Genomic DNA, 144179 nt, shown 5'->3' with positions numbered 1-144179 from the left:
GATCTTAATGTGCGTAGTCTGGATATTTTCTGCGATTTGCTTGCGGTGTGTCATGCGTGATTAGACTTACATGTAGATGTGCGGAGCCTCGTTTAAATTGAGAAGCTGGCTTCCCAGCAGTGCTCGAATGCAATGGTGGACTTCACTGTCCATATTTCATGGGCCACCGCAGCTAGCGTTTTATTATCGAAACGACGCTGACCCTGTGGTATTGTCGGGTTCACGGTGTTTTTGCAAACCAAGAAAGCTTAGCCGTTTTGCATTAGAGGGGAACAGGTGACAGGAACTATTCTGTCGGGCCGTTAAGCTAAGTTGTGTTTGTCACTCTTGCCGCGAACTTGCTGCAGACAATCCGCTTGCTGGCTTGAAAAGTCTACCTTTCCATCGCAGCTTCTCGCGCCAATATTTTTTTCGCTCTTTTCGTACACTCAGGTGTTTAACGGCGCTCTAGAATAATTCCGCGGACACTTCTGCTATCGCCACGCACGATTTTATGCCAATAACCTGTGCTCACTCGCAGCCACGACCCGACCTACGTGCAGCGCGTCGCATCCAGCGGCAGGAAGGGCGTCAACGTCTGGGGTGCTACTTCAAGGCATGGACTGGGGCCGCTGCACCGTGTCCAGGGCGCCCTAACGGCGGCCAAGTACTGCAACATCCTGGACACGGTCGTCGTTCCATATACGAGTGGCGTCTTCCCGAACGGAGACTTCCTTTTTCAACAGGACCTGGCCCCCGTCCATACGGCCCGCTCGGTGCGGGCACACCTTCAGCAGACCGGCATCGAGCAGCTGGCATGGGTGCCGAAGGGAGCCGACCTCAACACCATCGAGAATGTTCGGGGTCGCATGAAAGTGGCGTTGAACCGGACCCCCATGCCTTCGGACACTGAGGACGAGCTGTGGGCCGCAGTGCTCGCCGAATGGCAGCGGCTGGCAAGCGACACCTCGCTTGGGACAGCTCTCTATGAATCGCTTCCGTCGAGAATGTCTGCTGTCGTCGAAGTGAGCGGCGACATGACGCACTATTAAGGGCGGCTAAACTGGTTTCTTGTTATTTTAATGGCCCACCGTATTTATTTACTGAAGCTTGAAATAAAGTGTTTCTTTCGGCCATTCATTTTTTCACCCCCTTTGTTACTGGCATTCCCATGCCAAATAATTTGCGCGCTCGCGTCAGCGATAAGCCCGTCACTGAAACCTTTTTTGCCTTGAAAAGCATACAAAATATATTCACCTTCAAAGAAAGTTTGGAAAGTCATAGTTCTGCCTATTGCGAAGCTCACGGTGGTCATTCTTATCTGAAAAAAAAAAATCCTAAACGTCTGCTGTTGTTTATTACTGCGGTTCACTGTCGCTGGCAAACATCTGCTGCTCGTTTAGCGTCGGCAGCTCTCATGTAGCAGACGACGCGGTGCCGCCCGGTGACGCGATGCGCGCGATGAGCTCTATAATCTCGGGACCCTCATAACGCGCATGCGTGCTGTTTCCGCGCGGCGCCGTTAGGAAGCACTTGTAGTACCTCGCGCCACGCGCTCCCGTGTTCCCACTAAGTGTGACCGCGATAGTACATACTGGCATGCATGTATACTGGCCGTGCACCGGCCAGTATACATGGAAATGGACAGACGTCGATGAATGAATCATTTTCTTGGCTTCTCTGCAGAGCTTTGAAATAAAGCAAAAAGGTCACTCGGTGGTTTGGCTTTCCTGCAGGACTGTAGTGTAGTGCTAGAGGGTATCACTCGCTTATTTTGCGTTTTTTCTGTGTATTGTGCCGAAAAACCCTGGTGTCTTGTTAGGTCGAGAAACTTCACATCACCGACCGTGCAAAGAAAATAGAGCTACTCACTGACTTTTTGCACAGCCACGGAAGTTTGGTAGAATCACTTGTCATTGACAAACACCATGTTTATTTTTTGGCTTAAGGTGTGAAGCTGGAAGAGTTGATTTATATTTTGGAGAGAAATACAGCGACAATAACGGTACTGAAGTACAAGGAAAGTTGCTGTGATGAACACAGTGTCCATGTGTTCGCAGCTTTTTTTTTTCAGTTTCTTTCTCGTGTTTTTTTATGAAGACGCTACAGTGCCTGAACATAGCCTGTTTTTACAAAAATGTCAAAAGCGAAGCACTTATCAATGCTTACATACTACCCATTGACACCAAAGCAGATGTACGTGCGTTAGAGTCATTTATTGTTGAAGCCATCCATGATAGACACAGCTTTCAGCTGTGCTGCAATATTCACAAACACCAACAGACATTCACGTCCACATAGGCGTCCTCGGCTCCAGTTTCTGCACAATGTATGCAGTACTCTCGGGAGAGGGTAATGTCAAGCTGCACAAGAACCATTCCCTCGTAGATGTGCTCCATAAACTGTTTTTTGGGGGGCTTGTTAGCTTAAAAAATAGTTTCAATGCCCTTTTTTTAAGCTAGTGGTCACATAACACAAGGTATCTCTATACACCACCCGAGAATGTGCTTTCCTGCAGTTGGGCTCTGCCGCGATATGCATCGTTGCGAACGAAATATGGGACACTGTATTATGGCCCTTACGACTGAGCATATTCGCTTAAGAATTTAGCTGAAACAGTTTTTTACACAGCGCAGAGTTAAAAAAAAACACCCCCCTCGCGAGTGGCACGGTCAATATCAGAGCATTTTCGGGGGGCGCACATACACGATTTTATCTGGTTCGAAAGAAATTGACAGCGAGAGCGAACGCCGAGAACCACCCCATCACGGCACGACCGCGCCACGACCACGTCACGACTACGTCACGATCACGCCACAACTGTTGTTGCTCCCACGCCAAACTACGACGCATGCGCGCCCCACCTGTTGCTGAACGCGATCCGAGCACGCAGAGAACACGCGAGGAGCAGCGGAGAGCAGGCGAGGAGGAGTGGGGGAGAGGGCGCACCTGGAACGGCTGTTGCGGACGCCGAGGCACGCCAACCCCGGGTGACATCGTGAGTTAAAGAAATGTTCCGCATTTAAAAGCAATAGCACATGAAATATCTCCTCGTAATTCGAAACTTTTACTGTTCACCTCCCCCCCCCCCCCCCCAACACTCAAAGAGCAGACAACTAAGCACTCCTTAAGCGGGATTCACACGACGGAGGAACATGCGCGCGGAGGCGGACGGATATGTGACGTCAACAGCACGTGACCGGATTAGCCGGCCTGGCGGCGCATCCGCACGTGCCGAGCTACGCGGAGTGACTAGCAGACGACAGCGCCGAGGAACAGGTTCCATTCCCCGCCGAGGGCCACCGCCGTCGAGCGAAAACATGCGGAGGCATTTTCTTCGCGGAGCCTCCGCGGGCTATCCCCACCGAGGGGCGGAGCCTAGAACCGGTCACGTGAGCGGGTCCCGCGGGCCAAAAAGAGAGGGTTACTCCGTCGCGTGAATCCCGCTTTACCAGCTGTGAACAGAAGTATTAATGTCGAGTTGAATTGCACAGGCTGCTATAGATGGGTATTGCATGTATTCACTGGCGAGGCGCGCATACAGGCAACTGTGCGAGTGCGCCCATGGCCTCCGTGATCGGCTGCCGGCGGCGCCGATCACGGCTGCCAACGTCGGCTGCCAACGGCGCGCCGCTAGGAAGCCGATCGGGGAGGCTGTGGTGTGCCGTCACTCTTTACGTTGGGCTCCGTGGGATGGAGGTACTTGTCCGTGCTAAGCACATAACTGAGTTGCACGTTACAAACTCTACCTCACCAAACGCAAAGTATTGCCTAGAGTGCATTGTGAGTGCGATTAATAACATATCTGTTGACACTACCGTTGAGAATCGGGTTGAAACGAAGCAGACGACGCACGCCGGATTTTTTTTTTTTTCTTCGGCGTGCGGGCACAGTGGCTCAAGTCGCGCCATGTCCGTGGCGCATCGGCCATGTCTGTGGCCGTTTCCAGTGTTGCAAAGCCAAGAAATTTACGGCTAAACTTTTCAATGAATACCACCTATATTGATGTCATAGCCAATCCGAATTCGTGAACCCACTGTAAGCCTTCGAGAGAAGCTTTCGCCGTCACTGGCCGCCCGACTGAGTGGGCATGAAACTATTGTGGTTGGTTATGTTGACTTCCAAGCCAAACATAAGAGTAAACAAGGAACTAGCCTACCAAAATACATAATCAGAACAGATGCAGGATGAAGTTTAGATTACTAACTGGGTTGAAAATGGCAGAAGTCACTCGGGAAAAGGTTAGGGAAATAAAAGCCATGCAGTAATTGTGAACGAAATTATGAGACACTGCCAGGCGATCAAGTAGTGAGGGGGGGGGGCTATCCTATCTATCCTTTTCTACGTCTTTACTATACTTTAGCAGATAACAACCATTCATTAAACTTGCTAGCTGACAGTTCCACGTACCCTATGTAAAAAATTTCAAGGTAGATGAAACGTTGTTGCCTGTGCATTCAATAATGGCTGCCTACAGATTGCTTAGAATTCGCAGCTAATTTGAAGTCTTGCCTATCATTAAAGCACAATAGTATTCGAAAGAACAAATTTGAAAAGCATAGATGAACAACAAGTGTCACTTGTTTAACTTATGCACACCAAACTTGAAAGCACTATTTAACAGAAGTGTCAAGCTTGGCACAAACGGTGATCTTACCGGCTTGACTTCTCCCAAACTTGCACAGTTGGAGCTTGAGCCTCCTAGCGCAGGAATCCAGCCAGTGAGCGGCTGGTTTCAGCGATAGCTTGAGTGTCTATGCTCTTGGGCGGGCAGCTGCTGGGCTCTCCCATTCACCAGGCCACCCACGAAAGTGGAGCCGCGCTCCCTACACGCAGCGTGCACAGATAGTTTCCGCGGGGTAGTCAGGTTTCTTGCACTGCCCCGCGAGAAAAATTGCAGAACAAGCTACATGCGACGACGGATTGCGTTCGACGATGCCCTGCGCCCCCTGCGCTACCTGACGATGCTTGACTCGTGCACACACTGACGCCGCTCACGCTGCGTCGCTCGCGTTATCACGTCGTCAAAGTCATCTACCTGGTTAGCCACGGCGCGACGCGCTTGAAAATACTGATCCGCACGTTTTACGCCAGAATCAAAACACAAGGCTTGGCATGCAAGTAGCGATCGGCACAAGTATACAACGAATGCAGGAGCGTAAAGCCGATGGCACGTGAACTGTAAAGCCCGTTCTACATGGTGCGTTTTCGCGCATTACCGGCAAACTCGCCGCCGTCTCCCACCACCACACTGGCGCCTCTCCAGAGAGGACGCTACAACTTGGCGGCGGCTCCAAACGAATACCTATCCACATCCCACCCGCCTCCACCTCATCTTCCCCACCCAACACTCTTCCCTCTGTGCTCACTGTCCCCAGCCTGGCACCCTCTACCATATACTGTGGGAGTGCCAACGAACTCCAGACTTGCCCCCCCTTTCCAACCCAACCTTCGAGCAGTGGAGGGCTTCCCTGGCCAGCCCGGACTCGGATATCCAGCTTAATTTGGTGACCCGAGCACGGACGGCCAGCCGAAGTCAAGGCATCCCGGACTAGGGACGCCTTCCACGGGGCGACGCCCACACATCAGCCTCTGCTGGAGAAATAAAAATATTTTTTCTCTCTCTTTCTCTACCCGCCGCGGTGGCTCAGTGGCTAAGGCGTTGCGCTGCTGAGCACGAGGTCGCGGGTTCGATTCTCGGCCGCGGCGGCCGCTTTTCTGATGGAGGCGAAAAGCAAAAACGCCCGTGTGTACGAGATTTCGGCGCACGTTAAGGATCCCCAGGTGGTCAAAATTAATCCGGAGCCCTCCACTACGGCGCGCCTCATCGCCTGCGTTGCGTCGGCGCGTTAAACCCTACAATCAATCAAATCTCTCTCTTTCTCTCGCCAGCGAATTCGGTGGAACGAACATTCGCACTTGCGAAGTTCGCACTGCCTGGAAATGTCGTCTACATGGCCTGTGAACGTCGCGATTTTCGCACTTCAGAAACACATTGTTTGCAGACCGGATTAGATCTGCCACGAGCAAAGGTTGTTGCGATGTTAAAAAATAAGTTTTATTCTACTTTCTGGAAAAGTTGTTTCAGATTGTTTTGCAGTAAATATGAGTTTATTAGCGGTTTCATGTAACAATCGCCAATTATTTTTCAATATACGCACACATAGCAGAGAAGACAAACACAGAAAGCAACCCTGGGTTCGCTTGTTGTGCGTGCCTAGGACATTTTGGTCAACGTTTATAGAACCAAGAACCTTGGTTCTATAAACGTTGATTTTGGTGAACCTCGGACGGGACCTCTTCGGTTCTTATGTACTTCTTCCGAACTGCCGTGATGTCCGCGACATGCGCGGACACCTATTAAGCAATCGTTGAAAACGGCTCGCGACATCGTGTTGTGAACACGCCTACGTCTGTGATGGTGCGCCCGCGCTTACGCTATGGTGGCTACAAGGCCACCATAGCCTTCGTAAGTATGGTGGCTAGAAGGCCACCCTTCTAGCCACCATACTTACGCCGCGTGTATGCAAGCAACGCCATCTGGTTGCTAAGAGTGCAAATGGTGATGCAGTGACGTGCCCGTGACGTTCACCTAGCTGTGTTCCTATTGGCCGCAAGTTCCGGCCCCTCTACCACCTTCACGCCGCACGAGCGGCGTTCGCCGGGGATGCTCGATCGTTCCAAATATTTGGCACTTTACCGCAGCAACAAAAAATGGTCGTTTTGCCGCACGAGCGGCACCGTATCTGCGAATTCGCAGGAAAAATCGTTCCATGTACAACGGGCTTAAGACGATATGAAGCTAGCAACATATTTAACGGCAACAAAACAGTTTAGGAGCGTGGAAAAATCGGGGCGAAGCAGCGTGCCAGAAAAGGACGCGTTAGGCTTACCAAAGCCTGCAGCATCAAGTTTACGAAAAATAATCTAAATAATTACAAACAATCCTCCCAGCACGAAAAAAGCGCCGAGAGGCAGCTGCTGTTCAAGACGATAAGGACGTAACGATGTGTCAGGCTTGCGGTTCGATCCACTATATATATATATATATATATATATATATATATATATATATATATATATATATATATATATATATATATATATATATATATATATATATATATATATATATATATATATATATATATATATATATATATATATATATATATATATATATATATATATATATATATATATATATAAGGTTAGTAGAGACAGAGACAAACGAGAAAGACGTAGAAAATAAAAATAAGTTTACTGACGTTTCAGGGAGAGGACTCCCTTTCTGGAGTCCTCTCCCTGAAACGTCAGTAAAGTTATTTTTATTTTCTACGTCTTTCTCGTTTGTCTCTGTCTCTACTGACCTTATTTTTTCGCGCTCTGTGTGAGTTTTTATCTTTTCAGTCTATATATATATATATATATATATATATATATATATATATATATATATATACGTGTGTGTGTGTGTGTGTGTGTTTAGTGACGTCACAGGAAATCACGTGACTAGTTTAGCTTGACGTCACTTCTTCGCGGCAGCAGCCACTGCGCGGGGGCTCTGTCTCGTGCCCCGCGCGGGTTGCCCTATTGGATTTTCCATTTCCTACAAGGAGGCGAAAAACGCGAACGGAGGGTGCCTCTAGGCGGCGAGGTTTGTAAAATACGTCCGATGATTCTTCCCGTCATCGTATGGCCGTCTATAAAACGACGGGCCCTTTCATGGCTATCAGTGTCCTCCATGATTTTTCAGAATTAAGGATCTATCGACTTGGGTCTCCTTTGAACATTTTCATTGCTCTAGTGTTTGGTTTGCTTTCTCACACTCATAAATTTTTTCAGCAGCTCTCAGCAAGCACTGAGTGCGATAAACACTCGAGCAATGGACAGCCGATCTTTGTCGGTACGCGCAAAGCATCTTGTAGACATCATCATCTCTGTAATCAACGCGCTTTTCACTATTTTGCATTATGTGATTGATTACCATGAAAAAACTTTTCTTGACCAATCACCCTAAGTGGGTATGCGCCATACTTTGGGCCGCCACCACCATCACTTCTGCTCGCCTCACGGAGCTAGGCGTTCCATCTCACCATGGCGGAGCCAGTCCCTGGATCGCCAGCCCTGTCCCTGGACGCAGCATGGAGGGGCGCCGGCGACAGCCACCTGACAACCGACGGCCAGTGCTTCCACGTACTCCACGACTGGCGCCCTGAAGACGGAGGCACGGTCGCTACGCTACACCAGGACGGCAGCCCTGCCGACGACACTAGCTGCGACCGTGACGCCTGGTCGTCCCAGCTTTCAGCAGCGGAATCGGGCCCCGTCAATTCGTCGTGCCAGCTGTGCGGCGAAGAAGGCGGTGCGCATCCCGAGGCGCTCTTCCCGTCGCCGTGCGGGTGTCTCCAGGCGTACGTGCACCTCAGCTGCGTCGAGAATCGGATCAACTGGGGGCCCGAGGGGAACGCCTGCCCCTCGTGCGGGGTGGGGTACCGGGTGCAGCGCCGCATCAGGTCGCTGTGGTATTGGTTTGTGGAGCCCAAACACGCACCGACGCCACCATGTTCGTGGTGAACATCTCGTTCACCCTGTTCAACGCGGTCATCGTTGCTTTTGCCTGGATGTACGCGTTGTTCGAAGACCACCCCAACGCGTGGATCTCCAAGCAGTCCCTGGCGGCGATGCTCCTCGCCGCGACCGTCTTCTGGGCGGCGTTCGGGTACTTCCACCTGTACATCTTCTACAAACCACTGGCCCGCTGGATGCGCGCGAACACGACGCTCACCGTACTGTCCGACGGCGACAGAGCCGAGGTAGTGTGACCCTTCCTTGAACTGCGAACTCCTCCCCGTGGTCACTGCTGCCGCACCCCGGGTGTGTGCGTCCGTCGCCCACATCTTGCTTTTTTGTGCGCAGCACAGCTGAGAACAATACCTTTTGTTCAGGAGCCTCCTCTGCTTCTTCTCGACGGCTACCACAGCGTACCATCGCTCATGGAATAAAAGGTTGAGTGAGCACTCAGCGTGCACGTATGCGCTTTCGCGGGAACTATAATGACGGTTCTTACCCTGGTTTGGGTAACTGAAAAATGGAGGTAAGAATGCATAAATAAGAAAAATATCAAGAAACAGTAAATTGTTTAGAGTTTTGTTACTTTAATTGAAAAACCTCTAAATTCTATGTGAATCAGAATAACGTCATCCCAGTTCTGTGTGCCTGCAGTCTTGCAACATATAGCGCGCTTTTTGTTGTCTACGTAAAAAGTGGGCAATGTCAGCAAAAGTATTGACCGATGATCTGCGAACAGAGAATCACAGCGAAGCAGTCGCACCCGGATAGGGGTGATGCCAAGTTTCCATTCAATATGTACAGGTCCGCGCATAAGTATACGTAGCACGAAAGCGGTGGCCGAATTGCGTCGCGACGCCGCCTAGAAAAGCCGACGGGAAGCAACGAGCGGCGTTCTAAGGATGCGTATGCACTGCCCCCGCCGCCCTATCTGATAATGCTGAATCGTCGCTCTGCTGGCGTGTCTGACTGCGCGTGCCAGTTTTCAAGGGGCAGCGCTTGGCTGTAGAATGGCGCTGGTTACATTGCCGCTCGCTGTTATCAGCAGCGACCAAAGCAGCCACGCTTGGAGTTTGAAGAAGCTACGCGCTTGAAAATGTTCCTTGTTACGCGCAATACAGCGCAACCATCGGAGTCGTGCTCACTGGCGAGATTGTATTATCTGTTTATCGGTATTTCCAGGGCCTACCTTTGCAATACAGTACAAATAAACCGACAACAAAATGTAGCTTCAGTATCCAGCACAAACTAAGAATAAACCTCTAGGATCTGTCCTTTGTTTTGTTAAATAATGCTAGCTGCGTCAGATATCTTTCTTTATTCGTGGTTGCCTCGTCTGCTCCTAGGTAATGGCTCTTAGTAATTAACTCAGAAGTGTTATGGCGAAAGGTAAATAAAAAACGCGAGTGCACACTAAAAATTCGCATGATAGGATGAGGACTCAATGAGGACAACAAGGACTCAATAGCGCGCAACAGGCACGCTTTAAGGGATAGCTTCTTCGAACTCAAAAGCAGCGGATTCGGTCGCCGCTAATTGCGGCGAGCGGAAATGTAACCAGCGCCATTCCACAGCCAAACGCTGCCTCTTGAAAACTGGACGCGTAGTTAGACACACTAGCAAAGCGACGATTAAGCATTATCAGATATGGTTGCGGGGGCAGTGCACACGCATCGCCAGAACGCTGCTCGTTGCTTCCTGTCGGCGTTTCTAGGCGGCGGCGTGATGCAATTCAGCCACCGCTCTCGTGCTCCGTTTACTTCTGCGCGGACCTGTACATGACAGGAAACATTCATTGGGAAATAAATTTGTGGTGCCAAGCTAGCGACGTGCGCAGCATTAACAACGGGGAATTTAGGAAGCCAGTCAAGACCAGTCAGTATTAAACACAGAAATCTAGACTGGTATTTTTAAACGTAAGGTCCTGTCCAGAACTGTCTACGGTTAAAAAAATCAGTTCAATGCAAGCCTGCTGTCAAATATTTACCGCTGTCGAAGTGCGTACTGCAGATCCTCGACCGCTTTGACGGCACCCATTCAGCTTCTTGCACTGTTAACAAAAACGAGAACGTTATTTTACACCGGTGTTTTGTATACAGGAATGCTTACGGAGGACTTTACATTATACGACCGCTGATTCAGCGAAGGAAAACGATGGTATGCGTGTCTGTCGCCGCACGGCTGCCAAGGAAATCTATGAAGTTCTCTCGCAAAGTTCGAAGTAGAAGACAACCTCGTCTTGGTTTCGATAGCACCCGGACGCTACCGTGTTGTCGTCGCCTTATGTCGTCATAGTATATGCATCGATAGCACGACCGCAGTGCGCCCGGCAGCGTATTTCCAAACGTCACAGAGCACCCACGTGGCATGTCTGTTCGAGCGATTGAGAACGGTATTTAATGTGGTCATTGGCTGCGCCCCAAATTTAAAGCGACCTAAAACATGCCAAACCACCATTATTAACACAAACAACGCGTGGATTTGAGTTTAGAAAAAAAAAAAAATTATACTACCTACCACATGGTGTGGGCCTGTCAAAACACCCCATCGCTTGAGCTGCCTAATAAAGTTTCATCTCTCTCTCTCTCTCCATCGCTTGCCCCCAATCCCAGACCTTCCCCAGAGCAGTGGGAGGGCCTGCTGACCAGCTCCCGTCACGCTGACCAGATCTTTCTGGTCACCCGTGCCAGGGCTGCAGCCAAGGCCCAAGGGTACCTGGACTGAGGTGAACCCACCCCACCGAGTGACGGCTCAACCACCACCGTTTGCTCTAATAAATGTTTCTTCTCTCTCTCTCTCTCTCACGCAATCTGAACTCGGAGCCGTGAGCGCCAGTACTCAGTACTCTATACATCGAGGCCACAGAGCCTGAACGGTGGGCTCGTATTAGCAGGCGCTCAAAAGGATAGCGCGCGCAGTGACATCACACATGTCACGTGGGTGCTCTGTGCAGCGAAGCGTTTGGAAGCACGCCGCCATGCACGAACACCAACTCAGCACAAAAACCACCCAAGCAGCTTCTTGGCTAATCCCCCACGTGGGTATGCGCCAAGATTCAAGGTTATTTACCGTGCCTCGGCCATCTGCTGTCTCCGCTGCACTGCCTAGAAACTCTGTAAATAGTGTAAACACAGCTATTATAATTTCGTCTACCTCGTGTCATTCCTTGGTGTCGGTACACGAGATTACAAGCTGTATTTACACTATGCAGAGCTTCTAGGCACTGCAGCGGAGATACTGTTGGTGCCGCGGCCCGCGGGTGCTGCCAGTTATACTGCTCCTTCTTCCCCGAATATAACACACCTTTCAACAAAAAGCACCTTTCCCACCATTTTCTAAACAAAAAATGGTTGCCGCTTAGCTCAGCTAACCTTGGATATGCGAAGCAAAAGCTTGGCTTAGTCTGGTTGGGTCTTGGTTTCGCTTGGTTAACCTTTGATGTAGCTGCATTGCCGACCACGGCTCAAGGTCGTTCGGTCCCGTGCAACGCTCACCGGAGGAGGCCCGGCCTCGCTTTCATTCTCGGCGAACGCGGCGTGCCTGTTTAACGGCGACCGCGAACACGACCCAGCGGTGCATGCGTGGAAAGCGGCTGTTTTGGTCGGCTGCCCATCAGCTGAGGGGACGCCCTGTCCGGCCAACAACAGATCGAGGTCGTGACGTCACAGCCAAAAGTCACGTGATAAAGGCATTTTCGTCACTTCCTGGACCGTGGGCTTTTCTTTTTTTTTACTTTTATCGCGAAGGCACTGCGCATAGCATCAAGAAGCTATGCACTGCGGTAAGGTGTTTTTTTATCACTATTGCGCAGGTACATACGCCCTTCTGCAGCGGTAGGTTCGCTTTGGCGTTTGTTTGATGCCCGAGTTTGTGTCAACGTAGCCGCGGGTCAACGTCGTGGACGGTTGCTTACATGATTGTCAAGTGTAGCGTCGAGCTGTTGGTTGATGAACGCGCCGCGTATCTGCTTTAAGCGTGCTGTTCATGTTGCCTGTTCGAGTCACTGACTCCACCATAACTCCGCTGTAGTACCAGTACCAGGCCCATAAAAAGTTTGGATGACCGATCGGCCACCGCTAACTAGCGCCGCTTTCACCGCTAGCGCCGACAGGCTTTACCGCAATGCACCTGTGACGTGCGGCTAAAGGACAGGCGGAAGGAGTTGAAAAATACGAGCGCTACAAGAACAACGGACGAGAAAGGCAAGCAGCTGTCGTATTTGTCGTCCGTTCTTTTCATACGCTGGTATTTAGCGCTCATAATTTTTTTTTTATTTTATTTTGTCAATATCATAGACCAATTCAACCAAAACACGTTTCGAAGAGAAAGGTGCTTTAGGAGAGCACTTTAATTCGAAAATATTTGTTCCTATTAAAAGCTAGTTCAATAAAACAGCTTTAAAAGCAGAATTTCATATCCTCGCAGCCCTGGTCTCTACAGAAGCTCCTATAAGATATATAACTAGAAGGGTTGCGGGCTTTTAGTTAAGACATTTTGTAGTGGTAGCAAATATTTCATCTCGTACCGAGTACCTATAGCATGGCAGAAAAAAAAAGGAAGCAGCAGCAGTAACCCAGACAAGCTGTTTTGATACCACAGTTGAAGTAAGGTCAAGTGGCAGGCTTTATCCATCTTGCACAAGAACGGAACCGATGGCTGTTTAATAAGTGGGTGGCCTCTTCTGGTTTACTTGGCTTCCTTTGCATTCTGGCTGCCTGTTTGTGAAATCTACCCGTGGGTATTCTAATTCCTGTGTGGTGGTAGTGTTGTTCCTCATAGAACAATATTGTAGTAATGATGTACACTGTCTCACCTTTTGAATAAAGCCAAGATGTAGGTTGCATACATTGTAGGGCTGGGTGTCGGTTAAAAGTTTTAATCCGATTAATCTGTCTGACCGTTTTAATCCGATTAGCTTTAATCTGGTAATTAATCAATTAATCGGTAGTGTTGGTTTTGAAAGAAAAATGACCAAAAATAATATTTAATGGAATCCATACACCGATGATAATAATAAAATGCTTCTCCGTCCCAACAGTTTTAATTGCTATCATCTGTGAGCATACTTGCATTGTTTTCTGTTGTAACGTCACGCAGGCTATTTGAACACAAATATGGTCCTCGGCATGCACACAATTTCAACGCGGTACTCCTGTTTCGGTTTGCTCACATGACTTCGACCGACTAAAAAATTAATCGCAACTAAAGCATTAATCGGAAAGTTGATCGATCAATCGCCCACCCCTAATACATAGTCCATTCAAAAGCACCACATAACGTTTACCGAGCCGCAATTTGTGCCTTTTGTAATTTGCACTGGGGACAAAAATTAAAATTTGCCACAATGTGCTGCAAACACCTCAGACATAGGAATGTAAAAGGGATCACCAGCACTTTCTTTTCAGTGGGTGTGTTGGTAATAGCTGAACCGTTTTTGCACCACCTTCAGCAGTTATAAGGGGACAGTGCATTCTCATTAGGTGAAGCAGAAGCCATTGAATGAAGATATTTACTTTCTCTAAGAGCACTGCATGTGGTTTTTCTCTTCTAATAAAGCCTTTGCACTTTATTGAGTATAGGAGCCACACCACCATGCATGATAGTTTTGATTACAGTGCCGTTACCTAACTCTGTGCTTGTGATGTCGGCTCAGAAGAAACTTCACTGAAACAAGCATTGAAGCCAACTTGTGTTCTGAGGCCCTGTTGCACCTAACACCGACTTTTTTCCAGGAGATTCAATTGCAATAAAAAGCTGTGCCCAAACAGCCTCGTATCTTTTCCAATTTCTTTTGTGCATTATACTACTCGCTTTTTCTCCATAGATGATAACTCTTGATGGCTAGTGTTAGTCTCACTTGTAGCTTACGGACTAATTATTAGGTGAAGCCATGCAGACTTTTAGTGGGTGATGTACTGGATCTCTCATGTAGCTAACCGACGGGAACTTTTGGGCGGCTTCACACGTGTAAAGTGCAAAATTTGGATGAGACAAAGAAGGATGACATGACCAAGTGCTACTTCCAACTAGGATTTATTGGTAAGATACACTCGCATATATACAGGCAAAATTTTGACACGAGACAAAGGATGACCGGAACAAGGGCAACTAAGTATTACTGGTAAAGTACAATCGTGTATATACAGAAACCGTGCGAACATCAGCAAAAAAAGCAAATTCCAGCACACAAAACAGTTATGCACCGGCACATAATAATATTTGTGACGCAGCTCATGCCCTGATGTACAAAGTATAACTAGAGATTTTTTTTTATTGGGTCAATTTCCATCGGCGATGGAGGAGGAGAGGGAAGGAAAAAGCCGTGCGAACAGCTTGACAAGCCCTATCCCCCCTCCTGGCTACAGCGATTGGCATAGCACTGACAACAACAACAATAACAAAAAAATAAAACGAAATCAACTTTTCAATATGCAGTACACAAAATAACAATCCAAAAATAGCAGTTAATACATTATACATAGTCCTGCAAACAAAAGTCATGGGCACATGGAACAATAATAAGCAAGAGAAATAAACAGTATACATAGCAATATTAATTTGACGTAGTGGTAAATCGTACCATGGCAACGTAATACAACTTCTATATACGCGCTAATTATCCATAAAGAAAATACGAACGTATCCGATGTACAACGCAATAAAATTCTCACTTTAGATCGGAACTTTAGGCAAAATTCCCATTTTTTTCCTGGAGTCCCTGTAAACTTTGTTCAACATATAAGCACGAACTACAGGGATTAAATTAATCAACTGTTGATAGTGCCTATAAGGGCCTATTTTTAGATTCGTGTCTATATTGGCTTTTTGTTGCCCTAAAAATGCCTTTTTAGGCTTGCTGAGTCCATTTTACGTAACGTGTTGCCCCAAAACATACCAACAGAGTCAACTCTTCAGAACCTATACCTGCTATCAATGTGCAAGGACATTAAAAATTCACAACTTAGTGACTCATGCATATGGATTTCAGTGGACAGGGGATTACATGTGTCCAGATTGAAAAAGTGTGAGGGCCACTCCAACTAGAAGTCTTTGGAGAGAAACTTCCTCCTATCGGAAACAGTACAAGGCAGGGAGCAGATGTAGAGGCAACTTTGAGGGCAGAGATTTTTTAGTCTTAAGAAAGCAGAAGGACCTTGAGGCAGTAATTTGGCAACGAGTTTGGTATGGTGAGGGGAAAATGTGGTCGGCAAAGTGGTTAGAAGCATTCAGGCTGTGTCTTTGCAATCACCGGATAGAAATATTGAATAGTGACCATGAATATGCTGGAGGACTCAAAGCATCTTCCTGTCCCAGTGCTTTACTGCGCTGATTAAGCTTGTGTACATGTGTGTTCCTGCATTGAGCATTTGCAGTTTTGACAGTATAATGCACAGCTGAGAGTTTCAAAGGCAATTGGAGTGACAATAGCATGAGTACAGGTGACTATTGACATCTCGATGGGGAAGGCTTGCATAGGTGACTCTTCCTTCTCTCAGTGGAATGGCTGCTTCTATGGGCAACCCAAAGTGGGTATCGGAAATAGTAGTCATGGGTGTATAACGCCATGGGAACAGGTGTTCTGGTCAGGGAAGGCTCGCCATAAAAATAAGAATACAGCGCTATGACCACTCACAGCTGGATGAACTTCGCTTTGCTCTGATTAAGTTTGTGATGATACTGAGCTGGGTGTGTTCTAAGAAAACAGAGGGACAATAAAATACCACAACACTGCAAATGGCTTATCTGCCAATATTCTCGTCCTGTACCATCACTGGGTGCAATTAGGGCAGTTACAACTGCAGGAGGTGCATATAAGACAGGCTCACCACTTGCTGTAGCTATAAGGCCTGGGACGTGCAGTTATCAAACTTTACATGCCTTCAGCTTCCCGCTGATTTACGATTTAAAGGTTGCTCTTTTCACTATTTAGGCAATGTAAAATAGTATGCATGCAATATGTAATAGCATGTATGTAAGGCACTTGTATTTGGAAGCCCGCATCATACAGCTGCCTGCAAAAAATTTCTGCCCGTGCAAGCATCGCACTCAGCCATCAAGAGCGCAGACATCAAGGGCGATAGCAAGCTAAGTGCAATGGCTAATCTCGCCTTTACCATAAAACAAATTCTTCGTTAATGGGACTGACCTCTTCAGCTTTCATTAAAGGCTCTCTCTCTCTCTGTCACCGTGGAATTCATAGATGTACCGGAACACGGTGAGCTCGACCACGCCTCGTTTGCGCATTTACCTGTCACCGCAATAACAAGCCGAATGTGGTACGTCCAGCGTGGCACCCCAATGCACACAATCATTTCCACATCACTGAATTCGCTGCATCACAGCACGGCATATCCTCGCTTGGTGAACTCTTTTGCTGCATGTTGTTGCTGACGGCAACGTGACTTGTTTTCTTGTAGGATATGGGCGCGCACAACTAGTGGTGTCACACTTCGTCCTAGATTCTTCAGGGAAAAGATCGGTGTTGTCGCCGTTTCACCTGCGAGGGCTCAAGGTGACGGCTTCATTCGTGAGCTGGCTCAAAGAAGCAGAACACGACGCCGAGGGAGACTTCGACGATACACTTCAACATATCACGCGGGTATCATCTACGTTGAAAGAAACCAACTCGGGCACAGAACAAATTCCCAGGGGCAAAATGACGCAATAACAACAATAAAAAAAGCGGCGAAGCGACCGTAGCTCACACACAGTGCCTTTGGCAATCGCCTCCAAATGCTTTGGCTGAAGCCTTGGGTGAAACTTCTGACCGCGGTGCATGGCTTCTTGATGCTATGCGCATGCCTTTGTGATAAAAGTAAAAACAAAAAAAAGCCCACGGCCCAGGAAGTGACGAAAACGCCTTTGCCACGTGACTTTTAACTGTGACGTCACGACCTCGATCTGTTGTTGGCCGGACAGGGCGTCCCTCAGCTGAGCGGCCACTCCCGTAACGGCCGCCACCGCTAAGTCGCAAAACGACTTAAAACGGGGCCTTGTGCGCAGCGCCGACAGCGGGCCCGGCGAATCGCGCGATGCGCTGCGAGGGGGTGTCGCCGGGGGCGTGTCTCCGGTCAAAAGGTCACCTTGCGCATCCTCCGCTAAACCGCTGGACAAAAGTAGTAAAGCTTCGTTATTTCTGTCAACAATCGTTCGCCAGCTCGTCGATGGCAAACAAACTTCTTTCGCGTCTCTCAACGTAAGTTTAATTGCTCGCTGCCGGCACTTCTTAATTTGCGGCCCTTTCTTCGGCTACAGCGCTGGCGCTTGTTTTGGCTGTCCTTGCAGACTAGGTCCGCGCAGCAGCCTGTTCTCAGCATTGCCATTTCCTTCTTTTTGCCGGCGGTTTGGGTGGGCAAGGATACAGGTTTGGAAATATTTCCAGGACTGCTCCTTGGACGAGGCTCCACTTTCCTCTCTCAGTTTTTACTTTCTCGCTAATGTCCTCAGGGTAAAAATGCACGTCGCACGCGCGTTATTTGGCTGAGAGGCTGCGGTCGAGACGCGGAATGGCACGGTCCCATGCTGCACGATCACTTGGAGGTGAGAAGTGCCTCGGGGTTTTGTTTCCTCTGTAACCGCTCGTGCAACGGGGGCGCAACACGTCGGCATGGCGCTTCGAACCATCCACCATCCTCAGTTTTTTTTTCTTTCTTTTTGTTCGAGCCATATGAGAATGGGATACTCTATCGCCTGACATATTCTTAACATTTTGGAAAACGATGTGTTTTACCGTGCTTTGTATCTGATCACTTTGTGTGTTTCTTCTGGCTGTAACCACCCTGTTGTAATGCCCGCTGGGGCGCTGCAGGTATATATATATATATATATATATATATATATATATATATATATATAATCAGCCTGCTCAGGTCCACTGCAGGACGAAGGGCTCTCCCATTGACCTCCAACCACTCCTGTCCTGCGCTACTCAAGTCCGCGGTTTACCCACTAAGTTCCGTATTTCTTCCCTCCCTCGTGTTATTGGCCGTCCCTTTCTTCTATACCCATCTCTTGGCATCCACTCTGTTACCCTAATTGTCCACCGGTTGTCGGTTCGCCTCACTACATGACCAGCCAAGGTCCATTTCTTTTTCTTTATTTCAACTATAGATATCGGCAACTCTAGTTTGTTCCCTGGTCCAGGTAGCTCGTTTCTTGTCCCTGAGTGTTATTCCTTACGTTACTCGTTCCATGGCGCATTGAGCCGACCTAAGTTTGCACTCTAGTTGTTTAGTAAGGCGCCACGTTTCAGCTCCGTATGTCATTGCCGGCAGTATGCACTGGTTGTAGATTTTTCTTTTGGGTGACAGAGGTAGCTTACTTTTGCTTATTTGGGAGTGTTTGCCGAGTGCTCCCCAACCCACACCTATTCCGCGCCGGATTCCTCTCTCATGGTTGGGGTCAGCACGAATCATCTGTCCGAGGTAGTTGTATTCTGTTACTTCTTCTAGCGTTTCGTTTCCTAATCTGAAGAAGACGTTCTTGGCATGCTTATTCGTTATTACTTTAGATTTATTCATATTTATTTTGAGCCCCATGGCCATGCTTTCTGATTGTAGTTCCTCAAACATTCTTTGCATGTATTCTGCAGTCCCACTCACCAAGACTATGTCATCCGCAAACCTCAAATGGCTCAAGCATTAACTGTTTATCCTTAAGTTTACGTTTCCCCAGTCAAGCTTTCTAAATACCCCCTAAAAACATGCTGTGAAGAGCTTTGGAGAGATGGTATCTCCCTGTCTTACTCCCTTACGGATGGGAAATTTATCGCTTTGCTTGTGGAGGGTTATCCTGCCCGTGCATCCCTTATATATGTCTTCTAGAAGTCTTATGTAGGTTTTCTCTATTGCCTGTTCTTTTAGTGCTTCTAAAAAGGCTGTGGTGAGTACAGAATCAAACGCTTTCTCGTAATCTATAAATGCTACGTAAAGGGGTTTAGTGTACTCGGCGGATTTTTCTATCACTTGGTTGACGACATGGATGTGATCCATGGTTGAGTAGGCTTTCCTAAACCCGGCCTGCTCTCAGGGTTGATGGGAATCTAGGCTGTCACCTATGCGGCTAACCATAACTTTGGTAAACAGCTTGTAAACAAAGGAGAGTAGGCTGATAGGTCTGTAATTCTTGAGGTCCTGGGGATCTCCCTTCTTTTGAATCAGTATAATGTTGGCATTTTTCCAGGCTGTGGGCACTTTTTGATTCTTCAAGCATTCAAAAAATAGTACAGCCAGCTTTTTGACAGAACAATATATCCTCCCTCTTTCAAAAGATCTACGGTTATGGCGTCGTCACCTGCAGCTTTTCCTCTTTTCATGACCTTGAGAGCCTTTAGTTACTAGTGGCACATCGCTAGCTAAACTTGTACTCTCAGCAGCATCCCCTGATATAGCGTCGCTGGCATACAGTCTGGTGTAAAATCGTTCTGCTACCTTTATTATCTCATCCAAGTTCTGCGTTATGTTACCCTGCTAGTCTCTGAGTGCGTTCATCCTGTCTTTTCCGATGGCTAGCTTTCTCTTAGTTGCGTTCAAGCTTACCCCTATTTGCAGCGTTTCCTCTACCACTGCCGTGTTATAAGCACGAATGTCTTTTTTTTCTCTGTTAATCAGTTTCGACAACTCGGCCAATTCAACACGATCTGCCGTACTTGATACTTTCATGTTCTTACGTCTGGCGATCAGTTCCTTCGTCTTTTTTAGGTGCGGAGCACCTTAGGGCCGCACAATGTCCGTCCGCAACCGTGCACATAGCGTTTACAATCGCAAAAAAAAAAAAAAAAAACAGGCACCGGCAAGATTCGAGCCTGCGTCTGGTAGACCAGACAGAGTTAGTGTCAGTCGTCTTACCCATGGGGCTACGACCGTTTTTTTTTTTTTGTAAGTGGGGCTACGACCGTGAGTTAGTACCCTAGAGTCAAACGGCTTACTCCCTCGACAATAACGGTGCGGAGTACCTTAGGACCTCCCAATGTCCGTCCGCGTCCATCCGAGCGCACACCACCATTAAGCGAAAATCAAGCAGAATTCGATTTGAGCGGTGAGTTGCAGTTTTATTTAGGGAATAATCGAGGTATACCTCACGGCTCAAATCGAATGACGGTCGGGGCGCAAATCGGATATCACTCGGGGCGCAACTTGGATGTCATTTCAAGTCCCCGTACTCCGCACCCTCGCCATTATCCACGGCGTTTAGACGCTGCCATTTTTTTAGTTAGTTTTCCAGTTTGTTCTCTACATGTTGCTTCTTCCACAGCTGCTACTAAATCACTGAGTGCAGATGTTAGGTTGGCATTTAGCCTGTCTACACTGACTTCCCCCTGCTCGTACAAAAGCGAGAAATTGTTTTGAAGAGTTATTTTAAACTCCTGCGATCTGGCTCTGACTGATTCCATGCGGGGTTTCTTAGTTTTCACGAGTTTCGTTCTTTCTCTTCTAAGATTCGCCCTTATCTTGCATCTAACTATCCTGTGATCGCTACTCCGAATATTACTTAGCACTTCTATGTCCTGGACGATGTCCGGGTTGTCACTTAGAATGAAGTCGATTTCGTTTCTCAGCAGCGTCTCAACAAAGTCGCCCTTCGGCGACTTTGTTTAGACGCTGCTGCTGCGTCCCTCCATAGGGCGTCAACGAACCCGTTACGGCTCCGACACTTCTTTTAATGTTCCCATATAGGTAAGGGTCTCTTCTAAGTTATTCTTTCCTCCAGGCCTTCAGCCCACGCGTTTGGTTTCTTGAGCGTGCGGATTAGCGTAGTTCAAATAGCCAACTTAAAAACACGCGTTATGCGAGAAAGCCAGCTGAATGATCATGCCTTGCTGCAAAGGAACCACTACGAGTCCCTATGAAGGTTATGCAGGAATGATTGGGAGAAAGTACTTCCAAGAGGTTTTCGTCAGGCGCCTGGAAGACACGGACTCCTCTGAGAACGGTGTACCTAGCATATAACTCCAGTTTTTAAAACAGCATCAGTATAGCAATGGAGTAGCGCATCGTTGATACGTTCCCGGTTACAACACTCTCAATTGTGGACACTAAAATGCCCCATGGCGTTACGGTGTCTTCTTTTTTTTTTTCGGTTACTACGTTCCTGGATAACCCGATTTCCCGGTAAGCACGTCTTACCGCTTTACGGTGAACAAAAAACGTGCTGGCGTGCGTGCGGACCGAGACTCAGTGCGCGTGGCGCGGCGATCGGGCCGCCTGGATCACCGAGGCGGCTTTCCCGCAGTGCTGGGCTTGCCGGAGTGACTTGGTAACGCGGCTGCCTTTAGCCAACGTCGCCTGTATAACGAAGTCCCAACGTGCGAAATGCTAACCTGGGTAGAAATCGTGGTGTAATAACGCAGGGGTGAGACAGCTGCGCATATTGCGCACATTTGATACAAATTTGTTTTCCTGCGCCAGGCTGCTCCGAAAGCTTGAAAATGGCTAAAATTGCGCCAAGCTGTTCCAAAACAGTCTCAGCCAAGTATTTTAACGCTCCCGTCAGTTTCACTGGGGGAAAATGCTCACTGACGGCATAATTTTCCAGCACCCCCATGGTGATGGTGTTCGTGAAGGTTTAATAGATTGGCCATCCAATAAAAAAAACCTGCATAAAATTGTCCCCGAGATAGTTCTTTCGAAAGTCATAATGTCGGGTTGCACATGTTATAATCTGTGCGTTTTTTGAAGTTTTCCCATCGAAAACATTGCAAAGTCCTGTAGAAAAAATACCTATGTGTACTAAGGCGTCAAACTACTTGTGCAAGCTGATGAAAAAACGGCAATTTTTGGAGCGCCGTATCTCCGGAACATTACTGGGCGCCGCCATCTTGTGGTGGTGAAGATCGGAAAACATGGCCACCGGGCGAAGCAGCTGCTTGTGGTTCAAGCAGAGTGCTCTTCGCCGATTTCTACCATGGTTTTGGTTGTGGGAGTGGCTGGGTTTACATTTAGTCGTTTGATCTGTTGCGGGAAGTTGCGTGGTGCCCACGAATTCGCCGTGCTTCGGCCTTGAGTGTGGGGCGCAATGCGCACTTGAATTGAAATTTCGGACTCATTGCGGTGTTATAAAATGCCGAGTTATTCCTTCCTTTGACAGCGAGCTTGCGAACGGCGGGAATGGGATGATCGACACTGCATAAGTGGCGGGGCAGGCTACATCGCCGCAAAATGTTCCAAGCGGTGCTCGATAGTGGGACGGGCTATTATTGCACGCTAGCAATAATGGTTCATTATCTGAAGTGAAATTTAAGGCAAAAAGGAGGTGGCTAAACATACCAACGTTACTCAAATTACGATCGTAGCGAACGTGCACCGTGGGGATTGAAATGGGAGGGCTGGTGGGGACTACGACTGTCACCTCACTTTTGCCGTGGCTCTACTACAAAAATAATAATTTCGGCATTCAGATGATAATAAAACTGCCTTAACGATTGCTTAGTTTTTCAATTCGATATTTTCAAAAGAACTCTACGCTATCTATGCATAGAGCCTAAGAATTAATAAAACTGGTTTGTAAAAAGGTAGTGCAGTTCGTACCTTGTGATACTCTGGTAGGAAAAACTTTATTGAAGGGCCGTTTCAGTGTTACGTACGTTCAAAACCTGTTAAAGTGCACTTTTTTTCCGTTGAGTAGCCAAAAATCTGATTTTTTAAGCTCCTAAGGTGGCATCATAAATGTCGTTCTTCTGCTCCAAATTAAAGTTGTGCTGCTCCAAAATCGAGATTTCGCTTCTCCGAAAACTGCTCCCAAATCTCATTCAGCTGTCTCACCCCTGATAACGCCATGAAGCAGCGCCGACGCTGGCCGAAGCCTCCGAGGAAGATGGCGGCGGCGACGGGGAGGAAGAGGCGGCTTCTCCGGCGACCACATTTGCTTAGGCCGTAGTCGGCTTGGAAGCGGTGCGGAGTTACTTCCGCGCGAAGGACAATCCCAGTGCGGACAGAAGTCTGCAATGCTTAGAAAAGGAGCTCTTGATCTGAAAGGGCCGCAGCATGCGCCAGCAGACGTTGACAGCCATGTACAAGCGAAAAAGGCTATTAAATGCTTATGTTCGTCTCTCGATTGCTTCTTTTTTTTTTTACTGCGTTGGTTCATACGTTTTTTTCCGGATACTGCGTTTCTCCCCCACGTTTCTTTTAAATTTATCAACGATGTTCTACTGTATAGCTGTCATGTGACAACCCCTCTCGAGGGGACAAATCTGCAGCGGAGATAAAAAAAACGCCTCGCCATTCGACATTGAAGAGGGTGCACGGCTTGAAATGTTACGACGAATAGCTTCCCCTGTGCTGTAGTAATTTACTGTTGCCTTCGGGACGTTGTGTCGGACATAGGCCACTGAAATTTGTATGTCGCCGGTGGACTGAGAAAGGGTATTTAGAAGACAAGTAACGTTTAGCAAATTCGTTAAAGAGACAACTGCAAAGGAACTCTTTTCCGACGCAGCGTCAACATTCATGCGGCCTCAGCCCCAACAGGACCAAGAGCGGTATGGATTGCCCCTGAGCTGGATCTAGAAAACGCATTGTCCTCATGGCCTGGATGCGTCGTGGAATGCTACATGCATCAAAATCCCGGGTTCTGCAATGAGCGGTATAGTTGCGACAGACCGAAGACTCGTCCTCCAGGTTCCCGGCATACCTTTTGCTTCGCTAACAAGATTATAATGAGCTTCAACATTGGCCCGCATTCGCCTTTTAAATGCAGAGCATTTCTTTAACTCACCATGTCACCCGTTCTAGTTGTCCATCGTAGTCCGCACCCCTCCCCCTACACTATATAAAAAAAAATAATACTTACCGGCGCCTGGTTTCGATCCCACGACCCTGAGGGCGGAACGCAAGGTACATGGTGCTCTACCCACTGCGCCACAAAGCCGACACAGAATGGAGGGCTACGAACGCGCCTTATATCCTTGACTCATTCAAACTACGTCAAGAAGCTGCTGATACAACGCATTCACTACCTGTGGGCGGAACGCGAGGTACATGGTGCTCTTCCCACTGCGCCACAATAATCATACCCACCTGCTAATAAATGATGTCATACCCACCTGCTAATAAATGATGTCACGTGACCACGTAATTACGTCTCCTCATTTAATTACAATACAACAACCAACAGCAACAAGTGCAACAACATTAACGTAACGCAAACGACTTAACGTCGTGCGCCCCCGGAAATGCTCTGCATTTGATCGTGCCCCTCGCGAGGGGGATGTTTAGTTTCCTGCCGCAGCAAGAACCAGGCGGCCTCCTGCACAGTTTGTGGCGCATACCCACTTGGGGGATTGGCCAGGATCGTTTCACTTACTACATGCCAGTTACGGCAGGGTTTGACTCGAACTTTTTTTCTTCCAGAAATCGAGGTCTTATCGCGCTTTAGGTTTGTTTTGCTTGAAATGCAGTAGCTGTTGAAATTAAAAGCTGTCCAGCAGTGGCTGCAGCCTACGGACCTGTGTCCTGCGATTATCTAGCCTCTTCATTAGGCAGATCGCCCTCCAGCGAACGAGACAATGATTCCAAAGTATTCTGAGGCCTGGCTGAGTTGCTTGAACACGATCAATATCTGGCAGACAGTTTCTGCGCATAACTGTTTATGCGCTGCGAAAGGAAGGTGCGATTTCTGAACACAGGAACGCGTTTCGCAGGCCAGATTTGTTAACGGGTCCGAATTGCAGTTATGGTTTCATTGTAAATTAGTTCACCCGTCCGCTGCGCAAAGAAAATCTGCGGATTGGCGCCGTTGTCCAGTGGTGCCAATGAATATTGGTGACCCACAGTGCGAGCGATAACAGCACGTGCGCCATGAATAAATTCCCAAGCTTCATCATGCGGACGAATACTTGAAACTAATGAGTTTGTTGCACTCAAGCGTAATGAACTTCATGCAGTCAGTAAGTATATGTAAGTTAGCCCCTCTTGTGAGGGTGTCATGTGATGGCCGGTGGTGATACTGCGGCTTACGTCCATCATATGAAAGCCAGTCTTGCAATATATTATAAGTCAGCCTTGAAGTAAAGTTAGCGTTTACAGCTATTTGACCGGTGCTCAGCGAAAAAACGTCACTTTTCAGCACGCGGCCCGAAGATCAAGAATCCATGATCACCCCGGCCGCAACAGCGGCGACAGCTCGCGCCTTTCTGGACTGAGAAGCGGCCACCCGCCTTTGTTTCCTCTTCCCTTTATTATTATTATTTGACCGCTATAAACGTTTTACTGATTTACTCACTCACATTGAATCACATTGACACTGTTACAATCGAGTAATAGTATCACACGACAGAACTGGTTTCAAATCACACGAAAGAACTGTTTTAAAAGTGTCTAATGATTGCTTAGGTGAAACAGTTAACTGCCTGCAAGCCACGCTACTTAGCACTACGTCTGACAATACATTTTTCAGGCGATAGCTTTTATGGTCGTGAAGCCACGGCAGAGGTGAAGATCATTCGGTCCGTCTGAATGCTAGTAATGACCACCTGCAGCAACAAGTGTGGGGAAAGGGAACTAGGAAAAGTAGGAAGCCAAGGGATGAGAAGAAGTAGGCAGTGCGAAGGAGAAGAAAAGGCAAGCAAGGTAGGGTCAGATGCGCCGTACACACTCATTTTCGCCTCGTCAAAGGTATTGGCGACAGTTGAGCGCTGCTTTCACGCATCAATGCTTGTTATGTCTCCGTGCGCGGCCAACGCACAGCGAACACAAATGGGGACGGGGAATGGCGCACCACTAAAAAAATCCTCCACTCGCATACATTATTAGGGTAATTCGTTTTAAACAAGTCAAGCGTAAAAATTGCTATGCATGCGTGCAATCCCGCGCCAAGGCGAAACTAAATTAGGGGTGTGTGTTCTCCTGTAAAGGGTGCAGCACTGCATTTATCCAAGCTCTGCGGAGAAGCGTTTTCTTTTGTAAGGCGGTTATCTAAGTGAAAATTCTGATCTGTCTGCCCGTCTCTCTGTCTGTTAGTCGATTCAAGAAGTTGCCGCCAGGCAAAAAATTGGCCACATGTCTGTTTGCTTTGCTGCAAATAAACTTCTGCCGTGGCTCATACATGTGCGCATTATTCAGCGCAACAATAACAAAAAAAACATAACTTAGCCACATTTAAGGAAAAATATAAGTACGCAACGGAGAGTACCAGCGTTCTTTTGATTAGGATTGTACATTCGATTGCTTTTTACCACAGCAAATAAAAAAATAACGTGCGAAAAAAAAAATGTGCCCCATTGTCGAGACAGAATATCAAGCGTGCCGTCCCAACACATGGCGCGCAAGTAGAGCGAACGCGGGAAAATTTACATAATTTTGTCAAACCTCCATCGCATTCCTCATAGGGGTAGTGACAGAGGGGGGGGGGTGCGAGGGGTTGCAGGAGAAGAGAGGAGACGGAGTTACGTGGCAGAGGAGGCAGAATAATATCGTTTTCGGCGACATTTGTGGCGAAGCAACCACATGCGCACACAATTTTCGTCTATGTTATCGTTACAGGTAACGGACACATTAGCTCGCGCCTCCCCCTCCCGCTGCGTCGTTCTCTCTCAATTTTTTGCTGAATTCGCCACGTCTTCATTAGACTGATGCGATCGCTCAAGCTGTGCACTCGGGCCTTACGGGCGACAGTGGCCTAACATGAAGCATTCGCGGGTCGCAGCTATATATTTATCTCGGAGTTCTTGTTGTCAGACACCGTAGAAAGGCTGCCGATCAGTCTTTATTACCCACTGTATTACACTGCATTACACACTGATGGCTCGAAGTGCAATGATACAGGTGACAAAAAATTGATTCCAAGCCTTTGCGTTTTTATCGCCACAAGGCTCGTATTCACTACCTCACACATCGGCATTTTCCCTTCCCCGGGCCCGTAAGTATTCACATAGCCTTCCAATTGTTAGCCCTAACATATCTCGCGCGACTTGTACGATCGAGCCGTTCTATTCACAATATCAGTATTTTCTGTTCTTCCGCGTGTTGGGTTTACGCTTACATTGGCACTGAGAGAATGGAAGCTCAATTTATTCTGTTCACGGTAACCGCCAAAAACGTCAGACGGGTAGGAAATCGTCTACTGAGCCGTACCAGTCCCACCAGCTCAAAAAGTAGGACGTTTGCATTGTTTAGTGTAATTGTTATAATTATCTTTTTTTTTTAATGTTCACTACAACAATGTTTCAGAATAACGAATATTTTTTCCGCGCTTCTCTGAAGTTTGAAAGAACAATATTTTATGTATATTGTGCACCACAACGTCAAAAGAGAGAGAAAAAAAAAGCACAACGCGGTGTGCGCAAACGACACGCGATCCCGAACTAGCCGTTTATTATAAAGATTAAAGCGAATACTATGCATAAATTTTACACACAAACAATACCACCGTATGCTTGCAATGGTACCATGCGGTTGCCTACGAAAGGTCTGCGTGACCTAGGCTATGAGATCGAATAAAATTCGTTATTGTTTGACTTTCGAAGCTGGGTCCTCCTTTATTGAGTCGCTTGGACAGTCACTTTCCCAACTGATGCACCGCAATGCTAGGGGCTTTAAACGCGAAATCCGACTTTTAGCCAGCTCAAGAAGTGGTGGCAGTTGGTAAGCAAGTGATTCAGACGTGAAACGTTGGAAAATTTCAGCGCTATTCGTTTGACACTTTGTCGGGTAGGTAATTGTCTTAGCTGCACGAGCTACTGCAATTCAATTCACTCAAATAACGTACTTATACCCGTCCACTATACAGTGCGGCTGAGCGGCCTCCACAGCAACCCGCAACGTGCAACGTGCAACCCGCAACTGATATAGCAAATTACCCAGTGACGAGTGTCTACAACAGCGCCATCGGAGTAATTTGATCGGAGTAATTTTCAAATGACGCACTCATACCCCCGTGTTTGTGTACCCTAGCAACTGCGGTGTCTACATTCAACAGGCAAAGCGCAGCTGTCCCCTCCAACTCTTTGCATAGAGAAAACTACCTGCTTCCGGGGCGCATAGCGTACTCGCTTCGCTATACGACCATTGTTTAAAACCGGCCAGCACCTTAGCCAGCGCTGCACTGTAGAAGCAGATGTTTAGTTTTGGAGTTCCAGATCTTGCGCAAACTGAGCTTTTTCATGCCATCAGATGCGTACATGTGTTAACGCATGTTTTAGAGTGAAATTGAACCTCATTATAACGAACACTGATATAGCAAATTATCGGTTATAGCGAACTCAATGCGAATTTTGGTTGGTCACGCTTCATTTCAATGACACTTCTTCTTTTATAACGAAAGTGTGAAACTGCTAAAGCCACGCGCACTATCGGATGTAACAAAGAAATATTTGACCAGTAGGCTGACAAGCTGCTTGAGAAAACTCGGGGCGTCCGAAACTGCAGAAGTAGAAAAGGCTGCTTTGTTCGTGGACACTGTGGAAAACTTCCTCCCGCTCAGTGCTGTAACAGCCACCAGACAAAGGTCGCATCCTTCCTCGAAAAAATAGGAACGCGGGCCTGTTTTGTCAAACCAACTTTGTTCTGTTGTAATTTTTCGTTTCATGTTCTGGTTCATTGAGCTTGAAATGCCGCAAGCATAAATATAAGTGACACCTTGTTTATAGTAGGTAAGAAGATTAAAATAATTCGTTTTTGTATCAAGGATTTTTGTGGGAGCCTGACTACCAATTGTTTTGAACCGATTTGTAACTACTGTTACAACGAATGTCGGATATAACGAACTAAACTACCATCCCGATACTACTTCGTTATAACAAGGTTCGACTGTATATATATATAATGAACAATTTTCAATTTTACGTCATTTCATGTTATTTATTTGGGCACCACACGAGGAGTTTGTCCCGCTCATTCATAGGTGGTGAAGATAATGGAGGACCGGACAAAAACTACAAAATGCTGGACAAAACGCGTAAGGACGTTTAGAATTTTAGGAAAACTTGGGAGAACACTGCACCCCTCTGAGCAATATGGCGCTGCTGGAAGAAAGTATTGCTGTTGCACGAGGTTTGAAGAGGAATGGCGCCCTTTTATGCAAATAGAGAGCATGCCTACCATGATTTTGTAAGTTTATGGATCCCTCGAACAAGATCTGCCGAGGGTGTGGAATCTCCAACCCCGCCGAAGACCACGCATGTGTCCCGAAGTGTGGCCTGTGCGGAGGCAAACACCTGACCGCGGACAAGGCCTGCAAAGCCCGCTTCAAGACGCCCTACGTCGGCGCTCGGCGCTGGGAACGGCGCCGAGCGAAGGAAGAAGAAGACGCTGGGAGAAGGAACTGAGACAAAAGAGGCCCTGCAGGCGGACCCCGCCATAGCGCCTCCAAACAACTGGGCCAGTCGCAAACGCCGGTCCGCAGCAGCAACAACAGTAGCGGCGAAAACGACCGCCAGAGTCGCTCCCGATCGAAGTCACGATCCGGGGATGGCAATGGCGGCGGCAACCGCCGCTGGGAGACGGTGAACCCCTGCTCGAGCGGGAGATCCGGATCCCGGACCACGTCCCGTTCGAAATCCAGGGCCGCCTCGGGGTCCCGGGCCAGTTCGAGACACCGGACCAGTTCGAGCTACCGGGCTAGTTCGAAGTCCCGGAACGAGTCAACCGGACGCCGAGGGATCGCCGAGAAAAAGGTGGGCTGGACCAACAGGCCTGCGTCTCTCGTCGCTCGAACCAGCGACACTGCATTCCCACCCCTCCCCGCCTCCCAACACCTTAAAAGCGAGCCTGCAAAAGGACAGTAGCAACGTGACAGAGCTTAAGATGATCATAGAGCGCCAAAACGCTCAGATCCAGGAGCAGAATGCCCAAATACGGGCGCTTATGAGCAAGATTGAAACGCTGGCAAGTAACGGCAGCTCAGGAAATGCAAGACCCCAAAACAACACCACGGCGACAAACAACGCCGGAGGCTTGCGCAAGGTGGCGCGGAGGGATCCCCCCCTCGCCCCGCCTAGGGCGGACGGCGGGAGCGGCTGGGTCCACGCAACGGGCATCCAACAATCAAGAGGCGATGGACGCCGAAGAGGGTCCCGCGAGCAGAGAGGAAGCGGCGGCCGCAGAGACCGCGACCACGGCAACGACAGAGATCCCACGAGGAGGAGAGCTTACGGCCATTTTGTCCGTAATTACCCAAATTAACGAAAGGCTAGGCAAAATGGACGCCCGACTCGAAGCTGTCGAGAGTCAGCTTCACACGCTCTCGGTGAAGCACGAGCGCCTAGCGCTAAAAGTAGCCACGACGTCGGTGAGGAACCGTTTCGCGTCCCTGATAAAGGAGCGGGCCGAAGGAATAAAAGTAGCCACAAACCGTTTTGCGTCCCTGAAAAAGGAGTGGGCCGAGAGAATCAAAGATGCGATCGCGAAAAGGCGCGGTCGACTCGAGACGTCCGAGGATGACGACGCAGAGGCCAAGTAAGAAGCACAGGAAGAAGTCCGGGGGAGACACCACCGTAGTTTACCAATGGAACTGCCGCGGAATTCGCAACAAAGAAGCGGAACTACTTTTACACATTGACGGGCAAGAAAACAAGCCAGATGTAATAGCTCTACAGGAAACAAACAGGAAACCACGACTCCCGGGGTACGTCACTTACACAGACCCCACGGAGAACGGAACGGCGGTGCTCGTCCTCAGCAACGTGGCGGCAACACAACACGTCACGGCGCAGGGCGGGTGCGAGCACACGCCGGTCGAAATTCATGCAAGAGAAATTGGCAACTCGGGCAATCTATTCATCATGAGCGCGTACTGCCGGCCGTCACAACGGCAGTACGAGTTTGACCGCATCGTGAGCTAGGCGAAATGGTTGGCGGGGACGAGGCCGCTCCTGATCCTCGGCGACCTTAACGCCCCTCACACGTGGGGCTATAAGTTCCAGTCCAAGAGAGGAACATCGTTGGCCAAGGCAATGGAGGATCACGAGATGGCCCTCCTGAACGAGCCAGACGTACCCACCAGAAGAGGCAACAGTGCCGCGAGGGACACTACGTCAGACCTGTCGTGGTTATCGGGCACGCTAGACGTCACCTGGAGGAGCGAAGAAGCGGACCTGGGGTCTGACCACAGCGTGATCCGCATCACGATCCAAGGCTCCCGATATCGGACTGTGCTGGGGACGGCGCGGATCACGGATTGGGACAAGATGAGGAAGTATACCCAAGAACAAGACGCGGCGGCCGAGGAAGAGCCGGCACAAGCCGAAAGAAAACAAACCTACACCGAATGGGCGAGGGACCAGAAGAAGGTCCTCCAGAAATTCACCCAAGAAATCGCAACGACGGCGCAGGTACCGTACGTGGACGCCAGACTGACCCACATGTGGGCGGCTCGGTACTCGTTAACGTGGCGGTGGAAGCATCAGAGACATAACAGAAAGCTGGCCAAACGCATTGCGGTCTTGAACAAACACATCACCGAGCACGCGGCCAAGCTATGCAGGGAAAATTGGCTGAAGACTTGCGACGGCCTGCAGGGCAAGCTCTCGGCGCGGAAGACGTGGTGTCTCTTGAGGCATTTAATCGACCCACTGAGTACCAAAACTGCGACCAATCGCAACCTCACCAAAGTATTGAACACGTACAAGGGAGACGGCTGCAGGCTCCTAGAAGACCTGAAGGCGAGGTACCTAAAGGAAGAGAAGGGCCAGTACCCGGTGCCCGAGACGTACGAAGGACCTGACAACGACGAGCTGGACAGGCCGTTTACCATGACGGAATTTTGGACAGCGATAGACGAAAGCAATAAGAGAAGTGCCCCCGGCAGGGACGCCATAACTTACAAACTGCTCGGTAACATGAGCGGTGCAGCGGCCCGCGGCCTCCTAGAGCACATCAACGAAACCCGGGAGCGCTCGCGGTTGCCGGAGGAATGGAAGGAAGCCGAGGTCCACTTCATTCCAAAGCCCGGCAAAGCCCTCACGATAGACAACATGCGGCCCATCTCCCTCACATCCTGCACGGGGAAGGTGATGGACCGCATGGTTCTTCGCCGGCTGCAGAAGCACCTCGAAGAAACAGATCAGATGCCGGGGACGATGTATGGCTCCAGACATCATCTCAGCACCCAAGACGTGATGGTCCAACTCCACGAGCTGGTCGTCAAGCAGGCAACGAGGCACGCGCCGCCCGGGATACTCGCCCTCAACTTGAAAGGAGCGTTTGACAACATGTCCCACGCAAGCGTGTTTCAGAATCTGAACAAGACCAGGTGCGGCCGCAAGACATTCGGCTACATGAAAGATTTTCTGTCAAACTGAACGGCGACCATCAGGATAGGGGACGAGAAGTCGGACCCTGTCGAGCTCGGCGATAGGGGTACCCCTCCGGGGTCGGTCTTGTCGCCCCTGCTCTTCAATCTGGCCCTCCTGCCCCTGCCCGATCTACTCAAGCAAATCGAAGGCGTGGACCACGCGTTCTACGCCGTCGACATTACGGTGTGGACGGCCCGAGCTGGGTCCGATGCCTGGGTGGAGGAAGAAGCCTTGCAGCGGGCGGCAACGACCGTGCACGAGTACGCCAAGTCGTGCGGACTGAGCTGCGCTCCCCAGAAATCTGAGCTGATCATGATCCAACCGGGGAAACCTAAGAAGGAGCCGCTGCCGAACGTGGCCATCACCATTGATGGAACGGCCATCAAGCCAACTCAGCAGATTCGCATTCTCGGCCTACTGCTTCAGAGCGACGGGAAGGCACACGCCGCTGTCAAACAGATCAAGACTACATCCGAACAGATACTCAGTATGATTCTTCGGAGGGTATCTAACAGAAACCGAGGCCTGAAAGAGGACGATGCCATGCGCCTGGTACGCGCGTTCGGCGTGTCGCGGGTTACCTATACTCCGCCCCGTATCTCCAGCTGACGAAGGTGAATAGGGACACGCTAAACACGATGCTTCACAAGGCAACGAAGCAAGCACTCGGCATTCCCATATACTTGTCCACGCAAAGACTGTTAGACATGGGCGCCCACATCACGGTGGAGGAGCTCATCGAAGCCCACCTTTCGAATCAGAGAATCCGGCTCAGTCACATGGAGCACGGACGAGCCGTCCTATGCAAGATAGGTTGGCAGATAGAGCGAGTACCCATCAAGGCAGCCCTTCTGGAAGACTGGAAGATGAGCATTCTGACCAAACCCCTTCCCCAGAACATGACGCCGGGCAAGGACGACGAGAGGCGCACCGCGCGGGCAAAAGCAATGGCCCGGAAGCTGGAAGAGAACCACAGGGTCCTCTACGCGGACGCCTCGCTCCGAAAACACAGCGACCGTGCAGCGGCGGTAGTTACGTCCAGAGACCGGCTGATCGTCAGCGTGTCCCTGAAAACAACAGACCCCGCAGTTGCCGAGGAAGTGGCCGTGGCCCTGGCACTCGCACAGCCGTGCGTGGACACCGTGGTCACCGAGTCAATGACAGCGTACGGAAGCTTCCGCAGGGGGGTAATCTCCTCCGCGGCCCGAGCCATTCTATTTAAGTGCAAGCCACCAGGAAGAGTCATAGAGCCCGTGTGGGTCCCGGCTCACTCGCGGGTAGCAGGCAACACCATTGCCGACTACCATGCCCGAGAAATGTCAATCCGGGCCGAGCACGAGCCGGAAGAGCTACCGCACCCGGTTACCAGCTTTCGGGACATTACCCGGATGTACCGAGAGGAGAGGTGCAGACTGCCGGAACTGCACCCCAAACTGACTAGGCAACAACAGACGATCCTGCGTCGAGCGCAGGCGGGATCGCTTGCGCATCCCGTACTGATGAATCGCATGTACCCTGCGGAACACGATACGCTCTGTCCGTTTTGCAAAAGAGAGAGGGGCACCCTGCCGCACATCTTGGCAGAGTGTACAGAACTCAAGAGCCCCCTCCTTCCCTTCCCCACAACACCCCCAATCCCCAACCCCCTGAGCGATGGGAGACCTTGTTGACCAGCCCCGCCCTGCCGACTCAGCTCGCACTGACAGACAGGGGCCAGGAGCTGCTGGGAACATATGGGTCCCGTAACTAGGGAACCACCCCATCTGGTGCCAGCGTGCACCACCGATTTTTTTTTTTTTTTTGGGGGGGGGGGGGCGCAGTAAAAGTTTATTCCTCCTCCTCCTCGCTGCAGGTACATATTTCTCTAACTTTGCTTCTGTTAACATAGACAGCTTCGCCAATTCGATTTGCTCTGCTGTTCCCGACACGCATTCATATTCGTGCGTTCCACAAAAATTAGCGGATTTCACGCATAGGTGGGAATCAAGGTAACGCGAAGCTTTTATTGTGGCCCATGTACCTGGGCTGAGATTAACTTGCGTGTGGCATTTTTATGCGAGTGTTATTGTGCTTGGCAATGTTGCTGATTTTTCAGATCGGCGAGGGAATGTTGCCGATTTTTCAGATCGGCGAGCAGCGGCGAGTGCGGCGAGAAATACGAGGCGTAACGAGAAACGTTCAACGTATCATTCCCCCAGCGAAGACGCCACCAGCTCCAAGCGCAAAGAATGCACCACACGCATGAACTATACTTCCCTCGCCCCCCTACCCCCTCTAGCAAGTGGCCTCCTGGGACGACTCCTCGGGCGACGTATGGGTAGGCCATCATTATATTTTGTATCTTGTCCCAGCCCACCCCGCGAGTCGTTTTCCGGACCCCGCGGGAGCGATATCAGAAGCCAGCATTTGCCCCAGCTTAGCTTGCCCCAGATGGGGCAATCTAAAGGCCAGGGGTGCACCCGGTCAGAACACAGCAGCAGCAGCAGCCCCCGTAAGGCCAGGCGGAGAGACAAAGAAAGCTTCGCTATTATAGGTACGTTTCTTCGTTTTCCGACATTATTTCCCAGTTCCTTTCCCAGGTTCTCCCCCTCACACAGCGCACTGGCTGCAGTTCTAGTCGTTAGGTTGTCATTAGTAAGCCAACGCACTCTGCATTCACTCTAGTAATAGCCTCGAATTTGTTCCGGAGGGTTATTCTTTACTGTGCCCTGCTTCTTACCGACGGTACTCCAAGTTGAGTATACCGGCACAAACTGCCATAACCACTAAATAAAAAAACGCTTGAAATGGCTGCTAGCTATCTGGTTCCGGTAATGGTAGGCACGAATATATGGAAACGCTGCTGACAGCTAAATTTATAAACAGCTAATTGCATGTAGAGATACTTGTAGAGTTATTTTTTAATTTAAAATATGCAATAGAACACTCCAAAATTCATTTTCCAAAAATTTTTGCTTGAATCGCCACAATATTTGCTCTCCTTTACTACACCATCCTTTGCCTTTTGAGCCTTCTTACTCTCCGTTTTCACATGTCCACGTTTGCATTGACAAGCACATAATTTGATACTTCCTTTACTGCTACTTTTGTAGTTAGCATGCTCAAATTAGGTCACTTAGGTCTCAGGATGCCTCCAACACACATTTCCAACATCGAGGTTACAACGCAGTCACTGGGGGGTGCCTTCACCCTTTTCCCTGATGTCTTTTTCCGACATACCCACACAGGCATCGTCAAGCAGGACATTGAGTGGGAACGTACTATCTCTATCACAGTTAGGGTGAACACGGGAGCGCGTCATTCATGGAGGAAAAATGGCGTCATTCATTCTAGGGTGCCTGGATGTTCCTCCTCGCCAACATCCAGGCACCCTAATTCATTCCGTGCGCGGGAGCCGCCTGTCGGCGTTCCGGGTAACTGTTATTTCTACGAGCCCATTTCCTATTCTGATTCGCTACATGCATAGCGAGGGCCTCTGTTCTGGCAGTCTTGGTGCCATAGGGAGCTTAAGAGGGTTCAATGCTGGTTGACCACTCTCGACATGTCGTAGACACTCGAGTCACGGCCCGGGGGTAAGAAGAAGGTCCCTTTCACCCCGAGTAGTCCGAGTGGCGCTGGCTACCACCCCAAAGTACAGGAAACAAAAATACCTTAACATAAATACCCGAGAAAGTGGATGGGAAAAATAGCCCCGCCAGTAGCGTAGTGGTCATCGCACCAGACCGGTATTCTGGAGGTCGTGGGTTTGGATCCCACCTGGCGGGCATTTTTTCTCCGCTTTCTTTCTTTCTAAATTCTTTATCTGTTTCAATGACCCACCACAACCTCCCCTTTGCTTTCCGACGTTTTCTTGACTGCCAACCCTTATTTCTGTGTTATATATATATAGAGAAAGCAATGAACCGCTGTTTCCTGCAGTTCCTTCCTCTGATGAATTACAGAGACCTAAAATTTAAAATTCAGTCTGCCTGCAGCTGCGGAACTGGCTGATGCAAGTGAATCGCTCAGCTTCCAATTGGAGGCCAATTACGTGATGCCAGGGTGGATGCAATCACTAACTGCATACGGCACAACGTATGCAAGTGTGGATAAGTGCTGAGGCTTCGTAATTCGAACTCCAAGGGGCAGTCACCTCAGTTCGAATTATTGAATGTTCGAACTGACGAAAGTGAATCACAAAAGCCGTACAATGCGACTGTGGAGCAGCACAGCGAGTCAGCAATTGAATGCTTGAAAAAGGCTGCGATTCAAACCTGCCTTTTACGATTGTAGGCAAAACAAAAGCTCGCACTTTTTTTCTCTAACGAGTGAATGTAGAGGAAGGCGCCCTTTTCGCATACTCCAGTAGCATGCCATCTGGTTGGCAGCGACAGGTTCTATGTTTCTGACCTAGTGACGGCATCTGTCAGCACGCCCCCACACCCTGAACTCTTGCCCATACCTACCTAGTCCAAGGGAAAAAAAATGTTCCAAAAAAACGTCTATTATGGGGTTTTAGATTACTTTAACCCGATTTAACTGCTCTCCATTTTTCTCTTCCGGAGGCGACTCAGCCTCATGTGTAGGCAGCGGGGCCGTTTCACTAGTCGCGCGCCAGGCCCCAAGCTATCGGCACGACGGCCCGTAGTTCCGATTATCCGTGGCAGAGGCCCCTCGCGTTCGAATTAATGAGATTTCCAATACATAGGCTTCTATGGAGACTTGGCCGAACCAAATCGTACCGTTCGAACTACCCATAAATTTGTATTCGAATTAACAAGCTTTCACTACTAGCTCAGTGCAAAGCAATAAACAATTTCAAACTTTTACAAATGCGTGGTGACGTGTCCTTCAGTGCTCCCATATGAAGAAATCCTGCAGCTTTGCTATGGTTCAAGCAGTTCAAGCCTTGCGCGACTTAGTGCAAGCTTCGCCAGTTCAGCGGGTGGAAGTCTACAATGCCGAGACGACTTCGCATCCACCACTCGCCGTAAAGACTACTATCTCTTCCATTAAGGTTCTGCGTTGACTACCGGCGACTGAACAAAATCACCAAAAGGGACGTGTACCCCCTGCCACGAATCAACGACACCCTCGACCACCTCTGCCATGCGAAGTACTTCTCATCGATGGATCTGAAGACCGGCTACTGGCAAATTGAAGTGGACGAGAGAGACCGAGAGAAGACTGCATTTATAACCCCGGATGGCCTATACGAGTTCAAGGTGATGCCTTTCGGGCTGTGCACGGCGCCAGCAACGTTTCAACGAGTCATGGACACGGTGCTAGCTGGCCTGATGTGGCACACCTGCCTCGTATACCTTGACGACGTTGTCGTATTCGCCCGGACTTTCGATGAACACCTCGCAAGGTTGGAGTCTGTACTCGAGGCCATTCGTACGTCGGGGCTAACGCTGAAGCCTGAAAAGTGCCGTTTCGCGTACAAGGAACTCAAGTTCTTGGGCCACGTCGTCAACGCCTCGGGAGTCCTACCTGACCCAGCAAAAACTTCAGCCGTTGCGAACTTCCCAAGGCCGAAAGACAAGAAGGGCGTGCGAAGATTTCTCGGACTGTGCGCATACTACCGGCGCTTCGTCGCAAACTTCGCACGCATTGCAGGGCCGCTCACGCGCTTGACAAAAGATAGCACCCCTTTCAGCTGGGACAACGACCAAGAAAAAGCATTCGGCGAGCTGAAAAAACGCCTGCAAAGCCCGCCCGTGCTCGCTCATTTCGACGAAAACGCCGAAACGGAAATACACACGGACGCCAGAGATATAGGCTTGGGTGCCGTCCTCGTCCAAAAACAAAGCGGGTGCGAAAAGGTAATCGCCTATGCCAGCCGTGGTCTGTCGGAGGAGGAAAAAAACTACTCCGCCTCTGAGAAAGAGTGTCTGGCAATTATATGGGCGATTTCAAAATTTCGCCCATACGTGTATGGAAGCGTGCCACGACGACCCGTCTTCCGGACATCTCGGCACAGCCCGCACAATTGGAAAAATCAAGGCGAAGTACTACTGGCCCCGCCTTACATCCGACGTCACCCACTACGTCCGGAGCTGCCGTGACTGTCAGCGACGAAAAACGCCACCGACGAGACCCGCCGGACTTCTGCAGCCCATCGCCGTCCCATCAAGGCCCTTCCAACAGATTGGAATGGACCTTCTGGGCCCGTTCCCTACGTCTCGATCCGAGAACAAGTGGATTGTCGTAGCAACAGACTACATGACGCGCTACGCGGAGACCGCCGCTCTTCCGAGGGGGACTGCACAAGAAGTCGCCAAGTTTTTCATAAGACAAGTTGTGCTGCGACATGGAGCTCCTGAAGTCCTCATCACGGACCGCGGAACGGCCTTTACTGCGGAGCTCATGCAAGAAATCTTACGCTACAGCAACACGGATCACCGAAGAACGACGGCGTACCACCCCCAAACGAACGGACTAACGGAACGTTTGAACAAGACGATTGCGGATATGCTGTCCATGTACGTCGACGTTGAACGTAAGGCTTGGGACGAAGTGCTCCCGTATGTCACGTTTGCGTACAACACGGCTATCCAAGAAACCACGCAGATGACACCGTTCGAGCTTGTCTACGGAAGACTGCCGACTACAATGCTTGACGCCATGCTGCCTCACGTAGAAGACGACGACCTGAACGCCGACGTCCAAGGATGCCTTCAGCGTGCGGAGGAGGCCCGCCAGCTCGCTCGAGTTCATATAACGGACCAGCAGCTGGTGGATGCCGGCCGCTACAACCTCCGACGCCGAGCCGCCGAGTACCACCCAGGGGATCGTGTGTGGGTTTGGACTCCCATCTGACGACGCGGACTGAGTGAGAAACTTCTGCGACGATATTTCGGACCCTACAAGATTCTACCACGTGTTGGCCAACTTACCTACGAAGTGATCCCCGATGGGGACTCCGGCACATCACGACGACACACGCGGCCCGAAGTCGTCCACGTGGTTCGCTTAAAACCTTTCTACAGACGATGACTTTTATTTTTATTTGTTCGGACTGTCGCTTATGTTAGCATCGGGTCGATGCACTCTTAGAGAGGGGGTAATGCCACGAACCATGCATTAGGTTTGTTTATTTGTTTTGCTTTTACCGCCCGGCTGCGCCGGTCTGTGTTATCTCTGTGCCAAGGGAAGCGCGTGTTCCATTCTTTCTTTCTGTGCCGCATGTATTATCTGTTCCGATTGGGAGAGCATCCCGATCTAACGTGAACAGCCCGGAATAATCTTCTTGGATCTAGAATGTTCTCGATGCGAATCGACGGTTCGAGAACCACACGCGCCGAATAAAAAGCCGGCAGAGCAGACGCCGGGGTATTCTATTCTGCGACGTTCGCCGATGCACGTTACTTTGTTGACCGCTGTTTCGCCGTCTCTGTATTCTTTTGAGTTGTTAGGGGAGCACAAGTTCGCTCCAATAAACTTGTTTCTTTTCCAAAACAACTGCGTCGTCCCTGGCTTCGTGACAATATTACGACGATCACTAGCACCGCAACTATGCAAATAAACAATGATACTGAAAAAATAAACAATGATACTGAAAACTTAACTTTGCCCGGCAACGCTCCCCTACACCAGCTTTGCCATTCAAGCGTTGCGCGCGAATGCAAGCTTCCCCGATTTTTTTTTTTGCAATAAAAAAACGAAAAAGAAAATTAGACCTGCTGGGGCTCAAACTCGGCCATGAGCGCCAATACCCAGAACACTACCTCGAGGCCACAGAGGCCGAATGGCAGGCTCCTTTCAGCAGTTGCGCAATAGAATAGCGCGCAGTGATACCAGACATGTCACGTGAGGGCACTTGGTAGTGAAGCATCTGGAAACACTCATGATTAAACATATCAAACACGGAAGGGAGGTGAGCGAGACCGCCTTTCTAGAACGCCTGCACTGGTTTCCGTTGGCACTTCCAGGCGGCGCACCCGCCGCGGTGGCTCAGTGGCTAAGGCATTCTGCTGCTGAGCACGAGGTCACGGGTTCGTTTCCCGGCCGCGGCGGCCGCTTTTCTGATGGAGGCGAAAAGCAAAAATGCCCGTGCGTACGAGATTTCGGCGCGCGGTAAAGATCCCCAGGTGGTCAAAATTAATCCGGAGCCCTCCACTACGGCACGCCTCATTGCCCGCGTTGCGTCGGCGCGTTAAACCCTACAATCAATCAACTTCCAGGCGGCGCAAAGATGCTTCTTTGAATCTTGGCCCACTGCTCCTGTGAATTTAACTTTCTACTAGAGCCATACACCCAAAGCCGACATACCACGAGGCTGCCACCTCCGTCAGCAGTCTTGGTTTCAAGTTGTGCCCCCAAGCATAATGGTAATTATTCAGGGATGAAAGCCACCTATACCCACACCAAACATGCTTGCTGGCCCCATGAGCCCCCCTCCCTTCCCCTTTCTTGAATCTCTACACCCCCTCTTGGCTCACCTGAACTGCCTCAACAATCCAGACAAGCAATTTCAAATAGTTGTACTGTACCCCTTTCAGCAGCAATGCTAACTTCTAAAGCACACCAAATCTCCTGAAATGGTCTATTCAACCAAATCTACACATCTGAATGCTGAAGTGCTATTCAGAAGTGCTATTCAGTTATTAAATACGCCCTCCGAAAGCTTCGAGTTAGGTACTTGCGAGATATCTGCTTTACTGCGTCTGCTAGAACAAGGTTGCACCTGGTGCAGTGATGAAACACTGATGATTTGCAAGCATGCACCAGTTTATTCACGAGGTTAGTATATATATACTTCAAACAGTAGAAGGAGAGAGCAATTATCAATAAGAGTACAGGGTTAGTAAAAATGCCATAAAATGGATACTTTTTGGCAGTACATGTGTGTGTGTGTATACGTATAAAACAAATGGACAATTGTTCTTTTCTTTCCAAACCTTCCTTGATCTTGCAACACTGAGAACTGTAATGGACAGAAACAAGCCAACCATCCATGAAATACCAAACAATAAATTTTGTGCAATCAGTAAAAAGGGAAACCATTCCACGATAGAGTAACCAAAACAGATATTGAAGAGTAATAACTAGCGATCCATCCCTGCAGCCCATTACACTTGCCAGTGGAGGCTGCGTGGCTAGGTATGCTGTGCTCGGCATACGGGCAGGCTAAGCACATTCAAGTCTAAACTCTGTGGGCATTACAACAGAGCGTGGCTCAAAATGACCCTACACGTTTGCAAGGCACTACGCAAAGCACACCCACAGCTACCCACGAGGTTATCGTCGGATGCCAGCAGCTAAACACTTGCACGGCCAACTTGTAAATGCCCAACCACTGGGTGCAAAAGCTGGCTGAATTTTAGAAAATGCTTGGCCTAACAAATCTGGAGTCCCCAAAAATAATGCATCACTGTTGTGTGCACCTATGAAACTAAAAGCAAAACTAAATCTGCAATTTACCTGAAAAAATAAGATTACCGTCAGTTTCGTTATATGCTGTCAACAGTAAAGTTACGAATGGTCAAACTTTTGCATCCCAGATACACTTCCCAGAGAGAGAGAAAAAAAGCAAAAGCTGCTGCCAGCATTAGTGGTTAGTAGAGTGTGCCATGGCACGGGTGACCTTAAAATAGAATTGTTATCCGAACGATTGCGCGCAACTCACTTTCGCGAGTTCGAATATCACGTGCTACATAGGGTCACACGCATAAAGCCCATCGCAAGCCTCCAGAGCATCTGGTGCCTTGAGTGAACACGTGTACTCTCAGCCTGAAATTAACTTAGTGGGGCAGTTCAGGCTGTGTGCAGTGCCAAAAGAGTGCAGTAATGCTGAGTAGCATAAATGTAAGTTGTTGTCAAGGCACCAGATAACTGGTAGCACTGTCACAGAAGATCAGAGTAACAAAAAACTCTTCTCGAGAACAAAAGGGCTTCCCAAAGGATTGACAGAGACAGGCGAGAAAGCAGGTTAAAAGCACTCAGGACAGGACTGCCAAGGAATAAATATATTAAGTACTAACACTTCTGCAACGGAGGACAAACACTACACATTGAAACCCAAAGGCTAACGGTTAAGTACTCTGGAAAATAGAACTGTGCGAATACATTGGGTGTTTGTATCTTAGCAAATATTCGCTTTATTCACAAAATTAAGGTTGCACGTGAAATTGTTCATCACACAGCAATTAAACAAAGAAGGCAATAAAATGAAAGTTTTTCTTGGTTTGCAATGGCTAAATTGTTGCCTGAACTGTTTGCTACACTCAACACACAGCAATGAAAGACTGCGGCAGAGTGCACAGGATGCCTCCTTTTTTTGTGGTGACCACTCTTTGAAATTGAGACATTCCGACAAGCCACAATTGTGCGCTGCTACATATTCATATATTTGCACAGCTCTACCAAATACAGACAAAACAACCACCTGTGTTAGTAAAACACGGAAGTAACAAAACAGCACAACAAGGTTAAATTCAGGACACACGCCTGACTTGAAGAACTAGAGCTGCCGCAACTGTTTCATAAAACATCTTGCGACAAAAGACAATCGTTCACCGGGGTGTGACATCTGCACCGGACGCTGGGCTGAGCCGCAGCACATGTTGGCGAGCAACATGGATAATATACTCTAAGCCGCTAAACTTTAAACTCTCAACAGCCTCATAGAAACTTTCACAACAAAACAACCACATAGAGCAAGGTAAAGTCACCACAAAAAACAACTACCAAAACACTGCCGTCACATGGGTGACAGATTTAATGCTCGCTTGGCTTTCTGCCTTTCCCAGTGTACAGCCCAGGACTCGTACACCTTTTGCTCACTTTGGACTGTGGTCCCGTATGGCAGCATGTTTGTAAATACATCTCAAAAGCTACTGTAAAAACTGCAACTTTGGCCATAAGCGATTCACTTTTGACCTTTACTTTATACAACATTTAATATTTCTCTCTGCTGGGACTGAAAGGTTCTTATCAGGACATTAAAAAATTGCACAAGCACCCATGAGGTGACAATGGAATGGGCCAAATTAAATTTCTATTATTAAGTACAGCAGCAATGAATGTCGTAAAGATCAACCACGTTCTTTCACATTAAAATGGATAACATGCTGAAGCAATTTAGACTTTTAACAAAAAACATAAACACAATAAGTTCTACAGGGGACAACAATCAACTGCAACAGCTGCAGCAGCAGCAGGCAAAGCGCCATGTTACCACACGAAGAGCATTGAATACAGAGCGAGGAAGTTCCAACACCAGTCAGAGCGCGAGCGCAGAGTGGAACGACTGCTTGCACAGTCGGAAAAGAAACGAATGTAGCCACTTGGCGTTGTCGAGATGTCACAAGCGCTATCTCTTCGGAAGGGAGTGGCCGTTCTCTCCAACTAGTTTCCAGAGACGAGCGCAATCAGGACCTTTCGATAATCGCCAGACGTGTCGCCCTGCACAAAGAAACGAGTGAGAAAGCCGCTGGTGGGGAGCTTGGGTCCGCACTACGATGCAAGTGGTCTTACAACAGCGATGTTTATTTAGAGCAAGCCACCAGCTTAACCTTTATTCCCAGCTTGAAGCGGCATGCATGCAAGAATTCGTGGGTTTAGTGCTTAAAGGAGCTCTGACATCAATTTTCGGCATTAATATTATTGCACAGTTCGCTTCCTTCACTCAACAAAATACCCTGGCTGAAATATGAGCGGCCTGCGACGCGAAGAACATAGTTCAATTGGATCTCATTCATCGCGCCGACGGAGCAGCGCGCGGAGCGGCACTCAGGCAAATGGACATCAGCGTGACATCACCCCGTGAAGCCAAAAGAAGTGACGCGACAGCGCTCGTCAAAAACTCGTGACGTCACTTCACGCGCGCGGCCCCACGAGCGGTGGCCGGGTGCAACACCCTCTCAAGCGGGCGCCGGTGATGTCCGCACAAAGCAGTGAGGTCAGGCCAGGATTTTGTCATATGCGCCTTTCGGGATGAAAGCGCGGGAATTTGAAACAAACGATTTTCAGGCCGTTCAATGTAATTAACTATCGCGCGCTGAGTATTTGAAGTGCTGTTTCAGGTTCGCCAGGCCATTAAGCATCGATAAAAGCAATAAAAGTGTAACATAAAATTTTCGTGTCGGTGCTCCTTTAAGTGGCATAATTTTTGCGCTTCTGGTGCAGCTTGGTGCAAGAAAATGAGACTATATCAAAATGGTGCAAATAGAATAGTTGTCCACTTATTAGCATAGTTGTCTCGGACTTGTGCCCCCCCAACTTTCTCGTAGCCGGTACATGGATAGGTGAACACAAGGATAGGTGAACACCTCCTGCTGTGCTTTACACAAAGAGCTCGTCCGCAGGCACAACAGTAAACGTATAGTGCCAAGGGTGCCTCCCACTTGGCTGGTGCCACACATGTATGGCCAGAGTTGTGCAGTTTTAAAGATAATGCTGTACAGCGCAGGAGCCGCACCCTCAGGGAATGCTGCTAGCTGATTGCATTTCCACAAACCAACCTCCAGTCTGAAGTTTTGTCAGGGCTTGTCTTGCCCCCCCTTTTTTTATTTGTCCTTCAATTCCCAAAATCAATTGTGGTACACATGAGGTGTCTTAGATGGCAGCACCACTTCACGAGTGTGGAGTGTCTGATATAGCAGCTCCTGCCCGCTGCATCTTTTTTAGAGGTGACTAGAAAGAAGGACTACCTATTCCTTATTACTGCAAAATATGACTTATGCGTGATGATGCTTTGATTATGCTTCCCCCGCCTCCCCCTGCTCCTATTTTTGCAACCTTATCAGGTTGCGAAAATAGGAGCAGGGGGAGGCGGGGTTAGCCCAATGCCATGGAGATAAAAGGCTCTCCTCAAATGCACCTTCGCCGTTTCACCACACATCACTGGAGCAGTGCAGGAAAGCCCAGCGCCCGTAGAGGAGAACACTGGCACATACTTTTGAACTAATTTGAAAATGTTTGAAAAATTTGAAATAATTTGAAAATTTATTCAAAGCTTTCTAATACAAGTGCCATTCAATTCGAGGTCAAATCAGATATTGCTTTATTCGCTGTGATATTCAGGTTTAAAATATTCGCACACCCCAAACCTTTTCATAATTTACCTCCTGATGTACCTGTACAAAAATGAAGCCAACCTGACACCACTATCAAATAAAAATGGTGTCCAAGCATTCATTTGCCAGCAGTACTATTGCCGGTTCGTGGTTTTGTAGACCCTGCTTTTATGGCACTTGCTTTTTATATAAAAGTCCACTAGTTACACTGTCACTGACTTTTACGTCACTTGTCCCCTCCTCACCACCACAACACCTCCCCACCTCCGAGAGTTTTTAGAGTCAGAAACTTGGGTGACTTGATATCTTAATCCCTTGCGGGATGCAGGGCGGTTGCTCAAGCAGCGTTGGTGCATGTGCAGCCACTGGCCTGCCTCACAGAAGAAGCTGGTGCAGTTTGCAGCAAGCCCCCCAATCACAGGTGCAGCCTCTCACCTTGATGGCTTCCTCAAGGCTCTTGCCATAGGCCCTCTGGAATTCCTGCTTGACGATAGCCAAGTCAGACTCACAGCGGCTTACAACAATGCGGATCAGGGTTTTGTCGTCAGTGCCGGCACCCTGCAACATTGGCACGAAAGGGGGTAAGACAGTGCGCCAGTCCCATCAAGCCCCGTTCACCCAAAATGGAGTTCCAAAAGACACAGCTGCTTGGCAAAAGGCAATCGACACGGAAATTCAAAAGATGTACAAACCTTCATAGCGTCGTGCAGCTTCTCGGCAAAGTACAGCTCCGTGTTGTAGACAGATTTCACTGGAATGAGAAAAATAAAAAATTGCTGCAGCAACTTGACAATTATCAATATATCTCGCCCTGCATATATTACTGGGTATTTCGGAAGCATCTGCTCCTCCCGTGCGAGGTTCCCTTCTTTCTGCTTGAAATGCTCAATTTATGGTAACACACCAGGGTGCATGCCCTGGTTATCAAAGTCATCATCCATCAACAATGCCATCATTTCAGCATCACTCAGGTAATGCCTGGGTCACCCGGGCAATCTATGAAGTCAGAGACAAGATTGATGACTGCCTCAGCAAAAGTCCTGTAGACCTGTAGACCGTAGACCTGTGAAACTATGTGACAACTTCAACTTAAATTCCTCCAAATATTGTGGCTTCACCAGCCAAAGCATCCTTTTAAGGGGGGACGTGGCTTTCAAAATCAACTTTTTTATTTCTTTGTGGATTTCGATGAAAATTGGCACAGCAACTGGAAATGCTTCTGTGATAACACAATAGAAATTTCACAATAATATTTTGAAAACTTTTTTATTTATTGAACTTTCTGTTCCGCTTGTACCGAGCTTGAGCGGCTTATAAAACATGATAGAAAAATTGTTCGAAGTGCTTTGCATTCCCAAATGAATGAACGAAGTCGTGACAGTATTAGAATTTTTTTTACAACACAATGTTCGTTAGTTCATTTTTTTTTTAGAGGTTAATGTACAACAGGCATGTTGACTGTGAATGACTACTTGAATAACAAATACCAAAAAATATATCTGGAAAACCAAGACTGTCACGACCTGAACTGTTCATCAAGAAATGTAATGCAATAACAATATTTGTGGCAAAAAAAAAAAAAAATACTGTTGAGAAAATGGCTTCCGAAGTTGCAACATTGGTTGCACTTATCAAAAGTCGTCAGCGTTTTAGCCTTTCGTGTCCTTTTGAACATGGGGCTTCTGGAAGGCTTTGCCTTGAAGTTGGAGTGCCTTTTACAGCCTTTCTCTTTTCACAAAACATCATTTTCAGCTCCTCTGAGAAAAGTACATAGCCCAGTTTGCAGACCAAATGGTGGGGGAGATGGCTTTCAACGGGCTTTCAATGCAATGTAAGTTAGCTGGTTGGCTGTATCGCACTGGACAACTTCCCTTTGCAGTGGTCACCATGGCAACAAGTGAAGCACTCTTATTTTTTTATTATTTAAATTTGAAAATGACTTTTGGCTTCTTTTATGTTTTATAACCTTGCCTGGAGCAGCAACTTAGTACTCATACGTGTAGATGTTCATTGTCAAAAGTTTGCATACCACAAGGATGCAAATGAGCTACTTTGAAGTTTGGTATAATATTCTGCACAACTCCAACTTCAATGCAAGAGCATTGTTTTAATGCTTTTGACATTCAAGTCATCCAATATTTCTCACAGCACAGCCAGTATGCCCTAAGCCATAGATGTATGCATCAGTATCAATAATTTCCCTAAAAAATTCACTGTTAAATGCTGCGACAATAAGGCACATTCTTAACGCAGAGAACGTATTTTTATTCCTATATTCCTAACTCACACCTGTTTGCATGATTATTAGAAGTTCACGGGAAACGTTGCGATATCTTAAAAGAGCGTTTAGAAGCGGTCGCTGGAGCTACGCGCACCTTTTCTCGGCTGGTGACACACCATGTTGCTGCCCCCGATCGATAGCGCGCAGCATGCGGGTGGTATTCGCGGCAGCGGCAGCGCGGCTGTGTCGTGCGCGGCGCGTTTTCGCGACCAGAGAACGCCCCATGCGGTTCACACTTTAGACCATAACCATGCCCATGCCAACGAAGGTGCAAATCTGTCCCCACCTCGTAGCACCCCCGATATCTCGTTTCTCTTTCCGTTACTAGCGGTAGACGGTTCGATTTCGATTCTAAGTCGACCCCCCAACATTGGATTCTCAAATTTGGAAAAAAGGTCGACCTACAATCGTGTAAATACGGTAAAGAGACAAGCGGAACCGGAAAGACGATCGCTCAGCTGATCTAACGATGTCAAGATGGCCGCGCCCGGTGGCACTGTTGCGGAGATGCAGCGCTCCGAAAATTGCAGTTTTTTCGCCCTTTTGCGCTGATATTTTGTCACCGCACCTGGCAAAAGTATTTTTTTATGCCACTTTGCGACGCTTTTTCGGGGAAAAGCTTTGCAGATGCACAGAATAGGAAACAGAAGCCGAATACGTGGCTTTCGGAAAAACGATGTTTTGGTCATTTTGATCGGAGCAAACTTTATTTTTTGACATAGAGTAATGAAATTTGGTAGGCACATTGGAAAACACTCCAAATGGTGAAATTTGAAATTTCAGGATGATAGCTTCAGTAGTTGTGTTGGAGGTGTACATGTTGCCCACTCGTGGAAAGCCTAGCAAGGTACTGACATACGGTAGGAAGTTCAGAATACTTTTCAATTGTAGTCAAAAGACCACTACAGGGTATGACATTCTTCAAATTTTTTTTAACCCCCTTCAGCGCTCTTCGCTCCTCGGGTGATGCTCCTCGCTCCTCGGGAGATGCCGCGGCTGGTTATATACCGTATTTACTCGCGTAATCCTCGCACCCCTAATGTGAGCCACCAAAACTTGAATTTTCTGGTTCCTCGCATAATCCTCGCACCCCCAACTTTGCAGCGGCGAAAGTTGCCTGCTCGCGAAACCCGCATGGTGCACGCGCTCTCCAACGCGCGCCCTCCCCCGCCGCCTCTCCGTTCGGCGGAGAGCGCTGTGTATCCAAGGCCATCCAGGCTCCCTAACAACCTGCATGGCTACTCCCTAATTAGGCGCCCTAACACGCTGCTCACACTGTCCTTGAACCCGTTTCGCGCATGTTTCGCGTGCGCGCAACTAGACGGTGTTCGCGCAGCCCGCTGTCGTGTCGCCGTCGTGGTCCCGCCGTTGAGCGGCAGCAGTCAGTGAGTCACTCGCGTCAGTGGTGGATAGCTCGCTGCCGTTTTGAGAACTTTTCGATCTAATTGTTTTGTGCTTGGTGCCGCTTTGCCATGGGGAGGAACGCCAGCTACACTGCCGCTTTCAAATTGAAAGCGAAAGAGTACGCGATCGAACACGGCAACCGTGCCGCAGGCAGGCACTTCGGCGTCACCGACTTCAACGTGCGTTACTGGAGTAGGGCACGCACATACGACGACGAGATAGAGCGCGCGCCAGAAAGCAAAGGCGGCAATTTCATGATCGCTGATCGACGGGAGACTGTTAATAATAAAATAAAAAGAAATAGCTGCTGTTGGCAACACTGAGCTTACCTATACAAAAACGACTGCTACATTTAGCGGGATTAGCATACGGCAAATTGGCAACACTGCACCGGATTTTTTTTTTTTCCCCGCATAATTCTCGCACCCCTAACTTTGCATTGACTTTTCCGAAAAAAAAGTGCGAGGATTATGCGAGTAAATACGGTATTCGTTTTTTGACATTTTTACGATGAATTACGAGCTGATAATTTCAGAAAAGCTAGTTTATGACATATACAACCCAAATACAGGGTTTTCCAAAAATTGCTTATTTCGAGATTTTTCGGTTTTCAAAGGCCGCATCCCCCCCTTAAGTCTTTTCCGATTATCGTTTATTAACGAGACTAGACTGTGTGTATGCGAAGTCTTTTGGGGCAGTGATTCTAAGCAGTTTCTTTTTTGTTTTACTTCCTCCAGGGAAAGGAACGAATGCAGATACCAAGCAGATACCAACTGCTTGACTTCCCTGGGGAACAGGCCCCTCAGATAACTGTTTGCATCAGCCATTAACGAACGCCAAGGGCATTGAGAGCATCGCTCTCAATGGGGTGAAGTGAAAGTTGGGGCAAGTAACCCGCGGTTGACGCTCTAAAATTAAGGGTGGTGATGGACGTTGTCAGTAGTGGTTGCTGTTCGATTTGGTTCGAGTGCCTTGTGGTCCATTTCAAGGATTTTTTTCCCATATTCAAAAAAATTGACACACCCAAAAGCAATGAAAGGTGGCTTTGCCACAAGGCATGCCACTTCACAGAACGGCACCCCCACTCTTTGGGCAGTTGGCTCTTCCAACACACTGCCATGGCTGTGCACAGAAGCTTGACCCACAAAAACCTTATACAAAAGTGTATGTAACCACCATGGGTTATGTCGATGATGTTTGTTATCTGACGCAAGGGCAACAAAGGCCGAAGAGCGCCAACACAATGATCGTGTCGTTTCTGGTGTAGTATTTTAACTAAAATAGTTAGAACTGTGATAGGTTAGTGTGGGGTGTACAGAGCCCTTAATTTAAAACAAAAACTTTGGAGTTCGCCAAATGATTATGAGGCAAGAGTAAAAAATGAATGCTCAATCAAAGCTGCCCTCTCTGAGGGGCTTTGTTACCATGTGTGGTATGAGATGCCTTTTAAAAATGCAATGTCTCCAAGGTAAGCAAAAAGACGTTTACTTGGAATGAAAGGTTGATCATGTGAGTGTACAGTTCCCCGAAATGATTCTTTCCCGCACTGTGGAAGAGCGGACATTCAACGAGAGCATGCATTACTGACAGACTGGGAATGAGTGGCAGATGTATGGCCTATACGTAGTCTGCACATGTACACTTCTGTTCTGTGATGTTTTCCTGTGTAGTAGCTGGCAAGTTTGGGTTTTATAGTTTTTTTTGCGCCATTTTGCCACAGGGCATAGGTAACATGAAAACAATGGACAAAACACAACAGGGGTACGGCACAGAAGGCAAGCAAACAAAAGAAAAGAAAACAACGTGAGGCGGGCGCACTACAGCAAACTATAGTCCAGTTTCGGAAATAAATTCCAATACAGTCCACGCTCGTTACAACGGACCCTCTTAATCCGGAAAAAAACGTCCGCTGTAGCCGAAGTGTGCAGTATCCGACCAGGTTGGGAAGAAGGGGGGAGGGGGGGTATACAAGCGCAAAATTGCGCACATTGACCAGTACTGCACATACATGCGGACCCTCTGTTCTTTCTACGCGCGTGCAGCACCTATGCACAGCGTTCACGCGGGGGAAAGAATCACCTACAAACCGTGTTTCCTAAGCTTAGCATCGGCACTTGGAAAAGGCCTAGCACATGTGGTCGAGTGCGTAAAGACGCACGCTAAGCTGCACAAAGAAAGCAAGAATATATCAAGGAGCAATCACTAACCCGCTATAAAATCAGTCGTGGCCAGCAGAATTAGCTAGGCTCTTTTAAAACCCTTCGTGACGAGGCACCATTCAAGCAAATCGGATCGATGCTTGACGTTCCCCCAAGGAAGCTTCCGCATTTCTTATAATTATAGTCTGGGCATTAAAACAGCCCATACGATATATTCTGATGGACAGCTGTAAATGACGAAAGTTCTACCAGTTCAACTGTGCACGGCCACCCGCACATTGCACACAGTGGATGGGAGCCAGCCTCCTACTTTAAGAATTTACCTTTTTCACCGAACGGAACGCAAAATGCATGCGTGGGAATAATAAATAGCGAGCTTCACTGAACCCGAGTTCTTTATTACATAAAAGAACCTGTGAAGATGGAGGGCAGACTCGACTCCGAGTGCGCTAGTTTCCATTATTCGAAAGCGCTGTTGTTCAATCCCACCAGCCGCGTTTCTTGGCAGCGGCCTTGTTCTTAACGGTAGAACGGACCGTCTGCTTAGATAGGCCTGTACACTTTTGGCGATGTTGGCGTGTTTTTCGCCGTGTTCGACAGCGTTAATCGTATTTAATTTATCTATCAGTGAAATCAGCTAGCCTGCCGCTCATTCCGCCACTCGCACGAAAAAAAAACAAAGGCCAGCGGCACTGGCTTGGCTTGGCTGCGCCAACGGCCCGGCTGCTGACAATGTTGCCAGACGTAACAGTTTCTTCGCCAAAATAAACAAAGAAAAAGCATATCGAGTTCCGGCTCCGCGGAAGTCCGCTATAAACATTCAGTCGAAACAATTTTCGCCTAAAATTTAGTCTGTTGTAGCCGATAGTCCGCTATAGCTGGGTCCGTTATGAACGGAGTGGATTAAAATGCATGGGGACCAGACAAACCAACAGAAATGGTCTGTTGTAACCGAAAGTCTGTTGTTGCCGGATCCGCTCTAACGAGCATAGACTGTAGTTTCTTGTAAAGTGAGCCGTGCGTCCACCGATGAATATCGGGAGGTCGGCCTGGGCGATGTCCTGTGAGCCCCATGTGTCAAGCTCGGGTGGATTGAAGCCCTGGACACGTCCCTAGCAAGTGTTCTAATGTCGCCGCAGCAATAGGGGCAGGGCAGTAGGGGCAGGTCGAGGAGGGATCTGCAAGACTTGAAGTCCATGTTGCTCGCACAGCAGGTGTCAGTGTGACGCCCAGGCGGATTCTTCGAAGCACGACCTCTTCATGGCGGGTTAAGCCGCCAGGAAGGTCAGACCCACGCGGAGGGAGAAGGGCACGCATGCAGCGCCGAAGAATATCTTTCTTGATGAGTAGGGTGTCTTCCAGTGAGAGCTGCAGAAGTGGGAGTAGGTGCATTACTTGCTGCGGGTGAGCAACCGAGTCGGCGAGGGCGTGCATGGTCATGCTCCGACGGGTCCAGAGGATGCGAACAGGATGCGAACAGGGCACGGGAATGATTGGAGTATCTGGTGCACCTCGCATGTAATGCCCAGTGTACTGTTGACGCGCCGGAGCTCTCGAGCAGCCTGAGTGGAATCGGTGTTTAATACCAAGCGCGGTGGTGGGGCAGCGCCGAGCTCAGAAGCTAAAGCACACAGGCCATCACGAATGGCAACCAGCTCCACCAACACAGTTTTATAGTTTCTTTACTGTCTGTGTGTCCCAGTGTTGCTGCCACTGTTTCCGTAGTGCCTTACGAATGGGCAATTTTATGTCAAGATAGGACAGCTGAGGAACATCGATTTCACAGTGGAGTGCTGCTGCAGCGGCGCTCTGGTCAGAGATTTCATTGCCAGGAATTCCGCTGTGTCCAGGCACCCAGCACACTATTATGGTCTGCTTTAAAGAATACGCTGACATAATTTCCTTAATGACCTTGTTCAATATCACCATGCGTTACGTTAGCCAAGAACACATGAAAATGAAAAACCATAGTGGCACGAGAGTAACTAAGAGTTAGTGTCTGTTGGCTACTCTAGCAAGCAGTCCCTCAGTTATGACACATCCCTACAGTTTTCGACAGTGAAACTTCAGAAACACATTGAATATAATACATGCAATCTGAAAATGTGACTACAAAAAAAAAAAAAAAAAAAAAGGGGGGGGGGAGAGAGAGAGAGAGAGGAGGAGGAGGAGAACACTTTCTTCGTCAACTTTTGGCAACCCATTCGCTGCATCTCAACGTAAACCAGTGCAGGGACCGCAATTAGTTGTAATCGAACACTCCCTGTATTTACTCACTGGGGCAACTCATTTCTTCAACATCGGCCACTATTTTGCGATATTGTCATTTATGATTCCTGTATCACCTCTGTCATCCGGCACTACTAATGAGCACAGGGGCTTAACTGTTGCCAAACCACCACAACTATTATTGTGATAGCCACGTTCAGAAAAAGAAGAGACTGGATGCAATTTACGGTGAACAACTTAAAATTTGCACACTGCCACTAAGATACAGGGTCATTAGCAGCGAGTGCAGCTGGAACTGTCTACAATGCTTGCGTGTGTGCGTGTGCACTCGCTCCACTTGTGTCGGATGACTGTGCTAGCCACGACTGTGCGGGATGGGCCTGCACCCTATCGGTGTTGACCGTAAACGGCCAGGCGGGTGTGCGCCACACCTAGTTCACAAATCACCATTAACTGGCTAGCACGCCCCATCAAGGCCCCAGCTTTGTTCCAATGGTTTGTGGCCGGACGACGAGAGAGGGAGGAAGAGGAAGAGAAGCACCCACCTATCGTAAGCAGGGCTTGCCTGAAGTTGCCAGACATCTCCTTCTTGATGGCCTCCATGATGTCATGGTTAGCGAAGCGCACATACTCGCGGAACACTTGGCGCAGCTGGTCATAGCTCTGGGAGGCCAGGATGGCGTTGAAGGTCGACTCATCCGTCCCCCACTTGGACACGCCAGCTGCGTGCAGCTTCTGCGCAAGAGGAACAACCCAGCGTAAGAGCCCATTCGTGGCGCTATGCACGTTCCTAACCCTACCGGTGTCCTCCACTGCAGGCTTCCCCCCCCCACTGCTCATCTGTTCCTTTTCCCAATTCAGTTACACACCCAAGTTACAGAAGCCAATCCAGTTACACACATGATCACTGTACAAGATTTATTTCAGTCCTCAATCCTAATGCTCATTTTCAGTTCTCTAAGTGTGACAGACAGCCACCATCCTTTTCAGAACAGAGCAGAACTGATTAAGTCAATCATGCTGATTGCATGTGCATGTCTGCATGAGCAATTTGGAGGCTTGAAAGGCAGGATTCCCACCCATGCCTATGCTCAATTTTGGCTAGTTGTTGTGTGTCACCCATTGATGTTTTTGTATGCTTATTCATTATAACATTATGAGATGGCTTTTGAGAATGCACGAGTCCTTTTGTTAGGCCAACAAATGAACATACTGCTATAATTTTAGTGGCATTTATATATAGCACACAGTGCAGTCCATTTATAACGAAACTGACAAAGCCACAAAACTATCGCTGTAACTGGTTATTACAGTCAAACCCCGCGATAACGAAATCCCACGGGTACGAAATTCCTGCACCAACGAAAAATTTTCGTATCCCCATACAATCCCGCATACTACCGGCAAAATGTTTTTGGAAAGCAATCCCGCGTTAATGAAGTTCGCTGCAGGTCTGGTCGGAATTTTCTACCTATTTGATGCTAACAGTGTCCAAGAAGTGCTCAAATGCATTCTTTTCGTGCTCAAAGGGCATAAACTTCTGCCACAGAGCGCTTGCATTGCCACCGCCTTATTTGTCTACAAAAAATACCCTACAGCAGGCGGCTGATGAGGCAGCCTCGAAGCGACACCACCAGGGAGCGACGCATGGTGACTCACTGCCCGGCGTTGGCTTGGAATATGCTAGCCAGCTACCAATGAACAGTGCGCATGCGATGTTCACTGGTAGCTGATAATGTATGCATAGCTGATAACGTACGCATAACTGTCCTATGAATTGTCATTGGGGCTGTTGCGCTTCCTGTTTGACAAGTCGGCATTAACTTGGAGCTCAGGACCTTCTGTCTTTAAAAATTGTAGAGATTGTCATATTGGGCAGATCGCACTACTTAACGGGGTCGCAGTCCTTCGCTCCCCGCATGAGATCAGTCACAATGTCCGAAGAGAACAACCGATGACACCTCAGTGGCACTCGACGCGTTTCGGCTTCTTGTCCCGCAATTCAGGTTGCTTAAACTGCGTAAACAGTCCTGATCACCTGCTTTCTGAACTACCCAACGCAACTCCCACTAGGCACAGCACAATGTTAAATTCCAATGCCACAAAAAGGTTTATCTTCCCCCAAAGCCGGTAACATATTGGTGGCAATACGGTAGTACTTAGGAGAGAAAGTTAGGAACACAATGCAAGTTTATAACAGTTGCACCCTGGTTGAGCCTTCACCATCAGGAAGTTTCACTGCTGCGTGGTACACTAAAGCTTGCATTATAACACACCATACAAGAATTCAGCAACCGACACACATACAAGATAAAACAAAAACAGATTCAATAATGTGCTGATACAAAGAACTGTATCAATAAAATCCCGGACGTGTGGTCATTCTTTTCGCTTTGTAAAATTAAACGCCTGCAAAGATGGCACATGCAGGAAGTCTCACCTGTGCATCGTCGGCGGCTCTGTTGGCATCTACGGGCACTCCCTCTTGACGTGAACACTGGGGCGCAGAAACAAGCAAAAAATAAATACATCAGTTATTACACAATTATCACTCTCGCTTCCTTGAATTCAATTTAAACTAACATACAGACTCCTAGCATTTTCATTTCTGTTTGACACTGTCATTCGATTTGTACAAGTTCTTTCATTTTTTTCTTTCGGCTCGATGACGCTTTTTTGTATGTGCAGACAACCACGTAGTAGTCTTACTCTTGCCATTATACTCGTCGTATTCGAAATACACTCATCACAACTTCTCTGATGATTTCCTACAACGGCCTCAAAAACAAATGGCAGAGCAAAGAAAGCGACAAAGCGTTTTGCTGAAGCAACACTGGTAATGATGCGGTGTGTATTCATACACGTGACATGATCTGCAATGACCCATCTTTTTTTCCTTCCTCTGCCAAAAAAAACACCCATCGTACTGCGGCTCCAAACCTACAATTTGGCAAAGCAACAAAAAGCCTTAGGGGAGAGAGGTGGGTCTTCAGATGATTTTTTTTAGTGCCAGCATGAAAATTGGCAGCCTCGGTGAGTTTTTTACGGCGATTTTAAATATGCAATTTGCTTTAACATAGCTTTATTTGTTCAAGAAATACAATGCTTTAAACTTTATTTATTGAGGCATTTCTTACGGGGGTTTAAAGCAATTTTGCTTGATGAAACTCAATGATTTACCGTATTTACACGATTGTAAGTCGACCCCCTAAAATTGCATCTCAAAAAAACAAGAGCGCCGCTTAGAAAATCGTATCACAAAGAGAAGCTCTTCCGTCAACCCACACGGCGACACTAATGATCGATGCTCCCACAAGAGCCGAGCGCTCGCGGTATGCGCGGTAGATGTTAAAAAAGAAAAGCTTTTGTATAAGCACCCAGAATAACCATGCGCTGTGGGTTGAGCGGGAAGAGCACATTCGCTGCGAGATGACAACCATCGAAGCAACCGGCAGCGGCCACTGCCGCGCGATGCCAAAACAAACAACATGGCGGCTGACGGAAGCGGCCGTGCGCGATTTACTTTTGAGCGACTAACCTCCCCCAATCGCGTTCGGAAGTGTACTGAACAAGGCGCCGCGCATTGAATCAAGGAATTCGCTAATACTCATTTTGTTTATTAGAGACGAATAAAACGCTTCTTGACGCGTTTTTGCACGCGATTCGTGCGCGTGTCCCGCGGGAGACTTCTTCACGCCGGCGTCGACGATTTCGCGCGCGCAGCAGCTAGTGCTGCTTTTAAGTTCTACCGCGTGACGAGCGCGGTAGTGGGAGGAACCTGACGACTTGCCCCAGCCAGCTGGCGCCGCCGGAGATGTTTAGGCTTACCACGGTGGCGGATATTTGATTGGCGCTTTCCCTAGCGGCGCGGATAATGCTTTATAGTGTCGTTTTTTACCACATTATCAGCTCCTTTCCTGCACAAACGTCTTCATTTGTGCCTTCACTGATATCTTAAAGAGCGGTTAAAAGCAGTCGCGCACCTCTTCGCGGCTGGTGATGCCGCCATGTTGCCGCCGCCGATCGCGTAGCGCGCAGCATGCAAGTGGAATTTGCGGCAGCGTCAGCGCGGCGCATTTTCGCGAGCAGAAAACGTCCCATGCGGTTCACACTTTAGACCATAACCATGGTCGGGGGTCTACGAGGTGGGGACAGCTTTGTCCCCACCTCGTAGATCCCTGACTTCTCGTTTCTCTTGCCGTTAATAGCGGTAGACAGTTCGACTTCGATTCTAAATCGACCCCCCAACATTGGTTGTCAAATTTGAAAAAAAAAAAAAAAAAAAAGGGTCGACCTACAATCATGTAAATACGGTATATGAATATAACGCCAAAGGTCTATTCTGCCAGGCTATGCTATTTTTATTCATTTCAAAGACTTTTGCAATGCATGAAAGAGGAACAGTTTATATCAACAATTCGTATAGAATTCTCATCTTCACAGATTTTTGCAAATAGGTGAGCAATGTCAGAGTAATAAAAATAGCATCACCTGCTAGATCAATTTAATACGAATGCAATGGTGCCAGTCTTGTCATCCTAGCCCAAGAGCAACATTACAAAACCCCCCGAAAGGCACAGCATGGTCTTGCAAAAAAAGAAACTAAGAAGAATGCATTTGAAGTTTCAGATGATGGTAACTTTTGCTACAGTATAGCTACAACAATATAATTAGCATCACTTTGTAGCTCTGTTCTTCACGAAGAAAAGCACACCAAGTATGTGACTAACACAATGATAACTCTGGAAAGACTGACGTAAATTCATAGGAATACTATACAAATTGTGAAGGAAAATTAAATTTCATACTTTTAACCTTCAGAAACTGCATATCCTCTCTCTCCTTTTCTCTCTGTGACCTCACAAAATAAACTGCAGAGCTGCAGGTGGGCTTCAATTAGGCGATCAATGCCAGAGTAATACAAACAGCATCACCTGCTAGGTCTATTGGTTGCAAATGAAATGACACCAGTCTTATCCTAGTTGAAAAGCCACATAATGAAACACTCCGTAAGGCAGCGCATGACGTCGCAAAATAAGATAGAGAAAAATGCATCTTTAATTTCTCACTTTTGCTACAGCATAGCCAAATATAAAAAGTGCCGTGTCACACTGTTTCTCATAATAAAAAACCAAGTATGCGACTACACCACAAAAATAACCTGGAAAGCTCCGTGCAAGTAATGAAAAACCTTTGTAAACAGCACTGGAAAACTACTTTTTGCTGAACTTCACAAACTGTGCTTTTTATTAGTTTGCATAGACGTTGAAGAAAGTGCAAAGTAGGAAGTACAAACAATGTGCTGCAGACTTTTTTTTTTCACAAGACCAAAGCACAACAGCTAACTAAATCTGGAGGTTTTTACGCGGCGCTTCTCGGACCAGATTCATATATGACAGGCGATCTCGGCACCGCCGTCTACTCAGTCGTTTTTTCGTACGCTTGCAGCACGTAATTCATTGAGGTAAAGGTCTCCAAGCATTGCAGCATGAGACAAAAAGACATTGCGACAGAACCACAGTCACTATCACCAGAGAAAACACACCCCAATCGAAAATACTGCGGCGGCCAACGCGCGCCTGCAAAAGCAAAACAAAACAAAAAAAATGGCAGCTCAACTGCGCCGGCCAATTGGGGGGCTTGACTCGAGTGTGCGTTCTCCTGCCAATCAGCTGCTTGTAAATGACCTTCGTGAAATCGGCGGTAACACTCGTTCTCACGCAACGCCATGTTGAGATAGCGCAAAGTACGCACAAAGAAATCAGCTAAAAACTAAGCCCAAGATGGCCACCGCCGGCAGTTGTTTCTAGTGTGGCACAAGTGCAAGCTTTTTAGCCCTGTATTCAGCATTTTGTGGCTCCCGCTGCATTTTCAAAGTCGATTTTGAGATTCTTCCTGATCAAATCCAGCGGTGAAACTTTTAGAGTAGGTTCATAAAGGTATAAGACTCTAAAGATTTTTTTGTGCTATACGTACTGGTTAGGCACACATTGCAGTGACATGAAATGCAGATTATTCCACTCGCTTTCCAACGACACCAGTTTTAATAATGTTTTCGTAAATAATGATTGCAAAAAAAATTATCGAATTCGAAATTTTTGTCCACGCGTCGAAGAAAATAAGAAAAAAGTAAGTTGTGTATAATAAACCAACAGTATTAGAAAAAATTTAGAATATAGATTTTGTAGGTAGACATTTCAAAAACACGTCTTAGAAAAAAAATTGAGTTGCGCAGTACGATTTGTCAGATATAAAAGAAAATGCTAGCCCGCGTGGTGCCCGTGCCATGTGGTGAAGCCCAACCACTATTTCAAATTTTGCTATTTTGGATGGCTCTTTAGAAGAAATCTGGTGGTTTGACATTAATAAAGGCCCCAACTAGCCGCCACGTGATGTAAAGACACCTTGTCAATGATTATGACCGACACAATATTGAAGGCAAGCAAGCGATGTGAAAAAATCCGCTTGGAGTTGAAAACCAAACTCTTTGGCGGATGCTTGTTGACATTCTGATAATCACTTATCAGTCAGAACTTTCATTTGCGGTTTATTATCATGTTCTAACTAACTATGGTACCCATGCTTGCAGGAATAAGGTAGGATGCGCTAGAATCATGCCCAGCAAGCTTTCACCAAGCCGCCGTGGGGCTGTGAAGCGAGTTCAGCACTACGAGCCTACTACATTGCAGCGCCACCTAGCAACTTCGAAAAGAAACAAATACAAGGCTGTTGGAGACTTTGTCAGAATAGAGAGTACTACTAAAAAGCGATACTAGACCTCCGGAAATACACTCGCATGAAACCGAAACTGGCCGGTGAACAGCTGGTGGTGTTCAAGGCTAATTGGAAGCGTTCTCCTCGTCTGAACTGGTACCAGACGACTTGCTGTTATCGTTTGACTTTCAACGGAAGCTCTTATCGCAGAAGCAAGGCGTAGATAATGTGAAAGCGCGAGCGGCATGCTTGTTTTGAGGAGCAGTAGCGGGCAACGGAGGCGCCATGGCAAATGAGCTTGTAGTTGGGTAACTGCGTAGTAGCGCCAAATATGAATTTCGCAATGCAAAAACGAAACCGAAACTACTGGAAACTGGTTGAAAATGCCAATGCGGGGGACCATCAGAAATAAGCTTTGGAAGGATAAAGCTACCCTTCGTCCGAACCAAAGATGATTAGTGAATAGCTGGTGCCATTTTCAAAAATTATCACCTCTCATCGCTGTCGGATCACAAAGCTGACAGCATTATTTGGTATTTGACTAGCCAGGAGCCTTTTCACAAAAAAAATATTATGGTAATGCAGCCTAACCACGATCTGCATCCTTTTTTCTGAAGTGCAGCAGACACGCCCCCTTCCTCAAAAACACATGCACCTCAGCTCGCAAAAAACGCCGTCAAAAATCTCAATGTCCCCGGAGCGGGAAAACTTAAACTGATTCTAAAAGGGCAGTGCCTAGACTAACCACTGGCCGCATTAGGTGTACGAGAAACGACTACAACATGTCGAAATAGGAAATATAAATCATCGATCACCGGTGATCGATTTGAATAGGCGTGGTAACGAAAGAGTTAACTACGTCCCCCCACCAGGTGACTTTGTTCAACTATCATTAAAGCTCAATACTAGGGGTGTCTAAAAAATGATTTTTGGGCTAAAAGCCAATACGAAGTGGATATAAGTTGGCTCGAATATTTTCGAACTAAAATGAACATTTATTGATTCCCAATAAAGAACAAATTTACAATTTCTCAAGTACAATGAGGTACCTAGCCTGGAAAAAAAGGCCTACTTAAAAAGGTGTTGCAAAAATTGCTCTATGGCATAAAGCTATTCCGCTGTTACAGAAGCTATTCTGCTGCTGGCATAAAGCTATTCCGCTGTTACAGAAGCTATTCTGCTGCTTTTAGCTTTACTAATACAGTCTACGCTCGTTACAGCGGATCCGGCAACAACAGACTTTCGGTTACAACAGACCATTTCTGTTGGTTTGTCTGGTACCCATGCATTTTAAATGGAGTCCACTCCGCTCACAACGGACCCGGCTAGAGCAGACTGTCGGCTACAACAGACTAAATTTTAGGCGAAAATTGTTTCGACTGAACGTTTATTGCGGACTTCCGCGGGGCCGGCGCCCGGCGTGCTTTTTCGTTTATTTTGGCAAGAAAACTATTATGTCTGGCAACATTGCTGGCAGCCGGGTCGTGGCGCAGCCAAGCCAAGCCAGTGGCTTTTTTTTTTTTGTGCGACCAGCGGCATGAGCGGCAGGGTGGCTGATTTCACTGTCGGATAAATTAAGCGTAATTAATGCTGTTGAACACGAGGAAAAACAGGCTGACATCGCCAGAAGTACAGGCCTGTCTAAGCACAGTGTCCGCTGTACCGTCAAGAACAAGGCCGCTGCCGATAAGCGCGACTCCGGTGAGATTGAAAACAGGGCAATCGAATACTCGAAGTGGTGCACTCGGAGGCGAGTCTGCCCTCGTCAGTTTTTTTATGTAATAAAAAAGTCGGGTTCAGTGAAGTTCGGCTTTTATTATTCCCACGCATGCATCGTTCCCGTTCCGTTCGGTGAAAAAGGTAAGAAATGCCTCAAGTAGGGGTTGTTCCCCATCCATTGTGTGCAATCTGCCGGTAACCGTGCGCAGTCCAACTGGTCTAACTTTGGATTTTACAGCTGACCGTCATCAGATTATTTCATTACAACTGTTTCAATGACCAGAATAAAATCGCTAAAAATGTGGAATCTGCCTTGAGGGAACGTCAGGCAGCGATCCGATTTGTTTGACGAACGGTTTCTGGAAAACCTGCCTCGTCGTGAGGGGATTTAAAAGAGCCTAGCTAATGCTGATGGGCACGACTGATGTTTTATAGCTGGTTTATAATTGCGCCTAGTTATATTCTTGCGTTATTTGCTCAGCTCATCTTGCGTCTTTACACGCTTGACCACATGCGCTAGGCCTTTTCGAAGTGCCGGTGCTAAGTTTTGTTATCGGTGTTTACGCGATTCTTTGCCCTCGCGCGAACACTGTGCAGAGCTGCTGCAGGCGTGTAGAAAGAACAAAGTGTATGTACTATGCATGCAATATCGGTCAAAGTACCCACTGTAGAGCTCATAGCCCCCCCCCCCCCCCCCCCCCCCCCGTCGGATACTGCATACTTCGGCTACAGCGGACGTTTTTTTCCGGATTCAGAGTGTCCGTTGTAACGGGCGTAGACTGTAATATCGTTCATATGGGGGCAACTTTGACCTCTTGTGCCGACCTCAAGCTGCAATTATCACTGTTCTCATTAAAAAACAGCGAACGGAAGACCTTCATGTCAGTTCCAGGAAAGAAACCTGGCACAAGGTATGAAAAATTTGCCTGGTTTTTAAACCCCCACCAGCATGCCTTCATGATATGGCAATATGATCCCCACTTTGAACTTGCCCACGGGTCCAGTTCTGCAAAGGGCATTTTATGCTTAAAATAAACTTGCAAAAAACAACGGGGAATAACCCTCCGGCAAGTGCATAATAACAATTTGCACAGTCGCAAACCAAGAATGCCACTGCCTGAATGCCTTCTCGTCAAGAAAGGTTTAGCTGGGTGTCTAGGAGCGTGGAGCTAGGCAAGCTCATTTTTCCTACGTCCTATATCGAAAGGAAAAAAAAAAAAAAGCAACATCAGAAGTTAAAAAATTGATCGGGGGACTCCAGGTTTACGTCAGTACCCAGCAAGGCTTTCTTAACCTAGAGTGTGAGGGGGAGCAGGGTTCGTACAGGCTTTAAAAGCAAAAATTCAAGGGTTTTCAAGCACTTTCAAGGACCAGAAAACAAATTTTCAAGGTCCCCATCTAATGTTTAATCTGGGATTATTTATAACTTCTTCAACACAATGCAAAATTTCTTTATTGCACAATGCCTCAGCACATTAGTGCACATTTAGATGAGCGCTAACGGGTCCGTAAATGCTCTTCCAGCTTTATTCTTATTTCATGGTTGTTATTTAGAGATTTTTCTTTTTTCTTGGCGTCTTGGGCTGCTTGATTTCAAAACTTCGTTAATGTTGCCTGCATCGTTTGCTTTGTTAGCATGAGTACCAGCTGAAATTAAATCAGCAAGTGTTGCTGCAAGGCAGGACGAACTATGTACACGTCTACCATTTGCACGTACAAGCAAACGCAGATGGAGTGTGTGAGGCACAGCAAACATGCAATGGGCGTACGTCCACAGACTAGATGGAAGGTGCTAGAGAACAGAAGCCAGCTTTCACTGAATTGTACCGTGACATGGATTGGATTGAGAAGTGCCTGCTCCCAGTGTTGCCTCGTAATAATAAAAATCCACCGAACTTATAATTTCATGCAATGCACTGAAACTTGATTGTTACAATGTTTCTTTACATTTGTTAGCACTTTACATTTGTTGGCAGAATCCACGACAAACACTTTAAATTCTTGTGAAAAGACAGGGCCATTGATTCTCTTCAGAAAAATTAGCAGTGGCTTAGCTTGGCAATGCCAGGATATACGTAGCGTGAGCTAAGGTTCAACTGGTTATTCTTGGGTTTCCTGGTTGTATAGGATTGGCTTATTATCATGCTTACTGCTGCTAAAACGATTTGTAATCCAATCTAATCTAATTCAATCCAGTCCAGTCTAGTCCAGTCCAGTCCAGTCACTGCTCCTCGAGCATGCGCAGCACGGCTCTCCAGGAACCACGCAAAACGGCTATCACGCGGCTCCGGCGCAGTGTCAGACTTGGCTGCTGTGCAACGGAGGCGCAGAGCTAAGCACGAGCCGGCGCCAGTGCGTTTGCCGCGGCTATAACGTCAGTCCTCTTGAATGCGCAGACCGGCGAATCTGTAGACCAAATTCTCTACACACGCGTACTCCAATTGGATTGGATTCCAATCCAACACAATCCAATCAAATCAAATCCAAGCCAAGCCAATCCAATCCGATCCAATCCTGTGCTCCTCGCACTTGCGCAGAACGGCCCTTCACGGCACACGCGAAACCGCTAAACCTCGGGCAGTGTAGCTTACGCTACAAAATTCAAGGGTATTCAAGGACCATTTAAAAATCCCAGGACTTTCCAGGCCTTGAAATTGACACTCGTATATTCAAGGGTTTTCAAGGTTTTCAAGGACCTGTGCGAACCCTGGGGAGAGTGAGGGCGACCGCATTATCAGAATGCCATCTTGCCAAGATTTCAAAAGAAGCAGAATTGTGGAGCTGGCAGAGATCAGGGATGCTCTAAAGCCCCTCTATTCTGCCCTCTCACCAGTGCATTATGGGAAGCCTGTCCCCACTAGCAGAGAACGGCGGTGCACGCTTGCGGCAGTCGATCACAAGGGCCCAAAGTGGGATACATACAATGCTCAACTAGTTCAAACTCAAAGAATGAAGCTTTTTTAGAGCGGCATTACAAGTCTTCAACAAAAGTTCAGCATGTATCTGATTAAACAACTGTCCCTTTGCATTTTGGAACTTCGAAATACTCAAAACATTCAAAGTTTTCGAATAGAGCCATCCGATTCGAGGCCAAATCAAAGGTCACGTTATTCGCTACAACATTCAAACGTTTCGTATATTCGTACAATCCTGCCCAATAAGTCACAAAAATACACGCGCAATTACGAAGGCTCACCGTCAACATGGAGACAAGGATACGCTTGAAGTCGCCAGATGTTTCACTTGTCACGGCCGACTCAAGGTCCTTGCCATACTCTGCAAAACAAGGCAAAGCAGAGATGTGTTGATGTACAGACATTTAAAAAACAACTAAGAATTGCTGACAACACAGGACTCCAGCCATGCCGCAAACAGTCATCCGCCTGGTACCACTCATAAAATGGCCATCATCCCCATCATGCTCCACAAGGACTAGCTGGGCCTGTACACAGCGAAAAAAGGGCTTTTCTTTTATTCCACACAGGTTAGCCCATCACTTCTGCTTAGTAGTAGTTACTTCAGCACCAACGGGCAGCTGGCAAAAAATTCAAAGGAAAAAAAAAAAAAAGCACTATCGTCCCCCCAACTGTTGGAAATCTGGTGCACAGCATTTCGAAATGGCATCATCTGGTTAGACGTGTTGCTGCCTCTTCGCAAATATTTTGCCAGGCTTTCAAGATGAATTGCTTGCCAATGTTACGCCAGGCTTGAATGAGATGAATTAAACAAACCATTCGAGCAGTGCAATGAAACTGGGCATCCCAGTAGGAGCTCGCAGTTGTTTGGACATCATAAAAGGGAAACAGTTGCAAAAAGACACCTAATACCTCATTCATGGGTCATATGTTCCTGACAATTGCCCTAATTTTTCCAAGCACCTAACTTTCCTCTGACATTTCCCTGTAGCCAGCCACACTGGCATTACACTGTATTAAATTTTCATCACGAGGGCAACCATAAAGCAGGTGAATGGATAGCAAGTTACTGGGGTTTCGGGGCTGTGGAATTTTGCAAACACAAGTCGCACAACTTGGCTAGCTGAAAGCTACACCGAGTGCACAATATCATTTGCGAGGTCAGAGCATGATGACACCAGCACTCATTACCCTAACCACAATGTCGCACTACTGTGGCAAGCATAAAATGTATGAATGTCCACGACAACCTGCATGGAGTCTGTGCAACCTGGGTACAGGAAAGTGTTTTTGGACCTCTCCAAATGGAGATGAATAAATGAAAGACATTTCGAAAGTAACTGAACCCCTTTACGTATTCCAAGCAAAGAAACATAGAAATCTCAACTGATTGATTGATTGTAGGGTTTAAAGCGCCGACGCAACGCAGGCGATGAGGCGCGCAGTAGTGGAGGGCTCCGGATTAATTTCGACCACCTGGGGATCTTTAACAAGTGCCAAAATCTCGAACACACGGGCGTTTTGCTTTTCGCCTCCATCACAAAAGCGGCGGTCGCGGCCGGGAACCAAACCCGTGACTTCATGCTCAGCAGCACAATGCCTTAGCCACTGAGCCACCGCAGCAGGTATAGAAATATCAACTGCCAGAGAGCATCTGGTACTTTTATCGGTGGCAAGGTAATATCACCGGCAAGTGACGAGCACCTGCTGAAGTCGTGGATGGCTTGCGGCTGTTCTCAAGTGCTGTGCCCTCATGGATCTCATGTTTCTCGCGTCCCAAATCCGCAAGACAACTTGAAGGGATTAGTCTTCAGCTACACAACCAATGGCATCCATCCTCGTTAGTGACAAGCTTTAGGCCTTCATTGACACACGTGCCCAAAAGTAATTAATTCAAGAATCAATCAAATTTCAATTAAAACCAAGAACTGCACAAGCTGATAATTTTTATGGAGGCTGCAAAGTCCTGTAAATGTTCAGTGAAAACAGTGCGCACATAAAACACCAGCTACTTTAAAAATTTGTCGGAAAAAAAAAAAAAAAAGACCCTACAGGGAAGTGATTTCACACTACACAGTAATAAAACAAGAAACTATTTTCGAACCCCATAAAAACAGTAGCAGTCATCCGTGTGAGCGCCGCCATGAACCAAAACGCCCCCTCAAAGTCCCTACAACCCTTGCCAAATGGCAGCCTCCACGCATACGCATCCACACTAAACACCATTACCCGCAACACCCCACAATGACTCGCAAAATGTTTCCAGGAAACGCTTCCGGTTTGCGGGAGGCAAAGCCAACACCTGGGAGTGGGACCCTGAAGTGTAGACACTGGGGAGAAAACAGGCTGCCCCTTACTCTGCTTGTAGATTTGCTTGATGGCAGCAATCTCGGCGTTGGTACGGGTGCAGAGGACTTCAATCAGGCAGTCCTCATCAGTTCCAGCACCCTTCATGGCAGCCTTCAGCTCGGACGCCAGGAATTCGTACAGCGGTGTCATCAGCCCCACAATGACATCCTCAAACTTGCCGGACAGCTCAGACTTGAGATCCTTTACAAGGTCCTGCAGGGGACAAAAGAAGCAGTACACCTCATCCCATCAGAAAGTGCAAGCCACACATGTTAATAGACCTTCTCAAACAGCAAGAGAAACCATCGCTCTCAGAACACTGCAAAGTGAAACGTCTCTTCTTCGTACAAGGTGCATGCTTGCGCAAAATTAACATTGATTTTTTTGCATAAAGTGAACATTATGCAAATAAGCACTGCATTACAAAAGTTACCAATTTTAAAGAAACGTGTAGCTTTCGGCATCCTATGGCAGGGAACACTCCTCTAGGTAACCTCCAATACAGGTGTTAACTACTCACCATAAAGCTACTTTAAAAACTGCTGGTACCTTTGGCTAGGAAACACCGGAGTTTTTGATGCACCTTCAAACCAACAACGTATATAGGCGGAAAATGCAATCAAGAAATTGAGAAAATTGAGCATGTCCCAACCAAGGGTATCTATCGTGGGAATAGGATTTGCATCTATGCCAACGCAAATTTAGTGCAAGAATCGCAACATCAACTTTGCCTCAGTACTGGAAAAACGGAGAACTATCCGCAATTAATATAAACAGAAACAGCTCATTTAATATGAGGAAAAATACGGACTTTTTCTGTGATGCTTGCCAAGTGCTAATTGCTCACCACGCCAATACATCTATTTTTAAAGCTCCAAGACACGTGTACCTTTAAAACAAATCCTTTGAACCAACCGAAAAATTGAAACATTGAGAAAGGTGGCCACCTCATTTATATTCACGTTGTCTACATCATTTGGTTAGTTGAGATTTAGCATGGCTGGCCAAGTGGATGTTCTGTCAAAGTGAACAAGGCATTTAATGCCCATGACACACTAGCTATGAAAACTTCTTTTGCACTTTAAAGTGACACAAGGCTAACTTTTGCAAAAGTATTTTGCACTTACTGCCATTTTAAATTTAGCCAATCAAAGAATTTTCATGCACCTTCTTTTTTATGCACTGCAGAACAATATTAGCCTAACAGTTTCTGGGGAAAGAAATATAAATTAGGTTTTTTTTTGTATTTAGGGAATGAGTCAATTGAAAGTAGGCACCCTTGACCTTGCAGACTACTGACCTACTATTTCAAGGTGTGTGCTCAATAGCGGAGTTATCTCTGCCGCAGAGCCAACAAAGATAAGAGGTAGCTGCCCTTTGCTGTAACAATTCAATGTTCCCCACGAGCCTAGATGCTATCAAGTGCAGACAAACGCCCCAAGTCCCGATTCTGAGCAGACAATAGCTCATTCCTGCTTACACAGAGGGCATGCCCGACAGTGGAGACGCCCTGCATTACGATAACAAATGGACGCACTGCCCGCATTTTTGTGCTGATTTTGCGGTGACCATGCGCAATGGCAGGGACATGCGTGGCAACGTTCAGAAATACCATGCTCCTATTTCATAACTACATAGATAATTGCTGCAGTTAAATCTTAGGACATAAGCGTAACAAAAACCGAAATTAATAACATGCACCCAGAAAAGAAAATAGCATAACTGGCACAAACGAGCCAGATTCTGGCACACTTTACCCTTAAGTGTTTTTAGTGGCGAAGCCCCGTAGGGGCTCTGGGTGTTGGCATCTCCTAACATTGTCTCGTGTAGTCACAGTACTAAAACACCGAGACACTCGTTTTCCAACACCTCGCATAGAATGTAACGCGTACTAAAAGAACCCGCCGGGACACTCAATTTTTAATGCCCCGCGCTAGAACGCTTCGTGCTTCAGACACGCGACACTTTTACAGCAAAGCTGTATACCTCACCCCCAACGGTTTCATCTCCGCAGGCAAAAATGTACACTGCATGCTTCGCCTCTCCCCAGGTTTCACGTTAGTAGAGATGGCCCGGGATTTTTTTTTTTTTTTCCCCACACAAGTTGCATGCAGCTTTCAGCTAATGCCAAACCCCATCAGTAACCAACCTCTCCCAGATTCCCAGACACTGGAAAACAATAACATTAAGTAACCGACCTTCCCATCAGGTGCGATGATAACTTCGTTAGAATTTCCAAAATTTGCACAAATACCCACTGCAATGACACGTCATGCTGCACTGTTCAATTTCCGGCCATTTATAGTGGAATGTTCCAACAAAAATTTAATTCCCACAAACAATACTGTGACCTCATGCGACTTCAATTAGCCAAAAACACTACAAAAAAAAAAAAAAAAAAAAAAAAAGCTTAGGAGATTTGGCTTGCTTTAATTGAAAAAGGGAAGGTGAAAGACAGAAGCTGTATAGCATTAGCCAGCCAAAGCACAAAATCCCGTAATGTGCTGCGCATCTCCGGCCCGGACAACAAATCACGGCGCAGCCAGCTACGCGTGACTGCCCGTACGCGTGCATCCCCCCTAGCTGCAGTGCACACTTTGCCCAAGATGACACGCCCCGCCAGGCACGCAAGACAAGATGGGCACAAGCCGCAATGAGCCTCCGCAGCAGCAGCAGCATCCATCAACCGTGGCCGCAGACAATGGAAGCCCGACTCACCCGTCCAAACAACTGCTTGTACGTTGTCATGATCACCTGCCGCTGGTCGCTTGTCCGTTTTGCGAGAATATCAATGATGGCAGCCTCATCGGTGCCTGCGAGCACAAACAAAGAGGAAATTTTTGTTTTGGGTCAAACGCCAGCTGCAGTAGCCAAAACGGGAGGCTGAAAAAAACAGCTGCACAGCTGGACATTCAAACCACACCCCAAGGCCTGCCTTCATTGTAGGAGTAAAACTTTGTAAACATTCATCGAGCAGCTGGAAAGTTTTTATGGGCTTGGAATTACAGGGACCTCGTGCACTTGCTAGTGCACATGCAGGGCTGTAATTTTATAGTCGGGAACACGTAAAGAATTCCTATAGTTAAACTACAGAAAATAAATTTAATCTTGCACCAAAAGTAGTGAAACCTGAAAGGTAGCAACGTTCCAACGTTCAACGCCTGAACTTGCCATTACAACCGTAGGCGCATCACATCATCTAAACCATGGTTTCTCAAAGTGGGTTCCGCGGAACCTAGGGCTTCCGCAGGCCCCTCCTTAGGGTTCCGCGAGCCACTGATAAATTTTCCCTGGTTCCGCAGTCGCAAGGTCTTATATGGTGAACTTGAGGTGCGATCGATCTAAGGAACCTCCATTACTCACGCCCGAGTGTCAGTAAGCACATCTCGGCGCATAACAGAAACGCGCGAGCTGCGCAATAAACCTCGCCAGCAGCTTGTAGCCAGCCACACTCCGAAATCGGGCCACGTGGTTAAACTATTGCACTTGAATCTCGGCCTTATATTACCCCCATGCGCATTTCTGCTGTTTGGAGATAGGTGCCGCTAGCGTACGCATTCGCGTAAAGTCGACGGGGGAAAAAACGATACCCGTGCTTGCTTTTGAATTTATTGCACGTTAATGTAGCATGAACGGAATAAAAAACGGCGGGAGGGGGTTCCTTGGCACTTAACGGAACTTAGCAGGGTTCCCTGGGACCAACACGCTTGAGAACCCCTTATCTAAACCATTTTAGACAGATTGACTTTACTGAAGAGCACGAAGAAAAAAAAAAAAAAACACGAAATTGTTTTGGATTGTTGCAATTACTTTTTAGTTTGAAATGTTTTCCCGCTGAACAACCGTTGTCTGTGCGTTTCAGCACAGGTGACACCAGCTACTTCCCTACTAGTGTTCCAATGCTTTTCAAAATAGCACGCTCCTTCAGATCTATAATTATACAAGATCACATTCCATCATCTATTTATTTTAATATATTAATATCAGTGACAGTGGCCTGGTTATTTATTATTAGATAAATGCTACTTTCGATCTCGACTAGAGCAGCCTTGTTTTTTGAATGGACTGGTATAGCTCTCTAGTAGCAAAATATTAAGACGCATTATGCAGACAAGCTCTAAAGCATTTCACACTAAAATGTATTAGCTTTAGTAACGTTTTCACATTGTTTTTTTTTTTTTAATTTTCATGAGCAAACACAAACAGGTGGCATTGTGGTTTAGTAGCACGGTTGCCAGTGCTGACCGTGGTGGCCAAGCAGACTACATACCTTGGCGGGAGGAAAAAAGTTTAGAAATGTTTCCCGGCATTGCCAGCAAAAACTGCCATTCAGTGCTTGAAGTGATGGCTTTCGTTTGGGCTTGAGAACATATACCAGACAAATTTCAGCCGGCGGACCCTTTAAAGTGACACCTTTAAACACAAGAATTCTGTAAGAAGCTAGAAATTGTGCCTACCTAGCATGTCCCTTCTCCCTTTGCTCTTATGTTTGCTTACTATGACATTACAGGTTCCTGGATGTGCTGGCAAGCACACAGAACACATGAAAGGGCAGAGCCTACAATATGATAAAAGAAAAAGACAAGGCAAACACAGAGCCGGTCTTTAGGGTCATAAGGAGGTCGTGACACTCCCATTAATTTTGATTACACAGACAATGGGAAAAAACAGTGAAGACTGAGCCATAACACTTCTAGCTAGCGGAAAAGCAGATGCGCATGAGCTTTGCTTCCTCATGGTTTGGCAGCTATTTAAACTATGCCACATGCAAGGCACCACAACGAGCTGTAGTGTATCAACTCCGTGGATGATGGCGAGGGTGCGGAGTACGGGGACTTGACATGACATCCAAGTTGCGCCCCGAGTGACATCCGATTTGCGCCTCGACCGTCATTCGATTTGAGCCGCAAGTTGCACCTTGATTATTCCATAAATGAAACTGCAACTCGCGGCTCAAATCGAATTTCGCTTGATTTTCGCTTGACGGTGGTGTGCGCACGGATGGACGCGGACGGACATTGGGAGGTCCTAGGGTACTCCGCACCGTTACAGGCGAGGAAGTAAGCCGTTTGACTATCGGGAACTAACTCACGATCGTAGCCCAATGGATAAGACGACTGACACTAACTCTGTCTGGTGTACCAGACACAGGCTCGAATCCTGCCAGTGCCTGTGCGATTGTAAATGCTATGTGCACAGACACGGACGGACATTGTGTGGTCCTAAGGTACTCCACACCTAAGATTCTCACGGTACAGAAATTTGATGAAGAGCTCATTTTTGTCAGCTGAAATAAAATATATAGATATGAAATATAGACAAAAAAGCTGGAATACACAATTTTTTATGCCCACTAAGCTAGCCATCAAAACAGGTTGTTACGTTCAAGGGGTCCCATTTCTACAAACGAATGCAAAGCACCGGATGTATTTACCATACTGGCAACAGAACAACCACAGCGAAACTAACAAGAGGGCCCACTGCACTGAAAGGAATACGCAGCCCCTTTACCTAGGACGCACACACTGGCATTTGTAATAAATAGCTACAAAAAGGAACGATAGAGGTGGCCGTATGCCTCCATGATTTTAGACATCAATGGCCCTGCAAAAGCTACTGCAAACCACCCGTCATGAATTGGATCAAAATGAAGATTCTGGATGACTTGTTAGGAACTTATTAAGCAAAATCAAGGGTACGGGAGCAATCAGATGCAAGAATGTCACACACCTATCGATTTCTCAATATGCACACGTTCAAAACAGTTCCTACATGCTTTTATTGAACGATTAGTATAGGCCACAAGAGATCGTTTAAACCACTAAGCCAAGTTTGGGCAGCTGCATGCGCCGAACACCGCACTGAGTTTCAAGCTAGCGTGAGGCAATAGATACCTGTAGGTAATCTCATTAAAAGACCTGCAGGTAATCTTGTTAAAGGGTCTGAACCTCTGAAAACTTATAGGTGCAAGCAAAGTGATTTTACCTCCAAAGGTATATATGACTGGCTTGTAAGAACTGATGGATGTTTTGCAAGAATACTACATCTTTACAAGATTGGGTTACTCCAAGTTTAACATTGCCTGTAACTATTTCCACAACAGTAACAGTAGGATCAGTAAAGTGGAGTTTTCGAACTGTTAGGTCTCCAAAAAAAGAGTACACTGACACCACTCTCACAGCTGGTTAAGTGTTGGCTGAATTGTTTGCAATACCAGGTTTTCCCGCACTGGTTGCAATTGCAGAAATATATATATATATATATATATATATATATGGAAATAGAGAGAGAGAGAGAGAGAGAGAGAGAGAGAGAGAGAGAGAGAGAGAGAGAGAGAGAGAGAGTACATTTAGTCACGTACAATGCCTACAGTGCTTGCCAGCTTTAAAACATGCAGGCGGACAGCCTACAATACCCAACATGCATACCAACTTCGCGGATAAACACCAACAAACTCGCCAGTGCATTTGTTTAGAAGACTGCAAGCTGCGCAAACTGCCTGCTTGAATGCACTGCTCCGATCTTTGGAAGACAAACTTATTTGTAAATAAAGTTTGATATAGCTTTTTGTTGCACCCACGCACACTTCTAGTCTCCAGAAAGAGAAAGGAAACTCCTGCCTGCATAAACACTCCCAAGATCTCCGATATGCACGACGAAACAGTCAAGTCCGTAATTCAGTTGGTGGATAATAGCTGCCACAGGCTGTACATGTAATACAACACAAACTAGAGCTGACTACAGTTAACGAAGTGCCCATTTTGAATGCACATTTTTCCACACAAGAAGGATCAATTTCTGATCAGTAGGAATAGTGGCATACCAAAGCCCTTCATGGCCTTCCTCAGCGCTTGAGCATCGTCCTGGGCATTGAATCCTGGGTAGGGTCTGATGGTGGCCTAAGTAAAGTGAAGAGGGAATACCACAAAAAGGGATTTAACGTAAGTGCGACCATCAAAACAGCCAGGAGGAAGAATTAAAGCAGGAGACTAAAACTCACCATGTTTCTTGCGTTGCCTTGACTCTGCAAGCAGAAATGACACAAGGAAGGTATGAGCGTCAGGTGCACGACACCGTCGTTTTGAAAGTGGGACAGCAGTAGGGGCGGGGCGACACCGGACGACGGAACGACGCGCCGCCGCCGCCGCCACAGGAAATAAAAAGGGGAGGATTCACGTGTGCGCTGACGTCACCAACACGTGACATGAGTCACGTATCCTGCCAAGCAACCGTTTACACTGGCCTCTCATCACCGTGTGTTTGGTAAACGCACCCGACATACCGTTCCTCCGCGCGCCGAAAGTTCGTAAAATAGCAAAAAGAAAGCTCCCCCTTCTAGAAGACATGGCGGATGAAAGCCACGCGAGCGAGCTTCTCCCCTCCCTCAATGGCGGCATAAATGAAGAGATGCCTCAAGAACCGCACGCCGACTGGAGAATCAGCTCTCCCCACAGGGTCCCCACACCGCTAATCACGGCAGCATAACTAACACGCGGTCAACCGTAACGCCGCCATGGAAACACCGCACCAGCCCTCGATCCAGCCCACATGGTTACCGATCCACACCCCGAGGGGCGAGCCGGAGCGAGATCGGTCAGTCGCAATGCGGGCGTTCGCCGACGACGCTCTAAATATCAGTACCACAGAAACCCGCAACCAGCTGAAGACAGCCCGGCTCACCTGAGAGGCGCTGCTGATGCGAATTTTGTTCCAAAAGGCTATCCCGCCGCGGTCAAACAGGAGCAGTCAACGCAAAAAACCTGGCCACACCTACTCCAGCATCAGCAGCGTTACCGACTGGCTTGGCCGCCCGTTGTCAAGGAAGGGGCTGGAGGGAGGAACAGCGCGGGCGCCGCTGGCGCCGCGCACGAAACACGAGCGGAGCGAGGTTTATAAGATGGCGCTGCGGTCGTGTCGCGAACAGAGCAGCGTCAATCTTTGGGCGCGAACCCTGCGGGACTTCGATTGCCGGCGTTGTTCGCCGCATCGTGCAACAGGCCAAACTCCTCGAATAACTGTTATCCGTCATTTAACGAACAGACTACCCGCCTATCTGTCGGTGCCAACCGCACGGGACCTCGGCTGCTGACGCCGTTCGCAATTACGTGCGATGAGAAAAAATACTGGAGTGGCCGTTATCCTGGTTATCCTCTGCCGCTGTACAATTAGAAAGAAATAAAACTCAACAGCGCAATTCTTTTTTGTACCTTCCGTTTCCAGAGCAAGCGGTCTCCCCTTCACGTGATAAAAGAAAATGCTGTTTAGTTCCTCTTTCTAGTAAAGTGGATCCCCAAATCAGATAGTGGCTGACACACCAACTGTAGGTCCCGATTGGTGGGCCAGAACAAACCGGTACCAATCTAAGCGTTATTTTCACTGCGTGGCTGCGCATCAGTTTATTACGCTTTTAGCCAACAATAATACGCTGTAAAGGGTATTTCGGCATATGTTGAATGCAGCGAGCACCGGTATCGCAGAACCAACATGGCGGACCAAATCCGTACTCTGGCAATAAGGTAGGACCCTTCTCCGCTCTCCCACTTTTTCATACGAGGGAAACGGATTACCGCCCCGAGCGCGGCTTCAGGAAAGCGAAGCGCTGAACGCGGTCAAACAGCAAGAAATAAAAGACGAAGTACGGTATACAGAACGCCCTCCAGCGCGGTGTCGCCGAGAACTTGGCGAGCGTCGCGACGCGCTTCCAGATAAATGCGCCGCCGTAAAAATGCATGCCCTCCGCAGCCTGGCAGACCTTGCGCGCTTTGTTTCCTCATTCTCTCCGTCCCCGCTTTTTTTATGCATCCGCAATAGGCGGCAGTTGCGCACTGCCGCCGTGGCGCCGGGATATCGACTTGGGCCGTCCGAAAAGTTGGCCCCTTCCCAAGACGCTTTTCGCTCACTGGGCGCTAAAAATATGTGCATCTGACGACCATTCGAGGGGAACATAAAAAAGAGCGATGCGAGCGTTTTTAGCACGGTCTGGCCACACAACTGCGGGCCCATCAACGGAGGTTACAAAATTACAAAGCGGCCGTAACGGGCTCGGTTCTTCCTATTGCCTTTCGAAATTACTTTGCCAATCTTGCGCCATTAAAATTCAACCATCATCATTATCCAAATTACTTTCCTTTCTTTGGGGGGGGGGGGGGGGGGCGGGGCGTGAGCGCCACGTACTGCCTGCTTACCCTAACAGTACAACAGTGGGAGGAATAAGCAAAACTAACAAACAAAGAAGACAATCAGAAAATAACTTTTCGTCTTCACGTATTTCATGGCCAACATGTACTTCATGCAACACGAATAAGCAAATGGGTAGAACACGTACTCAGGGCTCCAAATGTGCTTAACTTAACTCATTTTTTATCAACAAAAGCCAACAAATGCGAAATTTTAAAAACGTTCGTAACCATGAAACATCCCTAAATCATGACCACTAATCGGTTTTGAAGTACAAAAGCGCTTGAAATTGTCAAAACTGACAGCTTATGCAAATTTGCACGTCAATAAGTTGCAGTGTTCATATGCACCCTTTGAAAATGTTTTAAATATGGGTCACTTCGCGCCTAACGTCCCAGACGATGTGGTGCGCGTGACCATCTCCGATAACACACACACACAAAAATCATGGTCAATAACTTCACAACACTATTCGTTTTCGTGACCGATATTTTTAAGGAAAAAAATTTTTCCCCTCTCACAGAGCAATTTAAATGTCGTAGCTGTGACCAAAACTGGGTTGCGGAAAAAATTCGCAAAAATAAAATAGTATACGGAGCGCGGTAGAAAAATTCCAATTGGTAGACAAAGAACCGCGCTGTCTTGCTACGAGGCATTTAGAGCTGTTAACTGTCTCTCAATATGTGCTTTGCGGGGAAGCAAAGCGGCGTTTCCAGGCCATGTTTAGACATTTTTTTTACAGCTCTTAAAACTTTTTCAGACTATGAAGCTGCATAGTTTGTTTATATTTTTGACGTTAAGTGTGGGAAAAAAAAAAAAAATATGGGAGTCCGGAAGCGAGTAGTTTCGAAGCGCTAAACACATTCACTTTGAATAATTTGCAATATGTGAAATTATCGCGGTGTGCGGCGGTCCTTCTAAAAATACAGTTGGGCTCATTTGAAAGGATGTAGAAATGGCATTGATTCCTGAAAGTTTTTTCGGAGTACTCTGTTCTAAGCGATTTTTTTTTTTTATTGAGCTGCTGCCCCGGCCCCAGTCGGCGGGCCGTAAGTGCGCTTCACTGCACTGACGGTTCCTCCGCGGCAGGCCAGAGGTGCGGCGGATTAGCAGTTCGAGAGGCCACATGCTTTGTTCGGTTTTAATTATGTTTTCCAGTTGGTAAAAGTGATTCCACATACATCTTCCGGGCTTTCGCAATGCCGCAGGCGAAACAGGAAGCGAGATAAACTGTGAAAGACGACGCCACCTGGCAATTAGTGAGAATGGGGCATAATGCATTGTGGCAGGGAGGGAGGGAAGAGGTTTCCTCGCTGTGTCGCAGATATTAACTGCAGACAAGAAAGTAGTAGTAGTAGTAGTAGTAGTAGTAGTAGTAGTAGTAGTAGTAGTAGTAGTAGTAAAAGCTGTATTTTGCCCAAAAAGTTGCATAATCTGTAGTTATTCACTCAGTCATCTAGACAGCCGGGCCCGATCCCAATGTTTTTGGGAGCTCGGAGTCTTCAGCCAACTGGGCGAGGGCCTCTTGCACGAGGGGAGCTGGGCTAGCGATAGCAGGCTTCCTACTCTGGAAAGGGTGATAGGATATGAAGGATGGGATGAGCTCCTCTGCGTGATGCCGGTGTGTCTGGGCATGACCAAATGATGTGGGTTCCACTCCCACAGTGGAGCTCAGAATGTTTTCTCTCTCGAGGCTCGTTCTACTGAACAGAAGGGGGCAAGCGCCCTTATACATCTGTAAGCTGCACAAGAAAGAGTAATTTCAAGTTCTGCCGAATTTTCAGAAAAGTTTCTGCAGAATTTTCTGCAGAGTTTTCGGCAAGACGCAATAAAACAGCTCAAGCTGCACCACTTCACGTGGAGACAGCCAGCAACGTACCCGAGTCACCTGAACAGCAGCCTGAAGGACGATGAGATGATTCTTCTTTTAGACTTCGAGGATAATTATAGTTGTCTCGTGAAAGATGCTGGGTAGTACCACTGGGTAAATGCGCAAGCCACGTGATGCACCCCTGCGTGACATACTGCTGTTCAGAAGGAACTGGGCCCTTTGCGTAAAATCACACGCGTGATTTCGGACTGTCTTGACCACGCTACGGCAGCCGTGGCTACTTTTCAAAATGAGGCGCTACACGTACTGAAACACGTATTTTCTCTGCCCGGAAAATTGCCTATCCTTCCGTTGGTGCATCATCGTACTAGCACAAAAACAAGAACACTTTCGTAAATTTGTGCTACCATGAAAACGGCTTAGATTTATCGGCCGAGTGGAGCTTTTTTGCAACACCGAATGGAAAGAGCTTAGACGGGGTTGACAGCGCACCACCGTGGAGCAACTGGCAGACACGGCAGTTTTCAGAGAGGGTCACTTACGCCCACCTGCTGCTTTTTACTTGAAAAAGCCATGAGGATTGCGCGGAAGGACGACACAAAGAGGAGGCAACAGGACTAGCGCATCCTGTGCACTCGTCCTGTTGCCTCCTCTTTGTGTCATCCTTTCGCGCAATCCTCATGGCTTTTCAAGTATCAGACCAACTAGCCAGTCAACAAATCTTGCTGCAGCTTTTTACATGGGTGGTGGAAAAGACCACGAAAGGTATATCCCTGCCACCCAGAATTTCCAAGCTGCAAAGCACCAACGTCGTTGACCACGGTGAAAAGTGCAGCCTCCTAAATGCACCAAAGCCAGCCGGTCGATGTGTGCTCTACTACATAGGTCTGCATGAACGCAGCGTTGCAGAAGTGATTTAGGAGCCCCTACAACTGATCATCTGCAGATGACGCCGTCAAGAAATCCAGTACCAGCCAGCTGCACTTTTATGAAGCAGCTAGACACGTGACCACCCGAAAAGTGGGCGGCCACCGCATCTCTCGCTGCCGCTGAGGTACATTGGCGCAGTGAAGCCAACTTACGGCCCGCCTACTGAGGCCTCGGTAATAGCTCGAGTCAAACTATAAAAAATATTTTCTCGCTTAAACTAGGAGTACTCCGATTAAGCTTTCAGAAATAAATGCCCTTCCTACACCCTTTCGAATGAGCCCAACTGTATTTTAGAAGGGCCGCCACACACCCGATAAGCGCCTAACCATGAGCACTATTGCAAATTTTTCCAACTTAATGTGTTTAGCGCTTCGAAACTACTCACTTCCCGACTCCCAGATTTTTTGCCCGCACTTACCGCCAAAAATATAAGCAAACTGTGCAGCTGGCATTGTCTCTGAAAAAGTTGTAACAGTTGTAAAAAATGTCTCAATATGGCCCATAAACGCCACTTTGCTTCCCCACAAAGCACATTTTGAGACATACTAGCAGCTGTAAATGCCTTGTAACAAGAAAGAACAGTTCTTTTTCTACCAACTGGAATTGTTTTACCGTGCTTCGCACAATATTTTATTTTTGCAATTTCTTTTTTTTTTGCTACTCAAGTTTTGGGCCCGCCCCGATATTCAAATTGCTCTGAGAAAATTTTTTTTTCCTCCAAAAATCCCTCGGGGAAACGAATAGTAGTGTAGTAAAGTGATCTACCATGAATTTTTAGAGTAATCAGAGATGGTCGAGCGCACCACCTGGGACGCCTGGCGTGGAATGACCCATATATCAGGTACAAAACTACATCACAGTTGTTAAAATCTATAGTTAATCCAAAGAGGTAGCGGACCACGCAACAAAGATGAAAAAATTTTCGTTGCAAGAATTTCGTATTTTACAGTTTTTAATGCCTAATGAAAATCAATATATAAGTGAAATTAAGATGCCCCCTTCACAATTCACTATGTCTCAAAAACTTATCCATCTTCAAACACCCAGCTTTTCTTCCTGCATTTCTACTGCAATTTATTGCGTATGCCGAGCGTGAATACTGCCCGTACTTAAGTTTCCTCTTCAGATCAGCCAAGTGCATGCCGTGTATACGCAGCCCATTACGCCACAATCTACAGATTGGCTTGCTACAAGTTCCCGAAGCTTAAATTAGCACATTTAAGCTGGCCAAACAGGCCCTTTGTATTCCCTAATCCCACACCTGTCTTCCCTAATCATGGATAAGTTTGCTCGGCCAACACCATTTCCAGTTCACCATGATACTGCAACATGGTGCGTGTAAAACACAATTGCAGGAAATTTTGTTTTTAAGGATGGAGCCAGGTTATTATATCCGAGCCGAGAGGCTGTGAACAGGCAAATTCATATCTGGGGAAGGGGAAAGGGAGCGGGAAAGATATGCAGGGTGCAGACCATAACGATATTGGACATCATAAAGCTGGAAGCGATCGTAGGGAAGTCGGAGGAGCAGAACAATGCTTTAAAGGAGAGGAAGGCATTCGCCGCATTTCACGCCCCGAAGGCATCGCACAGGCCAGTGTGTTTGTGTAGGAAAGCAAATAGATTTTGCCTTCACCGTCGCTAATAGATCCAGCATCGGATGCACACTGACCCTTCTTCACAAGCACCCACAACCGAAATTAACAAATCAGTACAGCTTTGCTACCTGCCCATGTCACCGACTGGAATTTGCTATAACTTATCGGGATACATTTCAGAAACAAGTGCTGCGGCCATGTCAAATACATATGCACAACAGAGTTTCCATGAAGTGTTGAACTGTGAAACATTCCGACTTCATGCTGTATTTCTTGGAGCCCCTTGTCAGACAACTGCGCGTGACGTGTCTTCTGAAAACATGGGCAACTATGACGGACTAAAGCTGCTTCATTGAAACAACAGCAGACTAAACCTCAACTGATCCAACTTCAAAAGTTTCCCAACTTCCACTCACACCTACTAAATAAGGGAAATCAAAGCCACCAAGAAGATAAAGCACTGCTACATTGGTACAACTCGGGATATTGTCTCAGGAGGCCCCTTGTTTCTTGCATGCATTAACGGTCTCATACAATGTAAGCAAGCTAATATTCACTTGCTTGTCGACAACCAAGATTTCACAACATTATGGACCCAACTGATGGTAACACTACTTTAAAATGACTTGAGTTGTTGTACATGGAACACCTACAAGTTATGAACCAGCTTTGAGTACATTTTGTTTTGCATCTAGTATATTTCGACAAGTGCTCTCAAACTTGTCGCTCACATTCTTCCCTGCTTCATACAATCAGCTCAAATAGGTACCAGAATAAACAATGTTGAGCTAATGCTCATTGATTGATTGTAGGGTTTAACGCGCCGACGCAACGCAGACGATGAGGCGCGCCGTAGTGGAGGGCTCCGGATTAATTTTGACCACCTGGGGATCTTTAACGTGCGTCGAAATATCGTACACACGGGCGTTTTTGCTTTTCGCCTCCATCAGAAAAGCAGCCGCCGCGGCCGAGAATTGAACCCGCGACCTCGTGCTCAGCAGCGCAACGCCTTAGCCACTGAGCTACCGCGGCGGGGTGAGCTAATGTTCATTTGGTTTCCTTAAACTCCAATTGTGTCAATATTTTACCATAACTTCTGTGGTATATGTACAACATTGGCATGCAGAATACCAAAATATGCTTTGAAACTGCAGCGCTTCCAACTTGACGTCACCCAGTTCCCAGTAACCTTACAGGGTTTATTTTGCAATCTACGGAATAAACTCAAGAAAAAACTCGCACTACCTAGCTCATTTTGCCTTTTGTCAAATGTTTTCTTCATCCTGCAAATGGTTTCACCAAGCTCATCTCACACACTAATTTTTAACTTTCGCTTTAATACATCCTGAATTAGCCATTCTCATGATGCCAGCAGCTTGATTTGCAAAGCAAATCATTACATGTGCACCCTTGTTCATTTTTAACTTGGCAGGCACAACTCTGCAGCCGCCCCTGTGCATTAAATGCTTAATACGTTCATTCAATATCCGGCAACACTTCATGACAAGAAGTTTAATAACTTTGCAGAATTTTTTGTTGGTGGGGTGCGGCACTTTTTTTATTCCTCTACCTTCTTACCACACATGCCTAAAATAAAAAAGAAAACAAAAACAAAGTAAACTAAAACAGAATGCAAGGTAGGCTGAGTCACACTTCAGCTCCCCATAAACAAACAAGAGCATAGTCCGTCCTCTCAGTGCAAGGTATGCATCACAGCTCTAGACACGTTGTGCCTGCCCGCAAGGACGTCACTCACATCTCGCAGGCGCTGTCCCGTGTAGGATGCCGAGTGGGTGACTCGGGCGGCACTTGAATAAGCAGGCGCTGCTCCATAGGCCGAATGTGGCTGGGGGGTGCCGTAACCACCGGGGTAGGCTGTCGGGTGACCAACTGACGGGTACGGACTAGGAGCTGCTTGTGTTGCAGGGTAGCTTGCAGCTGACACAGGCGCAGAGTAGCTGCTCTGGCTTGTTGGATAACCTGGGTAACCCTGGGTGGCACTGGCAGGCTGGGGGTAGCCCGCTTGAGCTGGGTTGCTGGGCTGGCCAGGGTAGCCAGGCTGGCTTGGGTTGCAGGGCTGGCTTGGATACCCAGGTTGGCTCGGATAACTAGGTTGGCTTGGGTAGCCAGGTTGGCTCGGATAACCAGGTTGGCTGGAGTAGCCAGGCTGGTTGGGATAACCAGGCTGGCTTGGATAGCCAGGTTGCGATGCAAAACCGGGCTGGCTGGTGGGATAGCCAGTAGAGGAAGACTGCGGGTACGCCTGATTTGGCACTTGAGGCGGATAGCCAGGGATGTTTTGGCCAACTGGCGGCGCCCCATAGACGGCCCCCATGGGGTAGTTAGGCCTGTCTTGAGGTGCGTACCCCGGGTAACCTTGCTGCGGAGGGTAGGGGCTCCCACTTCCACCAGGATAGCTCATGGTTTCTGGCTGTGTGGCACTGCAAGGAGGCACAATATTGCCGCGACGCCCACTTCCCCGCGTTCTTTGACTGGGGTTTTTAATTAGCGTCGCTATCTCAGCACTACTAGGAGCGAGTTAGGGCCGTATGCTTAGATTTACTGCGCACCAAGTATACAATGATGGGGTAACCACATGAAGTGACTGACGAGTGACGCGGCAAGTGTACCTATAGTATGTGCACTGCCACCGGTACCCTCCGTCGGTTATACCTTGTCGTCCGACAAGCGACAGAGAGGGAGGAGACTGCGGCGGCAGCGTACTATCGGTATCATATCTTGTCACTCACGCCAGTATGTCACTGCCTGCTTCCTATGAGTCACGCTTGTCGCGTTGCTCGCCAATCGTTGCTTGTGGTGTCGCAAGCCTGATATAAAAAACGGAAAGTAGCAGAAATCCGTTGGACACCGGAACCAGGCATAACCGAACAGAACAAACGCCCAGGGTGCGATTGTCTAGAAAGCGTCCTGTATTTTTTCACGAGTTACCACCTAGACCCCGCCACCGCTATTTGTTTCGACAAATTCCATCCACTGGTGGCATCTTTTCCAGGCCCAGTTCCTCCCGCTAGCACCGCGGCACACCACACGCTGGTGTTCGCTCTGTCCTTGCTGTTGAATAAGCAACAGGTCGGCGAAGTCACTCACCTTCCCCTCGAACGCAAGACTGAGCAGGAGCGAGCGTCATACGCAACAGACAACCCGCCGTTCAGTTGAACGGAACAGCACGGAACTTGAGCCCAGCTTACGTCACGAGGAAAAAGGGGGCCGTTACGAACCGGCAGCCGGATTGGGCGTGTGCGCACACTTTGTTTACAGAGGCGAACTAGAAGTTAGCGCGTGCATGACAAGCAATCACTGCGGTGCGACAAAATGTTTCGTATGAAATTAACATCGAGCTAAGAGCTGAAACACTCCTCGGAGGCTGTGTTCCAGCTTAGCACATCGAAAACAAGAGCCGAGCAAGCAAATGAATGTCATCTGCTGCCGGATGGAGGTAGCACGCAGAGCTAAACGTGATTGAACGCGGCCCTACTGCACACACAACGGCAGAGTAGCGACTTTTCAGGCAGTATCACTCACCGATATTCCGTTTGCAATAGACAAAAGCGCAGAGCCGGCTAATGCGACTAACGAGTTTTGCAGACACTGCAACACAGTCGACACAGTCACAAAGCGGATCCTACGCGCTTCCGTCACTTCCGTGCGTTTTACGCCGCGGCCGCAGCAGCACAGCGGCAGCACCTCACGGAACAGGCAACGATGTCGCTTGATCACCGCTACGAAGGAAGAGTTTGGGCAGTTTGGGGATCACATACGTTTATCTAAAAGTACTCTGCATTCGCTATTTTTTATATATAGATATATAAGGCCGTCACACCTGGCCAAACCGCCAACCACTGCGAAGGCTGTTTTCACACGATGGTGACGCTTCTTCCAAGTCCACCGGTGTCGGGATGTAAAAGCAATTCAATAACTGCCCCGCCGCTCAGGTGCATGGGTGCACTCTGTACAGAAAAACACGAAGCGTCAATGCGTTCATTTCAGTTGATGCGAGACAATTCAGTGTTCAGCTTATTTATTATTCAGTAGGCCACTACAACGCAGCTGTTTCTTGCGGACGACCCAAACACCACCCCGCTCACCAAAAGTCAATGTTCACAGACATGTTTCACTAATGTTCACATCACAATTTTGCCACTTGCAGTTCAGCGCTTCTCGAGGGCTTTAAACTTTGCCTCTGGAACAAAGCAAAAATAAAGAGAGGTGCACAATAAAACCCCGCACATCAGCCAACGGCAAGAGATGCAACTTTCTCGAACCCCTTACCAAGGCGTTTAGAATAGGCGTCCAGTTTATACGCAGCTTGTTCCAACTTCGTGACACTGTCCTCCACTTGGTCGATTTGGTCCAAGTACGGCTTGAGACAGCGATCTAAGAGTGGGAAGCCAATGTGCGGATTTTCATCGGCCGACTATCCGCACGAAAACATCCGCGCGGTGTGCGTAAACAAAAACACTTCCGTCGCGACTCACAACTCACATTTTTCGTTGAGGTCTTTCAGAGCTTTGGAGACATTGCCAGCTATTTGTTTCATGTCGCTGTACTTTGTAATTGTCAGCTTGTTCATTTCTTCCGTCAACCTGTAATCGTCCAAAGTAGCTGCAAAAGCACCAGCATGAGAGTCAAACGAGCTAGCATGACGAAACAGCCAATAAACATCCTGAGCACCATGCAGGCGCCGTCAAACCTTGTTAAAGATAAACTATCACAGCATGACCTCAGGTTAAAATTAACAATCACAAAAATGGTTCACTCGATAGACAAGCAGTCATGACAACATCAGCTGATTCGCAACTCACACGAAAGCTCGGCTTGAATGTACTCTCCTGTTTTCTCGAACATTGTTGCTGATAGTTCCTTTAAGTTCGGAGATTCTGCTGCTGTGTCACCAGACTCCATTATAAATACTATAAGTTAAAAGCAACGATGATGAAGAAGAAAATTTTGCTATCGGGGAAGCGACTGGCGGGGCACTGGTAGAGATAGTACGGCCAGTGCATCCGACAAATTTCTCCGGGTATTCGCCACTGGTGTCGCTAGTTTCACGGGTTCAGTGTTGCCCGCATCGCTGTGCGAATGTGCGGACTGCGAACGGAGACCTTTAAATTCTCAAGACGTATTTACGACGCGTTGAGCAATATTTTTGTGTAAATTTGGTGCTTGAGGTCGCTTTAGTAAAGTGCCAAGCATAGGCAGTAAAAATTACAACTTAGCAGTTTAGGCGCCAACTTTTGTTGCTAAAACCCTAAAACTGCAGTTAGAGTTCCTGTATATAGCTCCCTCAGGGATATAGCTCCTCTAACTGCAGTGTCCTAAGAGCGCTGTACTTTGGAGGGCGGCATAACTAATTTTTCACAAGAAAAGCAGGCCTTCTGCATTTATTGTAGACCATCGACTACGGGCACAAATTGTAAACTAGCAGGCTCTTGTCAGTTTTCTGAGTTTTCGGGTAGCCCCTGGAAAATGATTCGACGAATTTGCGTAGATGACTACATCTGACTACATTTGCCACATTTTCCGCCGTTCACATGTAGTTACTGTAAGTCTAGAGCAATTCTGGACTGCGTGATTTCCGTTCGAAATATTACGCTTTGTACGTCCTCACAAATATCTAACCATGGCGGTTTGACATAACTCCGTCTATTGTCAATAGCGAGTTTTAGCATGGCGGCTAGCGTATGCTACACTACGGTCGGCGGGCACTGGGACCCGACTGGGCAGGTGCGCATTCGTTCCGCGGGGACGAGCGGCTCTCAGGCCTCGCCGAGCCCACGCATTCGTTGCCCGCGCGCGTATGCGAAGTAGGGCCCCGCTTCCCGTCGACCCTGGTGTAGCCAGTGTAGCTTATGCTAGCCGCTATCGTTAGATGTATGTGAGGACGTACAAAGCGTAATATTTCGAACGGAAATGACTGAGTGCACAGTTCCTCTAGACTCACAGTAACCACACGCGAACGGCGGGAAACGCAGCAACCGTATAGTCATCTACGCATATTCGCTGAATCATTTTCCAGGGACTACCCGAAAACCCAGAAAAGGTACGCTAAAACTATTTGTTACACGCGATGCTCCATCCAGCTTTCAGCCTTGCGGAAGTCCCAAAATCGGGACGACAATGCCCTGTTGTAGTGGTGTTTGTTTATCATTTGTTTAATATTTTTAAAGTCTCTCTCTCCCTCTGTAGCATAATATATTGATATCGACGCTGCTTACATTACGCCACAATCGATGTAAATTTATTTTATCAGATTGGTGGTCTTTTGTTTTGCGGGAAAGGTGGGTTGCAAAGCGCATTTTTTGTAAGTGAGAGTTCAAACTTATGAGGAGATGGTAGTTGCGATGAATTTTAACGTTTATTTATTCCATTATATAACGTCATTTAATAACAGGAATACATTAAAAAAACTCCAGACGTATCAGCAGATGGAACCTATAGGTGGCATGTGGTATCACCTGCACATGCAGGCTAAATTATGCGATAGGACCCAACTATCGAGCCACCATTACTTCTTTATTTTTTAATCCGAAAGTTTGCCCTGTGGCATACCGATACACCACTTCACAGGTACACGAACAAGTTGACTTCGTGTATAAAGTCCCAGAGTTGCCTTTTTTTTTTTTGCGATAGTATGCCCGTTGGCATCAAGTACTGCGTCACAGGTATAGATTAACCCCCCTATGAAATGGTCTATGAACCCAGCGCTGCACGTCTGGATGGCGGCCAGGGTGGAGGCCGGTTGCACGAATTCGTGCCGTCATTCGCATGGTTATGTTTAGTGTTCTTTTAGGTGCGGCGGCATCTCATTCACTCGCCTTGTCCCTCCATACGGCGTTGTCGTTGTCCGTCGACACCCCTCCCCCATTCTCCTCGCCGCGCGAGCTGCGCTCTCCGCCGCTCACCCCCTCTCCTCTCCGATAGCGAACACTCTCTCGCGAGGGGCATTGGATTGGATTGTATTGGCTTGGCTTGGCTTGGATTTGGATTGGATTGGATTAAAGTGGATTGTGTTGGATTGTGTTGCGTCATAGCCGCGCCACGTTGCGTCATAGCCGCGGCAGGGGGCTCACGGCACGTTTCACGCGATGGGAGAATCAACCTAACGGAAACAACAACGGAACACCCTATGCGTCGCATCTATGCGTTCCCGCGAGGGGAGGTGGGAGTAATTTTTTGGTGGACCTGTGCGCGCCTTCGTTCGTGATTGTGTGCGCGCCTCAGGTGTACAGCCTTGTGTTACACTTTTTAAAAGGTATGTGCTTCGTGATTTATTTTTGTTCATATTACGAACACTACTGTATAGGAATTGTTTGTATTGTTAGTTGCATAGGAACACTACTGTATAGGAACTGTGTAGGAATTGTTACGCACACCACTTTTAGGAATAGGAAAAGTACTACTCTTCACCCATGATGTGGGATAGGAGTAGTGCTCTGAGCTCGAGGTCGTATGTTCGAGTCCCTGACGCGGCGGCTGTTCTTTTGGTGAAGCTTAGCAAAAGGAACAAGAACAATTAAGTCTTAATTCGCAACCCTCGACTGCGGTGTATAGCGATCGTCACGTAAAACCCAAATTTTTTGTTTGATTTTAGTAGTAGTAGGCTAGTAGCTAGGATAGTGCTGTTCGCACATAGCTGATAACGACGATGACGAGGGGAACGACTCAGATTCGATAGCTGGGGCATATTGCAGCGGCATTCCCTTCCCCTGTAGGCACAAGCCAGTCACTTCATGTGCGCACCCGGCGCCGTTAACTGGTTCGCTCGGAATATTTCTATTCTTTTGCAGCGCTGCTAAACGAACACAGCTGTTTGGCCTCCGGGTTACTGCGGGTTTGGGAGCGAACGGCCAGGCTTCGAGCCCCAGCCACGCTATATTTTAACAGCGAATTCGCTGTTTAGCAAATCGTAAGTTTTCGTGTGCGCAGTTAAAAATACCAAGAAATTGCCGAGTGCGCGCACGTGAGCGCGGGCCCCGTGGCGACGGCCCAGCGTCCTCTGCGCACGTTTGTCAAGCCAACTGCACACGGATTGGTTGGAAAAAAAAATATTGCAGCGTTCGCTGTAATCGTGGCAACACTAGCTCGGAACGAGAAAGACACGCCATAGCGTACACCCCTCCAAGTTTGATGTCCAATGATTAACACTTCCAAAAAAAATGGACAGATATGCTCACACTTTACAGCAACAATTATGGAGTAAAGGTCGTTGCGACGGCAAAGCAGAATCAAATCGGCTGCAATCGAGGACTTAAACCTTCGTGATGGCTGTGAAGGTTGTGTACAGCTTCGCTAAGTCTTACGCGTTAGTGTGAGCTTCCTTCATTTTTTTCTTTCCGTGATTTTTTTTTTTTTTTACTGTCAAGTTTACTCTTTTCTCAATTCGACTCGTTGTTTTTAAAAGTAAGGGTGGTGTGATATATCATTTAGGTCGGCTTAGGAGCTGGGCACAGCATAAGCATATCCACCGTTTTATTAGCTTTCTGCATATCGCACCGAAAGTGTCGGGATTGTACCTGTCTCGAAACGGACATGCATTGCAAGTGTCAGCACAGGGTATTCACACAACCCGCCGCGGTGGCTCAGTGGCTAAAGCGGGATTCACGCGACGGAGAAACCCTCTCACGGAGGCGGACGGATATGTGACGTCAACAGCACGTGACCGGATTATCCGGTCTGGCGGCGCATCCACACGTGCGGAGCTACGCGGAGTGACTATACTCGGTTACAACTCAAGAACGGCACCACCTCATGTAGTGTATCACTCCGCCAAAGCGCTGGACCCGTGACGTCACTGCGCGCGCGTTTTGAAAGTGGTTTGCTATGAATGCGTGATATCGTCTGCCTTGTCTCACGCAGTTTGTTTGTCGTCACTGGAGTCGTTTATAAGCCTATTAAGTCCAAAAAATCACGGGAACGCTCACGCCATGCTCAAAATGCTCCCAGTAACGCCCTACTTGCGCCGCGCGGAGAAACATCCGGCTACGGTGATAAGGCACAGCGGCAACTTCCGGTGCCGTTCTCACCGAGTATAGCAGACGACAGCGCCGAGGAACAGGTTCCATTCCCCGCCGAGGGCCACCGCCGTCGAGCGAAAACATGCGGAGGCATTTTCTTTCGCGGAGCCACCGCGGGCTATCCCCACCGAGGGGCGGAGCCTAAAACCGGTCACGTGAGCGGGTCCCGCGGGCCAAAAAGAGAGGGTTTCTCCGTCGTGTGAATCCCGCTTAAGGGGTTGTGCTACTGAGCACGAGGACGCGGGTTCGATTCCCGGCCGCGGCGACTACTTTTCTGATGGAGGCGAAAAGCAAGAACGCCCGTGTGTACGAGATTTCGGCGCACGTTAAAGATCCTCAGGCGGTCAAAATGAATCCGGAGCCCTCCACTACGGCGCACATCATCGCCTGTGTTGCGCCGGTGCGTTAAACCGTACAATCAATCAATCAATCAATCAATCAATCAATCAATCAATCAATCAATCAATCAATCAATCAATCAATCAATCAATCAATCAATCAATCAATATTGACACAGACACTGGAATTGGCTACGAAATGGCGGTGTGAACACCAAAACCGCATCACAGTATCATCGTTGGGTTTAAGGTGGTCTTTACCCTTCCAACAAATGAACTAGCCGATGATGATGATGCTTAGTGGCTTCCCCTTTGTAACGGGGTGGCGTTGCACAGCGGCCTTAGTCGCAACGCTACTGTACAATCACCTCGCCAAAAAATACAAACAAAATAAATAAAAAATAATGTCAAAATAAAAAGCAAATACTTTTACGAAATACTTTTACGTGAAAGCGACCCCTTATGTGCTTTCCAGTTTTGGTCAGGATAATGGAGGTTGGGTAAAAATTGTTTGCTTTGATGTGTTCATACATGTTTGTAATGCTGGGCCAATCATTTGTCGACCGATACCACACATAGTGAAATGTCTCACTGCGGCTCGGGTTTTTCTGGTTTTGTTATCGCGTTGAAAAATTGCTTACTGCTAACATGGATCCTGCAGCCCATTCTTTTTCAGCGCACGAGCAGCCTGCTTGACGTGTATTGCTCGTGTATGCAATTAAACAAGACGTACATCAGTACAGACGCCAGAGTGCGCTACCAGGAGCCGCTAGATAGGGTGCCTCGATGCCAGCGCCGCCGTACGCGCGTGAATCGAGGCACATTACCGCTAGAGTGAACGCACTACCCCACACCAAGCGAAAAACGACGAGAGAGAGAGAGAGAGAGAGAGAGAGAGAGAGAGAGAGAGAGAGAGAGAGAGAGAGAGAGAGAGAGAGAGAGAGAGAACAAAATTATTTAAAATAAGAAAACCGGGTTAGCGAAGGGGGGTGGCGGAGGACCAGAGGTCCGCCGCGACCGCCAGAGCTCGGCAGGTGACCAGCACTTGGCTGGACTCCTCGGAGATGCCGACGACAGTGCTGCCACTTTTGGTGGGAAAGGCGAGGAAGAAGCCGATGCGGGAGTTTATTATAATTTTTGGTGGCCCAACGTAGAAGGTGAGCTGGGCTCTGGAGAGTTTGTCAGCGAAGCCTGGTGGCGGAAAAGCCTCAAGGCGCTCCTTCCTTTGCTGCCCACGGTGCAGCCAGCGCTGCCATGGTGTGCAGGGAATCGGGATAAATTTGTTTTCGGCTTTCTCCGGATCCAGCTTGAGGCCAATGCATTCCGCGTAGTCACCAAGGCCGTAGAGCCGTTGACGCTGCATTAGAAGGAAAAAAAGGCTTTTACGGTGCTGTTTCTTACAGAGCCAACAGGTCTCATGTCGCGTTATAAGGAGGCTTGTCCCCGAGCAACATACGGTATCCGGGGGCGTCTCACGTCCACAGCATTCTCAACCAACCACGGAAGCAGCCGATCCCCTCCGCCCGAAACACCACAGGACGTGGTGACCCTTCTTCGACAGGTGCGACCTCCTGACAATGCCCCTGACAGTCGCCGAAGCATGAGTCACGTGCAATAGCACACTTTGTATTTTTCTTCTCGCCCGGACTTTTGTTTCTGCCACGTATGCGCAGCCACTTGGCAGCAACATAAAGCCACTGCTATGCTGATACTATGGTGAAGCTGGGGAAAATAAGCCGGGTCCGTGGTTCTCTTAACGGGATGCCCCCATCCCCCATCGTCCTTCGCAATGGCCGTGCTCTTTAGTCGTCTTGCCTACATTTGTTTGTGACCCCAAAAATTCTGAATTTACGCGTGGGGCAAAGATCACACCACAGCACATTAGCTGTTCTGTGTTTATCAACTGGTGTGTCTTGGGCCCAGAGAGGAATAGAGGAATACATGTATGCGAACATAAAATGGATCCTTACGTCAATTAAATATCTCGGAGTACTTTGGTGCCACGAAGACAGTGCGCCGCACTTGCACAGAAAGACCGCTGTAGTGTGGCAAAAGGCTGGAAAGTGGAAACGGTGGAAATACACGCTCGCACACAGCATGTTTTGTGACGTTTTTGGTTAGCAAATTGTGGTGTGCACTATACAGGTTTTGAACTGTCCGCGTTTATGCGGACAGAAACTGTGTTAAGTGTTTCACGAGTCGAAGCAACATACTTGGGAAACCAGGGGGGGGGGAGGGATCAGTTTGTCGCACTTGTTTTTGCGACAGCTTGTTAACCATTCCTATTTTAGTCGTGAAATGTGGGCAACCCTTTTGCGTATACCGATTTGCAACTACGGCAAGGGTTATGTTATTCGCTTGTATTGTGTTTCCGGTAGATTGCTTGAAAGAGACAGAGATATGGAGACTTGAAAGAAGTCTCCATATCTTCCTTTGGAGTTCCTGAGCGTTGCATCCGGTAAAAATGTGTGTAAGGCTAATTATTACTTAATGCCGTGATACCAGTTCCTCTATATAAAGAGAAGCACATACAGCGCAGGCCAAGGCACAATATGTTACTTGCACCGGAGTGAAGTGATTCTCGAACTTGTACTCAAACAACACATTGGCAGTAAAAAACCTGGATGCGGGAAAAAGGTGTATTCGTCCCGTGAGGTGAGCACTGATGTGTGGGTAAACAGCCTGAAACAGCTGAGCACGTCTTCCGAGCCTCTTGGGAGGGCGTGTTCCTTGGCACATTCTTCGGCGTACATGGAAGAAACCTGTCCATTTAGATGCTCACAGCTTTCCGGTTCTTGACGATAGTGAAATCCCGGGTAACACCATAATATTGCTGGGCTTGTACTGTAGTTGGAAGGAAAGGGGGTAGACGTTCGCTACGTGAATATGTTCGGGGGACAATGTCGGTGTTTACGAAGAAATTCAAGCCGCCACCAGACGGGCTAGCGCGAATTGCTCAGACGATACCAGCAAAACTATACCTTAACGCATTGTTTTAATACATGAGTGTGGTTTGGTATCTTATTTCGGTTCAGGTGCGGGGCGGAAGTGCCCGACTTGTACCTATTTTAAGACAGAATGCCACGCAGCGCATGCGTAAGCTATCACGAAAACTAGGATGGTGCACTATTTCGCTTCAAAGTGGCTTGTTTGCTTTACGATATTTTTCTAAAGCGAAAGCTTTCTTAGTGGGACCGACGACGTCCTGTCAAAAAACTAACGCATTTCCCCATAGACCAGCTGGTCAACCGAAAAGCTCTGATAAGATCTCAAGACACAAAACGAGTGTGTGAAACCGGGCTTCCACGTGTCAAAACGTTTACGTGAAGATGGCGAAAAAAAGAACGATCCTAGATAAGACAATACACTTCATTAAGCGAATCTGTTGGGCAAGTTGGTACATTATGATTAAAAAAAATAGAGCGCGACTTGGCCAACGACAGTAAAGAAGAAGCTTGAGCGCTTGTCCCGTCGTCCTGTTCTGTCGTTGTCCAAGTCGCGCTTTATTTTTTTGAAGACAATACACGCATTGATTATGAAGGAATACAGTAGTATACCTTTATCTCCTAAACCACGTATCGTATGCACCTCGATCGTTCGTAGGTGCGATTACTTAGCGCGGAAAAAATCGTCGCATCGGTTCGTTCTTTGTCTGCGAATTGGTTCTTTGAAGGTTTTACAATCGATTGGACGCACTTTCAGCGAAGGTTGAACGCACTTTTAGCTTTCGTGCTTCTTTCAACTTTATCTAGGAAGAGATGGTGATTTTTTTCCGCATCTAGCGCTACTTCACCTACTGTGATCTGATTCAGGCTGGCAATCAAGGCTTCTTTTTTTCTTTTTCACTAAATAAAAACAGCCATTGTCATGGAAAAAGTATCACCATACCTTCACAGAAACCCCATATTTCTGTTCCGACCGGCGTCCTTGATGTTTTGCTAAATGTCGGCCACGTTTAAAGATTCTCCTTCACAGTCGCACCGCCCCACTTAGAGTATTCGTGGCTTAGTACCGTATGGCTTTCCTCGCAAAGGTTCCTCGCGAAAAGCCAGCCCACTGATTTCCGACAAGGTTTAATTACCAGCGCTTATACTGCTGCTTTACTGTTTACAGTTAATCTGAAAGAAAAGACGATGTGAAGTTGCTCACATCGCAGTTATGCATCTTATGCTGGCTTACGGCGCAACATTTTCTGAAACATTTCAAACCCACTGCGGTATCCCTGTTGCTAAGGCGTTTTGCTGCTGCGCCCGAAGATGCATGTTTGCTCCCGGCAGCGGCGGCCATTCCTCTGATAGATCTGACAGAAAACGGTTACGCCCGTGTGTCGAGATTTTGGCTCACTCTAAGGATCCCCAGGTAATCTAAATTAATCCGCAGCCCTCCTCCTCCCACCCCACCTCCTCCTCCCACCATTTTTTTTTTGTTTCCAGTGCGTAGTTAACAAACCCCCAAAACCTCCCCGCAGAAGTTCACCAATAAAGGTTCTTGTCACCTAAAAGAAGGGCAGTAGAGTCGCACCTGCAAACAGCCCTTACCACAGCACTATGCGCCATCGGAGGGATACCGCAGTACAGAGCAGACTCACAAAAGCAGCTGGTGGCAGGAAACCACAACGGAAGCAATGAGGAAACGAGACACATAAGTATAGAATTATATGCAGTAAAAGTTCGCTAATTCGAACTTCCGGTTAATTCTAACTCACGCCCTGGTCCCGGCACAGCTCCCTACATTTCAATGGGGGAAAACTTCCGATAATTCGAACGCGTCGGTATCCAGGACGGTTAATTCGAACTGATGATTCCCTGGGTTACATCGCTCCTCGCAGAAGAAGTCGGCCCAGAGTGATTAATGTGTGGCAAATCCAAACCAAATCAAATTTACCAGAGATGCAAAACAACGAAACAGAAAAACAACAGCGTGGCGCGTGCGCTCCTGAACAGCTTATTTCGCTTCTACAGAGGGCGCCGCGCCACCGGCGCCAGGGCTCCGGCGCATGCCATTGATATTTAGGAAACATTATTTACGAAATCACCTGCCACAAATGTGTAGTAGCGCCTAATTCGCGATAACGAGTCCAGAGGTGGCTTCTTTGTGTTCTGCCCGCGCAGTGTGGCGCGATTTCCATTCATTCTAGCGCCCGCCCGCTAATTCGAACTCCGCTTAATTCGAACAATTCTATGGTCCCCTTCGAGTTCGAATTAATGAGCTTTTACTGTAGATACTAAATGCGGGACATGTGTCAATACATACTAAATTACAGTCCCCGTTAAACGCCGATTAGGGCTGTGATAGTGGGATGCGAGCCATTAAACAAAACACGTATGCCGCAACTTGGGCTTGCTACGAATAAAGCAGGCAGAACATCGACTGCTGCCCACTTGCCTTCATGCAGAGCAAGGCATGTTTATCAGGGGCATTGACGATAACTTTGTGGCGTAAGAAACTAATACCGGATTTACAGGCTCGTCACCCTCGCACTACACCAAGCAAGAAATTAAAAAAAAAATATATTTATTTGCCTGTATCCTGAGGCGCACTTCCTGGTAAGCCTATATGGACGCTAGGTTACACTCTTCACAGAGTACGCCATAATTGGTTCTTACCTTGAAAAAATTTGTCAATATCTCTGCTCCCACCAGTCCAGCACCCGTCGGAACCGGACTCCTAACTGCCGTTGGCGGCGGGTGGGGGCGCCTGAACGCCTTGCTTGCTTGGAGACTTCTTTCGCGACTTCCGGGGCTTCGACTTCGACGCAGCGTTTTCGGCACCGTTGGAGCCGGCAGTGTTTTTCTTCGATCGCCTCGAAGTCGCTTTCTTCGCCCTCTTGTTCTTGGAACTGCCGCGAGAACGGCTTTTGCCCGCTGTCTTGCGCTTTTTTCCACGTCCGGTTCCACCGTTGTCTTCGGCACCCTTGGACTTAGCCGCTCGCTTTTTAGGCGCTATGGAGCGCGACAGGGACCGGGACTTGGCCCTCTTCCGAGCCGCGGTGGCCGTCTTCTTAGCGGTCTTGGTCTTCACGCGCGAACGGCTCCTCTTCCGGGAAGCCGAGCGGGAACGCCGCCCAGCGGACTTGCGCCCCTTGCGCGTGGCAGCATGGGTGGCTCCTCCGGAGGACTTGGACCTCGACCTCCTGGCCTTCTTTCCCGGGCTCTTAGCGGTGGCGCGAGCTCCGCTCTTCCGAGTGACGGCCTTATGGCTCCTAGCCCTTGAACGGGAACCGGAGCGAGACTTGGCTCGGGTGGAACGCTTGGGCGTGGCCCCACGCCTGGCTTTCTTCGCCGGGGTTTTATCGACAACCTGAGCCTTGCCCTTCCCAGCTGCGGTCTTGCGAGCTGGACGCCTGGACCGGGACCGGGACCGGGACGCGGAGCGAGACGCGGCGCGGGCGGGACGCTTGGCCCCAGCCATGGTGGTAGGACCGCCGCCCTGCTTCCCCCAGTTTCAGCCGAGGAGGCCGAGGCCGCCCAGGTCAGTGCAGCCGGCGGTGGAACCGACGGCGGCGCGCGTTGCAAGTGCGCGAGGAGTGCCGTCGCGTGCGCCCGCGCCACGCAGCAGATAGCAGGGATCCCATCTGGCGGCAAACTTTAATGCTAGAACGAAGTGAATTCTGATAAAAAGGCGTGCAAGGGTAAATAAGGCAAAGGGAAAGAAACTGGGAATACTCAATGCGATATAAAAAAAATTGCGGGAATTTTTTTATATGCACCTATTCTTCATTTCTTGCACAATATACAATCGCGAGGCATAGATAACCTGCGTGGGCATGTGTTAAGGCCACCAAACACTAGTGAATCATCTATTGTTCGTTTTTTTTTTTCTGGCCTTCTAAAGGGTCACCTGAGGTGCTGCGTTATCATCTCCCACCCGTAAACTTCGGTTTACAAATTCTGTCTTAGAATCTAATGGCTCCACGACTTTTAAAGCAGACAGCCTCAACTGACGTGCGTGAGGATGCATTGTCATCATCGTCACCTGCCATCTGAATCACTCGGTTCCAATAGTCATAGTGACGAAGAGAAGAAAAAAACGCAATGGGGAAAGATGATGACAATAATGAAAGGACAGGGGGTACATGGCGGCGCATATATGGAGAATCTTTTTGCAGGTTCTGTCGCAACAGGCTGTTATGAATGAAACGGTATTGAGAAAAGCCTGGTTCGGTCAGACTAGATTAGGCTAGGTTTAATATAGTTTTAGATTAGGTTAAACTTAGTTTAGGTTAGGTTTACGGTTACTTAGGTTATGCTAAGTTACGTTGAAACACTGTTCTGATGTTGGTGATGCGATGGAACGACCAGCAAACAGACTCTCTCGGCGTCCACAGTACCGGCATATCAGTTTAGCAATTTAAATTCGGTGCTTTCACTTTCGTTAGGCGCACTGCATTTTTTTATTTTTTTAAGGCACGCAACGTCTCTTTCTGTACTGTGTGGTTCACAATCCCTTTCCAGTTGACCTGTCGTTCCTCTTTGACGCCCCCGATATGGGGATAGCGTAACGCTACCCACTAGGTCGGAGTCGAGGGGAAAAGAGGCAACGCAGGTTTTCTTATAGAAATAATTTAATTAAGAATGAAGTTGGCTGGTGCCGACGCGCTCGCCCGGCGAGATGATGCGGCTCGTAGGAGCGGGTCGTGAAGGCGGCCGGCGCTCGACCTCGGACACGGGACCTCTCTCTCTGTGGCTGGGGTGCACGAGGTACGCTTGCTCTGTAGGCCCGGGAAGGTCGGGGCTCTCGTTCCGGTGCACGGTGATGTCCACACACGCTACAGGGCCATAGGGGCGAAATCAAAGTGCTGTTGCGGGATCGCTGGTCTGCGTAGATGGGTAAGAATCATCTCGATATCGGCCGGGATTCGGGAGGGCTTTCGGGTGTTTCCGACGACGGCGGGTGGCGAAAGAGTGATCCAGGGGCGTGCTGGCCTTCCTATCACCTCCGCCGGTGCGTGGAGGGAAGGCAGAGCTGGGTGCTGGTTCAGGGAACTCGCGGCTGGCCGGTCGTTGCGCGCTCCACGCGCGTAGGCGACTACTCCACCTGGCACCGGGGTGAGCCTAGCGTCACTAAATAAGATTTAGGGGCTCTAGGTGAGCCCGGTGGAGGCGTGCGTCTCCCGAGGGGGGAGAGCCACCAGATCAGCTTATTTAGTGGCTCTACGAGGGGTGGTACGCACGTCGGCTCTTCAATTGGTGGCACGAAGTTAGCGGTCTTTGGCAACATCCGAACGTCACACCTGATAGTGTCTAGTTGTACGGGCCCACAGATGCCCTCCTTGGCCTTTTTAAAAGAAAGGTCAAGGAGGCCAACAACGCGCGGTACTTTCTAAAGGAAGTTGTTGGCCCCAGTTTGTTCTTTGATGCGCGCTTCTATTTTGGGTGCTTGTTCACCCTTAATAGTCGTAAAGCCCTCACAGCTCGGATGCGGTTGATATCATATTCTCAAGTCACCATCCGTCAACTCTAAACAAACTCGTTCCCACACTCCGCAAGACTACACGCTACACCCCCCCCCCCCCCCCCCTACTGTACGCCACTTTGTGCGGACACTGCGACCAACGGGAGTGCCAGAATGACCCAGATTTTCATCCGAATCGCAGTCCTGCCTACGAGCAGTGGGAGCGTGAACTTGCCAGCTCTGACTCGAATAGGCAGCTATGGCTGACCGAAAGGGCAAAGACGGCGAGTGGAACCAACGAAGTATGGACTAAGGACCCCGCCCGCCTACCAGCACTTCGGTAGAAAATCAAAGCCCCTTTCATCTAACGAGAGAGATGGTTGAAACGCCAAGACTTTTCTGCGCGAAATCAAGTAAGTGGACGTTTGAGATTGATTCGTTTCAAATTTATTCATTTAGAAGTTCTAGTTTGTTAATTCATTTAGTTAGTTAGAAGTTGTTTCTCTAGGTTGCTCTGCGCCAGTCCTGGGAACTCGTAGCTTCCACAGCTTTGGAGGCGCGAAGGAAGGGGGGGAAGCTCCAGGCCTTACTGCTCCCCCTTATTAAGAACGATAACTCGTCCAATACTTAACGCCCTTAAACCATTTTTGCGGGATGACGTTCCTTGGGCAGTACTCCAGCTATTGCGCACGAAAAATCGCAACCTTTGGAACCCGGTTTAGGGCGCATTTGAGAGCAGATTGAGCGAGTCCCCGCAATCGCGATGCGAAAATAAGCAGAAGGGGGGAGTGGCTCATGCCCAGAAAGGAAGAGGCGCTCCCCGAAAGCACCTTCCTTTTGCTGTTTGGCCGCACGTCACTGGAGCAGTGCGGGAAAGCCCGCTCCCGCAAGTGGTAAACGCTGATGCGACTTCTCGAACTTCAAAATATACTTCGAAAACTTGCTCGAAATTAAAAAAAAGCGCTATTCGATTGGAAACCGAATCGAACATTGCGTTATTTGCTTCGATAACCGAAAGTTTCGAATATTCGCACACCGATAGTGTATAGGCATGCCAAGCTTTGTCGTTGTGGGGTATCGTTTTTTTTTTTTTTCGGGATGTAGCTGCACAGGTGCATAATGTTATTGGTTAAATCCTGTTGATTGGATCCGTGAACATGGCTTGTGTGCCGGCCTGCCAGAGGTGTACTAACCTTCTCGATCCTTATGTTCATTTCCTACAGCGCCTCATCCAGTGTTCTATTTGCATCAAACACTGGTGGTGGTCATTTATAAAAGGAACAAAAAAGGAATGGCCGACTGCCGCTTCATGAGCAGTTGGGCGTGGGTTCGATACCCACAGCTTTTGTAAATAGCGAAAAGCATTTTGTTTTTCGTATCTGTGCTAGGTGGCTCGCGTCCCGTGACACGTGTGATGGGCACACAGTACACGTGCCGAGAAAATACGCAGAGGGAACGGGGAGAGCGATCGCCCCACCATGCAACTTTTCCTAGCGCCCCTGAAAGCAGAACTATGAAGCACCCACTTCCGTCCCAGGTATGCACCGCTTCAAATCCCCCCACCACATGTGTAACGCTGGAACCAGTGATCACGCACTCATGCAAGCATGTATACGCACGCGCTCATGCACGCACAGGCGTTCAAAAGTGTAACAGTGTGTTTATATCATATATTTCTTTATTTATTTGGTTATGCAAAAGCCTACGTCGCCCTCACTGGCATTGTTCTAAGGGGGCGAAGGAGAGAAGACAAACAGTACAGCTGAAATCTTGACGAGAAGGGTTGGGAACAGATGACCATGTGATTGAAACCAGGAAGTGTTAGTTTACACTGTCGGAAACATTGCGTCACAGTGTTAATTGAAAAGACGAAGGAGAAAGTGCTAAACGTATAATACAGAGCAGGTAAATTCTGTGTGCGGTTTCAGCGTTCTTGCAGCGGCTGGAAAGAGCTTTTCCTGGAAATGACTTCTTTTTTTTTTACAGGACTGCGACGCTGTTGCAGGTCCACTGGTATGAAGCAGGTGACTATCGCCAACCTCGCCTACAATATAAAGTGCCGTATCACAACGATGACCCTCGCACATCGTAGACGACGCGTCAACCGGCACTACTTTTTGCCGGTTGCGGACCATTGCGCGAGGACTTCAGCTGTGAACTCCTGTTCGAAAGCGGCATAGCAATTGCTATATGGGCATTGTACAACGAAGTTGAAAGCCACTATGAAGTTCTCTTGACGTGCTTTACGAATGAGCGCCTGTACTCCGTAAAAGGAACCGCAGTGGCTTCTTTTGAGGATGTAGCCGAACCAGTACACCCAGCGCTTAAAAGTTGCATCCACACCAGAGGCGGATGAGCTCGCTGTAGGCGCAGACACCAGCTTGCCACCGGAGAGACAACGACGACTTGGAGACCTGCTGCTGTTTTGAAGCTGTTATGAGCCTACATGTAGCGTTCGTTTGACTTCGCTGACAAAACACCGTATAATACCCCCCATGACGACGCGTCCAATTCGGCCCAATTCGTATTGTGTCGCGCCAAACGAGCGTTACCCAATACGGCAAGAAGCCCTACAAATGCCCAAAGATGACGCCGTTGAACCGTCCGACAGAAACTGGGTGGCGCAAATCGTCCTGGTGGACGGGTATGATTGACATAGGTGGTGTATAACTGCATGGTTACCGCTAGCTGAGCCAGGGATGGCAGATGCCTATCCTTTGCCACTTCATAGGCTACTTAGTGTCCACTACTTTTCTTGGGTGGATTTTAAGAGTGGATACTGCCAAACCAAAGTCGATGGACGGGATACCGAAAAGACTGCATTTGTGACACCGTATATATATGGCCTGTATGGGCTTAACCTCTGCATTCTGAATCCCTCCTCCACTCGAACCTCCAGTGGGGGAGATCCTCGAAAGTGATTTTGGCATGCAAAGGAATTGCGGTATCCTCGCCTCAGTCGAGTCGAGAAACGACAAGGAGTGGAGGACAGACCCAGAATACGGCCGTAAGTTCCTACGTGGTCATCGGACTGTGCTCTGTCCCAGCAAAATTCCGTCAACTAGTGGACCTCCTGCTTTCTGTCCTTACATGACAGGCGTGTTCAATGTATCTGGACGACGTGGTTGTGTTTTTTATAAATTTTGAAGGCATTGAGAACACCGCTCGTCTGCCCTCAGAGCCATACGATCGGCTTCTCTAACGCTGAATCACAATAAGTACCATGTCGGCCAGGTTTTAAGCCAGGCGAGTGTCCGTCGTCATCTTATTAAGATTTACCAACGTTCCCACTGCTTCCGAAGACAAGAGCGCGGTAAGGATTTTAGTGCTGCGCTCCTACTACCGGCGCGTTTTATCCAACTTCTCACGTAATGCGGCTTTGCTAACTTATTCCTTTGACGGAAATATTGTTTTCGCATGTGCCGAGGATCAAAATGAATCATTCCATCAGCTGCGTCGCCGTCTGCAGACACTGCGAGTTGGCTACTTAGATGAAAACGCCGTAACCACGCTCCGTACACACGTCGAGCTGTATGATACTTGGAGCCGTTCCAGCGGCGCCAAGAAAGTTTTGGCCGATGCAACCAGCCAAGTATCAAGCTCCGAAGCAAACTGCTCAGCGTTAAAAAAAGAATGTCTTGTCGTTGAACTATTGGTATTAAAATTTCGTAACTAACTTTCCGGTCGGCCATTTGTAGTAGTCAACGATCAACACTCTTTTTGATGGCCCATAAACAAAGGAAGCTTATCCGGACAACCTGCACGATAGAGGGGCAGGCTTCGCGAATTGACTTTGCTGTCGTGTGCAGTGCATCAGGCAGCCAGCATACCAACGCTGAAATCATCTCCCGGCACTCACATTCCAGTGCCTTTTCAGATGGCGTACCATTTCTTAATGTTTTTGACGCGTCCGCCATGGTACATCAAAATGAATCAGAATAAGAACTCCACCGCTCGCTTATTCACGCGAAAGTCTTATACGTCTCATTAAAAGGGGACCATGAATCACCGCAGCATGGACAGGATTTGTACAAAAAACCCACGAAAGCCGGAAGCAAACCAAAGCATGCCAGCCGCGGCCAACAGATGATTACGATTGCCAAAGTTTAACTATTGATTATTGATTGATAACAAATTCGTAAGGTGGGATTAAGGTCAATTAAGATAGGTTAAGGTGTATTAAGGTTATATACTTGGTTATTGATTGATAGTAATGATCAGGAAGGTCGTATTAAAGTTGACCGAGATGTACTAAGGTGAATTGAGGTGGACTACGGTGGATTCAAGGTGAATTAAAAGGGCTTAAGGTGGATTAAAGCGTATTCAGGACGGTAAAATATGGTAGCTGTTGTGTCGACGGGTGGGCGTGTATAGAGGAGCTACTTGTCCCAATAGTACTCCAGGCTTTCCCACTTCAAAGAATGTAAGCAGTTTTACGCACCTCGAAAAAAATTTATTAGAAGGATGCGCCTTCCGCGTGCCTCGGCTGTTTTAAAAAGAGCTGTCGTTGTTCTGTATCCACAGCAACGCCCCCTGTATAAAAAGCTCTTCCCAGCAGGGTAAACGTTACCTTTTTGTTATCGCCTTTTTGTTATCGCCTGTGACGACGATTCTACCACCTGACCCGAATGCTGACATGAATCCAGAAGTCTAATTACGGCTTACGATTTCAACGGCCGTGACACATTCGGTTCACACGTGCCAGATTACCTGTGGTAGAATTAACCACACGAAGCCGTTTGAGCCAGTAGGAGCTGATTTTTAGGGCCATTTCGCAAATCCTCCAAAGGAAATAAGTGGAATATAGAAGCCAATGCTTAGCCTCATCCCATATGCGAAATAAAGGCTTTCCAGCAAGCTGTAGCAGCCGACAGGGCTGAGTTTTTCATGCTCAACATCGAGCTTCGGCAGAGTTCTCGTTAGGCCATTTGTCTCCGAATGGTTGCAGTATAAACTTCGGTATAGTACGTGCGTACCGCGTAGGTCACTGACTACAGTGCACTCCCGTCATGACGAAGTCGGTTAAGACGAATTCTCGCTTAGGCCGAACAACGTGGGAACGTTTGTTTGGTTTTCTATAGACCCAATGCAAAAAAAAAATTTCCGCGCCTTCCCGCGAGGGGAACACGAGTAAATGCAGAGCATTGGGGGTCGTTAACGCCGCGTAAAGTCGCGTTAGGGTGGGTAGTTGGGTCGTAGTTGCGTTGGTGTTGGTTTGGGGTAGAGAGAGGAGAGTAAAGTCGCATTAGGATGGAGCGAGCGTCAACCAAGGAAGGAAGGAGCAACGCATGTGACTGAAGCATGAGCGACTGCTAGCCGCTTTATATTTGTAGCGCGCGCAGTAGAGGGAGACCAGTACGGGGGGGGGGGGGGGGGGGAGAGCACGCATGCGCAAGCAGCGCGCGCCCTTCCACGCCCCACCGCGCTGCTATCACGCACCTGTTACGCCGAGACCGCGACGGAGCGAACGGGCTGACTACGACGCATGCGCGCGCCAGCTGCTGTTGAGAGAGAGGATGGAAGGAGGAGAGGCGCACCTGCTGTGGACGCGGAGCTGTGGACGCCGTCCGACGCAGGAAGAGGCGAGGCTAAGAAATGCTCTGCATTTAAAAAAAAACGCTTCGGCTAAGACGAGCAACTTTCGGGATGACCACCACTGCTGGCAAATCTGGTAGCGAACATGGCAGCCTTGGAAGGGTGCGACGGGGCATTCACGCAAACACAGGGAAAGAAAAGTTGCCCCATCATCCACCATCCACCCCTGTACACTTCTATTCACGGATTTTGTCAGATAATTTCATGCCTGGTCCACTCTCAAAGAAAACAGCCTGAACGGCCGTGCGAGACGATGCGTTGCGTCATCATCATTGTAACTGCAATCACAATTCTTTGGTTGACGATATGCCGTGGCAGATGAGAATACAGTCGAGAAGAATGCCACATGATCACTCACCTTGAGAAGACTGACCCCGCTCCCTTTCGTGGTGGTGTTTGAAAGTTTTTGAGAGCTTTATAAGTTTTAAAGCTTTATTAAAGCTGTTTACAGCTTTCAAATGCAGTTTTAAAGTTTAATGATCTTTACGAAGTATGAGGGTTACAGAAACAGATATGGGCAGTCGGCCAAATGTTTAAATAGTGTGCGCGAGCTCCGAATTTTCAGTCTTATGACTTGCTTAGGAAAGAACAGCCTAGCAGACGATGGGCCTTTTTGCAACTTGGCTTCCGACCTGTTTGCAACACGACCTGTTTGCAACTTGGCTTCCGTCATACGCCGCTGACGCATGAAAAGTCGCCGCTCCCGAACGCTAGTTAAAGTTATGTCCCACTGTACAGACAAGGGTCCCATTGTTGAGACCGTAGCGGGACCCTCGGAGAGCGACAATTGGTTCATTACAAAGGGAGACCCTTTTTGACCTGCCATCATCCCCAGCCATGTTGACGGTATTCAACTGAGAAGTTGTTTGGGGGGAATGGGGGCTTTGTTTCTTGTGTATGCGTATGCCCATTATCTGCCATCGTAGTCTAGGTTCTTACGAATTTCTACCCAGGAGGGTTGAGAGGTCAATATTTCGGAAAACCTTACAAAACACTGCGGTCCCGCAAAGATAATAGGACCTTGAGCAACTGCAGCTGCCGAATGCGTAAACCGTTACAGGTGAATCTCACAGGACAATATCTCACACGGTTCATCCTAAAGTTGTCGGTTTAAAATGACAAAATAAAAATCCCGACAAAAAAAAGACATGTGCCATGGCACATATCTTTTGGTCGGGATTTGTCTTTTGGTTGGGATTTGACCGGCATATGCCCAGTGCACTGGGCATATGCGGTGTTGGTGTGAAGTAGATAACCCTCCACGTGTACTGGTAAGGTATTGGCCGGGGCTTTTTAAGCCAATCACCCGTGCGGATATGCGTCATGTGTGTGCGGGCGTAGGTCTGAACCAGAAACGGCAGGTTTGTCCGGTGTTTCAAATTGCAAGCGGCAACATTGAAATGTTTCTTCCGCACTATTAGAGCGAGCCATAAAGCGTGAAAAAAAAACATCGGAACTAGGCGATTTGCACTTCTGATGGAGAACTCGGCTTCTCAGACTAATGGCGCGATAAAGCGGAGAATCCAACACAAAAATGCAACATTTTTTTTTTAGTTTTCAACCTATACCGCATACAGGTTATGCATACTACTAGCGTCATGTGCAGTATTCCGGCGATCCATATAGCCTTTGCTCATTTTATTAATTCGTAAGCCTTAAATGTCCTAATCTGAGAAAAACCATCGTTGTTGTTGTTCGGTCAAGAAAATGGCCGCAGCTGCAAAATGTAAACAAAAAAGTTCCTTTGGGCACTGCAGTCTGCTTACGTACTTTGAAGGCGAACGCATGGTGGTGGTTGTAAGACTTTATTTCCAAAACGGGTCTTGAAGGACACCTGACAGGTGTCAAGGTGTAGAGGGCACCTCCTACCTCGGGACGGGCAGCCCTAGACTCTCCGCCGCTACGCGGGCCTTCTGGGCAGCCCAGAGTTGATCTTGAAGTTCGCTACTCCTGGAAGCACTGTCTCACTTGACGTTATCCTCCAAATAGGAGGCTTGCGTAGCCCAACCACACAGCATGTGACCCATGTTCACACGTCTATCACGCTTTGAAGCCTGGTGATAACTTGTTTTCTGTTACATGGTATTTGCACCAATTTCTTCGCTTTCGCTCAATTCTGTTTGGGCGTGAGTTACTTCAACCGCCTACGGTTCTGTTACACCGTTTATGCGTTGCTTTCTTAGCTTTCGTTTCTTTGTCTTACGGCGCGATTTATGCCATCAAGCAGACTGGCGCACGCCACAACCTCCCTAGAATCACGGTTCTGCGGCGGCTGGTGTGCGTGCACATGTTCTGGCGTGCACGTTCAGGTGTCAGGCGGCACGAGCTACTCTGCAAGTTTTACGTTTTTGCATCAATTTTGCGAATTTTCCGAATCCGGCAAATTAGCGGCTCAAAGCTCCCGATCCCTCACCCCAAGTTAGTACACGCCACAAACAAAGCAGCAACAACAGCGGTAAGGACTTTTGTTTTACGCGGGCAACGGGCGGAGATGGATTGGTCGAGCACTGGGCTGCTAGTGCACAGACCCGGATTTAAATCCCACCGTACCGCACGCGTTTTTTTTTGTATTTATTAACTTTTTATAGCGGAGGTCACTTTCTTGACCTGACATCTACAACACCGACAACGGCGCATTTTCACAGAATGGGGCACTTAAGGTTTTCGTTTTAAAACCCAATGTGTGATCCGATGGTGTTTGAACCCAGGTCTCCACACTAGCAGCACGATGTGCTATCGCTGTGCTATCGCCGTACACTGCTGGCAGCAGAAAAAACGTTGCTGTCGTCGTTGTTGCTCCTTTGTTCGTTGCACATACCCACTTGCAAGGTAATGTATTGGTATCGAGAGCTTTGAGCAGCTAATGTGCCGCCTTCAGAAAATTCACGATACTGTGAACTGTAAAGGTAAAAACGCAAAAGTTGTAGTATAGTGCGTGCCGCCTTACTCATGAACGTGATTGCACGTGAGCATAACGGATGCGCACCAGCCGCTTAGAAACCTAATTAGTAGTGCCGTGTGCCAGCCTGCTTGCTGACGTAAATCGCGCCGTCGAGCAGGCGTAGAATCAGACGCAAACACGGTGTTGTAGCAGAAAAAAAGCCGATGGAAGACGTAATTCGCGCGAAAACACAAAGAAACGAAAGGGAAAAAAGAGACGCGAGTACGATGTTTTAGAAAGAAGTTTAAGTATCACCAGGCTTTTGCCTTCAAAGGGCGTAAGCAGAATTAAGTGTCCTGAGGAATTTTTTTAGGAACACAAACATACCTCGCGTAGACCGGCCTTGAGGAAGAGAGTATGAGCCAAAAAAATTTTTCTGCAGTTGCTATGGCCAGCTTTTGAGGGTAATTAAGCCTTTAAGCCTACAAAACTTCTATTTTCTGTCTTTAGAAACTACTGATCCTAATATGCAGTTGAAGCCAAATAGTCTAACGGTGGGTAAACTCTCTCCTCGCATATATTAGGCTTGTTCACAAACCTGCCGCCAGGTCCCAAACAATTCTTGAATAAGTTCAATTATTGATGGAGTAATTAGGATAAAATGGCAGACACATAATTACTAGAAGCAAAGACTACTCCACAGTTTCAGTTCAATTAAAAATCAAGCGAGCGCCACCACGGGACAACGTAATTTATTATAATTTTGCTTGTCAAACTTAAATCGGGACTGTGTGCTAGATCGGGCGGGGCGTGATGGGCGTGTCGAAGCAGGGGAATCTCGAGACAGGAAAAACTTGCGTCCCTCCCCAAGGAACAGTCGGACTGTCAAGGCCTCTATGTCGCGGCACGGCCATGCATCAGGAGGAGGAGCTGCGGGTGCACCTTGGGGCTCGCAACTGCCGCAGTCCTGTTGATGCTGCAGGAGAGAAGAGTTTTTTCGTGGTACTGCAGTTTCTTGAAACACTTGGAGAACACTACATACAGTCATCAAGCCACACGTGCTTTGTAAGTAGGCCTGCCCATGAACTGATTAGGATATGAGCAAGGGTATGATAGCCTCCACAACATCCCCAAGCCACCGGTTCTGGAAGGACAACCCCTCCGTCCGTACCCCCACAAGACATGCTACGCCTCAGCAACATCTTCAAGTCCTAACTATCCTCGGGAGAGCCTTTAAATGTTAACCGGAATGATCAGGAAAACAAATAGCCACTTCTATGCTGATACCGTTTTGCAACTGAGATAAATAGGCAGGATCTCGCAGGCTTAAATGGAAGCCCGCGTACCGTAAGGACTATTACCTTCGCAACAATACGACCCTGTCTTTACCTCGCTAACTTTGTTCGCGACGCAAATCGTTGGTTTCAAGAACTGACTCCTCACTGGTCTTTTTTTTTTTGTGCGAGACCCGTTCTTTGGAAGAGAAGCAGATTAAAAAAAAAGGCGCAGAAATTGGCTAGTCAGGGGATACTTCAGCCACATGTTCAAATCACTTTTGCAGCACCTCAGGCGTTACCCTACCGCTACCGCTTCGTCCTAGGGACGTCATTATACTTATAAAAGCCAAGTAAGGGTAGCCACCTCATTTATCTTTGAGGGGCACCCTGATAAGTGAACAGGGCAGCCATCTTAGGGATTCAGCGGAAGACAAGAAAGATTCTGATATATTCACATTTATATCTACACGTGCCCTGAAAACAGCCTATTAAAAGCGGCCTCAAAGCTTCGTGTTCTTCGTACTGCAATCCGGGGTGAAATCTATGTATACGCCTCTGCAAGAAAAAGCGGTACTATGAGATTGACGTCGCACAGTAGTGTTGACTATACAAATTGTACAGCATACTTTACGGGGCCCTTGATACCTTGTCAGCAAAAGAGAAGATGCTTAGTTGGGAAGCGTGTTACACGTTTCTCGAATAGATTATGTTTATAATCGCACGAGGTCGGGATTCTGGGGGTGAATGAAGGGCCGTTTCTAAAATGACACGCAGTGTGGACATGCAAATATCAAAAGAAGATTGTATGAAGTCAAGTTTTTGTAGGCTCCCCGTGGGTTGTTTCTGTTCATGAATTATTTCCGATCAAGTTTGTCCTGACCTTGTCACCGGTAATAAAATAAAGCATCGCATAACAGTGATAACGAATAAAAAATGGCAGCATCTTCACTCCGTGGACGATGGCGAGGGTGCGGAGTACGGGGACTTGAAATGACATCCAAGTTGCGCCCCGAGTGATTTCCGATTTGCGCCCCGACCGTCATTCGATTTGAGCGATGAGTTGCACCTTGATTATTCCATAAATGAAACTGCAAATCACGGCTCAAATCGAATTTCGTTTGATTTTCGCTTGATGGTGGTGTGCGCGCGGATGGACGCGGACGGACATAGGGAGGTCCTAAGGTACTCCGCACCGTTACTGGCGAGGGAGTAAGCCGTTTGACTCGCGAGTACTAACTCACGGTCGTAGCCCAATGGGTAAGACGACTGACACTCACTGCCAGTGTGATTTTTTGCGATTGTAAATGCTGCGCACGGATGCCGACGGACATTGTGCGGTCCTAAGGTACTCCGCACCTAAAATTAATAATGCATACCGCAACACTCCGTAGGCCGCACCGTGTGTCCCCGATATGTTTGTATACCCTGAGAATCTCGATATTTTGCTATATGGTGGTCCATACCTAAGATTCTTCCATAGAGTTTCTTACAATATACACTATAGAGGAATCTGGCTCTAGCGTCTACGCGGTTCACCTCAAGGCCGTCTGTGTCGTCATGGGCCGCCAATAAATCGTGTGCTCGCCTAAATTTCATCATTGGCTTGGGTTGAAACGTTTTAGTGACAGCAAATTTAAACAAAGTTCCACAAAAACGCGAAAAATAGTGTGCAATTATGTAAGTGGAAAATAAAACAGGCTGTTTTAAAACTGAGAAAAAAGAAGTAAAGCGTATTTTTGCCGGAACGTTTGTTCCTGCTATTTTGCCGGCCAAGGTGGTAGTTACGAACAATGTTAATATTTGGGGAGGAAACTCATTATAGACTTATTTTATGAACTTTACCATTATTTCAAATAATAAGTTAGAAGAGTTTGGAAAGTTTTTGCAGCGGGCCTATGAAAACGCCACCTTCGTGGTGAACCGGCCACCGACCGTCAGCTGCAGTTTAACAGGAAAAAAGAAAACGTGGCGTTAAACAGTCGTGGACGATGACAAGATACTAGGACGGATTCAGGAGCCCGTATCTGTCGTATCTTGTGTTCGTCGAAGTCCTTTTGTTTATTTTTTTTGTCGGTTACAAATTTCGCGGCGGCATATTACCCGCTCAGTCATACGTCCTTCGACTGCGGCATGACCAACGTCAGGTGCGATCACGCACTGCCTGCTGTTTCACCGAACACGGCTACCACAGGACAGGAAGGATTTCGGCTTCCTCGTAGCTCGTAGACGTGTTAATGCATAGTGAAGAAAGCAAATCCCCAAAACCGCTTAAGAATCCAATTTTAATGCCAAGCCCAAGTCAAAAAGGGGGGTCTTCCCATAAACCCCCACGACGACATGGAATACCAGGCGCAGTTTCCTCTCTTGTATACTTACTAAGAAACTCTGTGGATTCTCCCTTTCAACTTCTTACCACCCCATCGTGGTTCTTGCCAGCCTATACTGTCCTTACTCCAAGCGTTTAGTACACTATAGTTAGACGCGCGTACAACAACACTGTGGGGCCGAGTTAGTTCGCACACCACTTAACCTGCAAGAATAAAGCAGGTTGGTTTGATTTCAAACGCAATTTTAATTCTACCTGCAACGGTGGTTCAGGCGTTGCTCTGCTGACAACGAGGTCGCGGATTCGATCTACAGCAGCGACTGCGGTAGACGTGGATAACAAACGGATATCGGAGCCTGTCAAAGATCCAGATGGTCAAAATTCATTCGCCGACGTCCACTACCGCGCACCTCATAGCCCATGTATTGCTTCGGTGCACAAAAGTTTTTTTTATCTTCCTATCGGTGGTCTTTTCGTAAGCTTACTGTGCGTTACTGAGTTGGCAGCACGCCAGTAATCTACGAACTAGTGCCAGAGCTTCCATTTATTTTGAATTTTCGGGCTGCGGGTAGGAAAAAAGGCAAAACAAGCTGGGAGGAGATTCACCTTGCAGTTTCAGGTTTCTACACGCCTACACAGATGACTTAAAGGGTACCGTTTCCTGACATGTTCCCGAGTCCTCAGCGAATTAGTTTACATACAAGGGAAAAAGCGCCAAGATGACACCTTGGAGTGAATACTCACCGGTACATTTTTATCTAGTTTATTTCTTTCAAAGAATACGCGGGAGTTCCTCAAAAGTCACCGCGATTTTGAACTCGCAATCAGTGGTCATTCACAAAGTTTCAAAAACCGAAAAGTCACAGCTTTACTGGCGGGCAGTAGTGATAGAAACAGTGAAAGAACTGGGCGAAGTGTAAATGATAGCCGCGCAAATTGCCAGCTGCCACATCAACTGCTCTGAAATTTACAAGGTTGTGCGAGCCATCCCAAGAAACCATTTTTTCTGCCTAGAATTGAGCTGATCTAGATAACCTAATAGCGCACGGAAAGCAGTGATATATGGAAGCTTTGCGTGGATGTTGGTGGGAGTCACACCACATCAGCACAGCATGGATACCGATGTTAGGGAACGAAAAACTTAGACACCGTCTTCAACTTCGCCGGCGCAAAACAACTGCCCGTAGTAATTGGTATTGCTACCTATAGGAAAATATATATAGCCGATTTAGCGCTTCCTGCACCGTAATTTTACGCGCGAATTGTCTATTGTGCCAGCCTCCGGCGAAATTGGTTGAGGCAAATGTTGCCGGAACGGCGAAACCATTGGCTGGCCGCGACCATTTGACCATGACCCACCGCGGTGGCTCAGTAGCTAAGGTGTTGCGCTGCTGAGCACGAGGTCGCGGGTTCCATTCCCGGCCGCGGCGGCCGCTTTTCTGATGGAGGCGAAAAGCAAAAACGCCCGTGTGTTCGAGATTTCGGCGCACGTTAAAGATCCCCAGGTGGTCAAAATTAATACGGAGCCCTCCACTACGGCGCCTCATCACCCGAGTTGCGTCGGCGCGTTAAACCCTACAATCAATCAATCAACCATTTGACCATCCACCCCGCCGGTACTTGATGCCGGCTGAAGGCATTTTACTATCTCCCGCGCGGCTCCTTCGTCTTACGTGCATGATTTATTCGTGTGTATTTTAAGCCAACATCGGGCCTAAAAACCTAGCCTAACCCGACCCATAAAGGTAAGTATCGAATGAATAGAACCCCAGACGCAATGCCGAAACAGAACCGAGCAGAGCTGTGTTACCTAGTACCGAGTTTCTGAATCGAAAAACACCGTGAATAAAAGAAAAACGCACAAGGAACAACGTTTATTAAAAATAAAAATTAGTTACTGGAGGAGGCGGTATTGAACCATCGATGCCGATCGCAAACCGGTGGCGCTACCACTGCGTTACTACGCGAGACTGCGCACTTTTCAGAGGTAGACATAGCAATAACGGTGAAATAAGCTTGTACGATCAATCAGGAGACAGTGTCGAAAAAATATTTTACCAGCTGAAGTGCCGGCTGCCGGAAATTACAATTTTTTAGCAAGCCCACGGTTCATATGTATAACTGAGCACTGGTAGGGTACGAGCGGATGAGTTTCACCTTATCTCGACAAAATTTTGTGGAGTCGCTGCATCACAAAAGCCCAGCACACGTCCGAACGGGGGCCCTAATTAATATAAGCCTCAGCAGGTGGAGGCACCGGAACGGCTTCTTGGCTCGGAGATTTCTTTCGCGACTTCCGAGGCTTCGCCTTCGACGCAGCGTTTTCGGCATCGTTGGAGCCAGCAGTGTTTTTCTTCGGTCGCCTCGGAGTTGCTTTCTTTTCTTTCTTGCCCTCGGAGCTGCCGCGAGAACGACCTTTGCCCGCTGTCTTGCGCTTTTTTCCACGTCCGGTTCCACCTTTGTCTTCGGCACCCTTGGACTTTGCCGCTCGCTTCTTAGGCGCTTTGGAGCGCGACAGGGACCGGGACTTGGCCCTCTTCCGAGCCGCGGTGGCCGTCTTCTTAGCGGTCTTGGTCTTCACGCGCGAACGGCTCCTCTTCCGGGAAGCCGAGCGGGAACGCCGCCCAGCGGACTTGCGCCCCTTGCGCGTGGCAGCATGGGTGGCTCCTCCGGAGGACTTGGACCTCGACCTCCTGGCCTTCGTTCCCGGGCTCTTAGCGGTGGCGCGAGCTCCGCTCTTCCGAGTGACGGCCTTATGGCTCCTAGCCCTTGAACGGGAACCGGAGCGAGACTTGGCTCGGGTGGAACGCTTGGGCGTGGCCCCACGCCTGGCTTTCTTCGCCGGGGTTTTATCGACGGCCTGAGCCTTGCCCTTCCCAGTTGCGGTCTTGCGGGCTGGACGCCTGGACCGGGACCTCGACCGGGACGCGGAGCGAGACGCGGCGCGGGCGGCCCTTACAAAAATGGGTTCTGAATTTCTGTTGACGTTTCATTGAGTTCTCATTGATTCAACGGAAAATCAACAGAAACTCAATGTTCATTGAGTTTACACATTGAGAACACAACGGAATTTTCGTTGTGGTCCGCACAATGATTTTTATATTGTGGAGTTCTTGTTGACTTTTTGTTGTATTTTCAGTGACTCATGGTGATTATTTGTGAAACTCAATGTTCATTGAGTTTACACATTGAGAACACAACGGAATTTTCGTTGTGGTCCGCACAATGATTTTTCTATTGTGGAGTTCTTGTTGACTTTTTGTTGTATTTTCAGTGACTCATGGTGATTATTTGTGAAACTCAATGTTCATTGAGTTTACACATTGAGAACACAACGGAATTTTCGTTGTGGTCCGCACAATGATTTTTCTATTGTGGAGTTCTTGTTGACTTTTTGTTGTATTTTCAGTGACTCATGGTGATTATTTGTGGGCAAGTCATCAGCAACTGATGCCAAATACTATCTGCATGCTTCTTCGACATGGACAGCCACGTGCACTAAAACTTTAATACCCACTGTCCTGGATGTATGAGCCTAATTAGGCAGCATCTTAGCATATTTTTGTGCAGTGTGAGTGTATTAAATAAGTTGCATTTTTCAAGGAAGTTGCATTTTGTACCGGTAGCCAGCTTTCACAATGCAACTCTCAGCGCTTTCTTGTACATATGGCAACATATCCATACGACATGCATGATATCATAACGATTTCGAGATGTCTTCAATATCACAAAGATTTCAACGAAAATCACATAACTTTTACGGCATGTTGTCGACACCTTATGAATTCAACGACATTTCGTTGTCCTCAACATCATGAAGGTCCAATATCGCAAAGATTTCAACGACTTGTCGAATAAGTATAACGACATGTCTTTAATGATAAGGACTTCTACTAGATGTCGATATACTGCAAGATTATAAAGGTCTGATATCGTAAAGAGTCAAACAACATGTCGAAGATCAACAACATGTTCATGATATAAAGATTTCAACGATGAGTCCTAGACATTCTGCAACATGTCTTCAAGGTATTCTTACAACATGTCACATATCGCACAAATCAGCGCGTCATGTCTGATGCTTTGTGTAACATCTCGCAGACAATATATGTTCTGCCTTGTCAGCATTGGAAGCATACAAAGTACAAGATACAGCACAAGGTAAAGTACAGTACAAACTCTGATAACTTGCACTTTCAGTGTGATCGAACAAAATTCAAATTCTTGTTTATACTGTTGTTTTATCAATGTTTCTAGAGTGCATATTTCAATTTCAGCCATTCAGTTAACCCATAAAATTCACTTGTCCATACTACAAAATATCCGCTGCTTCACCATTAGCTAAAAATTTGTCTCCAGATATCATTAAACAGCAGCGTCTATATCTGGTATAGACGCTAGACGAAAACGTTTGCGTTCTGATTTTTCCCTTCTAGACGGACGATAGCATAACGACAACGATGTCAAGATATGCTTTGACTCATACCACGGCAAGCACAATCGTTTGTTGCTGAAGCCTCGGTTGCTCTTCGTCAACAACAAACTGAATCGGCCGGACAGTTTTTTTCGATTGCGTGTTTCCATTTCTGCGCAGGCCGGCGGGGGCGGCCCATGTTACATCTTTTTCGCTCGTCGCTGCCGCCCACAGTACCTGTTTGCTGCACTTATTACGTCGCCGCCACCACATGCTTCGGTCTCTTTAATATTGCCTTGCATTATCCCCAACTTGTTACAAACTCAGAGGTTTTCGCTGCTGTATGCGCCTGACATGCCAGGAGTGACATCGCTTGTAGTTTTAGCGCGATGTTGCTTGTCTGCAAGATCGGTGCGTGACAAACAAGCGTTACCAACGCCACAACGGCCACAATTCCAACGGCGCATGCCATTTCCTTCGTGGCTACCGTGGCCTGCGAAGAAAAGATCGCGGGTGACCTGCGATAGCTTTGCTTGAGTCAAATAAGGGAGCTCCGGCTCAATCGCTCGGAGTACTAACAATGTGACCTCGTCTGCAAGATCGGTGCGTGAGAAACAAGCGTTAGAACTGCCAGAATTCCAAAAATGCAGCATTGACTAGACACAAACGACAATTTTCATTGCCGGCTTACGTAGTTATACAATCATTTTAGACACTGGCTGAAGTCCCGCGTGTATGGCCGAGTGGTTGCGTCTTCGATTAGTGTTTTGAGGGTCCGCAGTTCAAATCCTCGTTGGATGTTTTTTTTTTTTTCCTTATGAAGGTTTTATTACCTCTTCTTTTTTAAAACCATAGTAAGCGCCTGTTCCTTGCTTTCAATCACACCGACGTTTGCCACCCTCTTCCTAAACCCAAAGTAGTTCGTTTTCTCGCACCTCCTCTGTAGAGAAACCCGCCGTGAAAACAAAACCAAAACTAACTTTAAAACCTTTACAATTTAAGTATATATGTCAGTTAGTTTACTGTTATTCGCTTTTGCGTTTAAAAACCTCAAATTCAAGTTATAAACACTTTTAATACTTTAAAAGCAGGAAGTTAATTACCAATAACACAATTTTCGTCAAACACAGAAATGCTGCTATTGCAGTCTGGCAACTATCACTCCCTTTTTGTGTGTTTGTTTATGGAGTTGGTTTTGTGCGGAGTGGTAGCTGGGGCGATTTGTTCAGTTTTATCTATTTCAAGCTTAAATCATAGTTATAAAAGCTTTATAGGGTGACGATCATCGCCTCAACGATCATCGCGCGTCAAAGGTGGATGACATTGCGTCCGAACAAAGTGTCGGTGTCCTTGAAGGGCAAGACGAGCGTGAAGAAGGATTTTTGGCGGGAAACGTCGTTTCTGCTGGGGTGAGTACGCATTTTTTTGTTTTTCTGTTCTTGTTCGGAACGAGTTCTGGTGCTTATGGGCCAGTTATTCCGTAGACCCCCATCTCATTTGCTCTCAGAGCCTATGCGATATAGCATACTTGTTTGGCGCCTTGGATTTACCAGTCTACCGTTTCCGCAGCCGTCAGCATCAATTTACGCTGAAGCTAGACCTTTGTTGCGATGCTCGCGCTGTAGAACGCGGCAGCTAATTATTTGACATCACTCAAGGCTCTTAAACACCGGGGCGTTTGTTTGTTATGTGTCTCTCAAACAGTGCCTTTGCGGCGACTGTTAATTCCGTGCAGTGCGCTTCGCAGCTATTACGCTCGCGAGACCGGCTGCCGCCGTCGCGACCCGTCTCGTGGTCTTCGGGCCGCGATATGCGTCGTGGTATGCGTGCCGTACTCGTGAAGCTCACATTCACATACGTGGAAATTGAAGGTGAAATGCGCGCGCGTGGTCTCGCAGGGGCGCCTGCCCACTCAACTCTATTTATATTGGAGAATCGAACTTGCAAAGGCAAGCTAGGCATTGAAATGGAGGAGCCTCAACTAGTACACACCAGTTCCGATTGAAAGCTAGCGATGCATATGGGCTGCTAGCAAGCGTTCCATGCAAATTAGCATAGCAGTGAGCTTTGCATATATCAGGCATACCCCACTCACAGAACCTGCGTGCCTAATAAATACATTACTCTGACCTAAATTTCAGTTTGGGTGTTGCGGGAATGTTCTTATTAGGGCCTTGGAGGTTACTCATTAACGATTAATAATCTGCTTAATGTAAGCATTCGTGGTTTGTGTGTGCTTTTCTTGTATTTCATCAAGTGCCACCACACTCACAGATTATGCACTTTCAGGTGCTGCTGCTGGCTGTCCGGGTTGGCTGGCTGGCTTTCAGTCCAGTTTCAAAGGCTTTGCCAGGGCCCTCCGTGGCCAACTGACACTGCACCTGCTGTACCCAAGTACTGCCTGGCCTTTCCTTGGTGCTGGGTACGCTTTGCCGCCAGGAATAGTCAATCCTTCATCCATCATCTGGCCGCTTGGACCACCCGTTCAGAAGCCAGCGCATTTGCTCAACGCATCGGTCCAGGCACCGCTGCCACATCAGTGCACCCACTGATTATGTACTTTCAGGTTAGTTATTTCATGTTGGAACCTGTCATAATGTATACCTGTTAGCAGTGCTCTAGCCCCTGGTTATTTGAAAGTTTCATGAAGCAGTGTTGTGCATTTTGAGAGCGAATCTGGGGCCAATGGCTAAAGTGCAAGAATAGAAATTGAACTGACTTTGAAGCAAGTATCCGTATGTAATCAAGCCAAGCAAACATTTAGGATTTTCGATATGGTTTTGAATTTGCAATACAGACTGGCGTGGAACTACTTTCCATTTTAAGTAAGCTTACAATATTATCTACTTCAGATCATACTGTTATTAATCACACTATACCGAAAAGTACTGTCGGGAGCAAAAGTCTGGATTCCACGCGAGCGGCGGCCGAAATGCATTGCAGCGCCACCCTGCGAAAGCTCGCCTGCTGCGAGACACCGGCTGTAGGGCCTATCTTAACTGCACGCATGTTCGTTCGATTCATTCGATAAAAGCAGTCGCGAAGGGACACGCTTCCTTAACCCAGTTTGAGACTATTGTTTTGCGGTGCAGTCGCAGATAGCAACTACTTTCGATGTGCAACGCTGATAAAGAGTGACGAAAAACTACCCGTTCAACGCATCAGTGGCCGCTTACTGCCACTCACTGAGACCGTATCGCAAATGCTACACGCCGACGGAATTGCCCAGTCGTAAATGCTAGACACGGCCGAAGCGACACCGTTCGGTCTTTCCGTGAACAAAAAGCGTATCAGACTCGTGCGAGCAAACGAACATGCGTGCAGTTAAGATAGGCCCTACAGCCGGTGTCTCGACAGCAGGCGAGCTTTCGCAGGGTGGCGCTGCAATGCATTTCGGCCGCCGCTCGCGTGGAATCCAGACTTTTGCTCCCGACAGTACATACCGCAGTCTGTAGATTTTGTCGGCACTTTTTTCGCAGTCTCTCATGACAGGCACTATTCTCAGTGATTGGAGGATAGCCGAGGTAGCACCAGTCTTTAAATCAGGGACGGTACTTCACCATTAAATTTTCCTAACAAGCACCATACGCAGGGAACATTTCACCCACTCTCAAGTTGCTAATTATTTATAATATTACATTCGAATATCAGCACGGTTTTCACAAGGGTTACTTGAGAATTTTTCGCGTACCCAAGCTGCAGCATAAGTGTCTGATTGATTTTCGATGGCTTCCCGTCGATGAAACGGACCAAACATACCTCCAAAGAACAGAAACGTGCGATAAGGATTGAGCATGAGGGTGATTAAACAGCGCTTCCAAAAGCAGCGTACCACCGGGCTCATTCTGGCAAATTTGCCAGGCTCTAAGTCTGCGATTTAGCGCAACGACCCATTTACGGTGACACTCAAGCGACGCAGGAAATTTGTGCAGCCAATAGACTCCGCACATGCAGACACTTGTTTTGTCATGGTGCACTTCGCACGGTTCTTGCATGAGCACTTTGTGCTTACGCTGATTGTTGGTGCAGCCAGTAACGACGTAATCACGCCTGCCCGGACAAGTAGCTTCTGAACATCGCCAAGTAAAAGGCAATGATGGCAATTTTCCCAGAATTCCGAAAATAAACATCAATTGAGGATAAAAAGGTCAGGCGTCCTGCTGGCAGGACGAAACGTGGCCTCACAGGCAATGCCTGTCAGGGCAAAGTGGTGTGGACGGGCCCGCCACCTTAGTGGGTTAGGAACAGAATTGATGGGCGAACGGGACACCTCTTGGAAGAATTAAACGTTCTCCTTAGGCACTGCTAAACTTGTTGCTGCTAAAATGACAAATAAATGACACCGATTTTCGATGACGTTCGGTGCGTCTGATATTCACGCATGGCACGGAGCAACAGCGTGGGACTCAGCGTCGTCTGCTCGCCCCGCAGTCCGAAAGAATTGGTGGCGCCCAGTGCAGGATGGAAATTCTTGTCTATCATGTCTGCTATAAAATATGCCCATGTGGTTGAGATTTCGGCGCATGTAAAGATGCGCAGGTTGTCAAAATTAATACGGAGCCCTCTACTATGGCTCACCTCACAGTCTGTGCAGCGTTGGTGCATTAAACCCGAGAATCAATCAATTATAATTTATGCTTCATCTACATTGAAAAGAAAACACTTGAAAATCTTTGTCCCCCAGGTAGAATCTCTGTCACCGCCACTGTATGTAATTTTATTGCACTCTTACCTCGCAGTCGTTTCCACCCAGATCCTGTGCATAATCGCTCAGCATTGGAAGCTCAGGCGGAGGATGGTCATGCGCTCAACATACCAGAACACTGTCACTAGAGCACCTCTCAAACTCTCGTACTCCTCAAGAAGTGCGCAGCATGCCTGGGGGGGCACAGTAAAAACAGTGCCTCTTATCACACGCCACCACCACATGAAATATCGTTGCAGCTTTAAGTGCATAAATTTTCCTTATTCGAGCCACAGTCATTTGAAGCAATGAAAAAAAAAATAAGGCAATCAGCGCGTGGAGATGACACAGACAGTGCAAAATTACCTTATCTGAGCTGCTGTCCGCACCTGTCCAATTGTCACGCTGTGCTAGCATTCATCGTGCAGCCTGCTTCGTGTCTGTGGTTGTAGGAGGCGTGAACAGCGCAGTGCGGAATTTCGAACCAAAAACAATGCTGGGTATCCCTTACGACAAGGTATTCGCAAACCCACAATCCTGCAGAAAGAACACCAGCCACACAAAAAGTTCCTGCTAGCACCACGCCGCAAACCACATTTCGCGTATGACCCTCGTGCACTTCTAGCCAATGAAAAAATGAAGGAGCAAATTGGCCTAGTTGTAACTAGGGTTCACTCTTTTCAATTTAAATAATTTAAAAAATTAATAACAGTCTGCTCATTTTATTTTGCTGAATCGGGTGCTAAAAAAAGGTCAGTTTTTTATGGATAGTTGCATGAGTCAGGGCAAGGCATCGTACTGCCTACTTTGTGTGCATTACAGCCATCTGACTATTTTAGCCACATAACCTTTCATCCAGATTGACCTAACAGCACCCAAATGGTTTTTTTTGGCCTTTCTACCACAAAGCAATACACCCACGGTGTACTGCAGTGGGCACTTGGCAAACACTTTAATGAATTCTTGAAACGCTTGTTTAAACAAGCCGAAAGCATGTTGAGGTATGCATGTTCACCCATAAAAACTAAAAATATACATTTAAATTAAATCTATTCGAAAAGAATTTTTAGTGGATCAATGCCAAAATCTGTAAATGAATTACCGTAATATTCTGAGAAATTGTTCATGGGTACTCAAACTCTTCATTGTCTCGATCCTGGAGTTCATGTTGGTTCAACTGTTTCGGTTTTATTTTCTGCTCGCAGGTTGACATTGGGGGCGGTGTGCTAATTGAGAAGGGGTACCTGGATCAGCTGGTGCATGCGTGTGCGAGTGGCCCTGGCAAATTTGCCAGGGCTCTTTTGCGCCATGTCTTCACTCCGGAGGAGCTCAAGGGGAAAACTCTCTTTGGAGGGAAAGGCAAAGCCCAGGGCGACGCTCCTACAAAGCCAGGGTTGGACCAGGTGCGGGTGAAGGCTGTGGTCGGTGAGTGCACATGATTTGCATTTAGAGTGCCAAGAACAAAGCTGTCATCTTTGTCAACTTGTAGCTAATCACCCGTTTTTCTTCATGTGCACAGTGAGATCAGTGCATCCCTTTTATGCTTTTTGGGAAAGTGTCTATTTTTGCACACTTTTATTACTAATTCTGAGAACTTGCTGAACACGTTTTCATTTCTTATAGTAAATCATAAATTCATTCTATCTCTTGCAGGCTACACGGGCCAGAAGTTTCCAGGTGTGAGCGCCGGTTACATAAAAAATAACCTATCATCGCTTTTGAATCGGGAAATAAAGTAAAAAGTGCGCGCTGAACACCTTGTTTTTCTTTTTGCATGTCTGCATGAGGCAGAATTTTTAGTCACATGACATTGCACTACTGCCACACCATAAACTCGTGTATTGGTGGTGCGATAAAATGTAGATTCTTGTTCAACCTACAATGATCGCAAAAACCTTTGAAAGAAATCGCAGCAGAAACACATTGAGCATTCGTGTAAAACTCAACAACATATCAACAGAAACGCATGGGGCACTCGTAAAAATCTCAACAAAATATCAACAGAAACACATTGGGCACTCATAAAAACCTCGACAAAATATCAATACGAAATTCAGTGGAGACTCAACGGAAAGGCAACAGAAACTCGATGGGAATTCGACGTAAGAAATTCAACGGAAAATCAATGAAACCACGGTGGCCACTTTTCCTGAAAAACTCAACAAATCCTCAACACAATCTCAACAGAAATTCTTTGGATACTCAACAATGTTTGTTGAGTGAATTCAACAAAATTTCTTATGAAACTCAACAATCATTTTTGTAAGGGGGGACGCTTGGCCCCAGCCATGGTGGTAGGACCGCCGCCCTGCTTCCCCCAGTTTCAGCCGAGGAGGCCGAGGCCGCCCAGGTCAGTGCAGCCGGCGGTGAAACCGACGGCGGCGTGCGGTGCAAGTGCGCGAGGAGTGCCGTCGCGTGGGCCCGCGCCACGCAGCAGAGGGCAGGAATTCCATCTGGCGGCAAAGTCTTGCGCCCGTACGAAATGCATTGCGACCTGGAAGTAGGCCAGGACAAATTTCTTTGACAAAAAAAAAATAAAATAAACCGGAGTATACTAAACACGAAATCAACAAATGTCTTTTTTTCATATGCGCCGATTATTCTCCTATTTCGTCGTCAATATAAACGTGATGACAGCTCAGCTGTGGCTTATAAGCCTTATGCCTTGCGTATATAAGCCTTGCGTGGGCATGTGCCATTTCTTAAAGCTACATTTAATCAATTACTCAAGAATTCTTTGCAAGTTATGAGGTCACCCATAACTAGGTCACCCAAAGAACCGTACTGTTATCCCTCATCTAAAGGCTACTAAATAAAAAATATGTCATACATTCTGATGCATACTTGACTTTGAGTGTACACGGCCTAAACGGTGGTTCGCAAGGGCGAATGTTTGTCAGCATCGTCTTTCCTTGCAATCACAAGCCCTTCGCCCGCGGCAGACAGGGGCAAATTAGGGGAAAGTTGAGAAAATGTCGCACGACCATCCGTCTTGAGTACTGTAGTCAAGGTCCCCTTTTTGGTTAAAGAGAGGAGCATTTAGCCTATTACAACGGGGAGCAGAGTCAAGACCCCTTCGACCTTTCATCCGATCCTTCAACGTTAATTACTGAGGGGCGTTTGAAGGGAGGCAGTGGTTTGTTGTGCGTGAATATGCCCATTATCTGCCATCCTATTCCAGGTTCTTAAGAATTTATGTCGAAGAGAGATTAGAGTTCAAGTGTTCGGAAAACCTTATAAAACACTAAACGTCCCGCAAAGATAATATGACCCACAGCGCCAGCTGCTGACGAATGTTCAAGCCGGTACGGCGACTCTCCCAGTACAATATCTCACATGGTTCATCGTGAAGGTGCCAGTTTAGAACGACAAATTTAAAATCTTGACGAAAAGGCATGTGCCACTGGGCCACTTCTCGAGGCAACTCAAATCCTTTTTGCTTGGCGTGTAAAAGTAGCGCCCTCGTGCGGCAGCTACGGGAACCTGCGACCGTACGCGGTACCCCCAACAGTTCGCACGCGAGTAGTATCAAGTAAAAGGCGGAGCGAACGCCAGTATGTCCCGCGCGAGGCTTGAAGTTACGGTTGTGAAGTATAAAAGGAGAGAATGTTGTTTCACAACCGGAAACAAGTAGCCCACATTGCAGCTCTAACGTTGCACCTTAAGCACCAACGTCGTCCACATGTACCCAGAACGCGACTTCAATGAATGAGTTTGAGGTTGATTGGCACTTGGTGTAGCTCAACATTCTGGCTACCTGATTTTGAGTCTGGATTTAGTCCCAGCAAGGGAAGGTGAAATGGCTCACAGCCATAGTCACGGAGAAAAAAAAAAAAGACGCAAAGGGGAAAATAAGATGATGTCGTTGAAGACAAATGCTGCATGACGGCGCACACAATACAGGTATACCAGTTACGCAATTCCAAGTTACGACATTTTCATATGTCATGAAGATGTAGATTTCCAGTCTTTGCCTAACCATAGCGGCTTGCCAGTAAATGAGAAAGCAGACGAACTACAAAAACAGGAGCACGACCATGGAGACGAACTGGTCCTTCCTCATTTCGCTGATGATATGAGGAGCATCGTACGTGAGCTGTGTGTGCAGAGGTCGGCCGAGGCGCGGTTTTAGGATGAAACGCAGCGCTCCTTGCCGTACACAATATGCCCTGCCTTATAGTTCCGATTGAACGCGGATCTGCCGCAAAGTGTGGAAACACTGTTGCGTCGCATATACCATTCCTTTCTGTCCAAAATTAACTGTGAGAGCTTACCATTCTGTTCATACGGTCAGCCTGAGGAAAATATTGTTCCCGTGTTAGGCGTGAACTGTTCAACAAACTGCCAGTAGCTATCCAAAGAATGGTGTGTCCAGCAACGATAGGGCCATGGCCTAAGGCTGGCCTTCAGAATACGGTTTTTTGGGGCTTTAAATGAGTTGGATACCCTCTTAAAATATTAACCCGTGGAATACGGACACAGGATGTCATGTCATGAACACCAACTAGACCTCACAAACGTTCTTGTCGTAAATTAGTGACTTTCCGAATTGGTTTATGACCCTTCATTCATTGCAAGGGAGTAGCCTTTGGCTTCCAACCTCTCCACAAAATAAATCACTTAACCTACTTAGTTACGCCTTCGAATACGAAGGCTCTCTCTCTCTCTCATGACTGAGAGAGAGAGAAAGATTTGATAGATAGATAGATAGATAGATAGATAGATAGATAGAGAGAGAGAGAGAGAGAGAGAGAGAGAGAGAGAGAGAGAGAGAGAGAGAGAGAGAGAGAGAGAGAGAGAGAGAGAGAGAGAGAGAGAGAGAGAGAGAGAGAGAGAGAGAGAGAGAGCTCTATTACAGAGGAAAACGCTGACGCGTTTGCCGACATCAGTTCGCCGACATGCTACCCTAGGGGAAGAAAGTGGAAAAGAGGGAAGTTTGCTTTCATTACATCATATGGTGTGCTTAGGCGTCCCACATGGTGTTTAGTTGCCTTCGTGACATAGATGCCCCTAGGACGATTTCTAGTTTGACGCCAATTTCTTCTTAAATGGGCACTTCAATTTGAGTACTTGCTCACTCTTAGCCCTAAGACACTCAGCTCCACTGCGGTCACTCTCCCGAAAAGGAAGGAAGGAAGGAAAAGACAGTACAGCAATGGCCCAGAGGTTTCCCAGAAAAGCGTAAGGGGAAAGGGGGATTGAAGGAGAAAGACATGGCACATAAAATAAGGATGAGGGAATGAACAACAAAAAGAAAGAAATAGAAGAGGTAAGTGCAAAGGCAAGACCATGGACCCAAAAGAAGGCATGAAATATTCAGGGAAGCTTGCACTCACGCGCAGGCTTCGAGGGCGAAGCTGTTGTTGGTGAGCATTGCCGGACACATAGTTAAATTTCACTATCATTGTTTATTTGTATATAGTTACAGTGCTAGTAATCGTCGTCATATGCATCGAAGACATCCTCGTCTTCTTCGCGGTGAGTGGTGGATGCAAAGTCGTTAAACATTACGGCGATAACCGCCGATTTTTCCCAGCCCCTGCAAAGGGTCTGAGCAAAGTCAATGAGCCAATACTGCGGTGCCTGCAGACGAACACATTTACGTGCCCTGCAGTAGCAAAGAATTTCGACCCTAAAACAGATGGGCGGTGTCTCCACTGTAGGGAGGTGTCCGACACCTTCCACATGGTATCAGAGCAACCCTGAGTTATCCTCCAACCCTTCTCCTACCAGAGAGGCATGGGAGGCAGCCCTGCTCAATTGCTCGGGGACTCTAGGAGCCTCAAAGGACTCTAGCTCAACGGGCGAGAGCGGCAGCCTTGACCAATCGGGTCCCGGAATGGAAACTGAACCTGTGCCGAGGGCCACAGGCCCTAACTTTCTTTTATTCTGATCACAAAATAAAGTTTCCCTCCTCCTCCTCCTCCTCCTCCTCCTCCTCCTCCTTCTTCTTCTTCTTCTTCTTCTTCTTCTTCTTCTTCTTCTTCTTCTTCTTCTTCTTCTTCTTATTATTATTATTATTATTATTATTATTATTCTCCTCCTCCTCCTCCTCCTTCTTCTCAGCATTCTAGACTTTCACCAGCTCAACTGACGAAGCTTGCACTAAGTCTCGCAAGGCTTGAATCATATCGAAGCTTCAGGATTTATTTATACGTGAGCACTGAATGACACGTCACGCCGCATTTGTACAAGTTTGAAATTGTTTATTTACATGTTCCGTCGTTGCTTTGCAGCGTGCTAGTCATAGTCATCATCATATGCATCGATGTCGTCATGTTCCTCATGGCAAGCATTACATGCGCGGTAGCGCTTGACGACAGCGCTGGATTTTTTTTTTTTTTTGCCAAGGACACTGCGTGAGCCGGGGACTCGGCGGTCTCCGCGAGGACCGCGCTCACGAGCGCTCGTCATTTCCTTGGTATTTTTTCCTGCAATGGTGAACTCACGGCTTGTACAACAGCTCCGCTGTTAAAACAAAGCAAGTAAACAGACAAAATGGGCGAACGAAGCTCAACGCACGCGTGTGGTGCCTCTGCAACGGTTTAAACGAGCCTGTGTCCTTCAGGAAGCACAGCAAGCCTATTGTAGCCGGTTTGGGTTGCGATAGCAACGCCTGTGAACGAAAATAGTCTGTGCTGTAAGCGGATGGTTGTCGAGTTAGTAGAGTGCGGTTGAAAGGTGTTGCTTCTGCTTTGCGAACCTGGAATAATGATGAAAGAAGTGGCACACACGTCACACACGTCAAATAAGTTTGAGCAACCTTGATTGGAAAAAAGCAGAGCAAAAGGTTTCCCCTCAGACAGCAGTGGGCCCGGACGGAATACCAATGCAACTGATAAACCTACTTGGACCTAAAAGTAAGGAATCGTTTATGAGGGCAATAGATAAGGTAATAGAAACCAAACAAGTACCAGAGGACTGGTTAGAAAGTAGGATGAATTTAATATATAAAGGCAGAGGAGACAAAGCCAGTATTGAGTCATACAGACCACTCACAGTAACGTCGGTGGTGTATAGATTCGTAATGCAGGCGATAAAATCAGAAATTCAAGCATGGATGGAAGAAAATGAAATACTTGGGGAACTGCAGAATGGATTTAGACAAGACAGGCGACTGGATGACAATCTGTTCGTGATAACGCAATGCATTGAAATTGCGAAAGCACAGAATAGACCACTATGGATTACGTTCTTAGACATTAAAGGGGCATATGACAACGTAAACAGAGAACGGCTGTGGAGAATGTTGAAACTCCAGGGATTAGATGACGAGTTAGTACAGTTCCTTATAGCAATCTATAAAGACAATAGAGTGCACCTTACTTGGGAAGGACAGAAATGCGCCCGGCAGGTCAACATCCATCGGGGACTGAAACAGGGATGTCCTTTGAGCCCAATACTGTTCATGCTTTACATGGCAGGGTTAGAAAAGAAACTGGAAGAAAGTCAAGTAGGGTTTAGCCTAACCCATATGCTGCAAGGCGAAGTGATACAACAGCATATTCCGGGAATGTTATACGCAGACGACATTGTTCTTTTAGCTGATAACCAAACCCATATGCAGCGGCTAATAAATATTTGCGGCCAGGAAGCCACTGACCTCGGGTTAAATTTCGGTGCAGAAAAATCAGGAATAATGGTTTTCAATGACGCTACCACCGACGTAGTGTCTATCCAGCAAGGCGAATTACCTAGAGTCAAGGAATATAAATATTTGGGAGTGTGGATAAACGAAGGGGATAGCTACTTAAGTACTCACGAGGAGCAACTTAAGATTAAGGGAAAGCGAAACGCAGCTATAATGAAGCATAGAGCTCTGTGGGGGTATAACAAATATGAAGTAGTAAGAGGAATGTGGAAAGGAGTAATGGTTCCGGGTCTCACGTTTGCGAATGCTGTACTCTGCTTAAAATCGGACGTTCTATCACGCCTTGAAGTAAACCAGAGAACGGTAGGACGTCTGGCCTTAGGCGCGCATGGAAAAACAACTAACGAAGCAGTTCAGGGAGATATGGGCTGGGCGTCGTTTGAAGTTAGAGAAGCTCAGAGTAAAATATGCTTTGAGATGAGGTTGAGGGCAATGGATCAACGAAGGTGGGCAGCTAAGGTTTTTAGGTACCTATACTTGAAAAGCGTGGACACGCAGTGGTTAAGAAAGACTAGAAGGCTAACGATGAAATACGGAAAGAACAGTGGGGAATCCAAAACAGCCAAGGTAACCAAAAAAGAGGCAAGGCAGATTGAAACGAATAAATGGAGGGAAAAAATGGAAGCCAAAACGTCGTTAGAGATGTACAGGGCTGAGAAGATGAACATCAGAAAGGAAAATTTCTACGATAATTCCAAGGGCAGTGCTTTGCTTTTTGAGGCTAGAGCAGGTTGCCTGCGAACTAAGAGTTTTGTGGGGAAGTATTCACAAAATGATGGGGTATGCGTGGTCTGCAGAAAAGAAACAGAAACTATGCGGCACATCGTGCTAGAATGTGAGGGTATCCATCCAAATCTACATGAAGGGAATATTGGGCTGTCAGAAGCCCTAGGATTTAAAGGTATCACAGAGGAAGTTAACTTCAAGGCTGTCGAGGGGACGAAAAGAAGATTAGAATGCTGGTGGACGAAAAGCAGAGAGGGGAATATTGCCTAGGACAGTTACCACTTGTAACAGGAAAAAAAAAAGTATTTTGTGCCTAATAAGCTTTTTGTGCCTGCCCTAAGCAGCGCTAGTATTGAACCAAAGTGTAAAACAAAGGTATATTAGTTTTTTTTGGTAAGATGACATGTCATCACCCCGATACAAAGGGGAAACCAATAGAAATCATCATCATCATCAGCAAGGCTGATATTCGCGGCGATAGCGAAGGAGTAAGCGTTCGCGAAGGCAGGTCTTAGCCACAGGCGTCCAAGTATAGTCTGATCCGAGCACAGCATGTTAGTAGGTAGACTTGCATGCGCTGGAGATCGGGGTCGAGCAGAGTTCCTCTATAGCTCTATAGGGTCGCGTGAGTACGGGGGTCTCTGACTGCGACCACAGGTATGTTTGGCTGTGTTTTGCTAAATCGATACCTGAATTCCGGAATGGAAAAGGCGCAATAGCTTTTCAAAAGCCACCACAGTGGCATAGCAAAGCAAAACTTTCCCGCATCGGGCAATGCATTCGCGGGGTCGCAGGTCGCGGACACGCTCGGGGCTCGGGACGTGGACGCGGTGGAGGAGCTTTTGTGATGACAACGCATTTGGGCGGAGGAGGAGGTTCAAGAGGATGATGGACATGACGACACTTCCCGCTGTTGGGCACTAGAAAAAGAGCGGAATGTGCGTGACGCACAGAGCACGGGGTGACATCAGCTTTGCTCCGCTCAGCTCGGCTTTGCTCAGCTCGGCTTTGCTCCGCTCAGCTGCCGCGCGGAGCTCTTTGCACGCTTCACGGAGAGCTGACGTTATGAACGCTGCAGTTCTGGGCGCAGTTGCATTTTCTCAAATCTAACAATAAATTCTACATGGGTACACGATCCACTAAAATTTTGTAATTACATTCAGACACCCAAGTGAAAAAATGGAAGTGTCCACAAAATCTTATTAATGATTCCATTGTTGGCATTTTGTAACTCATCTTGCGGTGTACGTCTTGGCCTCGGGGTGGATAGCGCAAAACGAAAATTTTATCCCAGAAAGCGTATTTCTTTAGATTACTTTGCTTTCCCTGAAACACCCTGTACGCTAAGCTAAACGAAGCTTCATTTATATGTGCATTCATTAGCGAGTATTTAGCCTAATAAATATGACTTCCGATAATGCATTTGTGAATTATTCGTTAGGTTGGCCTTCAGTCAGTGATTATTGGACAGTTTATGTGGCATATAATGAATGCGTGCAAAATGTTGGTGCCACTACATACTTTCTTGATCGCAGCGTGAACAGTGCGTAGCCCTGAACAGCACAGCAAAGAGGAATAAAAAAAAAATTGGCGCAGCTTGCACTAGTGGTGCAAGCTGGGCTGGAGCAACAGCAGAACTCTCGGCCCCGCAACCTTCGTCGGAGACGTGGCTGTTGCACTTCACATGGATTTCCGAACTTGCCCCTGAAAGTTCTCCATGCCTGCCAGGCCCGGATCGCTTGGGAGAGATGTGAAAGCCCGCACCTAGGCTTTCACATCTCTCCCAAAGTGGACCGCCTTAGCACGCACTAGAAGCCGCGGCAACCGGCTTCCCGAACTCGGCGTCCCCACTTCAGGAGCGAACGCATTTGAGAGAGAGAGAGAGAGAGAGAGAGAGAGAGAGAGAGAGAGAGAGAGAGAGAGAGAGAGAGAGAGAGAGAGAGAGAGAGAGAGAGAGAACATTTTTATTGAGCTTCATGTGGCTCAGGGGACGGTTGTGGCCGCTGGCTTGTGCCGGGCGGCGACATCGGCAGCTCTGGTGACCAAGCAGGTTTGCACCTCTAGGTCTGAGCTCCCCAGCGCCTCCTCCCACTGCTAATCAGAGGAAATTAGGGGAAAGGGATCTTTAGGACAGCCCCAAAAGATGTGGGGAAGGGTGGCGAGGGCTCCACATGCAGGGCATTCTGGGGAAGGGTATAATGAAGGGTGGATTCGGTGGAGTATAGCGGGATTGGGGAACGTGTTCGTCTGAAGGAGACAGCACGTGTGTTCTTCGGAATTAGCTTGACGTAAGCCGGGGGGTACCTACGGCGGTCGAGGCGGTAATGCACGGTTATTTCTGTGTACGTGAGAAGTCTGTCTCTGGCGGATCTGGCCCCGTGATAGGGTTCAAGGCTTGCCCCGGCTCGGATTGTGAGCCCTCGAGCCGTATTGTGGGCAGCCTCATTACCCGCGAGGCCAGCGTGCGCCGGAGTCTAGACAATTTCTACCGGGGAGTCGGGTGGGTGGCGTCTGAGAATTTTGGATGCCTGTGGCGAAACGTGGCCGTTGGCGAAATTTCGAATGGCCGCTTTGGAATCGGAGATTACTATCGAGGGGGTCGGCCTTTGGGAGAGGGCTAAAGCTATTGCCGCCTCCTCCGCCGTGGCGGGATGGGAAGTATTTAAGGTTAGGGAGTCGAGAGGGGGATTGTCAGGGTCGTTAATAACTGCAATGGCGAATGCGGCGCGGTGCCTGTATTCTGCAGCATGGGAGTCGCTTCCACCATTCACCCACAGTGTGATGTCGTCGGCGTAAAGGCTGAATTTAAGATGAGGAATTAGTTCAAGGCCGCGGGGTATGTTAATTATGGCCAAATTAAATAACAAAGGGGATAATAACACTCCTTGAGGTGTGCTTTTAGAGGGGAGATCAACCGTGTCGGAGGTAATGCCCCCGATTTGAAGGATGGCACTTCGATTGGACAGGAAGCTGCGAATATAGTTGTGCGTACGAAGCCCCGGGTTGGTGGATTCCAGTCCAGTCATTATGGCGTCGTGAGACACGTTATCAAAAGCCTTGGTCAAATCTAAGGCAAGGATAGCCGCAGGATCTAAATTGTTTTGGGGGACTATGGCTTGTCTGGAGATTTGGAGGAGGACGTCCTGCGTAGACAGGCCCGTACGGAAACCAATCATGGAGTGAGGGAGCGGGTAGAAATTCTGAATGTGGGAAACCAAGCGTGCATGAATGATATGCTCAAATAGTTTTCCCAGGCACGAGGTGAGGGATATGGGCTGGAGGTGTTCTAATGCAAGGGGTTTTCCTGGTTTGGGAATAAATGTAATTTTAGCATGTTTCCAGGATTGTGGCAGCGTGCCCTGTTGCCAATAATGGTTGAAGTAACCTGTAATGGTGGTGATGGAGTAATCATCAAGATTCTTTAGCATTTTGTTGGTTACCTGATCAGGGCCCGGGGCCGAACCCGATCGCAGCTTGAGTAAGTCTCCTCGTACTTCTGCTTCAGTTATGTCCCTATCCATATACGAATTTGACAAACCGGTGTATGGTGGGAGAGGGTTGCTAGTGCCTTTGGGCAAATACATGTCCTTTATCTTATTTACTAGGTCTGCATCCGTCCCTGGGAATCCCTGGATGATGCTGGTGAGGCGATGGGCTTGATCTGTTTTCGACTGGTTCGGGTTCAGGAGGTGTTTGAGAAGCTGCCATGTCCGTTTCATCCCCAGGTTGCCACGCATCTGGTCGCAGATTTCGCCCCATTGATCCTGAGAGAGTTGTAATGTGTATTTTTGAATTTTCCCATCCAGTTCTGCTAATTTACGGCGCAACCTGTGGTTTTGTTTGTTGCTTCTCCAACGTTTTTGTATGCTCTTATATGCGTTCCACAGGTGTTGCAGGTGGGTATCTATAGTCTCCGAAGGTATGTCTTGGTCAACTGGTTTGGTTACGGCTCGCGTGTCCGCAACTAGTTGCTTTACCCAGCTGAATGGGTTCATGTTATCGATGTTTCTTTGTGGGCTTCTCGACAACCCCTGAACTCGTCCCAGTTTGTGAGGTGCTGCTGTCGGGGGTGAGTTCTAATGATGGGGGCAAGGGTGAGATCAGTTTGGATGATGAAATTATCACTTCCAAGGGTGCTGTCAGTGATGCTCCATCTGGCGTTTTTGACATGGAGTGTAAAGGTGAGATCTGAGGTGGAGTCTTTTTGAGCGCTGTTGCCAATCCGGGTTGGAGTATTGGGGTCTGATTCTAATGTAAAATGGTGGATCTGCGCCTGGTTCCAAAGGTCTCTTCCCTTTGTTGTGCACTTGGAATAACCCCACGCCGTGTGTGGTGCATTAAAGTCACCCACTACAATTAGGGGATTGGGGCCGGCTTCTTTCCTGGCCAGGGAAAACAAAAGATTGAATCTGTGATTGTGCACACGGGGGCTACTATATACGGTCAGAATGAAAAGTTTAGAACCTCCCCTTTTTATGGAAAGTACCGTGATCAGATCGTGGCGGATTTCGACGCTATCAAATTCGGTTCTCTCCGCCGGGATGTTTCTTTGGATTAGGACGGCTGTTTTCGGATCCGCTTCGTTTTGGAATGCTTTGTAACCCGAAAGTTTAACAGCTTTGCCCGGCTCTTGGAGGGCTATAATGTCTGGGGGGGTTTCAACCGACTGAATGTGCAACTGCAAGTTGCTTCGCTTTCTACTAAAGCCCCTGCAGTTCCACTGCCAGACTCGGACGACCGCGGTGCTTCTACTCGAGGGCTGGTCCATATTAGTTGCCAATTTGGGGGACGTGCCCAGACAGGTTGCTGACGCTGTTGAGAACCTCTCGTATGTATGTGAGAAGTTCAGCGCGGAGGTTATCTATGCTGCCTTGGAGGTTAGATTGAATTGTTAACATATTAGCCTGCTGAGCTTGGTGGTGTTGCTGAAGCTCGACAAATTCATTTTTCTGCTCGTGTAAGAGTTTCCAGGTTGACGCGACGATTGCTTCGAGGGCAGTGATTCGCTTATCATGCTGCTCGTCATGCGTGGCATTCTCAGCTGCGGCTTGGCACGTTTCACCGACTGCTCTGCGTTTGGTTGCGGGGGGGTGTTGGGCTCGGTTCTTCTAGAGGGCGGTTTTCAATTTGCGACTTCAGGGCTTTGTTTTCCTGACGCAAAGCGAAATTCTCCTGTCTGAGCAGGTTAATCTCCGCTCTGATGCTAGAAAGCTATCTTATTCAGTCAGGTGGGAGAGAGGAGGGGGGTTGGTGCAGGGAGGATGAGCAGTGCGAGGGAGCACTAGAGCCGCTCACCTTTTTGTAGGCGCTCGGCTGTCCGTCTTGGGATGGTTGTATGGGTTGTTTCTTGAGCACTTGTAGTCCTCCAGGTGAGTTCTTTTGGCTGGGAGGGCGTTGGTGGCCGCTGGCAAGGTGCTTCCCTCCGCCAGGCTCTCTGGGTTGTCCTTGCTTGGAGGGTTTGGCGTCCTGCTGCTCGGGGTTGCAAGCTTGAGCGTAGTTTTGGGGGCGTCTGCGGGGTTGGAAGCGGCGGGGACAGTCCGTTGCACCGGTGATGTGAGGGCCTTCACAAACGATGCACTTGGGGAGACAGGGGTGCTGGTCGTCGGAGTTAGGGGTTCCACACTTAGGACACCTTGACGGTGGCTTTGCGTTGGGGCATACGTCTTGACGGTGCCCCGGCTGCCAGCACGCGGTGCAGGCCTCCGTTTTACGTCGGAATGGTTTGCATCGGTACATCGCGGCTCGGTACCGGATCCAGAAGGGGACCCGGTTGCCATTAAATAGGATCTGAGCGTTATTGGAGGTTCCGAGCCGTTTCGCAAATCTGTAGATCGGGATTGTAGTCACTCACGCTTCGGCAAACTTCTTCGGGTGTGTCGTTTTCGGGAATGTTGAAAATTACTCCAGTTGTCGTGTTGGCGGGAGCAGAAACATGCGAAACGACTTCGTACTGCTGTCCTTTGAATGAGAGGGACTGGATGGCAGAGTATTTTTGTGCGCGTTCTTCCGAGGGGGTACTTATCAACAGGTAGTTCGCCACTTGTTGGACCCGTATTTGGTCTACCGGGTTCTGAGGGAGGTTGGCTCTTTGAAAAATGGCATCCGCAAGAGAGGCTCGAGCGACAGACCTGAGATCGAGTCCCCCTCTCGGTCGGAGAACGATCTTGATGTCTCGGGAAGTGGCGATGCCGGTGGGTTGCGCCGCGCAGAGCGGTTGCGAGCGTCGCGATGGGCTTGGTAGTTCGAGGTGGGGGCCTGAAGGAAGCGTTCCTGGCGTCGAGGTAGTTTCGTTGTCGGCGGCGAATATCCGTCCAGCCGCCTTGGTTGAGCTCGACAGGATCGATGTTTTCTCCGATTACGGCGACTTCCATAGCCACGGTGGTTGTAGGGAGCTAGGCCTAGCGACTAAGCCTAGCTCCGATTGCGAACGAACGAGGTGGGCTTCCCACCAGAACAATGAAGAAATGTCCGAAAAAACGTTTTCCGATCGTTCCTTACACCTTCCGGCGTCCACTGGTACCGGCCTTCTGGGTCCAAGACAACGATTTCGGCTCAACACTCGAAAAATAGCGGAGCTCATGCGGGGCACGTCTGGTCAATTCGAGCGACTAGAGCGTTTGAACTGGCAGGGAGAACAGTACGCCAGAGATCACGCCAGGAACGCTGGGCAGAGTGTCCTCGAAGGTCGAACTGGCTAACGCGGGCGCTCCTCACGAGGCGCACGCTGACGTGCGGTGGCCATTTTTTCGTGGTATTTCTTGCGAGCTTCTCACGTGGCGCAAGCCTAACGATGCCGCTGTACACGAGTCTTTATACCGTATGTTGTGGAGTTACACATATTTACGGGAGCCGGATCCGCCGCGGTGGCTGAGTGGCTAAGGCGTTGTGCTGCTGAGCACGAGGGCGCGGGTTCGGCTCCCGGCCTGGGCGGCCGCTTTTCTGATGGAGGCGAAAAGCAAAAACACCCGTGCGTATGAGATTTGGGCGCACGTTAAAGATCCCCAGGTGGCCAAAATAATTCCGGAGCCCTTCACTACGGCGCGCCTCATCGCCTGCGTTGCGTCGGCGCGTTAAACCCCTTAATCAATCAATCAATCAATCAATTTACGGGAGCCGGTGAGGCTTGGCTCCGCGAAGTGCGCGCAAATATATGCACAGCTGCGCCAGGGGCCGCTAAGCTTTTTTTTGTTTGTTTGTTTGTTTGAGCGGCCCTTCCCCCTAGGCGTAGGGTGGTGATGTTGCCATGTCGTCACCTCTGCGGAAAAAGAAAACTATAAGACAGCCTGTAAGGAAGGAGAAGCATTAGTAAGCTACCGAGATGTTTCCCCCAGCCTCCTCAAGAATGACTGCCGGTGTGCACAAAGTGGAAGCAGAGCCCCGAGGCCAGAGCCGCCGCTGCTCTCTTCGCAGGTGAAACCAGGCCTTTTTCCGCACTTTCCCAAGCACTTCATGGAGGCCTGGCCGCCGCTCAGAGGGACTAACGGTGCAGCGGGCCAGCCAAACCTGATAAGAACACTCCACAAGAATCAAAACAAACTGATTTACTGCTGCGCGCGGGAGCGGCTTGAGGAACCTGAGAGTTTCATACGGGACGCCAGGGATGTCAAATAATTGCGCCAATTTCCTGTGGAGCGCCTACGGGATTGTGCAGTCCTGAAAGATGTACATTGTGGACTTAAACGCCTCGCAAAACAAACAAATTGCCCAGCGGCGCGCCGGAACCAATGGATTGATTGATTGATTAAGGGGTTTAACGCGCCGACGCAACACAGGCGATGAGGCGCGCCGTAGTGGAGGGCTCCGGATTAATTTTGACCACCTGGGGATCTTTATCGTGCGCCGAAATCTCGTACACACGGGCGTTTTTGCTTTTCGCCTCCATCAGAAAAGCGGCCGCCGCGGCCGGGTATCGAACCCGCGACCTCGTGCTCAGCAGCGCAACGCCTTAGCCACTGAGCCACCGCGGCGGGTCGGAACCAATGGACCTTTTTCCAGTAGCGCTCTGCGCATGCGCTACAATCGCTCTCAGCGACCGATCCGCCATTCTTGGGGGGCAAAATGTAAACAAAAGGACGCCATATTGGATTACTCGGTTGCGAACGCAGAGCCAGTTAAGTGCTGCTCTGTTTCCTGTGCCCTGAAACAGGCCGTCAGGTATGCTACGTGTGAATTCCATCGAAAAATTTCTCTTCCAACAAAACCATGCGTGGCCCCTGGAACGGCTTCCTCAACTCCGCAGGGGAGACGGAAAAAAAGGGAGCGTGTTCTTCTACAATCCCCCAAGTGTGGTTCGGGCGGCCACCGAAAAAGGGCTACGATACTGGGAAAAGGTGCACGACTATGTCCCACAAAAGGTCCACAGGAGCACGACTATGTCTCAAGAAAAAAGGGAAGGTTCCCGCGCGCAAAAAGCCACTGGAAAGATGCCCTATTGGCATAGGTCGGCAGGCTCACTCACGAGTGCACTCACACACACCCCACTCACTACTCATGAGTGAGTGGTGAGTGAGCCTCGCCATCGTTTTGGACTGGCGAGTGTGAGTGCGAGTGAGTGCGAGCGCCACTCGCGGCGAGCCCCACTCACAATTTGCGAGTGCGAGAGTAACTCGTAGGGAGCCCCACTCACCACTCGCCGTGAGCCCCGCTCACCAGTCACGAGTGCACTCGTGATACTCACGCCATCTGCCGGGCTCACCGCGGTGAGCGCCACTTTTGCGCCCGTACTCCCTGTTGGCTATTCGTAGCAGGAGCAGCTCGCTGTGATGGTTGTTCATGGCGTGATTGCTTTTAGCTTCAGAAATATGTCGCCACTGAGCACCATGGAATTACTCTCTGGGGCGTGTTGATTTGGGAATATGATTTGGGTGGACTTCGGACACCGTAATGCACTGATATTGTTCCGTTTCATGACTCATCGAGGGTCCGCTGCACACACTCGGGTACGAGAAGTGACGACGAGAGGTGAGCGCGAGCGCGATTGAGTGCGAGTGGGGACGACGAGGGGTGAGCGTGAGTGAGTGCGAGGGGTGAGGGCGCGTAGTGAGCGTGTGTGCGAGTGAGTACGGGTGATGAGGGTGACCGGTGAGTGGATGTGAGTGAGAGCGCGAGGAAAAGTATATTTTTCTGTGTGAGTGTGAGTGAGTCGCGCCCAGTTTTGCCGACGTATTCCAATGGTGCTCTAGAAATTCTGCCAGTACTATATTCCACCTAGGATTCTTGTTTGAAAGTGAGTACTGCTGCAGATATGGGGTGCAGTGGAGGCGGGGGGACAGCAATTCTGCCAATACAGTCGAACACGGATATATCGAACTCCAAGGGGATCGCGAAATTGTTCGATATATGAAAAATTCGATATAAAAATATGGGCTCTGAGACCTCACCTATGGCGGACGATGACTTACCGATCGTTGCATTCAAGAATGACAACTAATTCCGCACTCACGACGCAATAGGACGCTTTATTTCCGTGGGAAAAAAATCGCTGATTTTGGCCTGCTTCTTTGTCCTGGAAATAAAATTAAAGACGCTGATCTCGATCTTCTCGAGGCCGCACAATTAGAAAATTCCAGCAGTACGCAGCGCCTTCGCACACCATGGACAACACGCATGCAAAAGAAGGACAGCGCGCACGTACCACAAGAACATTGATGGTAACAATTCCAAGGCTCTCTGAACAGACTCCAACAAAGCGCTCGCGATGGTCATCTCCGAGAGAAACAGTGATCTCCGAAAGGTGCGGGACAACTCGCCGAACAGCAGCAACAGCAGCAAAATGCAGAACAAGGAGGACGCCGTCAGCGCCTTCGTTCCCTCTTCCCTTTCCCGAGACGACATAGGGGGAAGACAGACCCAGAGAGAGAGAAAAAAAAAAAACTCTTTTTCGGCAAGCCGGGAACGTACGCAGCCGAAAAAAAAAGAAAAGGACGTGCGCAGTCAGGGCATCCCTACCTCGCACTGTCACATTTTCTGAGCGTTCGGGCTTGTGTGCCTAGAGAGATTTAGCATACCCGGCTCCGTCCGTAAACGCTACGGCGGCCGGTAGCGGGGCCCGACTGAGCAAGCGCAAATTCGTTCCGGTAGGGGGAATTAGTTCCGCGAGCCCGTCTTCGCCATGCCCGCGCATTCCTCCACATCCTCCTCAACCTCAATCGGGGGTGCAGCGACCGCCGAAGAGCACCTTCCAGCTCGAGCGGCGTTCGATATACCCAATGTCGGGAAAAATACGGTTCGATATAAAAGTACGAATTCCTATACTTTTACACAGAATTTTTAAGGGGATAACTTATGAGTTCGATATATACAATAATTCGATATACCCGTGTTCGATATATCCGTGTTCGACTGTACTTTCAGCGGAGTACAAACAAATCGATATCGGGAACTGTTTGCTGGATATTGAACAGGGCATTAGCTGCACCTGTGTAAAACAGGGATGGCATGCCCGCTCGGGCGACGTTATTACCGACGGAACTTCGCGCGAACAACCGTAAACGAATACTACGAAAATTCGACGTGAGACAGCTGGTCATAGGATTATCACAGTCTAGTTCCGCCCACGTTCACTTCCCGTGCAGTGCTGTCGCCATCATTCCCACAACAGTGAGGCCAAGGCCTCCCTTACTCCTGGGCAGTTGTACGATCTTCCTCTTGATCTCTTCTGGTTTTCCGCCACAGAAGAAACGGAACACGATGCGCTCCGCCTGCAGTTTGGTTCGCGCAGGCACGGTCATGATAGAGGCAACGTAGCTCAACATCCCGTACGAGAGCCCTTTTGAAGAAAAGCACTCCGTTCCAGCTGAACTACGCAAAGGCATCTACATTCCTCCACTCCCCAAGAACAAGCATACAGGCTACCACGAAAAGCGTAGAGAAATGCGAACACTTGCGCACGGGAAACAGCTCCCAGGAGAATCTCAAGTCATCTACACGGACACTGCCCCTTACGAACAACGCAGGGCTATGGTCTCAGTTGCCGCCGACCAGGAAGGAAACGTTCTCACCGCCTGCTCCATCCGAACACGACACCCCGAAGAAGGTAAAAAACTAGCCATAGCGTTAGCCCTAACCACAACCTAAGCGAGAAAAATTATCAGCGACTCCCACACAACCCGCAATCCGCGTCTTCAGAAAGGGGAGGACCTCCAGCGCGGCCCCTCAAGTCCTTGCCCAGCAGGACAAGATCGTAGACACCAGAACCACTTTATTATGGGCACCCGCACACACGCGCTGGAGGGCAACACAGGGGCCAACGAGGCTGGTCGAACATTCACATACCTAGTGCCCCTGCCACCCGCCCTACACACTGCCGGCAACGCCAAGGATCGCCTGTGCCCCTACCGGGACGTCCTCGAATAATGCAGAGGCGAAAGATGGAAACAACCCGCAGCTGACCCCTGGCTGACCAAAAAACAGGAAATAGCATGGAGACGTCTCCAGACTAATACATATCCAAACCCAGGCCTCTACAGGCACACCCCACCCCCAAATGCCCCCAGCTTGCGAGTTTGGCACACATGCTCTGGGAATGCCCTGCTATACAAAGAAGAGGCTTTAGCAATAAAAAAGGAACCTATATTTTCAACAGCAAAGAGCAGTGGGAGACCTGCTGGGGGAGCTGTAGGAAACGTGCTGCTTAGCGAGGACCCTGCCATCCAGCAGTGGGCCGCCGAGAGGACCGAAGACGCCGCTAAGAGCCAAGACATCCTGGCTCTAGTCTGAAGCACACCAGCTTTTACTAGGCCTTTCCTCCGGATACAATAAAGTTACTTCCTCCTCCTCCTACACTTCCACGGGTGTCGGCAGGGAGTGCGAAATAGGCACTTGCCCCCCCCCCCCCCCCCCCCTTCCAAAGCCACACCAGAACATCGGCCCCCTTCCCCACCCTCTCCCTTTCCCCGCAACACAATAGGTTTGCCACCCTCAAGACAAAATCCTGCCAACGACCATGCCCACTCCTCATCCTTTTTTTTCTCTCTCTCTTGAGCGTACTCATTTCTTCCGCTCCCCTATTTTGTCTTAACTAATTAGTTTTCACGACTGAAACGAATTCTTAATCTCCAATCCCCCTAAGTGGGTTTACACGGACGACATTCCTGGCCACTAAAATGCTCCGCACTTAAAAGGTCTGCCATAAGATAATAGTTGGTAGCGCCGTCACGTGGCGTGGCATCACATGGTGTCAAGCAATGATTTAACCAAACTAAAGCAACCATCGATGAATAACGAAATAAGAAAGGATGAGGACGATTGTTTTGATGGGCAGTGACCCGAATCTCACAGTTGGTACTATGAGGTTGAGTGCATCTACTGTGGTGACTATAGTCAACGAGCAGCAAAAACATTATGCACCCCTCCGTCTAATAGTAGTAGTAGTATGAAACTTTAATGAGCCTTATAAAGTAGGCGTGGTTCCCTAGTCCGGGAATCCAAGTGATGACCGGGCGACCGACGCCCTAGATGCCAGTAGTTGCTGGACGTCCAGGTGGTCGCTGGTGATCAGGTTCTCCCACAGCTCATGGAGGGAGAGGGGGGAAGGAAAGGGTGGGAGGTCAGGGTTATGCGCACACTCTAATAAAATGTGGACAAGTGTGCCAGGCTTAGAGCAAAAAGTGCATTGGGCGGGAAATTGAGTGGGAAACATGTGGTGTAAGCGAATTGGATGGACGAAAGTATTCGTTTGGATGCGACGAAGAGTCGTTTCTTCTGATTTGGACAGCTTGGAGTGAGGCTGAGGGAATTGTCTGTCAAGTCGGTAATACTGCGTAATGTCCTGAAATGTAACCAATGGTGTAGACGCCGCTTGTTTTTCTGGGGCCTGGGAGGAGAGTGCGCAGGCTTGATGATGGACAAAATTATTGCCCGTCAATGTACAGTAAGCGGGTGTCCAGACGAGGGCGACATTTCTTTGTGGCTGATGTTGCGAGAGGAGGCGGAAAGTTGGTGGGGCCACCCTCCCCGCCAAGAAGCTCCGATAGGCAGCTTGGGAGTCGGTTAAGGTGACCGCGCTCTTGGTGTGAATAAGTGCGAGTGCGATCGCCAGTTCCTAAGCAATCAGCGTGGATGTCGTGGTAATTGAAGCACAGGTTATAAGGGCCGATTTGGTGGTGACGGTTGCAGCCTTGTGCTGCCCGCCTGGATACGAGCTAGCGTCTGTATACGCGACGTCCAGACGGTTCCCATAGATGTTCTCGTGGGCTTGACTCCGTGCTTGTCTTCTGCCCGGGTGGAGATCAGGGTGCATGTTCTTCGGTATTGGGCGAACCCGTACAGCAGATCTCCAAGCCTCGGGGAGGACAAGAAGAGCAGGAGGAGATGCTGTGTGCGCGAGTCGTAGGCGTTTGAGTAACTCAAGGCCCGCCGGCGTTTGAGTGAGCCGGACAAGTTGGCTGGCAAGGTGACCTTCAATTAATTCTGAAACCGTGTTATGAAGCCCCAGTTGTAGGAGACGCTGAGTAGAGGTGTTCATAGGCAGGCCCTATGCCTGTTTGAATGCCTTGCGTATGAACTTGTCAAGGGCGTCCAAGTCTCCTTTCGTTAGGCAGAGGTATGGAGCAACGTAGGTAACTCTAGAGATTAGAAGTGCTCGAATCAGTCTAATCATATCTTGTTCTTTCAGGCCCCGATGGCGGTTAGAGATGCGTCGGAGCATGTGCGTAACTTGAGTGAATGTCTTGGATAATTTGGATAAGGTCTGATCGTTCCGCATATTTGCTTGTATGGTGAAACTGAGAATTTTGATTGAAGAGCTGGGTTGATGTCCTGGCCGTCCAAATGCAAGTAGATTGGCTCAATAGTTCGAGCAGGTGGGTGCTTGCGCACAATTATTAATTCTGACTTATGAGGTGTGCATTGAAGACCCACTGACAATGCGTAAGACTGCACAATGTCCGTGGCTTCTTGGAGAGCATCTTGTATGTTTCCTATAGAGTCTGTATCTGTTTATATGGTGATATCATCTGCATATAGAGCATGATGTATCTTGGGGATGGCATCCAGTTGTTTGGGCAAGTCGAGTAAAGCCAGATTGAACAGAAGTGGGGACAATACGGAACCTCGCGGTGTGCCTCGATCACCAAGCAATATAGGATCCGACGTTAGGTCGCCAACTTTCAGGATAGCCTGGCGTTGGGTTAAAAAATCTGAAATGTAGGAGTAGACGCGATGGCCACATCCAGTCAAATTGAGCCGGGAGAGAATAGTTGAAAGTAAAACGTTATCAAAGGCGCCTTTAAGATCAAGTGCTAGGATGACCTTCGGAGAATGACGGAGAATGACGGCTTCTTCCTTCAAACGGAGAAGGATGACGTCGTGGGTACCGAGGTGTTTGCGGAATCCATACATGGTATTGGGGAATAGGCCTCTGTCCTCCAAAAATGGTTGAAGACGTCTCAGTATAAGTCGTTCTACCAGCTTACCCACACAGGATGTGAGGGATATCGGGCGCAAGTTGTCCAGATGAGGTGACTTGTTGAGCTTAGGTATGAAGCGTATCTCCGCGGTTTTCAATTGGGGAGGAAGGCGACCAGATGTCCAGTGGGTATTAATGTGGTGAAGTAGATGATCTAGGGAATTGCCGTCCAGGTTTGCCAGAAGCCTGTAAGTTACTTGGTCTGGTCCGGGAGCGCTATTCTTCTTGCATTCTGAGAGAGCTGATTCCAATTCGTAAATGTGAAAGTCCCTGTCAAGTAGGTCATTCGGCAGTCCTGTGTATGGGGGCGGGGAAAAGTTCTTGCTGGTGTTGAGGTATCGATCTGTTAAGGTTTGTAGAAGGGCTTTTGGGGAACCTTGAAACGAATGTATAGTCCGAATCATGCTTCGTTGGGATTCACTCTTGCTAGTTAGGGGGTCGATCAGATGTCTAAGTAAGCGCCAAGTATTACGTGTGGTTAGGGTCCCTTGAAGACTATCGCATAGGTGAAGCCAATTTTCTTTCGATAGTTGTTTGGCATATTCAGTGGCAGTTTGATTTAGTGCGGCAATTTTATGGCGAAGTCGGCGACTGTGGCGTTGGCGTTTCCATCGCTTAGTGAGGCTCCGACGGGCTTCCCAGATGTGAAGGAGTTTGGGGTCGACGCTGGGTGTTTGATAGGACGTGGCGATGCTTTTGGTGTGCGTCCGTACTGTTTGGACGAGGTCGTCAATCCAAGCACTAAGGGGTTGAATGGTGTCAATTGAGCGGGAGGAGGACAAACATTTTATTGAGCCTTTAAAGGCCCCTTAGGGGGGCGTGGTGACTGGCGTACCGGTGACCGCAGCAGCCCTCGCCGTGACCACCCGTTGAGTAGACAGGTCGGAGCTGCCCAGCGCCTCAGCCCAGTGCCCACCGTCTGCTAAGGAGGGAAAGGGGTTGTGGGGACAATTCCAAAGGAGATGGTCCAGGGTTTCCACTGCTCCGCAGGCCGGGCAGTTGGGGGAGGGGTAGACGGAAGGATAAATACGGTGCAGGTGGTAGCGACAGGGGAGGGTATGGGTTTGCACCAGGCGCCATAGCCGTTCTTCCCTGTTGGATAAATCCGGGTGTGCGGGAGGGAGCTGGCGGCGTGAGAGGCGGAAATGTGCCGTAATGTCTTAGAAGGTTAAGAGATTGTCCCGAGCTGATAGGGCTCCGTGAAAGGGTTCGAGGGTAGGGCCTGCTTGGACGGTGAGCTCTCGAGCGGCCCTATGTGCTGCCTCATTTCCCCCCACGCCCGTGTGGGCCGGAGTCCAGATCAGCTCTATGGGTACGGTAGGGGGATTTTTGAGGAGAATTCTGAGCGCCAGGGGCGAGATCATG

The 144179-nt window shown here is 48.2% G+C and overlaps 4 protein-coding genes across 6 annotated transcripts; 1 reads left to right on the top strand and 3 right to left on the bottom strand.

Annotated features, from left to right (window-relative positions):
* Positions 1-41473: 41473 nt before the first annotated feature.
* LOC144143323 (annexin A4-like) lies at positions 41474-84783 on the bottom strand. Of its 3 annotated transcripts, none has more exons than XM_077675095.1 (12): positions 84630-84783; positions 82843-83527; positions 74551-74574; positions 74374-74449; positions 70269-70363; positions 67559-67763; positions 65483-65562; positions 56294-56350; positions 54399-54588; positions 46473-46531; positions 46216-46338; positions 41474-44167 (listed from the first exon to the last, which is right to left on the bottom strand). In XM_077675095.1, exons 2-12 carry the CDS (start codon positions 83506-83508, stop codon positions 44111-44113), a joined length of 1632 nt encoding a protein of 543 aa, XP_077531221.1. In that variant the 5' UTR covers positions 83509-83527; positions 84630-84783; the 3' UTR covers positions 41474-44110. The 3 variants fall into 3 exon arrangements, with proteins under 3 accessions (XP_077531221.1, XP_077531227.1, XP_077531232.1); XM_077675101.1 differs by lacking the exon at positions 84630-84783 and adding an exon at positions 84195-84330; XM_077675106.1 differs by lacking the exons at positions 82843-83527; positions 84630-84783 and adding an exon at positions 75231-75402.
* Positions 84784-85108: 325 nt separating this feature from the next.
* On the bottom strand, positions 85109-86123 carry Blos2 (biogenesis of lysosome-related organelles complex 1 subunit 2). Its single transcript, XM_077675111.1, has 4 exons — positions 85910-86123; positions 85590-85709; positions 85377-85481; positions 85109-85287 (listed from the first exon to the last, which is right to left on the bottom strand). The coding sequence occupies exons 1-4, from the start codon at positions 86007-86009 to the stop codon at positions 85256-85258; spliced, it is 357 nt and encodes a 118-aa protein (XP_077531237.1). The 5' UTR covers positions 86010-86123; the 3' UTR covers positions 85109-85255.
* Positions 86124-91556: 5433 nt separating this feature from the next.
* On the bottom strand, positions 91557-113888 carry LOC144158336 (uncharacterized; the record flags this gene model as incomplete). Its single annotated transcript, XM_077689160.1, has 4 exons — positions 91557-91816; positions 96066-96888; positions 98055-98227; positions 113324-113888. Coding segments are annotated over 3 exons (1500 nt in total), but the record flags the coding sequence as incomplete, so codon positions are not given.
* Positions 113889-116165: 2277 nt separating this feature from the next.
* Positions 116166-121806, top strand: LOC144143313 (uncharacterized). The gene is made up of 4 exons (XM_077675085.1): positions 116166-116755; positions 117636-117912; positions 121236-121455; positions 121684-121806. Exons 1-4 carry the CDS (start codon positions 116664-116666, stop codon positions 121767-121769), a joined length of 675 nt encoding a protein of 224 aa, XP_077531211.1. The 5' UTR covers positions 116166-116663; the 3' UTR covers positions 121770-121806.
* The last annotated feature ends 22373 nt before the right edge of the window (positions 121807-144179 follow it).

This window comes from Haemaphysalis longicornis, unplaced genomic scaffold (genome assembly GCF_048455015.1).
Source record: "Haemaphysalis longicornis isolate Haplotype H1 unplaced genomic scaffold, Haemaphysalis longicornis Haplotype H1 scaffold_1, whole genome shotgun sequence".
In the NCBI taxonomy this organism is placed as follows: Eukaryota; Metazoa; Arthropoda; class Arachnida; order Ixodida; family Ixodidae; genus Haemaphysalis; species Haemaphysalis longicornis.
Note: the sequence above shows the minus strand (reverse complement) of the source record. Positions and strands in the feature narration are given on the sequence as shown.

Coding starts and splice junctions, on each gene's coding strand:
- Blos2 (XM_077675111.1), bottom strand. CDS start 86,009: ATGGAGTCTGGTGACACAGCAGCAGAATCTCCGAACTTAAAGGAACTA. Junction 85,482..85,589: donor GAAAGACCTCAACGAAAAAT/GTGAGTTGTGAG, acceptor TCCCACTCTTAG/ATCGCTGTCTCAAGCCGTAC. Junction 85,288..85,376: donor CGCCTATTCTAAACGCCTTG/GTAAGGGGTTCG, acceptor GCTTTGTTCCAG/AGGCAAAGTTTAAAGCCCTC.
- LOC144143323 (XM_077675095.1), bottom strand. CDS start 83,508: ATGAGCTATCCTGGTGGAAGTGGGAGCCCCTACCCTCCGCAGCAAGGT. Junction 70,364..74,373: donor GAAGGCCATGAAGGGCTTTG/GTATGCCACTAT, acceptor TTGTGCTCGCAG/GCACCGATGAGGCTGCCATC. Junction 65,563..67,558: donor CAAGCAAATCTACAAGCAGA/GTAAGGGGCAGC, acceptor CTTGTTTTGCAG/AGTATGGCAAGGACCTTGAG.
- LOC144143313 (XM_077675085.1), top strand. CDS start 116,664: ATGACATTGCGTCCGAACAAAGTGTCGGTGTCCTTGAAGGGCAAGACG. Junction 116,756..117,635: donor GAAACGTCGTTTCTGCTGGG/GTGAGTACGCAT, acceptor ATGCACTTTCAG/GTGCTGCTGCTGGCTGTCCG. Junction 117,913..121,235: donor CACTGATTATGTACTTTCAG/GTTAGTTATTTC, acceptor TTCTGCTCGCAG/GTTGACATTGGGGGCGGTGT.